Source organism: Sander lucioperca, chromosome 2, assembly GCF_008315115.2.
Source record: "Sander lucioperca isolate FBNREF2018 chromosome 2, SLUC_FBN_1.2, whole genome shotgun sequence".
Lineage (NCBI taxonomy): Eukaryota > Metazoa > Chordata > Actinopteri > Perciformes > Percidae > Sander > Sander lucioperca.
In genome coordinates, this window is record NC_050174.1 from 33,207,652 (window position 1) to 33,341,311 (window position 133,660).

Here is a 133,660-nt window from a genome sequence, read left to right on the forward strand (position 1 = left end):
CGATCAAGATGCCACTAGTGCATACAAGAAAGCAATGGTTGATTGGAAATCTTTCATTGCGAAGTAGCTGAATGTCAAGGAGTATTTTGTCATGTCAGTTTTTCTTGTTATTGTTAGTTGTGCCTACAATAGTTTTGTGTATTCCGCAAGCTTATTACAGTGTCCCTTAGTTATTTGCTTAAATCACTCACAGGGGTTCCAGTAGTAGGGCTGCTCCCTCTTAGTCGATTAGTCAATCTTAGTTAATCGGTCGTTTTGGTCTTAGTCAGCTTAGATTTCTTTAGTCGATTAGTCATGTTTTATGCTTTTTTCATGCTGAATGACTTATTTCCAAGAAACGTACGAGCACATCTCTGGTAAACACAAGAGTTAAGGGTTGACATTTTACCTAATAGATATCACCGTGAAACGTACTTTGATTACTTTCATTAAGGCAGTTATTTGTTGTATTACACGTTTTCTGAAATGTTGTGTTTAAATATGCAAAGGAGGCATTATCTTATTCAATATATGCATCCTTTTGCATGACTCTTTGTGGAGAAACTCAGATTTACAGATCTGTTGATTAAATCAACTAATTGACTAGTCGATACAATTGAATGAGTGTTAGTCGACTAAGAATTTCTTCAATCGAACACAGCCCTATCCAGTAGTAAGTTGTACCTCATCGAGGCCTGTATTTCAAAGGATGCGTTCATTAAAAAATGCTGATGCATAACTGAGAGGGCTGAGAATTGTTTTTTGCTCTTTTGTGGATTGAAGATATTCAAATGTCTTTATTGTAAAGATTGATTGATTGTAAAAATGCATAGCAACCCTGACTCACTGCTGATGATGTTAAGTGTTAAATAAATGTTGACAGCGCTTATAAGCCATTCTGGTTGTGATTTCTGTACCATTAAGATGTATATTCTAAAAATAAGGACAGGCTTTAGGTTTTAAGGTTTAGTTTTAAGATGAAGTAAGCCTTGTTTCAAGATAAACCAGCCTGCATTAAGACAGCTTAGTCATTCTTCACTAATACTGAGTTTTCTTTTTCTAAATTAAATGTTTTAATTTTTTTTTACAAATTTTCAGCTTAAATTGTTAAAAGTAAGAAAACTAAATATGTAATTGCTTATATTTAGTATATTTCACTTATTTTGAGGCTGTATAAAGTTACAATTTAAGTAATCTCATCTTAAAACCAGAATTTTAGGGTTATATTTAGTGTATTTTACTTATTTTGGGGCTGTAAAAAGTACAATTTTAAGTAATCTGATCTTACAACCAGCATTTTAGGCTTATTTTAAGCCTTCCAAATACCTCTGTAGACATGCTTATTTCTAGATTTAACAATCTTAATTCAAGAAATCTTGTCAAGTGAAATTATCTTGCTGCATGGACAGATAATTTCACTTGTTTTGAGTACCTTTTCCCTCAGATTTAGTGTTTTTATCTTGTTTTTAGACTCCCCTTTTTTGCAGTGTTCGTTCAATAAACTGTCTGTACACTTCCAGAGTTCTCAATGCTTCGGTTAACATGTTGGGACCCTCATTATGCTACCGTTGAAGTTTGGTGATATTTTGAGCCTTTTTAGTGGTATAAATAGCGATTTGTTTTTACGTTCCCTGTGCCCCGAATAGTAGCGTTGTAAGCTAATCAGCGGTCCGGGCTAGCGTCTTTCAAGCTCCAAACTCATTCAATTAGCATGAAAACATGTCCCAGAGAGCGACAGAGTGGGTACACATCTGTTAATAACCCCTAGGTTCATTTTGCGCCGGAATTATCCTTTAAGTAAAGGATTTCAATACTTCTGCCACCGCTGCCAGAACCAGAGCGGTTCAAAAAGTGGGCGGTCACTGTTGAGCTCTATTGCATTTTTAAAATCTGATCTGTTACAAAAGAATACTAAATGCTTATGGAAGTTCATCATATTTTATCCCTACATTATTTTACCTTCAAAGATCATTATATAAAAACTCTCAATAAAGCAAGAGACAACGAAACAAAAGTTTTTTCTGACGCCTTTATATGAGATGCAACAGCTGTGCTCGAACAAACACAAAGTGATGATCCATCAGATGGTTGGGTTGATAGTCTTGCCCATAAAGAGGATTTTCTCCATGTTACGTTCAGTGATGATGACCGTGAATGGACTATTAAACAATGCCTTAAACAATGATATGCTGTTTTTATCACTGACAGACTCAGATTATTATTCTAAGTGCCTGACACCATTATGGAAAGGATTCCTAAAGAGATAGACCTTTTTGTTAAAGAGTAAGATCTGTTTAGTGTAACGTGAAATAGCCCCGAAATCACCATCACTAAACTACACCAGACTCCATGTCAATAATCAGTACTTTTAGCGTGTATAGAGCCACCATATTTCCACATGTAAATGGGTGAATTAAGGGTTTATTTCAAAAGAATGAAATGTGTTTAACAATGATAAAAGTACTGATTATTTACATGGAGTCTGGTGGGTTTGGTGATGTTCCGTGATGGGGATTTCAGGGCTGTTTCATGTTAAACTTTAATGGCACTATCTCTGTGCACAAAAGTGTCCAAACAAAGTTAATAAGAAAACGGTATATCACTGACAACACCAGTGAAACATTCATTCAGCTTTTCTCGTCCACACCCACCCTCTCAGGGGTCTCAGTCACTGAGCTTGTAGACAATTTCAATTGTAAAATTACAAATGTTATTGATGCCATTGCTCCCATTAAGGTAAAAACTGTCTCTGATAAGAAAAGATGTCCATGGAGAAATGCCATACTGGTAAGAACAGAAAAAAAAGAGTGTCGAAAAGCAGAACGCAGGTGGCGAAAAACTAATGTCCAGGTCCACTACAACACCTATAAAGAGAGACATCGCACTTATAATTTCGAACTGAGGAATGCAAGGCGGTCCTTTTTCTCGGACATTACTGCCAAAAACAATAATAATTCACGTGCTTTGCTACTGTCGATAGGTTAACAAACCCTCCAGTACCAGTAGCATCTGAATGTTTATCTACCAAGGCCTGCAATGATTTTGCCACTTTCTTCAATGACAAAATTCAGAAAATTAGACAGTCAGTGCTTCCATATCGAGTACAGGGTATGTGTTGTCACAGTGTCCAGGCAAAACAGATTCCAATATGACCCAACACATTATACAACATCTTAAAACCTCCTCCTGCTGCCTAGATATTCTACCAACGGGCCTTTTCAAAAATGTTGCAAATTGTTTGGCTACAGATCTTCTACAGATTGTAAACATGTCTCTTCTCTCAGGTATCTTCCCACAGGCCCTGAAAACTGCAGTCATTAAGCCACTCTTAAAAAAGAACAATCTAGACACGTCACTAATGAGCAACTATAGGCCGATATCAAACCTTCCATTTTTAAGTAAAATCATTGAAAAAATGGTTTCTCAACAACTCAACCTTTTCTTGTCACTAAACAACAGTTTTGATGCCTTCCAGTCGGGTTTTCGACCACACCACAGCACTGAGACAGCTCTTGTTAAAGTCTAATGACATCCATTTAAACACAGATAGTGGCAAAATTTCAGTCTTAGTATTACTTGATCTCAGTGCTGCATTTGATACGGTCGACCATGACATATTACTAGACCGATTGGAAAACTGGCTTGGCATTTCTGGCTCAGTACTAAAGTGGTTTGAGTCTTATTTAAAGAATAGGGACTACTTTGTGTCTATAGGGAATTATACATCTGAGCATACAAATATGACATGCGGTGTTCCCCAAGGCTCCGTTCTGGGGCCTCTCCTGTTTAACATCTACATGCTTCCACTGGCTCAAATTATGGAAAACAATAAAATAAGTTACCAAAGTTATGCGGATGACACACAAATTTATATAACCTTATCGCCAGGGGACTATAGTCCAATACAACAACTGAGTATGTGCATTGAACAAATTAACGACTGGATATGCCAGAACTTTCTTAAATTAAATGAAGAAAAAACTGAGGTGGTTGTTTTTGGAGCAAAAGAGGAACGATTAAAAGTCAGCACTCAGCTTCAAACGACAATGTTAAAAACAACAGACAAAGCCAGAAATCTTAGCGTAGTCATGGACTCAGACCTGAATTTTAACAGCCACATTAAGACAATTACAAAGTCAGCCTATTACCACCTTAAAAATATAGCAAGGGTTAAAGGACTTATGTCTCAGCAGGACTTGGAAAAACTTGTCCATGCTTTTATCTTCAATAGACTTGACTACTGTAACGGTGTCTTTACAGGTCTCCCTAAAAAATCAATCAGACAGCTGCAGCTGATTCAGAACGCTGCTGCTCGAGTCCTCACTAAGACCAAGAAAGTGGATCACATCACTCCAGTACTGAAGTCTCTACACTGGCTTCCAGTGCCTCAAAGAATTGATTTCAAAATACTTTTGCTGGTTTATAAATCACTAAATAGTTTAGGGCCAAAATACATTTCTGATCTGCTACTACAGTATGACTTGATTTGTGTCTAAGTGACTGATGTGAACAAAAATCTTTGAAACTTGTCCAGTATTGGCCCACTAAAAGTTCTGTTTTTGCCGCTGTCAGACTCAGATTATTATTCTTAGTGTCGGACATTATGAAAGGATCCCTACAGATAGACCTTTTAGTTAAAGAATAAGATCATTTTAGTTTAACATGAAACACTAAATGTGTTTTCCTGAATGGTAAACCATCTCTAAAGAGAAGTAGCAATGTCTTTAACCTATATTTTTTCCAGGGAAATACTCAGAAACAGCATCTGAGCTGTGTGTGATGTCATGGCCCCCTCTGGTGGACATCAGCAGGAACCACAATCAGAGCACCATAACATTTTAAATAAAATTTTATGTTTGTACTACTATATTTCTTTATTCTAATAATTTGAATTTTATGCAAATATATTTAATATATCAAGGTAGACTGACCCCAAGCTGTGAAACAGTTTCTGCTCCTGTAGAAGACAAGTCCGTATTATATGAAATCAGTTGCCAAAATGTGAGATTTTCCTGCTTTTCGTACTTTGACTTTTATATTTTAACCTCATTTTCCTGATGATACTTGACTTTCACTGAAGTAACATTTTGAATGCAGGACTTGTACTTTTACAGTGTGGAAGTAGTACTTTTACTTAAGGATTAATATTTCTGCCACCGCTGACAGAACCAGAGCAGTTCAAAAAGTGGGCGATCACTGTTGAGCGCTATTGTATTTTTAAAATCTGATCCGTTTTAAATGAATACCAAATGCTTATGAAGTTGGTTACATTTTATCATTATGTAAAAAACGGTTTACACTCAAAGCAAGAGACAAAACAAATGTTTTTCTGACTCCTTTATGAGATGCAACAGCTGTGCTTGAGCAAACAAAGTGATGATCAGAGGGTTGGGTTAATAATCTTGCCCAAGAAGAGGATTTCCTCCGTATTGCGTTCAGTGATGATGACCACGAATGGACGATTGAACTTCAACACAGGGACAGGGGCCGGGAGGGCAGTCAGTTCGATGCCGATGCCTGTGGCAGCTGCAGCTGTGGCTCCGGCCTCATCCACGTCCAGCGTAGCTTGGTGAACAACCTGCAGTGCAACGTAGAGTAAGTGAGACGACGACCTATGGAATGTGTGTGAAACAACAAATCATATGCGCCGTTTACTTACACTTGAGACTGCCAGTCCTTGCTTCTCTGAAATGCCTTTCAAATTTGCACGACCACCAAACATGTCCTTCATTCCCATTTCTGACAGCACATTGTTGAGGTTGTAGGAAGTCTTGATGGAGAACTTTGGAATATATACATTATATCTCCTAAAACATTGGGGGGGGGGGAAGAGACAAAGATTCAGTGATTCTGACAATGGTAGGAATTTAATTTGGCTACGAGGGCCTTAAACAATGATATGCCGTTTTTAAATCACTGACACTCAGATTATTCCAAGTGTCGGACAACATTATGGAAAGGGTCCCTACAGAGACAGACCTCCAGGTTAAAGAGTAAAGATCCTTTTAGTTTAACATGAAACAGCCGCAAAATCCCCATCACCAAACTACATGTAAATAATCAGTACTTTAAACGTTTACGGAGCCAGTCTCAGACAGGACAAAGCTGGGTACCTTTTTCAGTGTCAAACCTTGCACATTAGAACCATAAATTAAGATTCTCCCAACCTGGGGCTCATAGCCTTCAACCATTTGGCGACGAGGTTCGAGCCAATGGCGTTCTCCAGTGTTGCCATGACGTCAGGCAACATCAGCAGCATGGAGTAGGAGCTGTTGAAGGGGAGCTGAAGGACTGTCGTCTTCAGCACGTGGTCGCGGTAGGTGTTGAAACTATCCTTCAGATTCATCAAGTCAACTGTAACCTGGACAATGACATTTTAAACATGAAGACGCAGAATGGATGATGCTTAAGACTGGGACTCAAATCCATTCATCCCTTTTTCTTTAAAGTGTGTCTAGTATAAACTGTGTACAGTGTGTAGTACAATGCAAAACAGTTGGAAAAAGCAGAACAAATTAGGGTGTTACAACTTATGGTTTTACAACTATCAAGTTTTCCCAAATTGTGTTAACGGCATGAAAAACACTTTCTAGATCTTTGGTAAATGAAGAATTCCCAACGGACCCCCGCTCTAGGTTTGGGCTGAACCCTGAATGTTCACGATGTCTTGCTCCACCCCTGTTAATTACTGGGCCTGATATTTTTTTTTCTGACTTAAGAAACTCTGAACCTTGGTGTTCCCGTCCACATTGAAGTCATCCTTCTTGGTGAGCCTAGGGTCAAACGGAGTCGCCCACTTTCCTGTTAAACAATGACCAGAAATCAAACACTTGTTTGATACATACAATCAAACCTCTATATGTAACATATTACATTACAGACTGACTAGATTTCATCCCACAGGACCTTCTTACCTTTGAAGTAAATGTAGCTGATTAGATACATGACTGTGCTTGGATCCAGGTCTTTCACCAGCTTGTCAATCTTCCCGTTGGTCTTCTCCGCCACGTACTTATTGATGGCATCAGCACTTTCTGTGGCTTTGGTGAAGTCCACATTGAACCCATCTGCGAAGTACGACTGCTTCAGGGTCTGCAGGAACTCTGGCTTGGGCTTGAAGTCATCGTCCACGAACACAGCGGTCCCTTTGCTGGCGTCCTCCTGAGATGGGTTGTTGGCGCTCTGGAGGAACATCTGGAAGGCCTGGTCCACATCAGTCTGCGTCAGAAGGATGCTGTTGAAACCCAGACCACTGAAAAGCTGGCGGTGCGTCTGCCCCTGCGCTCCCACGGACAACGCAGCCAAGGCGGCCGACACACTAGCCGGGGAGAAGAAGATATTCTTTCCCTGTGAGTCAGCATGAGCTGCTAACTTCCTGTAGAGTCGGAAGGAAAACCCTTTGTTTGCTTCGTTCACCAGGGAGACGCTGATGTCCACTTCAGTGTCTGGGACGGCCTTGAGGTTTTCACGACCCGAATTGCCCACGCAGATCACCGCTGATAGGACCCAGAGACCCACGGCTGCACGCATCATCATGGTGAACTAATACAAAAAGTTCAAAAGTTCAGCTGAAATCGTTTGTTTAAATGAGGAAACTGATTGTACTGGGAGGTATTTTCTGAAGTGTAGTATGTGAATCTGATGATTATGTGGGCTGTTTAGTTACTCTCAAAGAACTGATTAAAGGGTGGTATGTTTCAAGCTGGACCATATTTCCCTATTCATTTATGTCTAAGTGACTGATGTGAACAAAAACCTTTGAAACTGGTCCAGTATTGAGCAACAACGCTGTAACCAGCAGCAGTTAACAAGGCTGCAATGTAAACCTACAGGATTGGTTGTCCACTGTTCCAACAATCACCACTCTGGTTTGGTTGAAATAAAAACTTAATACACCCATTTACATGAGGAAATACACTGGCTCTATACACACTAAAAAGTACTGAAGTGTGAATCTCCCAAGCAATTACACCAGTCACAATTCAGAAACACAGCCTGGCTTCTTACCTCTACGACCAGAGAAACAACTCATACAATACCAATTACACTTAAAGTAACAAAAGTCTAACTCAAACACTAAATATTAAGAGAACTTTGTCATGAACCAGCTCAAATTCAAGCAAACCAAAACAAACCTTTTCTGGATGTGAGGATTGAGAGAGAGATCACCAGAGCTGAATCTCCGGCCCTCTTTAAAGGACAAAGAGTCAATCAAGCTAATGTGAACCAGGTGTAGACTACCACACCTCTGCCTGCCTCCTACCCAGCTCACATGAGAGGGAGGGGTAATCACAATTGTGTGAATTGTGTGTGTGTGTGTGTGTGTGTGTGTGTGTGTGTGTGTGTGTGTGTGTGTGTGTGTGTGTGTGTGTGTGTGTGTGTGTGTGTGTGTGTGAGAGTCTCCCTGTAACTTGCGGCTGTAACAGTCATTTCCAAATTTGGGATTAATAAAGTCTATTTTTACTTGAATAATAAAGTCTTTTTAAAAGAAAAATCAACTCCACTGGAAGCGAAATAAAAGCACACAGCCAGTATAGTTTTCCGACAGCGCCCCCTGGTGTTTCATAGACAGAAACACAAGCTGACGGATGCAAGTGACTGTTTTTTTTGTGTGCAGACTTTATTACAGTTTTCTCCAACTGCTTGCACACAAAATATTTTCATGTCACACAATTTTTGAAACCTCTTACTCAAAGTGCAAAACTACACACCAAATCTTCAAAACCATAAGCTATTTCTCAGCCTTTCACTCAGATTTCAATTGCATAAAACACTTTATTCAAAATACTACACACAATTCTCTACCTAAGAGACAAAAATCTACCAGGAAGTGACTTGCTTTACTTTTCCAAACACAATCAATCAAAATGCTACACTTATTTTTTCGTGTGCAGACTTTATGGAAGGCATGCTTTCTACGGAAGAAAAACTAAATACAAATTTATGACATGGAAATGATGCAAAATTATTTAACTGCACTGCTGAATGGGGACAATGATGAGACCTGATAAGGATTATTCCTTTCCATTTAACATGGAAGGTGACAGAGAAAACAAAAATGGAGGTGGTGTTGCATTATTTGTGAACAACAAATTTAAGTGTAAAAAAGTAAGGGAAATGTCAACAAAAATGAAAAATATCATGGAATATGCACGTTAGAAATAGAGTTGGAGAAAACTAAGAATATATTAATAAACTGCATCTATAGAACACTTGGATCTTGTCTTGTTACATTTAATGAAAAGATGGTTGACATGTATGATAACAGACTTTAATGTAATTTGTTAAAGTTAAAGGAACACAATCCCAGCAGAGATTTTATCAACACAATGTATAATATAGGTCTAGTACCTTCAATCTTAAAGCCAACTAGAATAACAACTGATTATACAACTTAATTGATAACATCTTTACCAATGAAATTGGAAATAGAGTACTAAGTGGATTGCTTATCAATGATATAAGTGACCATATTCCCGTGTTTGCAACCCTGCAACATTTCTCAAAGGAAAATACACAGAGAAACTCAAAAACTGCTAAGTTGACTTGGAAAAAACACCTGACGCCATAGAGAACCTTAAGGAGGGGTTAAGGCAGCAAAGCTGGACAGAGGTCTATTTAAATCATGACCCAAATAAAGCCTAAGATGAATTCTTGTCTACATTTACAACTCTGTATGACAAAAATTGCACTTTCAATTCAATTCAATTCAATTCAATTTTATTTATAGTATCAAATCATAACAAGAGTTATCTCGAGACACTTTACAGATAGAGTAGGTCTAGACCACACTCTATAATTTACAAAGCCCCAACAATTCCAATAGTTCCCCCAAGAGCAAGCATTAGCAGTGGCTATTGCGACAGTGGCGAGGAAAAACTCCCTTTTAGGAAGAAACCTCGGCAGACCCAGACTCTTGGTGGGCGGTGTCTGACGGTTGGGGTTATGACGGTACGGGATGTAGCGTGGCACAGCAGAGCATGGGTGGACGCGGTGGATGCAGCAGGACGTAGCCGGACATTGCAGGGAATCGCAGAGCATAGCAGGGTGTAGCAGGTCCATAGCCACAGCTGCACCCAAGACCCAGGTCTTGGTGTCACCCTAATCTGAGGCGATGTTCTGGGTGAAGAAGAAACATAAGGACTCCGGGGAGTAAACTCCCCAGAGCTAGGTTAGTAACAAGCACTTCTGGGACAGGATATGCATGAAAGCTATCAAGCCATCACCTGCTGTAGCATCCCATTGACTGCCATTTCTGTCGACGAGCTGCTGCACGTCATCCACAAGCGAACGTCATCCACAAGCGACAGCAGTCGGCGGGGACGAGGCAGCCGGCAGCTGCCTTCAACCTCCTACCTAACAGTCGGCTCTATCGCCTAGTTTTTATTATACTAATAAAGTGTTTTTAAAACCAAAGACACATTTTTACGTGTAAGTAAGTATTAGCCTCACGCTAATTTATCAAGACTAGGCCTACCGGCTAAACTAACGCTAGCTTCATGGCTACCTCTACACCTGGCGAGTCCCCACTCCCCCTCAGGATTTCCTCGTTGTTCAATAATACAAACAAAGAAATTGCTGACCTCAGGGAAGATGTTCGTCGGCTTTCCGAGGACTTAAAAACCAAAGATGCTTTGTTAACCGCCTGCTTGGACGTGGCTCATAATCAGTCGCTCCGGATCTCATCTCTCTCGGCGGCCTTCCAGGATACCGCGCCATGGGACCCAGCTGCCTGCCCACGCCCATCGTCCTGCTCGACACCGGTTATCAAGCCACCCTGGACTGAGGTGGTTTGCGGCCGAAAGAGAGCCTCGGGTAGGGCTCCATCGCCTCCTGCCCTCAGCCTCTCCAACCGCTTCAATGCTTTGTCGGAGTCGGAGCCGGTGGTGGCCAGTGCGGCTCACCGGGCTCGCCCCGCTTCAAAGCAGACTGACCAGCCGTCGTCACGGAAGACGATTGCTACCGCGCGGCGAAAGCTTCTGAGGGATGCGGTAGTCAGACGGTCCGGTGGCCTACACTGCCTGGATCAGCCAAATGACAACGTTCCTCAAAAACAATCTCCACAACCGAACGGTAAGCATTCTTCCTCTTCTTTTCCCTGCCCATCTGAAACCGACACTGACTGTTTTGCTCCCGTCACCGGCTACCCACACCCCCCCCACTCCTCGTCCGCTCTTCCCCCTAACCACAGTAATTATTGGGGACTCCATCACTAGAGACCTACGGTTTCATAATGCTGTCACACACTGTTTTCCCGGAGCCAAAGTTGCAGACATCCTGGCTAAAGTTATGGACCTGATACCCTCATTTCCGACCTCTATCAAACGCATCGTGGTCCATTGTGGACATAACGACATGTCCACTCGGATTCAGGAGTGTGAGCGCACAAGGCGAGACTTTACCACTCTCATTGAGGCTTTAAAAAGCACTGGGAAGTCGGTTTTTATTTCGGGCCCACTTCCATCTCTAGGTCGCGGATCAGGCCTCTTTAGCAGACTACTCTCCCTTAACACCTGGCTCCAGCTCACATGCAGCATTCACAGGATAGGTTTTATTGACAACTTCAATCTGTTTTGGGAACGTGGCTCCCTGTTCAGCAGGGATGGGATTCATCCCAATACACGCGGAAGCCAGATGCTACGTGGAAATTTGCACCACGCCCTGCATACCCAGACCTCTGATTGACTGTTTACATCCCGTAAACACTCCCACAAGCACACTGACCAGACACACTCTCCCAAAGTCAATAATCAGAGATACAGCGCTATACGCCCCTCTGTGCTCCCTTCAGAGCAATCACCCATTCATAATCCCATAACCACCGTGTCTGTCCCCCGACTGAGACCGTTTAAACCAAACACTAATAAAAGAGGTGCTATACTAAACAACCTAATTGGAATTAAAACAACCACTGCAACGACAGAACAGAATAGGAAAATCAAATGTGGGCTATTAAATATTAGATCTCTGTCATCGAAAGCATTATTGGTAAACGAATTGATATCAGATAACCACATTGATTTATTCTGCCTCACCGAAACCTGGCTGGGCCATGACGAATATGTTAGTTTAAACGAAGCCACTCCTCCCAGTCATAATAATACCCAAATTCCACGAGGCTCAGGCCGAGGAGGGGGAGTTGCAGCCATATTTGACTCGAGCCTGTTAATTAATCCTAAACCTAAACTAAATTATAACTCGTTTGAAAGCCTTGTTCTTAATCTTCAACACCCAACATGGAAAACAGTACAGCCAATTATATTCGTTGTTGTTTACCGAGCACCAGGTCCATATTCTGAGTTTTTATCTGAATTCTCAGAGTTTTTATCATGCGTAGTCCTTCAATCAGACAAAGTACTTATTGTAGGTGATTTTAATATCCATGTGGACATTGAGAGCAATAGCCTTAGTACTGCTTTCAATTCACTGCTAGATTCTATTGGTTTCAGTCAGAGGGTGCATAAGGCCACGCACTGTTTTAACCACACCCTCGACCTTGTGCTAGAATATGGCATCAAAATTGACGATTTAATAGTATTTCCGCAGAATCCTTTATTATCAGACCATTTTTTAATAACTTTCGAATTCCTACTACCAGACTATACGAAATTAAATAAAAGTTTCTACACTAGATGCTTATCTGACAGTGCTATAGCTAAATTTAAGGAAGCTATTCCAACAGCACTTAACTCAATGTCATGCCTTAATATAACAGAGGACTGTTACGTTAACTCTAGTCCCTCCCAACTTGATAACTTTGTAGACGCTGCTACGGCCTGCCTACGGACTACTTTAGACTCGGTTGCTCCTCTCAAAAAGAAGATGATGAAGGAAAGGAAACTAGCACCTTGGTATAACTCCCAAACTCGCAAATTAAAACAAATCTCACGAAAACTTGAAAGTAAATGGCGTTCCACCAAACTGGAAGAATCTCGTGTGGATTGGCAAGATAGTCTAAAAAATTATAGGAGGGCCCTCAGAAATGCCAGATCAGACTATTACTCAACACTAATAGAAGAAAATAAGAACAACCCAAGGTTTCTTTTCAGCACTGTAGCCAGGCTGACAGATAGTCACAGCTCTATTGAGCCATCTATTCCTATAGCTCTGAGCAGTGATGACTTCATGACCTTTTTTAATGATAAAATTATAACAATTAGAGAAAAAATTCATCACCTTCTGCCCACAGCTTCCAACGACTCACCATTGGGCGCAGGAGGGCTAGAGAGAACGATAAGACCTGATACTTATTTAGACGGCTTTTATCCTTTAGACCTCCAACAATTAATGTTAAGGGTCTCTTCAGCTAAGCCAACTACCTGTCTCTTAGACCCCATTCCAACGAAGCTACTTAAAGAAGCACTACCTGTGGTCAACACCACATTACTAGATACGATCAATATGTCCTTATTAACGGGTCACGTACCGCAGTCTTTTAAAGTAGCTGTGATAAAACCTATTCTGAAAAAACCCACCCTCGACCCTGAGGTCTTAGCCAACTATAGACCTATATCTAACCTCCCGTTTCTCTCCAAAATCCTTGAGAAGGTAGTCGCTAATCAATTGTGTGACTTTCTGCATAGAAATAGTCTATTTGAAGACTTTCAGTCAGGATTTAGAATGCATCATAGCACAGAGACGGCACTGGTGAAAATCACTAACGACCTTCTAACTGCTGCTGACAAAGGACTTGTCTCCGTACTTGTCTTATTAGATCTTAGTGCTGCATTCGACACTATTGACCATACCATCCTCTTACAGAGACTGGAACATTTAGTTGGCATTAAAGGAATCGCACTAAGCTGGTTTAAGTCCTATTTTTCTGAGCGATCCCAATTTGTTAATATTAACGATAAACCATCCAAATACGCTAAAGTTAGCCATGGCGTTCCTCAAGGCTCAGTGCTTGGACCAATTCTATTCTCTTTATATATGCTTCCTCTAGGCAATATTATTAGGAAACACTCAATTAACTTTCACTGTTACGCAGACGACACCCAATTATATCTGTCAATCAAGCCAGACGAAAGCGGTCAGTTAGCTAAACTTCAAGCGTGCATTAAAGATATAAAATCCTGGATGACCCACAATTTTCTGATGTTGAACTCAAACAAAACGGAAGTTATTGTGCTGGGACCCAAGCACCACCGAACTTCATTATCTAAATATATAGCTACCCTAGATGGTATTGCCCTGGCCTCCAGCACTACTGTCAGAAATCTAGGAGTCATTTTTGACCAGGATCTATCCTTTAACGCCCACTTAAAACAAACCTCAAGAACAGCCTTTTTCCATCTTCGTAACATTGCCAAAATCAGGAACATCCTGTCTCAAAACGATGCTGAAAAACTAGTCCATGCATTCGTAACTTCCCGGCTGGACTACTGTAATTCTTTACTATCAGGCTGCTCAAATAAGTCCCTCAAGACCCTCCAGCTGATCCAGAATGCTGCAGCACGTGTTCTGACAAGAACTAACAAAAGAGATCACATTTCTCCTGTATTAGCTTCTCTGCATTGGCTTCCTGTAAAATCCAGGATTGAATTTAAAATCCTTCTCCTGACCTACAAAGCACTAAATGGTCAAGCACCATCATACATAGAAGAGCTTTTAGTACCTTATTGTCCCACTAGAGCACTACGCTCCCAGAACTCAGAGCTACTTGTGGTTCCTAGAGTCTCTAAAAGTAGAATGGGAGCCAGAGCCTTCAGCTACCAGGCTCCTCTCCTGTGGAACCAGCTCCCAACTTGGGTTCGGGGGGCTGACACCGTCGCCACATTTAAGAATAAACTGAAAACCATCATCTTTGATAAAGCTTATAGTTAGGGAGTGAGGAGTTGCAGCATAGTAGAGTAGAGTAGAGGGAGGCAGGAAGTACAAGCCCGTTCCGGCAGGGGAGAGTACGAGCCCGGTCCAGGGCCCCTCTCTTTAGCCTGCCTCTCTTAGTTATACTATTATAACTCTAGACTGCTGTGGGAAGCTCCTTCCAAGGACACAATGAGCCGCTCCCTCTTCTCTCTTTTCACTTGTCTCCTTTTGTGTGCATCTTAGTCCCAGAAATGCCTGTTACTAACCTATCTCTGGGGAGTTTTCTCCCCGGAGTCCCTTTGCTTCTTCTTCACCCAGAACATCGCCTTGGAATTGGGTGGCACCTACACCGGGGTCCTGGGTGCAGCTGACGCTATGGACTTACTACACCCTGCTACGCTCTGCGTTTCCCCGCAGTGTCCGACTGCGTCCTGCCGCGTCCAACCGCGTCCACCCAGGCTGCTGTGCCACACTACACCCCGTAACGCCCTGCTGTGCCCTACTATGACATGAACTACTATGACTACCATTGTGATCACTGCTTCACTATCTTTATTATGACTATTATTGCCACCATTCACCACTCCCCCAACTGGTGCCGTCAGACACCGCCTACCAAGAGTCTGGGTCTGTCCGAGGTTTCTTCCTAACAAAAAAAAAAGGGAGTTTTTCCTTGCCACTGTCGCAATAGCTACTGCTAATGCTTGCTCTTGAGGCAACCACTGTAATAGTTGGGGCTTCGTAAAGTACAGAGTTTGGTCTAGACCTACTCTATCTGTAAAGTGTCTCGAGATAACTCTTGTTATGATTTGATACTATAAATAAAATTGAATTGAATTGAATTGAAAGGAAACAAAAGAAAAGAGCGTGTCATAAGAAGGAAGGAACTTCCTCGGCAGTCTAGAATTATAGTAGCATAACTAGGAGAGGCACTGTATTATTGATTATACGATAGGTAAATCTGATGACTGTAAAGAGAAGCAGAGAAAAGCAGGGGTGCTGTGTCTGCAGCAATACACCCTGCCCCGCCGGTCTAGGTGTTCACTGCAACTCCTCACTCCCTAACTATAAGCTTTATCAAAGAGGAGAGTTTTCAGTTTAGTCTTAAATGTAGCGACGGTGTCTGCCCCCCGAACCCAGATTGGGAGCTGGTTCCACAGGAGAGGAGCCTGATAGCTGAAGGCTCTGCCTCCCATTCTACTTTTAGAGACTCTAGGAACCACAAGTAACTCTGCATTCTGGGAGCGTAGTGCTCTAGTGGGACAATAAGGAACTAAGTGGTCCTCAAGATATGAAGGAGCTTGACCATTTAGAGCTTTATAGGTCAGAAGAAGGGTTTTAAATTCAATCCTGGATTTTACAGGAAGCCAATGGAGAGAAGCTAATACAGGAGAAATATGATCTCTTTTCTTAGTTCTTGTCAGAACACGTGCTGCAGCATTCTGGATCAGCTGGAGAGTCCTAAGGGACTTATTTGAGCATCCTGATAATAAGGAATTACAGTAGTCCAGCCTGGAAGTAACGAATGCACGGACTAGTTTTTCAGCATCGTTTTGAGACAGGATGTTCCTAATTTTAGCAATGTTACGAAGGTGAAAAAAGGCTGTTCAAGAGGTTTGTTTTAGATGGGCATTGAAGGATAAATCCTGATCAAAAATAACTCCTAGATTTCTGACAGTAGTACTGGAGGCCGGGGCAATGCCATCCAGAGTAATTATGTTTTCGGATAATGAAGTTCGGAGGTGTTTCGGGCCCAGCACAATAACTTCGGTTTTGTTTGAGTTTAACATCAGGAAATTGTAGGCCATCCATGATTTTATATCTTTAATGCATGCTTGAAGTTTAGCTAACTGGCTGGTTTCGTCTGGCTTGATTGACAGATATAATTGGGTGTCATCCGCATAACAGTGAAAGTTAATTGAGTGTTTCCTAATAATATTGCCTAGAGGAAGCATATATAAGGAGAATAGAATTGGTCCAAGCACTGAGCCTTGAGGAACGCCATGGTTAATTTTAGCGTAATTGGAGGGTTTATTGTTAACATTAACAAATTGCGATCGATCAGAGAAGTAGGACTTAAACGAGCTTAGTGCGATTCCTTTAATGCCAACTAAATGTTCCAATCTCTGTAACAGGATGGTATGGTCAATAGTATCGAATGCAGCACTAAGATCTAATAAGACAAGTACGGAGACAAGTCCTTTGTCTGAAGCACTTAGAAGGTCGTTAGTAATTTTCACCAGTGCCGCCTCTGTGCTATGATGCTTTCTAAATCCTGACTGAAAGTCCTCAAATAAGCTATTGCTATGTAGAAAATCACATAACTGATTAGCGACTACTTTCTCAAGGATCTTGGAGAGAAAGGGAAGGTTAGATATAGGTCTATAGTTGGCTAAGACCTCAGGATCGAGGGTGGGTTTTTTCAATAGAGGTTTTATCACAGCTACTTTAAATGACTGCGGTACATAACCTGTCAATAAAGACATATTTATCATATCTAGCAATGAAGTGTTAACCACGGGTAACACTTCTTTAAGTAGCCTCGTTGGGATGGGGTCCAAGAGACAGGTAGATGGCTTTGCTGAAGACACCTTTAGCATTAATTGTTAAGGGTTTATAGGATAAAAGCAATCTAAGTATATGTCAGGTCTAGTCGTTCTTTCTAGCAGTCTGTCAGTTAAAGGTGACCCATTAGAGGTTGAGGGCAAGAGGTGATGAATAGTATCTCTAATTGTTATAATTTTATCGTTAAAGAAACTCATGAAGTCATCACTACTCAGAGCTATAGGTATAGATGGCTCAATAGAGCTGTGGCTATCTGTCAGCCTGGCTACAGTGCTGAAAAGAAACCTTGGGTTGTTCTTATTTTCTTCTATTAGTGATGAATAATAGTCTGATCTGGCCTTTCTTAGGGTCTTCCTATAGGTTTTCAGACTGTCTTGCCAGTCTAAACGAGATTCTTCCAGTTTGGTGGAACGCCATTTACTTTCAAGTTTGCACGAGATTTGCTTTAATTTACGAGTTTGGGAGTTATACCAAGGTGCTAGTTTCCTTTGCTTCATCGTCTTCTTTTTAAGGGAAGCCACAGAGTCTAAAGTAGTCCGTAGGCAGGCCGTAGCACCGTCTACGAAATTATCAATTTGAGAGGGACTAAAGTTTACATAAAGATCCTCTGTTATATTACGGCACGGTAATGAGTTTAGTGCTGTTGGAATAACTTCCTTAAATTTAGCTATAGCACTGTCAGATAGGCTTCTAGCGTAGAAGCTTTTATCTAATTTCGTATAATCGGGTAGTAAGAATTCGAAAGTTATTAAGAAGTGGTCTGATAATAAAGGATTTTGCGGGAATACTATTACGTCTTCAATTTTGATGCCATATGCCAGCACAAGGTCAAGGGTGTGGTTAAAACAGTGCGTGGCCTCATGCACACTCTGACTGAAACCAATTGAATCTAGCAGTGAATTGAAAGCAGTACTAAGGCTATTGCTGTCAACGTCCACATGGATATTAAAATCACCTACAATAAGTACTTTGTCTGATTTTAGGACTACACATGATAAAAACTCTGAGAATTCCGATAAAAATTCAGAATATGTACCTGGTGCTCGGTAGACAACAACAAATATAATAGGCTGTACTGTTTTCCATGTTGGATGCTGAAGATTAAGAACAAGATTTTCAAAAGAGTTATAATTTAGTTTAGGTTTAGGATTAATTAACAGGTTTGAGTCAAATATGGCTGCAACTCCCCCTCCTCGGCCTGAGCCTCTAGGAATTTGAGTATTAATATGAGTGGGAGGAGTGGCTTACAATCACTAAGGACAAAAAAATATGAAGACAAACCCTGGATTACTAGGGGACTAGAAAATTCTTGTAATTTGTTTTTATTATACAAGCAGTTTCTACAATTTAGAACAAAGGAAGCAGAAAATAAATATAAGAAATATACAAATAAATTGACTAGCATATTGAGAATAAATAAAAAGGATTATTTCAATAAACAATTAGTACAGTACAGAAACGACAAGCAGGGCACATAGAAGGTTGCTAAACAACAAAATCAAAAAAGGTAATCAGATTACCCAGACCACTTTAATAAAAACAACCAATCACTAATAACAGACACAAAGGAGACTGCTAATGAATTCAATGACCATTTTGTGAATGTTGGCTAAAATTTAGCAAAAGAAATTGTTGATCCAGTAATAACAGAGGATATAAATAAAAATATTATTAAAATAAATTATTGAGGAGAATTGAGGAAATAGATAATTGATGTGGTAAATAAGTCCAAGAATAAGAAATCTGCACTGATAGTAATTGTATTGACATGGCTTTAGTTAAAAACATTTTACATAGAATAGAGAAACCCCTGACTTATATCTTTAATCAATCGTTACAAACGTAACGTAAATCGTTTTCCAAATCAAATGAAAATTGCCAAGGTCATTCCCATCTACAAAAATGGAGATAAGCACTCTTTCTCAAACTGCAGACCAATTTCTCTCCTTCCACAATTCTCAAAAATATTAGAAAAGCTTTTTATCCATAGATTCGATCATTTCATAGAAAAACACAGTCTACTGAGTGAACATCAATATGGCTTCAGATCAAACCGGTCCATTACAATGGCAGTGATGGAGCTAATAGAACAAATATATCTACAGCTATGGATAATAAGGAATTCACTGTAGGTGTTTTCGTGGATCTAAAAAGAAAATTTGTTCTGGCAAAAATCTTTTGGATAAAGTGAAAACTGAACTAGACTCTTTAAAATGATGGTTTAATCTTAACAGGCTGTCACTGAATATAAATAAAATAATACATAATATTTGGACATCGGAATTTCAAGAATTTTAGACATATTATGTTAGATAATATTGAAATAGAAAGAGTATATGAAAACAGATTTCTGGGAGTTGTCATAGATCACAAAATATGCTGAAAACACATCATGTTAATCATATTAAAACTAAAATATCAAGGTCCATAGCAATGGACCAAAGATATTCTTAATAGAAATTCATTACATTTATTATATCAATCTCTCAAATGTAATTTATGGTGTGGAAGTTTGTCGGAAAACATATAAGACAAACACAAATCCAATTTTTTTACTTCAAAAGAGAGCAATCAGAATCATAAATGGGGCAAATTATCATGAACCAACAAATCAGTTATTTATAAACTTACAGATACTTAAATTTAGTGAACTTGTCTACCTTACAATAGCATCACTAATGTACAAAGTACATAATAACATATTGCCAGACTGTATCCAGAGGCTGTGTCAAATGAGAGAATGTCAATATAAACTGAGGGGAAGCTGTATTTTCACAAAATTATATAGCAGAACAAATGTAAAACAAAGATGTGTTTCAGTGTATGGAGTTAAATTGTGGAATGAATTAGAAATTGACATGAAAATGTCTAACACAATCGACCGATTAAAAAAAGTATTTAAACATAAGGTGATTAACAAATATAAAACAGAAGTGTGAATATCAGAAGGTACACAAAATGTATTGGAATGTTTGTGTTGTACTGGGTTATATAGTGTATACTTAGTTTCTGTAACTTTCATGTTCGTATGAAAGAATATAATTCATGTAAAAAGGGTAGGAGTAATAAGATCAGGCTCCAGGCTTCTAGTAGTGAGTTGAAAGCAGTACTAAGGCTATTGCTGTCAACGTCCACATGGATATTAAAATCACCTACAATAAGTACTTTGTCTGATTTTAGGACTACACATGATAAAAACTCTGAGAATTCCGATAAAAATTCAGAATATGGACCTTTAGGCTTGATTGTTGTGGGTTACAGATAAACAAAATAAACAATCAAACAATCAATTATTGTGGAAGCCCATTTCCACCAAAATGGTGAACAAAAGAACATGTAAGTCCAGAGGTGGAAAGTAAAGAATTACATTTACTCACATTACTGTAATGGAGTAGATTTTTTGTGTACTTTTACTTTTTAAGGTAGTTTTTAAAATGTGTACTTTAACTTTTCCTCAAGTATGTTTTGTTTGCAGTATTGTACGTTGCTACATTTTAAATCACATCCGTTACTGAGTAAATAAAAAAAGATCTCTAATGTTTTGTATCCGTCAACAAACTAACATTGAAAGCGTCTTTGTTTACTTGTCAAAGCACAGAAGACTGAGATTTAATTACATAAGCATAATAAGTTTAAATAAGACGAAAGAAGATAAAAAAAGTATATTTCCCCACCGCTGTTAAAACGTAATTGAGTAACTTTTTACAGTACATTTTTAAGGAGCTACCTTTTATTTTTTTTTTATTTTATTTTTTTCCTTGAGTAGATTTTATTACCAGTAATTTTACTTTATTTGACTATATGTAACTTTTAAATGTTTCTGAAACTGTATACTTTTTCATCTGATGATCATAACATCCTGTTCTCATGAACCACAAAAAGTTAAGCACTGTAATTCTTAAGCATTCCACGTTTTTTTTTTGCTGCATTCATTTTGACAGCTGCTGTATAAGAATGCTGCTGGTGTATAAACCAGAGTAGTGATTGTTGGAACAGGAAAAACCAGCATTTAGCTTTTTTTTTTCTTTTTACCTGTTATTCTATATCTTTATTATTCTTCTGTATCCTTTTTTCAACACACAAACCCGCTTGCATACAATTTGTTTTATAACTTTCTGATTTATCCACATTCCACTATAACACAAGTTGCATACTGTGTACAAAATGCAGCTTTCACTTACAGACTTGTCACTTGTTGCTATACAAGACATCTTGATGACAGCCATGCTCCCCCTCAACCTTTAGCCAACTTGCCGTTAAGAGCCAAGCTGCCTTGTTTACTCAGTGAGTACACTACCCTGTATTAACTGGTTCCAGAAATACCTGGAGAATAACAGAAACAGGCCTTCTTCTGCCTACTACTGTCCTGACATTTTTACAGTACACACACCATTGTTGCACAGGATGTTCAGCAGGGTCCTATCTCTCAGGGTATTAAACATTAAGCGATAGGAGTAACGGGTTTTGAGCTAGAAGCAGGAGTTTTAAAGGTGCTCCCTGGCCTCATCTCTCTGAAAATAACTGAGACGGGAGAAGTCATGTCAACCTTTAACTAAAGTTGGTAACACAGAGCTAATGAATAATTGTTACTACTTTACCTACTTCTTACACATTTAAGCAATTTCCAGTTTAGAGTCAGCTTTTTCTAAAAACATATTGCCCATCTTTCAAACATTTGTATTATTTAACTTGTACTTCAACTACTTCTTACACATTCAAGAGAGCAATCCAGTGTACCATCAGCCTTTGAACATACAGCATTCACCCTCACTTTTGTTTCACCTCAACTTTAAAAATCCAATTCATTTTCTCTATAAGGATTTTGAGTAACCACAATGTCTAAACCATCCAAGGTAGACTGACCCCGAGCTGTGAGGTTTTCAAACAAAGTTTCTGATCGTGTAGAAGACAAGCCTGTACGAAATCAACAGTTTCCTGTTTCCAAAATGTGAGGATTTTTCTGCATTAAGTATTTCTAACTTTTACACTTTAAGTACATTTTCCTGATACAGACTTTTACATAACATTTTCAATGCAGGACTTTTACTGTTACAGTGTGGAAGTAGTACTTTTACTCAAGTAAAAGGATTTTAATACTTCTGCCACTGCTCCCAGAACGGTTCAAAAAGTGGGTTAGATACAATAGAGCTGAAAAGTGATTGCCCACTGTTCAGCTCTATTGTATTTTCAAAATCTGATCGTTATAAATGAAAACCAAATGCTTATGGAAGTTGATCATATTTTATCCCTACATTATTTTACCTTCAAAAGATTATATAAAAACTGTTCACACTCAAAGCAAGAGACGACAAGTTTTTCTGACTCCTTTATATGAGATGCAACAGCTGTGCTCGAGCAAACACAAAGTGATGATCCATCAGATGGTTGGGTTGATAATTTTCCCCAAGAAGAGGATTTTCTCAGTGTTGCTTTCAGTGATGAGGACCATGAATGGACTATTGAACTTCAACAAAGGCACAGGGGCCGGGAGGGCAGTCAGTTCGATCCCGATGACTGTGGCAGCTGCAGTGGTGGCTCCGGCCTCGTCCACGTCCAGTGTAGCTTTGTGCACAACCTGCGGTGCAACGCAGAGAAAGTGAGATGAATGGAATATGTGTGAAATAAAACATATGCTCCGTTCACTTACTTCTGAGACTGCCAGTCCTTGCTCCTCTGAAATGCCTCTCAAATTTGCACGATTACCAAACAGGTCTGTCATTCCCATTTCTGACAGCACATCGTTCAGGTTGTAGGAAGTCTTGATGGAGAACTACATCATATCTCCTAAAACATTGGGGGGGGGGGGGGGACATTCAGTGGTTCCAGAAATACCTTGAGAATAACAAACAGGCCTTCTTCTGCCAGCTACTGTCCTGACAATTTTTACACACACATTGTTGCACAGGATGTCCTATCTCTCACGGTATTAACGGAAGGAATCACTTCACATGGGTAGGCACTTGTAATGACATCTCGAACATGTTAAGAGGCTAAAAGCATATTTGAAACTTGCCCCGTTTCAGCCTTCTGGCTGAAGAAGGTAGCAGGAGGATAACACAGTGTAGGCAACACTGATAGTTTCTCGCTACTGACAGCACTCCGAATATACAAACAGAACTACGTTTTGAAATCGACCGGAATTCTCCTTTAAGTACTTTCACTTTTATACTTTAAGTACATTTTCCTGATGATACATAGACTTTTACTGAAGTAACATTTCAATGCAGGACTTGTACTTTCAGTGTCAAAGTAGTACTTGTACTTAAGTACAAGATTTTAGTACTTCTGCCACCGCTGCCAGAACCAGAGTGTTTCAAAAAGTGAGTGTTCACGGTTGAGCTCTGTTGTATTTTTAAAATCTGATCTGTTATAAATGAAAACCAAATGCTTATGGAAGTTCATATATTTTATCCCTACATTATTTTACCCTCAAAGATAATTATATAAAAACAGCTTACACTCTCAATAAAGCAAGAGACAAAACAAGTTTTTCTGAATCCTTTATATGAAGATGCAACAGCTGTGCTCGAGCAAACAAAGTCATGATCCATCAGATGGTTGGCTTGATAATCTTTCCCAAGAAGAGGATTTTCTCCGTGTTGCGTTCAGCGATGATGACCATAAATGGACGATTGAACTTCAATATAGGGACAGGGGCCAGGAGGGCAGTCAGTCCGATGCCGATGCCTGTGGCAGCTGCAGCGGTGGCTCCGGCTTCATCCACATCAAGCGTAGCTTGGTGCACAACCTGCGGTGCAACGCAGAGTAAGTGAGACGACAGACAAATGGAATGTGTGAAATAACATATGCTCCGTTTACTTACTTGTGAGACTACCAGTCCTTGAACCTCTGAAATGCCTCTCAAATTTGCACGATCACCAAACATGTCTGTCATTCCCATTTCTGACAGCACATCGTTCAGGTTGTAGGAAGTCTTGATGGAGAACTTTGGAATATATACATCATATCTCCTAAAACATTGGAGGGGGAAGGCAAACAGGCTCAGATTATTCTTCTAAGTGTCTGACAACATTATGGAAAGGATCCCTACAGAGAGACCTTTTTTTAAAGAGTAAGATCCTTTCTGCTTACAAGGCAATGAACAACTACAGACAAATACTATCAAATTAAACGGTTTCCTTTTCTTTCCAAACGGGACATGAACCCCGGTCTCCTGAGTGAAAGTCCTATTGTTTGACCCACCCCCTACCTCCTTACCAGGAGGGTTGGAGCTCTTAAACTTCCTCACCTTACTTCCTGCTTTGCTCCCGTCAGAACTACGACCACTAGAGGGCACCACCACTAGAAAACTAAATCTATGTCCGAATGATGCTGGAACACACCACTTAAGGGGTCTTTCTTGGGGAAGACCGGACAAAGCTGTGTACCTTATTCAGTGTCAGACCTTCCACATATAAGAAGCATAAATTAAGATTTTCCCAACCTGGGTGTCACCATAGCCTTCAGCCATTTGGTGACGTGGTTCGGGGAGATGGCGTTCTCAAGCGTTGTCATGACTTCAGGCAACATAAGCAGCATGGAGTAGGAGCTTTTGAAGGGGAGCTGAAGGACCGTTGTCTTCAGCTCACGGTCGCGATAGATGTGGAAATCATCCTCCCGATTCATCATGATGGCTGGAACCTGGACAATGACAATTTAAACATGAAGACGATGGTCAAAAACACGGCAAAAAAAAAGGTTGAAAAAAAGCAGCAAGATGTCAAAAACAAAATTAGGGTGTTACAACCATCAGATTTTTCCAAATTGTGTTAACGGCATGAAAAATGCTTTATACATCTTTGGTAAATGAATTCCCAACAGATCCCCGCTCTAGGTTTGGGCTGAACCCCGAAAGTTTACGTTGTCTAGCTCTGCCCCTGTTAATTACTGGGACTCAAATAATTTTTTCTGAATTAAGAGAGAAACTCTGAACCTTGGTTCTCTTGTCCACATTGAAGTCGTCCTGCTTGGTGAGCTCAGGGTCAAATGGAGTCACCCACTTTCCTGTTAGACAATGAGCAGAAATAAAACAAAAACTTGTGACTTCATACATTTAATTTACCCTTAAAATATGTCAACAGATCTTACATTACTACATGAGATTACAGACTGACTGGATCTCATCCCACAGGACCTTCTTACCTTTGTAGTAGATGTAGCTGATGAGATACATGACTGTTTGGATCCAGGTTTTCCACCAGCTTGTCAATCTTCCCGTTGGTCTTCTTCTTTACATACTTATTGATGGTATCAGCACTTTCTGTAGCTTTGCTGAAGTCCACATTGAACCCATCTGCAAAGTACGACTGCTTCAGGGTTTGCAGGAACTTTGGCTTCGGCTTGAAGTCGTTGTCCACGAACACGGCGGTCCCTTCGCTGGCGTCCTGAGATGGGTTGTTGGCGCTCTGGAGGAACGTCTGGAAGGCCTGGTCCACATCTGTCTGCGTCAGGAGGGAGCGGCTGAAACCCAGACCACTGAAAAGCTGACGGTGCGTCTCCCCCTGCGCTCCCACGGACAATGCAGCCAAGGCGACCGACACGCTAGCCGGGGAGAAGAAGATATTCTTTCCCTGTGAGTCAGCATCAGCTGCTAACTTCCTGTAGAGTCGGAAGGAAAACTCTTTGTTTGCGTTGTTCACCAGGGAGACGCTGTCGGCGCTGCTGACGCCAATCACCGCTGCTAGGACCCAGAGACCCACGGCTGCACGCATCATCATGGTGAACTAAGACAGAAGTTCAAAAGTTCAGCTTCATTGTTTGTTTTAATTACACTGATTTTGTACTGATGCATTTTCTGAAGGCTTAGTATAATGTGAATCTCATGAGTATGTTGGCGGTTTAGTTACTCAAAGAAATCTGAATAAAGGGTGGTCTTTTTTGAGCTAAGTGACTGATGGGAATAAAGTCATTAACGGAGAACGCTGCACCATGAAGCTGTGAACCAGGCTGTAATGTAACCCTACAGGACAAATGTTCAGCATCAGTTAGCGTCCACTAAAAGTTCTGTTGTTGCCGTTGACAGAATCAGATTATTTTTGTGTCTGACTACATCATGGAAAGGATCCTTACAGAGAGACTTTTGTTAAAGAGTAAGATCCTTTTAGTTAAACATGAAACACTCCCGAGATCACCATCACCAAACTCCACCAGACTCCATGTAAATCATCAGGACTTTTATCATCGTAAAACACTTCATTCAAAGTGGACAGAAACTAAATAAAACTACCAAAAGCCGTCTTGGTTCATCTTTCACTGTTCTAAGAATCACCACTCTGGTTTGGTTGAAATAAACCCTTAATTCACCCATTTACACATGGAAATATGCTGGCTCTATACACACTAAAAGTACTGATGTGTGAACCTCCCAAACAATTATACCAGTCACAATTCAGGCTTCTTACCTCTCCGACCAGAGAAACAACTCAATGCAAATCAGCAATACCAAACTGGTGCAATACCAATTAGTATCATCAGTGGTGTAGGGAGTGCATGAGTGTAAGTGAATAATAAAGTAACCAAAACTCAAAAACTAACCTTTTCTGGATGTGACGATTGCGAGAGAGATCACCAGAACTGCATCTCCAGCCCTCTTTAAAGGACAAAGAGTCAATCAAGCTAATGTGAACCAGGTGTAGACTACCACGCCTCTGCCTGCCTCCTCCTTCTTCTTTTTCTTCTTCTTCTTCTTCTTCTTCTTCTTTGTATGGCGGTTGGGAACCAGCTTTTTGGAGCATTACCGCCACCATCTGGACTGGAGTGTGGATCATGAGGCCAACCTACACTTTCTTAAATTCTTTTTACTAACCCAGTTATCTTCAAAAAAGAAAACAAAAAACGAAAAAACTAATTTCACCAGATCCTGTTTGCGTCAGCATTTGGATGAATGATGAATGCTGACGCATTCATCCAAATGCTATATATGTCAGAGGTCTCATGCCTCTGGAGCAACTGTATGTTGTGTATGCATTGCAGTGGGAATCAAACCCAGGTCTCCCAGACCAAAGGCATACATCATATCCACTGCACCATCACCGCCCAGATTGTTAAGTATCCCAAAAAAACTGCCATTTCCCATTTATTTTAGCTTTAATTATACTTTTGACTTCAGCTTTACTGTATTTAATATCCACCTCTATATCAGGCTTCTCTGCTGCTTTCTTCGCACATTTATCTGCCAATTCATTACCTCCTACACCTATATGAGCTGGTACCCATATAAATGTGGTACTATTACCAGACTTAAGCAGATTGTTAGCTAGTTGCATTATTTCATACACTATGTCCTGTCTAGCGGCCGAAGATGGATGGATAACCCCTTGAGATGAATCATCTCATTTTCGAGGGGGTCTTTTAAAACAACAGTAAATACAAAACACAAAATACATTCACACATACACACAGCACTCCCAAGCCTGACTGCTCCAACACCAACTGACCACCTCCCCATATATTCACAAGTAAAAACAGTACGTTTTCATACATTCCAAATGTGCTGTTATTTATAGTAGATGCACAAACAGTAGCAACTCACAGTTTAGTAACGTAACATTTATTATTAATATCACAATACAATAAACAATGTCTGTGCCCCTAATAGTCCATACTTTACTGACCTTCCACAAAAGTGCTGCTGCATGACTACAAGATCGTCCTGGCCCTGCAATACATGAGCAACCTGCTGTCTGTACTTCACCTGTCACTGATGCTAGCACCCAAGCCTTATGATGTGCTACGTGTAGGCTCTGGCTCGGTTCAATGTCCGCTTTTAGATAAACCAGGTCGTTTCATGGGACGTTGGAAACTTGTGGATAAGAAACACACTGGCGTCTATTGTGAAGGTATGAGTTAAACCATAGTAAAGAATATGTAGAGAAGCCAATAGCAAAAAGTTTGTCAAAGAGGAGATAATGATCAACCATGTCAAAAGCCTTTGTCAGATCAATGAAAATTGCACCAATGGGCATGTTATTATCTAAAGAAGAGAATATATCATTGGTGAGATTCGTACGAGCAGTGGTTGTAGAGTTGTTTGGTCTGAATCCAGATTGGTGTGGAGATATGATATGAAAGTCATTGACATATTGGGATATTTGATTAAAAATTAGCTTTTCAAACACCTTTGCTATGCTGTTGATGATGGAAATGGGTCTATAATTATTGAGGTCAGAGGGGTTGCCACCTTTATGCAAAGGGGTAACTTTGGCACATTTCCAAATTGATGGAATTGTGCATGTGGATAAGGAGAGGTTAAACAAGTCAGATATAGGATAAGCAAGAACATGAGAGGCAATTTTAATAAACTTAATCTCCAAACCATCTGGGCCTCAATCCACAAATGACCTGCTCGACATCAGCTGGGTGAATTCTGCTAAAGGAGAAGGAACTATGACATATAGGGTTATGAGGTTAGATTTCAGGATAGGGAAAAAGAGGACTTTGAGCTGCTGATAGAAGAAAAGTACTGACTAAAAGCATTGGCAATTGTAGAAGGATCAGTGAGATTTTCATTATTGAGTGTAATATGAGAAAATTAGTTTTTAGTGGGTTTATTAGTTAAACTGTTAATTTTATTCCAAAACTGTTTGGGGTTATTAAAATCATTATTTAAACAGTCTTTATAGTACTTAGATTTAACATTTCTGGTTTTGGTTGTACATGTATTCCGTTAGAGTTTATATGAAATCAAGTCATCAGAGTCCTTTGATAAGCGATATATTTCCCAGGCCTTGTCTCTCTGTCTAAAAAGACTGATAAGATCACCATTAATCCATGGTAAGTGTGTACCCTTTACCTTAATGGTTTTCCAAGGAGCATGTCTATTAATTACATCAGTTAACTCAGTATAAAAAAAGTTCCATGCATCTTCAACAAAGGGTTTTAACTGAAACCTGTCCCAGTTTATGGAAATTAAATCTTGAATAAAACGCTCACTATTCAAATTTCTACATTGTCTTACCGTAATGAATCTTGGTGTTTCTGAAACTTTATGTTTCATCTGATGATCATAACAGGCTGTTCTCATGAACCATTTGTTCAAAAAGCTACGAAAAGATGAACACTGTATAAGTGTGTTTCTGTGTGTGTGTGTGTGTGTGTGTGTGTGTGTGTGTGTGTGTGTGTGTGTGGGGGGGGGAGGGGGGGGGGGTGGGCATTAACAGAGTTCACTTCTCGGGGTAAACTAAAACTAAAGACTTTCACCAAGGAAATGTGTGTTCCTTGGGAGTGTTTTAATCCAAACCACGATATTTTTCCTAATTAGGGGCCCGAGTCTGCAAGAACAGGCAATAGCAAAGCTATGCCGTTTGCACAGCAGGGCTGTAGAACCATATTGTTTTTCTACTGATTAATCATCATCATAGTCATTATTCTTCTCTGCCTAAAACTCCGACTACAGCCTAAACCGTACATGGTGGGGGGGTTGCCATTTTCAGGACTGGTCTGAAATCCAACTGAATCATGTGATATAGGCCACGCCCATTTCCACCTAAACTTTTAAAAATCGCGATTTATCAAAAACCTACTTTTTCAAACTCCTCCTAGACCTTGCAACCAATCGGCACGTAATTTGGCAGGTAGCATCTCCAGATGGGCCTGACAAAAAGTTAATAGAAATTATTTTAAGAGGATAAAAATTGCGCATATTACGCACGAACAAAGTTGTGTAGCTAACTACGAAAACACCAACTTTGCCATATCTCGGCCAAAATAAATGCCATCAACGGCAAACTTTAGATTCTTGTTAATCATGACCCTCTGAAGGTCACCCACCCGTTTCACAAAAAATGGCCACTAGGGTACAAGTACAACAAGTTTTTTCGAACTTGTCCTAGGCCGTGCGACGGATCAGCACGAAACCTGGTAGGTAGCATCTCCAGATCGACCTGAACAAAAGTTACTCAAGGAATTTTGCTACGTTACAGTATGCACATTTGATGACCAAACAAATGTTCCTAGCTAGCTTCCACACACATATCATATCATATCTCGACCAAATTAAATGTTATCAGCAGATAACTTGAGATCATTGTTCAACATCCAACTGCAATGCTCCGTACCAAATTTGGCAAAGGTCGGCCTTAAGGGGCCGCTATAAGCAGCATTTATTTGTTTTGGCCAATAAAAAAAACTTGTGATGCTAGTTCGGCATGCCGCTTGGAGTCTCTCTACCAAATTGGGCAAAGATCAGCAATTAGGGGGCGCTATAATCGACATAGACAAGTTTTGGCCCTTTTACTCAATTTTAATGACATATTTGCAATGGGAATGTACCACAGACCTTGCAGCTCACACTTCTCAATATTTCAGAAAGATATTGAAACACTGATGTTTCCCACCTACCGTTAGGTTTTGGTTTTTGCTTTTGTGTGCTCCCCTGGTTTTTTTACAATAAACAAAGTTCCTAACCCACTTGAAAAAGTTTCTACAACCTTCAGTGGACAAATGCAACTCTTTTCTCTCACTTTTTTCAATCCAAAATCAACACCATTCATAGGCGCCGACGAAAATACTGAGCACCCACGTGTGTAAGACTGCCAGTAGGCTACATTCATTTACAATTAAACGTTGCAGTTGGTGCTAAGTGGAGAGTCTGTCATAGTGTGATTGGTTATGTCAGTGGCATTGATTCTTAATTTCCCACGAAACTGATCGCGGTAACGTGTCAGTTGAACTTTTCATCTCCAATCCTATCCGTATATCACTGTTAAAGGCAGTCTGTATATGCGTGGAGCTGAACTGTTGACCGCTACGTTTGCAACGGCAACGTACCACAGACGTCGCGGCTCACGCCTCTCGATATTTACCGATGTTTGCCTCCCTGCCGCCCGGTTTCGGGTTCTGCTTTTGTGCGCTCCCTGGGGCGTCAGGAGCGACTGGCGTGGGTGGCTTGGGCCCCGTCATAACTGCTTGCAGTTCTAGTTTTATATAGTTTTTATTTATGCCTCTGCCCGGGTCAGATTTTTCCCGCCAAGTCACAGAATGATTTTCGGCAGGTAGACGGTGCAATATGACCTCCCCGTAACGCTAACTCTTAAACCTTTAAGACAGCAAGTGTGGTAAAAACACTACTGCTTTTGTCCAGATCGTTGAAATCAACACAAACTAAAAGTTACATATAGCCACTTTAACCATAGTCCTCATAAATGTATTTAGTAGGGCTGTCAAAACAATGCGTTCATTTCGATTAATTAATCTGAGAAAAAATAACGTGTTAAAAACAATAACGCAGATTAATCAATTCCATATTGACGTTTGACCCGGAGCTGTTCTAGCCACCGTAAAATGAAGGAGGGAGACGAGAATGTGCTGCCTGGAAAAATCTTCTTCCTGCCAACTCTGGCTACCGAAATCTGATGCCACTGATATGTCTGCACTTCTCTCTGATGCTCTGAAAACAGACCATACAGGCAACACAAACACCGCTGCACGCAGCTAACGTTAGCCTACCGCTAGCTAGAAGCTGGATTAAACACTGTTAAAATGCTGACAGCTAACGCTACATTGTACGGTGTAAAGTTTGACTGTAGACTCTTGAATGTGTACATGATTCAACAGCGGGATGTAACAATCTGCAGCTGCTGCACGCAGCTAACGTTAGCCTACCGCTAGCTAGTTAACACTAGCTATACTCGACAGCAGCTAACGTTAGCCTACCGCTAGCTAGTAGCTGGATTAAACACTGTTAAAATGCTGACAGCTAACGCTACATTGTACGGTGTAAAGTTTGACTGTGTTTTACTGTAGACTCTTGAATGTGTACAGGATTCAACAGCGGGATGTAACAATCTGCATCTGCTGTCGGAAAAACAACACAGACGGTGCGTTCAATGAAACTGGTAAACTACAGCCTCGTGGTGCATTTGTAGTTATTGTAAATGTCCTTTTCCCATCTGGTGGTTGTTTTTGTCGTTCAACAGCAATTTACTAGTGAAGTAAGTTGTTATACATTAACTCATTTCATTTTTACCATATGGCCTTAGCAATAAACAAGCCGGTCTTTAATGTCACCATCTGTTGTTTAGTACTGTTTACTATCTGTTCAGGCACCGTTAATTAATCAGAGTATGTAATTAGATTAAAATTTTTAATCGATTGACAGCCCTAGTATTTAGTTTAGAACACCAAGACAAAGGAAGAGGAAAGTTACGTACATCCAGTTTAAAAGGAGTGACATCCGGCCGAATTTCAGAATCAGAATCAGAATCAGAAAGGGCTTTATTGCCAAGTACGTTGCACATACGAGGAATTTGTCATGGTGTTGTTGGAGCATGTCACACATACAAATATAAGAAGGATAAAAAGATATAAACAATATAAGTATAAACATATACACACAGTACGTATTAATGATAAAATAAATTTAAATAAATAGTAAAATAAGTTAAACAGTAGTGAAAAGGGACGCTACAGCAGAGTAGGTACAGTGGCATGAGGAGCCAGAGGTGGGGTGTGGAGAGAGTCAGGATGGATTCCGAGCCTTGTTCAGAAGGCTAGTGGCGGAGGGGAAAAAACTGTTTATGTGGCGTGAGGTTTTGGTCCTAATGGACCTCATCCTCCTGCCAGAGGGGAGTGGCTCAAAGAGCTTGTGTCCGGGGTGGGAGGGGTCAGCCACAATCTTACCAGCACGCTTCAGAGTCCTGGTGGCGTATAGGTCCTGGAGCGGCGGCAGATTGCAGCCAATCACCTTCTCAGCTGACCGAATGACACGCTGCAGCCTGCCCTTGTCCTTGGCAGTGGCAGCAGCGTACCAGATGGTGATGGAGGATGTGAGGATGGACTCAATGATGGCTGTGTAGAAGTGCACCATCATTGTCTTTGGCAGGTTGAATTTCTTCAGCTGCCGCAGGAAGTACATCCTCTGTTGTGCTTTCTTGACGAGGGAGCTGATGTTCAGCTCCCACTTGAGGTCCTGGGAGATGGTAGTTCCCAGGAAGCGGAAAGACTCCACAGTGTCAATTGTGGAGCCACAGAGGGTGATGGGGGCAGGTGAGGCTGGGTTCTTTCTGAAGTCCACAACCATCTCCACTGTCTTTAGACATTTCCGGCAGCACCTGAACAATCCCGGAAATTAAACATCGTGGATAAAAAGAGAAGATAAATACAAAGAGCAGTCTAATCTAAGTTGGTGTTACGCCCCGTAGCTAGGGGTATCAGGACATAACATAAAACCAGATGGAATTGGTATTAGAAAGGAAATTTATTCCAGAATCAAGCAAATGACAACAAACAGTGCTCAAACAAAAGGACAAATGGGCCGATGGGTGCTGCGGAAAACAAAAACAGAATATAACAAAAGGAGATCTTCAAAAGGAAGACTATTTCTAAATCTAAATGAAAACAAAAGATTAAACAAAACACCTCCCTAACTTAAATACTTGGTTAAACACAATACTCACAGCACCGCTGAACCTAGTGACTAATACAACAAAAATTGACTAAATGCAGGAAGGATATCAGTTTTTAGAGCTTACTCCTAGGCCCACGTCCTCACACTCAAACAATTTATCCACAAAGTCTGGTCTGGCAGCTGCCCTCAGCTGCAAACAATTAGGCTCTTTAAGCTGGAGGCAGAGTTGATTGACTCCTCTTGATTCGCCAGTCAGGCCTGCCACACCAATCAGCAGCTCCCTTCTCCAGGCACAGCTTTCCTGGTCCAGCCAATCAGCAGCACGGGATGGCACAGCCTACTTTGCATCTCATACCACACACACGAGGGTGTTGCTGGCAGCCATAATAGTTGGTTACTACTACTACAATCTCTTAATGCTTTGGCTCGTGACAGTGACACACGGTTTAGGTCATGATCCAACCAAAGTAGGCCAAGTTACCTTGGGCAGCAAAAATAAAACATTTATAATTTTCTGATTTAGCCACATTCCACTATAACACAAGTTGCACACTGTGTACAAAATGCAGCTTTAACTTAAAGCCTTGTCACTTGTTTGCTATACAAGACATCTTGATGACAGCCATGCTCCCCCCCACCCTCAACCAGGCAGCCTTTTTGACTCCGTGAGTACACTATCCTGTATTAAGTGGTACTGCCAGAACCAGAGTGGTTCAAAAAGCGGGTGTTCACGGTTGAGCTGTTTTTTAAAAAAAATCTGAGCCACTATATATGAATATCAAATGCTTATGGAAGTTGATCATATTTTATCCCTAAATTATTTTACCTTCAAAGATTATATAAAAAACAGCTTACACTCTCAATAAAGCAAGAGACAAAAAAGTTTTTCTGAATTCTTTATATGGAGATGCAACAGCTGTGCTCGAGCAAACAAAGTCATGATCCATCAGATGGTTGGCTTGATAATCTTTCCCAAGAAGAGGATTTTCTCAGCGTTACGTTCAGCGATGATGACCATGAATGGACGATTGAACTTCAACACAGGGACTGGGGCCAGGTGGGCAGATTCGCGTATGATGCCTATGCCTGTGGCAGCTGCAGCGGTGGCTCCGGCTTCATCCACGACCAGCGTAGCTTGGTGCACAACCTGCGGTGCAACGCAGAGTAAGTGAGACGACAGACAAATGGAATGTGTGAAATAACATATGCTCCGTTTACTTACTTGTGAGACTACCAGTCCTTGCACCTCTGAAATGCGTCTGAAATTTGCACGATCACCAAACATGTCTGTCATTCCCATTTCTGACAGCACATCGTTTAGGTTGTAGGAAGTCTTGATTGAGAACTTTGGAATGTATACATCATATCTCCTAAAACATTGGAGGGGGAAGGCAAACAGGCTCAGATTCTTATTCTAAGTGTCTGACAAGATTATGGAAAGGATCCCTACAGAGATAGACCTGTTAAAGAGTAAGAACCTTTTTGCTTACAAGGCAATGAACAACTACAGACAAATACTATCAAATTAAACGGTTTCCTTTTCTTTCCAAACGGGACATGAACCGCGGTCTCCTGGGGCCCACCCCTACCTCCTTAACAGGACATTTGGCGGTCTTAAACTTCCTCACCTTACTTCCTGCTTTGCTCCCATTGGAACTACGACCACTAAAAACTAAATCTAGGTCCGAATGATGCTGGAACACACCACTTATGGGGTCTTTCTTGGGGGAGGACAGGACAAAGCTGTGTACCTTATTCAGTGTCAGACCTTCCACATATAAGCATAAATTAAGATTTTCCCAACCTGGGTGTCACCATAGCCTTCAGCCATTTGGTGATGTGGTTCGGGGAGATGGCGTTCTCCAGTGTTGCCATGACGTCAGGCAACATAAGCAGCATGGAGTAGGAGCTTTTGAAGGGGAGCTGGAGGACCGTTGTCTTCAGCTCACGGTCGCGATAGATGTGGAAATTATCCTCCCGATTCATCATGACGGCTGGAACCTGGACAATGACAATTTAAACATGAAGATGATGGTCAAAAACACGGGAAAAAAAAAGCAATGTCAAAAACAAAATTAGGGTGTTACAACTATCAGATTTTCCCAAATTGTGTTAACGGCATGAAAAATGCTTTATACATCTTTGGTTAATTAATTCAACAGATCCCTGCTCTAGATTTGGGCTGAACCCCGAAAGTTTACGTTGTCTAGCTCTGCCCTTGTTAATTACTGGGACTCAAATCTTTTTCTGAATTAAGAGAGAAACTCTGAACCTTGGTGTTCTTGTCCACGTTGAAGTCGTCCTGCTTGGTGAGCTCAGGGTCAAACCGAGTCGCCCACTTTCCTGTTAGACAATGAGCAGAAATAAAACAAAAACTTGTGGCTTCATACATTCAACTTACCCTTAAAATATGTAAACAGATCTTACATTACTACGAGATTACAGACTGACTAGATCTCATCCCACAGGACCTTCTTACCTTTGTAGTAGATGTAGCTGATGAGATACATGACTGTGTTTGGATCCAGGTCTTCCACCAGCTTGTCAATCTTCCTGTTGGTCTTCTTCTTCACATATTTATTGATGTAATCAGCACTTTCTGTAGCTTTGCTGAAGTCCACATTGAACCCATCTGCGAAGTACGACAGCTTCAGGGTCTGCAGGAACTTTGGCTTCGGCTTGAAGTACTTGTCCACAAACACAGCGGTCCCGTCGCTGGCGTCCTCCTGAGATGGGTTGGTGGCGCTATGGAGGAACGTCTGAAAGGCCTGGTCCACATCTGTCTGCGTCAGGAGGGAGCTGCTGAAACCCAGACCACTGAAAAGCTGACGGTGAGTCTCCCCCTGCGCTCCCACGGACAATGCAGCCAAGGCGACCGACACACTAAATGGGGAGAAGAAGATATTCTTTCCCTGCGAGTCAGCATCAGCTGCTAACTTCCTGTAGAGTCGGAAGGAAAACTTTTTGTTTGCGTCGTTCACCAGGGAGACGCTGTCGCCGCTGCCGACGCAGATGACCGCTGCTAGGACCCAGAGACCCATGGCTGCACGCATCATCATTGTGAACTAAGACAAAAGTTCAAAAGTTCAGCTTCATTGTTTGTTTTAATGACAACACTGATTTTGTACTGGATGCATTTTCTGAAGGTTTAGTATAATGTGAATCTGATGAGTATGTTGGCCTTTTAGTTACTCTCAAAGAAATCTGATTAAACGGTGGTATTTTTTGAGCTAAGTGACTGATGGGAACAAAGTCATTATTAACGGAGAACGCTGCACCATGAAGCTGTGAACCAGGCTGTAATGTAACCCTATAGGACAAATGTTCAGCATCAGTTATCATCCACTAAAAGTTCTGTTGTTGCCGCTGACAGAATCATATTATTATTCTAAGTGTCTGACTACATCATGGAAAGGATCCTTACAGAGAGACTTTTGTTAAAGAGTAAGACCCTTTTAGTTCAACATGAAACACTCCCGAGATCACCATCACCAAACTCCATGTAAATAATGAGGACTTTTATCATCGTGAAACACACTTCATTCAAAAGTTGACAGAAACTAAATAAAACTACCAAAAGCCATCTTGGTTCATCTTTCCACTGTTCCAACAATCACCACTCTGCTTTGGTTGAAATAAACCCTTAACTCACCCATTTACATGTAGAAATTTGCTGGCTCTATACACACTAAAAGTACTGATGTGTGAACCTCCCAAACAATTATACCAGTCACAATTCAGGCTTCTTACCTCTCCAACCAGAGAAACAACTCAATGCAAATCAGCAATACCAAACTGGTGCAATACCAATTAGTATCATCAGTGGTGTAGGGAGTGCATGAGTGTAAGTGAATAATAAAGTAACCAAAACTCAAAAACTAACCTTTTCTGGATGTGACGATTGAGAGAGATATCACCAGACCTGAATCTCCGGCCCTCTTTAAAGGACAAAGAGTCAATCAAGCTAATGTGAACCAGGTGTAGACTACCACGCCTCTGCCTGCCTGCCTCCTCCTCCTCCTCCTCCTCCTCCTTCTTCTTCTTCTTCTTCTTCTTCTTCTTCTTCTTCTTCTTCTTCTTCTTCTTCTTTTATGTATGGCGGTTGGGAACCAGCTTTTTGGAGCATTACCGCCACCATCTGGACTGGAGTGTGGATCATGAGGCCAACCTACACTTTCTTAAATGTAATGTCTTCTGATTTTTACCAAGTTGAGAAATCAATCTTTGTCTGCCTTGATGGTATTTAGGACAACACATATTCTATGGTCTCTTGACATTACATGTCATCTAGCTGACGCTTTCATCCAAATGCTATATATGTCAGACACACCTCTAGAGCAACTGCATGTTGTGTATGTATTCCATCAACATGCTTTTTCATTATAAATAATATTTCATTTAATCCTGTATGTCCTAGTCTCATTGTGGACACCACATCTTGTTCTTGTTTACTTCTGTATGTATTCCTGTTCTTCCCCACTTTTCCTTGAATACTATACAGGTGTTTCCCAGATTGTTCAGTATCCCAAAAAAACTGCCATTTTCCATTTATTTTAGCTTTAATTATACTTTTGACTTCAACTTTACTGTATTTAATATCAGGCTTCTCTGCTGCTTTCTTCACACATGTATCTGCCAATTCATTACCTTCTACACCTATATGAGCTGGTACCCACATAAATGTGGTACTAATACCAGACTTAAGCAGATTGTTAGCTAGTTGCATTATTTCATACACTATGTCCTGTCTAGCGGACGAAGATGGATGGATAACCCCTTGAGATGAATCATCTCATTTTCGAGGGGGTCTTTTAAAACATCAGTAAATACAAAACACAAAATACATTCTCACATACACACAGCACTCCCAAGCTTGACTGCTCCAACACCAACTGACCCCCCCCCACCTCCCCATATATACACAAGTAAAAACAGTACGTTTTCATACATTCCAAATGTGCTGTTATTTATAGTAGATGCACAAACAGTAGCCAACCCACAAAAAATAAAAAAAATTAAAATAAATGAAATAAGATGATAAGATAATAAATTGTGTTATGTCAACTTAGAAACAAGCTAGAAACAATAGCACGCTAATTGTAGATAATTAAAGACAGATGCCTTAAAAAAACAAATGAAGTAATCGATCTAAGTGAGTTGGGCAAGGTAGTCCAATCAGATGGTGCTTTAAATTTAAAGGCACGTCGTCCAATTTCTTTGGAGATTCTGGGAACAAGCTCACCAAGTAAGAGCGTTCGCCCCATGTTGGCTGAGTCCTGCAGCGGCCCGGTTTCGAATCCGACCTACGGCCCTTTGCTGCGTGTCATCCCCCATCTCTCTCCCCCTTTCACATCTATCCACTGTCACTAAATAAAGGGAAAAGCCCCAAAAAATAATCTTTAAAAAATAACATCTGCATAATCTAATATTGGTAGTAGAAGCTGCGAAATGTGGGTGAAACTTCCGGTGAGACAGCGGAAGTAGCATTCCAACGGTTGTGAGTCAGCTAATTAGCAAAGAGGCCAAGTATATTTTAGGTGTTTTCGGATCATTTTCTATTATTGTAAAGTGGTTGAGATGTCGTTAAGGAGCTCAGGGACAACATGTGCTTTTCGGGGTTGTACAAATAACCGCACAAAATGAAGTCAGTGGCTTAAACGTGAGTGTTATGAACACAAGCCAAAAACTAAAGCCGAGTGTCCATGCCAACGGTGGTACAGTTTTCATCGCCTCCCACAAGAAGATGAACCAAAACAAAGATGGCTTAAGAACTTAAACCTAAAAGAGCCCCCCAAACATCTGTTTGTGTGCTCGTTTCACTTCGTTGACAAGAAGCCAACACAGGATAACCCGTACCCAACGCTTGTTCTCGGTTACGAGAAGCCACCGGAGAAGAGACGCCGACCCAGGACTCCACATGTCACAGGTAGGTCCACTAACGTTAGCTTGTTAGTTTTCCGTATACAGTTTTTTTTAAATACCTTAACTGTTGAAATGCTTAAAATTAATATAAGAAAAACTGTCTGCCATGGTGGTAGACAGATGGCCTGATATTTTAAACTAGCACAAAGTTTTATCCTGCACTTGGCACACTGTGTCAGGTGTTAATTTCGTTCCCTCTTTTAGTTAACATTTACAGAATATCTGTTTTGAGATTATTAAACACACTCTGTGTCTAGATGTCACTAAGCCAGAGTGCTTATTTTGCAGTGGAAAAAAGTCTGAGAACAACAACAAATAAGGCACAGACACGTTCATGTTTTTAAAAGTAGTAACGTTTGTAGTTCTTGTTATGCTTTTCTGTGTACTTCACAAAGAATATCACAATCTAAACATGAATATCAATTTATTTAAATACTGTGGTTCAAATTTGTATATTTAATTTAAGTCAATCCTTGCACTAAAATGTTCTTTCCATATACCTGAACTGATACTACTACAGTTATAAATCTCATGTTGTAACATAAATATGTAATTAATGTATTCCCTGCAGATGAGCCTGATGTGATGGAGGTTTCTGGGGAGCCAGGCCCTACTTCACAGACCTTCCATGATGCCCAAACACAGTGGTCAGACCCAGCAATGGAGGACCACATCTACTCCAAAGGACCTACTATCACATGTGGTGTGACAACTGCCTCATCTTCTGATTCGCTGCCTGTTGCAGAGTTAACATTGAAAGATGATGCAGACTGTTTGCTGTACACAGGGATTCCGCTACTTGAATTTAAAACACTTGTGTCTTGCTTGCAACATTTTGCCCCCAAATCATCAACACGGCCAGCAGAGGACCAAATCCTGTTGACATTGATGAAGCTTAGACAGAACTTTGTTATTGCGGATTTAGCAAAACGCTTCAAAATGTCAAGATCCTCTCACAAACTGTGCCTATTCATTTTGTCACTAAAATTGACAAAATGCTAAAGATCTGTGCAGCACTTGTAAATCTGCGAGGGGAGCTTATTTCAAGCAAATAGACACAATAACAATAATTTTGCGGAGCATACTGAATGTTCATATTATTTTTGAATGCAGGAATTTTTATGGGTGGCATGTTTGAGCCACCCGTAAAAATTGGTTTTATGAATTCAGGAGATCCCTATATAATATTGCCCAAGGCACTTTATCAATTGAATGGAAAACATGTTTTTACTCATGACGACCCACCGGTAATCCATGCCTTGTTTTAATTATTTATTTATTTTTTTTCTATTGCATTTTTAAGCTATGAATTATAATCGGTGAATCTAGCTGCTACTATGAGATATGAGTGTTTTATGGTTTATTTGTTGGAAAAACACTTTTCGTCAGTACACTGCTAATGTGTAATAACCACTTACTGAAAACGGTCTTGTATTTTACGAAGATAGTTCACCAAAACATGTTTCTGAAAACATTTTAAGAGAGAAATAGGCCATGCAGTTGCTGAATCTGTCTGTTTTTTGATCGACAAAGGTCAGTTTAAAAGATTTTGAGAGCTGCCGAGCCGACTGCTCCTCAAGTGGAGTGCATGGCTGTATTAAGAGAACGGTGGAGTGTGGAGTGCTTAATATTATGGGAGTGCTGCAGGTCACGTCATGTGTAGAAACGCTAAGTGGAAGAGAAAAATTCAAATGACACATTAATGTATTCTTATAATTAACTAACATGTACAAGTTATTTCATATAATTGAGTTAATTTACAAAAATGTATTTACAATGTTTATACAGGTAACTATTTGTTTCAAACAACTGGCTTTCACCTTAAAACTTTCAATAAAAGTGGAACTGTCAATGAACTGAAAAATTCTTTTGTTTTCTATTTAAACTAGTGAAACAGCATTACACTGTTTTTGTGTAGGTATATTTCTTCAGAATTTCCAACCAATAAAACTGATTATACAGTGTAAACCCTGCCTCAACTACTCATTAAAGATCTGCAGGTATGTTGGACAGAGATTTATCTTCTTGTCAGCAAAATCATCAGCCAATCTAGGTAGCATGTGTGAAAAGTAGAAATTCTGCAGTTGTTGAACTTGTGCATCTGTGTAGTTTTTGTCAAATGGAATGTCCATTTCAATGTCCTCACTTGGTGTCCAGATGACCAGCTTGCAGCTCTGTAGGCCCAGACACATCATGGTCAATTGTGTCTGAAATAAGGATTGTTAGTGCATGTTGGTGAAAAAAACAAACATTGAAATAGATATAAAAAACATTGTTTGGCTAATAATAGAGCTAATCTACTTGAAAACATTTTATTTTCCTGCAGGTAGTATCCATCCTTTCCTTTGGGAAGGATCAGGTACTGTTCATCACCTAATCTTTTAATGTCACCATTTGGCCGTCCCAGAAATTCTGTCAGTGACATGCAACTCTTGAAGGGGCACTTGATCTCAAGGAGCTGTGTTGAATCAAGGATCCCATCTGGACTGGCTCCCAACCAAGCATAGTCAGGGTGCACAACCAGGCCTCTCTTCTCCACAGTATGCCCTCTGCTCTCCATGAGTGTGATGACCTTGATCTCATTTTCTTTGCCATGCTGTGTTGCTGTATTGCCAGTGAAAGTTGGGTACAGATGCTCATTTTTGGGACTTTTTTTGCTGTGCTGGCTGTTATACGCAGCTTTCTAGCATCATGCCATAACTGTGAAGAACTTTGCATCCTGGCTTCTTCCATCAGTGTATCAGGCGCTATAATCGACAGACGAGTTTTGGCCCTTTTACTCAATGTTAATGACATATTTGCAATGGGAATGTACCACAGACCTTGCAGCTCACACTTCTCAATATTTCAGAAAGATATTGAAACACTGATGTTTCCCACCTACCGTTAGGTTTTGGTTTTTGCTTTTGTGTGCTCCCCTGGTTTTTTACAATAAACAAACTTCCTAACCCACTTGAAAAAGTTTCTACAACCTTCAGTGGACAAATGCAACTCTTTTCTCTCACTTTTTCAATCCAAAATCAACACCATTCATAGGCGCCGACGAAAATACTGAGCACCCACACTGTAAGCCCGAACAGTACTACTAGCTTCAGCATTTGTGAGTGAACACCGCTGGTTCACTCACTATTTTTAAGGGTACTGTCTATCACGTGATATGACGTCATGACGTGCGGCCCTAACTGACGTTACCTGAAAAATCTATCCAAGATGGCTGCCCTCGCGAGCGACGCGGTGTTGAGCATGAAATAACTTGTAAGTAAACCAAAACACTTCAAAAGTACTTTGCTTGTTGTAACATTGTAAGAATATCATATTACACGTGATATTTCACTGTTAGACGAGGCTATTTTTAATATATAAGTTGCAAGCGCGCAGCTTCATGGCGCCGAGCGCAATTTTTACGCGCCAAAAGCACGATTACCATCAGTCCGCCTGCTAGTGACAGATAATATCCTGTGTACTGTTAATGTCGTGGCAAGGCAATAATGTTAACGTTAGTCAATAACTCTTTTTAGCAAGCGATAGTCCTTCTGTTTTTGAGTGTGTTGCTGCTGTTTGTGTTAAGCGCCCTGCTCTGGTAAGTTCAATGTGATGCTAGTCCTACATGCAACCAAATGAGCTAGTGGCTAACGTTAGCTGTAACTTTTACTCACACAAAGTTAAGGTTATGGGCATAATAGTTACCGAATGAACTCTGCAAGTTGTCATTAAGCCTTTACAAACTTCTTTCATTATAGGTTGAAGTGGAAGAAGTGCAGTGAGCATCCCCCAAAAGGTGACTCAAATGTTAATTTATACTGTAACCTATTTTGCACCATTTCTTTTATTTGGAGCCTAATTCATTAGCATATAAAGCTGGCCTTACACTATATCTTGAGCTAATATTTGTGAATAACCAGTTAGCCACCCTCTGAAGTCGAACAACATGGCTTCTGTTTTGTCAGACAATTAATTTAAAAGTGTAGGAAGAGCGGAAGCAGACACACACTGTGTGATTTCATAATATCAAAGCATAAAGCAGATAAGACCCCACCTGTATTTTGAAATCTGATAACATTGTTATTTGCACTCTTGGTCATAAAGTGCTTCACTGGTTGGTGGGTCAGCCCTGGTCTAGATCAGTTATTTTAGGCAGTCAGCAGTGAATGCATGGACACTGAAGATTTTGATAGTTTTTTGCGAAGTGAGTTGTAATAGTATCTATAAAACCCAGTCTTTGCCAATTATTTTTGCTTTTTCTGTCCTTAAGTTAATCAATCAAAAGTCTCTTAAAAATTAAATATCTTGCTGTCTGTTTTTGTGTGCATGTGTAGTCCTACATTGTCACCAGACTCACCAGAGAACAACTTTATTGGTAAGTTACATTAACACTTGAAATTTTGTATCATTAATTTGTAAAGAGGTTGATTGCATAATTTGACTGGTTTCATATTGATTGTTTTATCTGTGCCCACAGGACCAACTTACTCCAAATATTGAACAAGTCTGACCTTTCTGTGGTAATCACACATTTCACATGCAGGAACATTAACTATGTTAAGTTTATAAGTAGTGAGTCTGAAGCATAAGGAATTTTAGTGGTCAAATGATTCAATGGAGTGGAAGTGCAAGTTGTGTGCTGTCACCTCAGACACCCGGGCCCATTTATTTAGGCACTACCGTTTACAGCATAGTCATTATTCAAGAGTTAGCCCTTTGCCATGTCTCCACAACTCTTGTATTTGTACATTTCCATCATTTAATGCATTGAAAATTCATTTATCACGTGTCCACAAAGACACATGCAAAACTGGTGCAGGTGAAAGAGCAAGTAAGACATACACTTTTTAACTGTCCATTGTGTGACTTCAAACAGCCTTTCTCAGAGGTGACACTGTTCAGTCATTTAAGATGACATTTAAAAAACCATGAGAATGTACCATGCCCATTTAAGGACTGCAACTACCGCACAAATGTCTATTCATCATTTAATGCACACAAAAGTAGGACACATGAAGGCAGTTTAAACTTTTGTGATGACATTGTATCAACAGAGAATGATAGTGCACCAGTCATAAACACTGAGGACGAGGATCCTGCTCACGAGTGTCACCATGCAGGCACATCTGCTTTTCCTGAGTCTGACAGTTGGTGTGACACCAGCCAGTTAAAGGCCCAGTTACAACGTAATTTGTCCTCCTTGTTCTTGAAGATGCAAACTGTTCTTCATGTTTATGACATGGCATCTCAGGAAATAGTTGATCACCTGACTCAGATATTTTCCCTGTCTCAACCTCTTGTCAAAGATACTATACATGAGATACTACAGAGGCATCATGTCTCTCCTACTGAAGCAATCGTGAATGATTTGGTGAATGCTGTTATGGACACAAATATTTTTTTCAGTGCCACAGCTAAAGGTGAGGAGTTGTCCTCAACTAAACGAAGAAAAACATTTATTGAGAAAAACTACCCTGTGGTAATGCCAGTGCAGTATGTTTTAGAGCCTGGATGCACAGTGGTTTATGTCCCTATGCTCCAGATGATCCAGAAAATGTTCAAACATACTGACATCCTTGACAGAATCAAGGAAACCAAGAGCTCAGAAAAAGGTCATTACATGAGCCATCAAGATGGCTCATATTTCCAAGAGAATAATTTGTTGTCTTCTTCAGAGCTGTCACTGCCACTGATTTTGTACATTGATAACCTTGAAATTGCAAATCCACTAGGCACTTCAAGGAAAATCCATAAACTCTGTTCAGTGTACTGGGTGGTTGCTGATTTGCCAGTTAAATACCGATCAGCACTGCATGTGATTCAGCTAGCAGCACTATGCAGGGTACCTGATCTTAAGAGGTGTGGCTATCAAGTAGTACTTGGTCCTATGCTACGAGACCTTCGCATTCTTGAAGAAGATGGAGTATTCATTGATTGCCTTGGTCAGTCAGTCCGTGGCACAGTTTTATGTGTTGTGATAATCTGGCAGCCCACTCATTGGCAGGCTTTATGCAGTCCTTTAGAGCAGGATATATTTGTAGATTCTGCAAGGCTAAACGAGACCAAATTCAGTCTCTCGAAGTCAGAGATGGTGAATTTAGTCTAAGGACTAAAGCCACTCATGACTGTGATGTGCAGGATGTTACACAAGAGGGTGGTCAAAGCCAGTGTGGTGTCAAAGGGGACTGCATCTTGAGAGAGAAGTTGCAGTATTTTCATACCATCACTGGTTTCCCACCTGATGTCCTGCATGATCTTTTTGAGGGTATTGTACCTGATGAGTTGGCCCTATGTATTAAGGAGCTGATTCGGCTCAAATATTTTACTCTTGAGTATTTGAACTGGAAAATTGTGTCATTCCCGTACCAACACACAGACAAGATTGATAAACCACGACCTATTTCAACGAACTTTGCTGCAAAGAGGACCATTGGTGGCAATGGCCACGAAAATAGCACATTGTTGAGATTACTCCCATTGATGATTGGTAATATAGTCCCTGAGGGAGATGGTGCTTGGACTGTATTGATGGATTTGAAAGATATTGTGGAGCTTGTGCTGTCCCCAACATTTGATGACGCATCTATCCAGTATTTGCAGACAAAGATACAGGATCACAGACACATGCTTTAGGAGGTTTTCCCAGAGTTCACACTGCTCCCTAAACATCATTATGTTGAACACTACCCAGATCTCATACAGTGTTTTGGGCCTCTTGTCCATTTGTGGACTATGGGGTTTGAGGGCAAACACCGCTTTTTCAAGCGTGTAGTACATGACACACTAAACTTTAAGAATGTTTTAAAAACACTAGCGACTAGGCATCAGCACATGATGGCCTACTACCTCAGTGCACCATCATTCTTTAAACCACATCAGCAGACATCAAATGTCTCCTCTGTCTTGGTTTCAGAGCTTCCTGAGGTTGCAAAAGAACACATTAGGCAAAAAACAGACAGCAACCCGATTTACAGCACACACTGTTAAAAGGGATTTGGGCTTTTAGTCAGAGGGACTATTGTTGTCAAGCTGAGAGAACTCATTGCCCATTACAACAAAGTAAGTAGAGTTACAACAACTTCAACTTGAAAAAAGCGCGGAAACTCATTAAAAACTCATAATAATCCATTCAGTTCACTTCAGAAAATAGGTCAAGGTGGGCATTTCAACCAACACGCAGGCGCACGCACTGACGTCACGCGCAGTGTTGAACTGTTGAAATCCAAGCCGACCGCCATCTTTTTTTCCTCGGAGCCGAGCCGTCCAAGTAAGTACATTTAAAACTGTTTTAGCTTAGTTAGTTCATCTGTTGGTAATGTGCATTGGCCGTCTAATGTATCTCCGTCTCAAATTATCCTAACCTGTGATGAATATTTCATGTTCGTTTGTTTTTCGGAAATACGTTAGCATGTAGCGCTAGCTAGCTGGCTAGCGCCACCGGAGTATCACAGCAAGTATTTAATGTAGCTAGGGTTGAGCTTCATATTCGACTGTAACAAGTATTCGGCACCGATAACGAGTGAAACGGTGCGAGACCTGTCCTCATTATTATGGGAAAATGTGTGAACAGTGGGAACATTATACCCGGTGAACCTGCCAATTTACGTGACGTCGCGACTCGTACAAGAAGCTTTGCACGCACTCAATCAACCTGGCACAGCATTGACAAGACAGCGAGATAACGGCGCAACTCATGGTCCGTGGGGAAGAGGAGTGGAAAGAACACTGACCTCCGCCGTAGTGTATGGACTATTTTGTATGTAGCGTTAGATGCGGTATAAACACGTAGTGATAGGTGATTGTTTTCATGTGCGTAGTGATATGTGTGCTGTTACATTCTGTATCAATGGCAGTGCGCAGTAGTGGGGGTGAACGGTCACGCAGACCGCCAGCTGGAGATCAGATGTGGGTTTTTTGGCCAGTGGGAAAGGAGCCCTATGCCGTTTGAAATCGGGTCGACCCACGTTTAAAAAATAAAGTATTTGATACTACATGAAAAATACTTATACAATCAACCCAATTTTGCTGATAACGGTTGTATATGTTTTTTTTTTTTCTGTCTTTGTTTTTTCTGTACAGGGTTAGCTACTTCACTTCAGTGTAGGCTGTGCTGTTTGGGGCAACTGCCCCTCAATGAGGTGGTCCTGCAAGTGTTGCAATTTCTCCTCGCCGAACCAGCGCACACTAATTGTCCATTATAAGCTGAAGCACTGTCATCAGGCAAGGAACTGTCCTCTCCCCTGTGTCTATGCAGACTGTGTTTGCTCCTTCAGGACAGAATCATCTCTGAAAAAACATTTAACTAGAGACCATAGTCAAGCCCGTTCAAAGCAGGTGACTGCAAGGTTAAATTGTGAACTGTGCAACTTTTCAGATATTTGTAGTGATACAAAGTATTTTGCACATTTGAAAATACACATTCACAATAAGGAAGCTGTTAAATGTCCCTTTAAAGACTGTAGTTTTCAGTCGAGTGTGTACAGTACTTTTCGTGCACATAAGAGTAAGAAACATCACCTCTGTACTGTTGATAATTTTCGAGAAAACCTGTATCAAACTTTTATTCAAGGCACTTTAAACTCTGAAAGTACAGACTTTGAGACACATTCAGACGATCTAGACTTATCAGATGATTTCATAGAGAATCAAGACCTGCATGATTCACTTCAACACAAAGTTGCATCTCTCTTACTGCGTATGCAAACAAATTTGCATGTGTCTAAAACAACAACTCAGGAAATAATAAATGAGCTTTGTAGTGTTAGCTCAGTTGTAGAAGAGTGCACACCAAAAATAATTGAAAGTGTACTGATCAAGCATAATTGTGCAGTAAACAGTGCAGTCACTGCTGCTATAACAGAGATAGTTAAAAAGGTAAACCCCCTAAGTTTCTTGTCGAAAGACGGGCCTTTTGGCTCTGAATACAAAAGAGAAACTTTTTACAAGAAACATTTTAAAGTGATTGAGCCGATTGAATATGTTTTAGATGCATCTTCAAGGCGGAAATTTGTTTATATTCCGGTTTTGAAAGTCTTGACAGAGCTGTTAAATTGTAATGATGTGTTAGATAAAGTCTTGGAGACAGGACATATTGAAACAGTTGAACGCTTGTCTCAGTACAAAACATACAGAGACGGTCTATATTACAAAGACAATATTTTGCTTTCGTCAGAAGATCTTAGCATTGCCCTAGGACTCTATATAGACGACTTCGAGGTTTGCAACCCACTAGGAACGTCAAAAAAAAAGCACAAGGTCTGTGCAGTCTATTGGGTGATTTCACTCATTTTCGCATTTATAATTTGGAACTGAGGAATGCAAGGCGGTCCTTCTTCTCGGACATTATTGCCAAAAACAATAATAATTCACGTGCTTTGTTTGCTACTGTCGATAGGTTAACAAACCCTCCAGTACCAGTAGCATCTGAACTTTTATCCACAAAGGCCTGCAATGATTTTGCCACCTTCTTCAATGACAAAATTCAGAAAATTAGACAAACAGTCAGTGCTTCCATATCGAGTACAGGGTATGTGTTGTCACAGTGTCCAAGCAAAACAGATTCCAACATGACCCAATTTCGTATGATTAACTATAAAAACCTGGAGGACATTATACAACATCTGAAAACCTCCTCATGTTGCCTTGATATTCTACCAACGGGCCTTTTCAAAAATGTTGCAAATTGTTTGGCTACAGATCTTCTACAGATTGTAAACATGTCTCTTCTCTCAGGTATCTTCCCACAGGCCCTGAAAACTGCAGTCATTAAGCCACTCTTAAAGAAGAACAATCTAGACACGTCACTAATGACCAACTATAGGCCGATATCAAACCTTCCATTTTTAAGTAAAATCATTGAAAAAACGGTTTCTCAACAATTGACCCTTTTCTTGTCACTAAACAACAGTTTTGATGCCTTCCAGTCGGGTTTTCGACCACACCACAGCACTGAGACAGCTCTTGTTAAAGTCTTTAATGACATCCACTTAAACACAGATAGTGGCAAAATTTCAGTCTTGGTACTACTTGATCTCAGTGCTGCATTTGATACGGTCGACCATGACATATTACTAGACCGATTGGAAAACTGGGTTGGCATTTCGGGCTCAGTACTAAAGTGGTTTGAGTCTTATTTAAAGAATAGGGACTACTTTGTGTCGATAGGGAATTATACATCTGAGCATACAAATATGACGTGCGGAGTTCCCCAAGGCTCCGTTCTGGGGCCTCTCCTGTTTAACATCTACATGCTTCCACTGGCTCAAATTATGGAAAACAACAAAATAAGCTACCACAGTTATGCGAATGACACACAACTGTATATAACCTTATCGCCAGGGGACTATAGTCCAATACAACAACTGACTAAGTGCCTTGAGAAAATTAACGACTGGATGTGCCAGAACTTTCTTAAATTAAATGAAGAAAAAACTGAGGTGGTTGTTTTTGGAGCAAAAGAGGAACGATTGAAAGTCAGCACTCAGCTTCAAACGATAATGTTAAAAACAACAGACAAAGCCAGAAATCTTGGTGTAGTCATGGACTCAGACCTGAATTTTAACAGCCACATTAAGACAATTACAAAGTCAGCCTATTACCACCTTAAAAATATATCAAGGGTTAAAGGACTTATGTCTCAGCAGGACTTGGAAAAACTTATCCATGCTTTTATCTTCAGTAGACTAGACTACTGTAACGGAGTCTTTACAGGTCTCCCTAAAAAATCAATCAGACAGCTGCAGCTGATTCAGAACGCTGCTGCTCGAGTCCTCACTAAGACCAAGAAAGTGGATCACATCACTCCAGTACTGAAGTCTCTACACTGGCTTCCAGTGCCTCAAAGAATTGATTTCAAAATACTTTTGTTGGTTTATAAATCACTAAACGGTTTAGGGCCTAAATACATTTCTGATCTGCTAGTACACCATGACCCACCCAGACCCATCAGGTCGTCTGGGACAGGTCTGCTTGTTGTCCCTAGAGTCAGAACTAAACAGGGGGAAGCAGCGTTTAGTTTCTATGCTCCACATATCTGGAACAAACTCCCAGAAAACTGCAGGTCTGCCGCAACTCTCAGTTCTTTTAAATCAAGGCTGAAGACTTATCTATTTGATGTTGCCTTTCTTTCTATATAAGCTTATAAAGAGAAATTCCTATTTTATCTGCTTTTATATATTTAACTGTTTTAATTGCTCTTTAATGTTTCATTTCTTATACTGCACTGTAACTTTTATTCTTGTATTTTAACTGTTTTAAATTTTTTATTCTGTTTTCATGTAAAGCACTTTGAATTGCCCTGTTGCTGAAATGTGCTATACAAATAAAGCTGCCTTGCCTTGCCTTCAAATTTACCTATACGATATAGATCATCTGTACAGTCAATCTACCTCGCATGTCTGTGTCATAGCAATGATGTGAAGAAATATGGGTACGGAGTCATTCTTGAACCACTGATAAAAGACCTTGAACTACTTGAGCAGCAAGGATTGTATGTTCAGAAATTGGGAACAACTGTTAGAGGTACTGTGCTGTATTTGTCTGCAGACAACTTGGGGGCCCATTCACTTGCTGGGTTTCATGAGAGTTTTAATGTCGACAAATTTTGCCGGTTTTGTTTAGCTAGTCGGCAAGATATTGACCTTCACAAGGTAAAGGAGAGAGTATTTCCACTCCGGACAGTTGAAGCTCACAAACAGGACCTTCTGGAATTAAACAGACATCAGTTAGTTTCCGTGAATGGAGTAAAGAGTGACTGTGTTCTCAAAAGACTTTCTCATTTCCACGCAATCCAGGGCTTCCCCCCAGATTTTATGCACGACCTTTTTGAAGGAATAGTCCCACGGGAATTAAGTCTATGCATAAAGTCTCTGATATCCAAACAGTACTTTACAATAGATGAGCTGAATCCCATCATTGAATCCTTCCCTTTCAAGTTTACAGATAAAACCAACAGACCTCATCCAATTTCAAAGTCTTTTGCATCGAATAAATCTATTGGTGGGAATTGCCACGAAAACTGGACACTATTGAGACTTCTGCCTCTGATGATCGGTCACATTATACTAGAAGATGACAAAACTTGGGGGATTCTATTAGATTTGAAAGAAATAGTAGAGCTTCTAGCTAGTGTACATTTTTCAGAAGAGACATTGGCATACTTGGAGTGTAAAATCTCCGATCACAGCTGCTTATTAAAAGAGGTGTTTCCTGATTTCCACCTCCTGCCCAAGCACCACTTCTTGGAACATTATCCCGAACTGATTCGGAGATTTGGTCCCCTGGTTGATTTCTGGACCATTAGATTTGAAGCTAAGCACAGCTTTTTTAAAAGGGTGGTGCATGATTCTCACAATTTCAGAAACATCTTGCTCACTCTATCAACAAAACACCAGCTTACTTTAGCTTACCATCTAGACTTGCCAAGTCTTTTCAGACCTGATCTGGAAGTTGGACACACTGCATTTGTTTCACCTGATGCACTCGAGCACTCCATGAGGCGGGCTGTAGAGCTGAAATATGGAAACATAAGTCTTGTGTCTCTTGCAACCCATGCCTGCCTTTATGGCACAAAGTATTCAGAGGGTATGTTTCTGTCCATGGGGCACACCAGTGGCCTGCCTGACTTTGGGAAGCTGGTTAAAATTGTAGTTGTGTCCAGCAAAGTGTCTTTCTTCATAGAACCATATCATGCATGGTACATGGAGCACCTGCGGAGTTATGAGTTGATGAAAAAACAGTCTTCTGAACTGGTGATTGTGGAATTACACGAACTAAATGGATATCAACCCCTGTATCCATACACAAAAGCAGGCAAACTGATGGTGACATCAAAACTTTTTTTTGCTTCATTAAGGTATAGTTGAGCTGTTATTTTACTTTAAATGGCGTGTTCCTCTCCTTCCTCTGAAAAACATATGCAGTATGTCTATAAACGTAAAAACAGATTTTAAACAGAATAAAATGTGTATGAATGTTCATGTTTATTAATGTTTCTTTATTGTTCATTTTGTCTTTTCTTACATTCATTTTTTTCTTCATCACCAGAGAAGTCCTGAGAGTTTGCAATCGCAAGAAGATGCTGTTGCGTGTGATCATTTCAGCACAGTACATTAGAAAGCTCCGCTTGGACTCTGTTCCAGATTCGGTTGACGGCCTGAAACTGGTGTTGAAAAACAAACTGCAGTTACGCTCTTCATTTGACCTTCAATATGAAGATGAGGATTTCAAAGACTTCTGTAACCTCACGTGTGTTCACGATCTACGAAAGGACAAGGTGACATTGCAAGTCGTTTTCTGCCCTGTCTCTTCAGACTCAAGTTTGGACACTTTTAGCTCTGCTGTACCATCATCTCCGGCAGCATCCTCTTCAGCTCATTCATCATCTCCGACGACATCCTCTTCATTGAGCAGCCAAACAGATTGCTTTGCAGGTCGGCGTTCACAGCAATGGCCAGCTCATTTTCCCATTCCCACCTTCTCATATAATGTTGAGCTGAGGCTCAGGCAGGGCAATGGTGCTTTTAGAGAAAGTGGAGCACTTCTATCCATTTCAAGGGACATGAAGTCTGAGATTCTGCTCAAACTTGCTGAAACAATATATTCATTCATGACCTACCCTACACTTGAACATTTTGGATGTGTAGCCAAGGCACTTGTTGAAAAACACCCTTGCCTTACAGAACCTGGCTCTGCATCTGGATGGTATGGATGGAAACACAGTATAAAGTTCAAGATGGGCAATTACAGACAGAAATTGAAAGGTGTCGGCTGCCGAGAACTGGAGGTTAATTCTGAGAAAAGGGGTGATGGGGACACGCGAGGGAAGAGAAACAAAGTGAAGAAACCTAGAAGGTCTGAAACAAATTTTCTTCCAGATCTCCCCCAGGGAAGAGACAGCAGAAGTCTTGAAGAAGATAGAGAAAAGATGGTCCAGGAGATGAGAAAAACAACCCCAAACCTGGCCTACATCGATGATGCAATGAATGCCACATACGCACTGAGAAGACAGGAGATTTCAAATTTCAAAGTCTTTTGCATCGAATAAATCTATTGGTGGGAATTGCCACGAAAACTGGACACTATTGAGACTTCTGCCTCTGATGATCGGTCACATTATACTAGAAGATGACAAAACTTGGGGGATTCTATTAGATTTGAAAGAAATAGTAGAGCTTCTAGCTAGTGTACATTTTTCAGAAGAGACATTGGCATACTTGGAGTGTAAAATCTCCGATCACAGCTGCTTATTAAAAGAGGTGTTTCCTGATTTCCACCTCCTGCCCAAGCACCACTTCTTGGAACATTATCCCGAACTGATTCGGAGATTTGGTCCCCTGGTTGATTTCTGGACCATTAGATTTGAAGCTAAGCACAGCTTTTTTAAAAGGGTGGTGCATGATTCTCACAATTTCAGAAACATCTTGCTCACTCTATCAACAAAACACCAGCTTACTTTAGCTTACCATCTAGACTTGCCAAGTCTTTTCAGACCTGATCTGGAAGTTGGACACACTGCATTTGTTTCACCTGATGCACTCGAGCACTCCATGAGGCGGGCTGTAGAGCTGAAATATGGAAACATAAGTCTTGTGTCTCTTGCAACCCATGCCTGCCTTTATGGCACAAAGTATTCAGAGGGTATGTTTCTGTCCATGGGGCACACCAGTGGCCTGCCTGACTTTGGGAAGCTGGTTAAAATTGTAGTTGTGTCCAGCAAAGTGTCTTTCTTCATAGAACCATATCATGCATGGTACATGGAGCACCTGCGGAGTTATGAGTTGATGAAAAAACAGTCTTCTGAACTGGTGATTGTGGAATTACACGAACTAAATGGATATCAACCCCTGTATCCATACACAAAAGCAGGCAAACTGATGGTGACATCAAAACTTTTTTTTGCTTCATTAAGGTATAGTTGAGCTGTTATTTTACTTTAAATGGCGTGTTCCTCTCCTTCCTCTGAAAAACATATGCAGTATGTCTATAAACGTAAAAACAGATTTTAAACAGAATAAAATGTGTATGAATGTTCATGTTTATTAATGTTTCTTTATTGTTCATTTTGTCTTTTCTTACATTCATTTTTTTCTTCATCACCAGAGAAGTCCTGAGAGTTTGCAATCGCAAGAAGATGCTGTTGCGTGTGATCATTTCAGCACAGTACATTAGAAAGCTCCGCTTGGACTCTGTTCCAGATTCGGTTGACGGCCTGAAACTGGTGTTGAAAAACAAACTGCAGTTACGCTCTTCATTTGACCTTCAATATGAAGATGAGGATTTCAAAGACTTCTGTAACCTCACGTGTGTTCACGATCTACGAAAGGACAAGGTGACATTGCAAGTCGTTTTCTGCCCTGTCTCTTCAGACTCAAGTTTGGACACTTTTAGCTCTGCTGTACCATCATCTCCGGCAGCATCCTCTTCAGCTCATTCATCATCTCCGACGACATCCTCTTCATTGAGCAGCCAAACAGATTGCTTTGCAGGTCGGCGTTCACAGCAATGGCCAGCTCATTTTCCCATTCCCACCTTCTCATATAATGTTGAGCTGAGGCTCAGGCAGGGCAATGGTGCTTTTAGAGAAAGTGGAGCACTTCTATCCATTTCAAGGGACATGAAGTCTGAGATTCTGCTCAAACTTGCTGAAACAATATATTCATTCATGACCTACCCTACACTTGAACATTTTGGATGTGTAGCCAAGGCACTTGTTGAAAAACACCCTTGCCTTACAGAACCTGGCTCTGCATCTGGATGGTATGGATGGAAACACAGTATAAAGTTCAAGATGGGCAATTACAGACAGAAATTGAAAGGTGTCGGCTGCCGAGAACTGGAGGTTAATTCTGAGAAAAGGGGTGATGGGGACACGCGAGGGAAGAGAAACAAAGTGAAGAAACCTAGAAGGTCTGAAACAAATTTTCTTCCAGATCTCCCCCAGGGAAGAGACAGCAGAAGTCTTGAAGAAGATAGAGAAAAGATGGTCCAGGAGATGAGAAAAACAACCCCAAACCTGGCCTACATCGATGATGCAATGAATGCCACATACGCACTGAGAAGACAGGAGATCGTTGGCCGAAATGAGAGTCAGATGGCCTGCCCTTTTTACTGAAAGACAGGTAAAATGTGTACAGTTTTTCTTAGCCATAGCAAAGTAGTAATGTTATATTGTGTATATTGCAGGGCTCTATGCTAATATTCCTCCCATTGAGCACATGTGCTCCTAAAGTGAAATATTTGGGAGTAAAATTAAAAATTGTTTAAGTAACACATTTATATAACGCTTTGATAACAGTAAAAACACCCCAGAGTATACAAACATGGAAATATTTCATCTTTTTTAATCAACAGATGCAAGCAATAACTTGCTCTGTTATGACTAACACAATATTTGACACATTAAACATACATTTATCTTTCCTGTAGGCCACTCCTATATATTATGATATTAAATAATGCTTGAACTGATATGAATTACATATTTTTATTTAACTACTTTAATCATAGTAGTACATACTGATTTGTTAAACTTACAGTCTTGTTAATTAGCATGTATGAATTATCATGACAACATAAAGCACTGACATATCAGTCTGATGTAAACATTAATACAACTCAATAACCTGTCACACAAGCCAATCTGCCAGTCTGAGGACACAGATCGTTGAGGTTGAAGTTAATATTAATGAAATATGCACCTTGAGACAGGTCTCCGCTGTACGTCACATGTCTGACAACATGTCAGTTGTAGTGCTGAAATGTGAAAATTTAGGTGACTTTTAACTTGAACTAAAACTGTAATGTTACTTCTCCACATAGATCGTCAAGGAATTCACCAGGCTCATGTCAATGGACATCAATAAGTTCTATGAGGGTCTGGACAGCCATCTGCATAAACTTCTGCAGTTATTTCGGTTGAAGCGCTTCGAGGAAGTTCAAGAAATGACATCCTTAATGGAGAGTCTCGACAAGGATGTAAGTGCATCTTTGTTGTAGTTGTGGTCCACATTAATTGTGCAACCCCACTGAGGAGAGGGACCAGGATGTAGATTATGACAGTAAACCTCCTCTAATTAATGTGCTTGGCTAGGCACTTTGATACAGACTGAATGAATAAGAAAATGGCTCAGTAAGATGGAGGAGATGGAGAGAAATCTGGGTTTGTTGAAAAAAACCTGCCTGTGAGAAGGTCAGAGGTTAAGTTACCTCTTTGAACTGAAAGCTCAGTTTCCGTCATTTGAGGGTTGACAAAAATCAGAGTTCTGATATCAACTGAATTCACATATTATGTTTTTGCAGGCATCAAACCAAAGGAAGAGAGCAGCAGCTTTGCAGGGACTGCCATGGTACATGAAGGAAAATCCTTCTACATTGATGAAGAGATGTGAGGTAAGCAGCAAAATGTTGTTCAATGATACAAAAACTAGTTCACAATGGGCATGGTTACACATATCATTTCAGGCATCCTCTGTGTGGATACACTACATAGCAAAACATGTCTAAAGCACAGGCACCTTTTTGTTTTTTGTTTGTTTTTGCATGAAGCCAACAGATCCTGGGGACGACGTCATCAAGGGAATGGTGATTGGAATCCTTTTGGTCGTTGAAGACGTGAAGGAGCCCCTTCCAGTTTCCTACAACAATGTTGCCATCGTCATCGAGGAAAAGATTGTCATGCGTCATCTCGGTGATGTACCCAACACTTTTGTGAACCTGATGGGCCTGCTGTACATGCTGAACCTTGACTATCCAAAAGACATGAAATATACTTTTGAGGTGATTCAGCGCCTGTTCATGGGAATCGGGTCTGAGATGTGCACGCCCAGGGTCCACTCTCTAAAGAATAAGCTGCTCAGTTAGAGGGATGGCTCAGGAGGATGTTTCTGCATTTGGCCCTGAGGAAGTGTTCTAATTTTTTTGCCATTTGTCCACTGTGTAGTAAGAGGAAAATAAATGTAAAGCCCTTCTGTGGGTCACAACAGTTTTTTTTTTTGTTTTCATGTTCTAACAGATCTCTATTGCTCTCTGTGGAGGAAATGTCTCTTGCAGACACTCATTTGTATTTTATGTTGTAGAGCAAACATGAACAGAGTGGAGATTTCGGTAATGTTTGAACGTGTTAATTTTCAGGCTGACATTTGAGCAAGTTTCTCAGAGAGAGATACAATTTTGTATGTATATCTTGCTGCATTTAACTGCAACAATGCTGAACATTCATTAGAATGGATCAAGATGTAGATGTTGATCAAGGCATTTAGAGTTGTTTTTTTTCCCCCTCAAAAGGAAGAATGCTTTTTTTTTTTTTTCTTTCTTTCTTTCTTACAAGCGGGACACATTGTAATTTCAGTTTTTGACCAGCGCTGAAAGAGTTGGAAGAGCATGGATGTTTAAGAGGGTGTGAAAGCTTTTTTTGTCTGCATGTCCCAGAGGAAGAATTCTCATTTTTACACTATTTAGTAAGAGGGGATGAAATGTATTGCCCTTCTGTGGGTCACCCCACCTTGTTTTCATGTTCTGACTTATTTCAAAGGTATTAACATTAATCCATGTGATGTTACAGATAAATTGTGGAGAAGAGTGGACATTTCAGTAAAGTTAGAATGTTTTCATTTTCAACATTTTGAGCAAGTTTCTCAAAGATACATTTTTTGTTTTGTTTTTACGAATCTTTCTGCAATTTACTGCAGCAACTCTGAACATTAACTCAGAATGGACTCAGTTGAACTCAGAGAGTTATTGTTTTTCCCCAAAGGAAGGGTGCTCTTATTTTTATGTATTATTATTATTTATGTGTGGGACAGTGTAATTTCAGTTTGTGAGCAGCCAGAAGCAAAAGTGTATTTGAGGGTGTAAAGGCTAATTTTTTAACATGTCCCAAGGAAGGTCTTTTTTTGACGTCTCGACATCCATTGACACTTATTTTGAAGCAAGGCTAGTTGAAGTTGGACTTGTTGGGATTTTAATAAAGGTCCTTATTGAATTGTCTTTTCAGCGATTTTTTCATGTGTTAATATTTAAGTTTGACTGGCCAATTCTCATGTAGATTCTTTGTAGATATTAGTTTGCTTACATTTTTTAAATCTAGCAATTTCTGTAAACTTAAGTAACTTGGCAATAGAGCACGAGAAAACAATAATAATGTTGCCCTCACTTGATAAAATAAGTTAAACCAACATATTTTTTAGTTCTCTTAAGTCATGTTTTCCAGTCCACATTACTTGATACAGAAAGTTGAGTCAACAAATTGCGAGTTGTATCAATTATGTATTCCATGTTGAGCCTGCTTGATTCACAGTTGTAGGAACTTGATAAAATAAATGTAACCAACATCTCTTAAAGTTATCTCAAATAATATTTTCAAGTCCAACTTACTTGATACAGGAAGTTGAGTCAACAGACTGCATTTTGCATCAACTCAAGTTTTGAAGTGTAATAAACTTGACACTATAAGTTGACTCAAATTAACTCAGTCAAAGCAACAAGATGACTTGACTTAGTGAAGTTGAGTCAACTAATCTTTTTTTACAGTGCATCAAAAATCATTATTGATGGTACTGATTATGATGTTGGGATGTTTGTGTCTGTGGGGCAGGAGGGTGGACTGCCTCAGTTTAGCAAAATTCAGCAGATCCTCCTTGTTTACAATGATGTCACTTTTCTTTGCCAAGGACACAAATCACACTACGTTGAACACCTGAGATCATATGAACTTTACCCAGGCAATGTAACTGTCCACAGTGTATCAGAGCTCAATGACAACTCACCCCTCTCTGCATACAGTGTAGAAGGAAAATTGCTGTTGACGCCCAAACGATTCATACTGCACTGAAAGTACATTTACATCTTGTGATTTAAAAAAATGCTAAGTAGTAGATCTTGAATCATATTTTAACACAAGGGTAAACTTCCAGTATGTAAAGGGTGATAATTAACTGTTACATTTTTGTATGCACTACTAAATCTGCTTATTTTTCCATGTCAATTTTCATACATAGATTTGTCCCTCAGAAGATGGCAGCAACCCCAAAATTTCTGCTGTGTGTTTATGTTGCCACAGATGTTGCTATAAAGGTAACTTTGACTGAGCGACCAGAGTCGGTGAAAGAGCTAATCAACATACTGCAAGAAAAAGCCAAGCCAAGACTGGACTTTGAGTTTACCTTGTATTATGAGGATCCTGACTTTGGTGGACAACTCAGCTGTCTAGTTGATATTCAAGAGTTACCAGAGAAGGCAACATTGAAAATTATCAGATCAGAAAGTGATACCAGCTCATGTGCATCTTCTGATACAGACATCCTTCCTCTTGTGCCTATAAGCCAGCGTCAGAAGTCCTGGCCTGACATCTTCCCTGTGCCAACTTTTTCTTATGAAGTGGAGCATGTGCTTGAAGAGGGAAACAGTGCATTTGCAACTTCTGGAAAGACACTGAAATTAACCAGATCCCAAAAGCACAACATCTTGGAGAACATGGCTGCAGTGATGTACAACTTCAAACCTTACCCAAGTGACAATGATGATCTTGTTACAGCTCATCCTTGTCTTAAAGAGCCTGGAAGTGTGAGTGGATGGTATGGATGGAAAATGAGCCTGAAATTTAAGATGGGGGATTATCGTGGCAAGCTGTCAAGATCTGGATGTTTGGAGGTGTCTGTCAACGCAGGTAAAAGGAGCAAAAATAACCCTGACAAAGAGCACCCGCACTCCAACATAAAAAGAGCCAGACGAGCTGAAGTGAACTTCCTTCCAAACTTTCCCAAGGGAGAAAGTCAGGCCAGTTTGGAAGAAATGAGACTGCAGATTATGGACGAAGTTCAGAAGAGTCAGCAAAACCTACGCTTGATAGAAATGCTAATGCAGAAGACCTTTGCCCTTCGTCGCCAGGAGATAATTCAGGAAAACCCACAGGTGAAGGACTTCTTGGGGAAATGGCCGGCTCTTCGGATTGAATCACAGGTAAAACACAGACTTTTTCTCTTTTCTGCCACTCTTCACACATTTCTATGCCAAATTTTGAATATGGATCACATTCAAATGGAACAGCAAATGCCACTATTCACTGTGGGTAAGAACTATCACTTTGCATGTGACCACGTTGCTCAACAATGTATTTTAACGGAACATGTTGCATCACAAATGTGTTTTCTGTTGCAAATCAAGTATTAGTCTTTTTATATAATTATTTTTTTGTTTTTTTGTTTTTGTAGCTTTGTGCTGAGTTCCAACGCATCACAAACGTCAACCTACGGAACCAGTTCTATGCTGTGCTTGACCAACATACACCTGGACTGGTGGCCTTGTATAGGCAGAAGGCGGCACGAACCGGAAAGATATCAGAGGCGCTGCGTGACATCTTAAAGATTTATGATCTCCAGGTGAGTTAAAGATGAACTTTGAGCTTCAGGTCCCACTGGACAGCAGGGCCTCAGGGTGTCATTGTCTGTCTAACACTGCCAAATGCCATGAAATTTGGTCAGCACATCCATACTGAAAGAAGAATGAAATCTGTTATATTCATTTTTGCTTGTTCTTCCAGGAAGTGCGCGATGTCAATATGAAGCGTACTGTAGCCCTTCGTGCCCTCCTGGTATACCTGCGTGAGGAGGACCCACAGTTCTTCAAGACTTGGAATGTAAGTATTCAGTATATTCACAGAACTATTAGTATCTCTAGCAGCCACTTAGCTATATCTAGTTACCCTTTAGTAAACCTTGTGTGTAGGTGTCATTGTAATGGTAAATGGACTGTACTTATGCACATGGATATACAGTATGTGCATATAAGCATACACACATATATGTAAAAGCCTCACAAAGCCCTGGCCTTACTTTACCCAGACCTGGAGAAGGCTAATCACTTGATTGACCTTTTGGCTTAACCTCTCATAAAATAACACACACACTCACTCTCTCTCTGTAAAAATTACTTAAAAATACCTTTTATGAGATGCTGTACATTACATATCACAATACAGCACCCACTATCTAATACCTACCTGCATATTAATAGCCTGTTGAATACTCAGCTGTAAAATACCTACCTCGGTACACTTACCTATTAAATAACAACCTGTATGATATTAAAATGTAAAATACTGCTACACTTACTTCTTTTATGATGGGCTGTAGAATAGACAGCTGTAAAATGCTTACCTGTATTCCTACCTGTGGGTTGTTGGCCTGTAGAATAGTTACTTGAGATATACCTACTATATACTGTACTTACCTGTTGAGTAATCACCTGTAATATACACTCAATGGCCTTTTCATTAGGTACACCTGTGCAATATAATTCAATCCATTACAACTCTGATATAAATTCTACATCTATAAAGTTTATATATTTTCAGTTTTTGTTGACATTGTCGGAAAGCTGAAAATTCTACTATGTTTATTATTGAGGTCATAGTGGGTGACGATGTATTATTGAATGGGTTTGCTAATATTTTGTCCACTGCATTAACATACAAGAAAGGGGCAAAATATTATGAACACCATTCAATATAATTCACCCCACTATGCCACCACCACATATTACAACCTCAGTAATAAATATAAAGAAGAATTATCACCTTTCTGACAATGTCAACAAAAACTGAAAATGTATAAAATTCATAAATGTAGAATTTTAAGGAGAGCTGTTGTATTGGATTGAATTGGGTTACACACATGCACCTGATGAAGTGGCCAGTGAGTGTAGATGCAGTTGTTGTGTTTCTTCAAGTTAACCTAACCGTTGCACCCTCTCTGTGTCTTTCAGGTGGAGGAGTCAGATGAGACAGGCATCATTGACACTCCTGTTGCTCTTGTCACAGCAGTCACAGAGGACACTGCAGATCCAGTTCATTTCAGTCCTGCAAGCATTTCTATTGTTGTCGAAGATGATGTTGTGATAAGTGATATCCCTAACTTGGCTGATGCATTTGCATTGTTGTTTGTGTTGATGTACGCATTGCATTTGGACTATCCCAAGAAACTCATTCACACTTTTACATTCATCCAGAAAATCCTAATGGGTCTTGATGATGGTAAACCACTTAAACCCTGCCTACTGAGTCTCAAAACTGACCTGTTAATGAAAGAGTAGGCTAACTTAAGAGTTGTTTACATGTTGATGTGTTTTTGGGGTTCCCAGTATGGTAACTTTATAGTATGTTGTTGAACATGGTGTTCAACGCATTTGAAACTGTTTACATTTGGCAAATTATGTCTTTCCCACCAAATCTAACGTAGTTGCTGTTGTTTATACTTATCGGTTGTACACCAACTTGGTGCTCTGAATCCTAAAATGATGTGAGATGTGCCTTTTTTATATTTTGTTTTTATAGGTTTTTACAAACAGGATATATTTGATGTCTTGATTACGTGTGTTGGGACCGTCCAGGAGTGAGTTAAACATTATCTTGTCAAACAAAGGATTTCCAGCCAACATGTGCTCAGAGACAATGGGCCTGAGACAAAGAAGGCCTACTTGGAAAATTCCGATCCAGGTCTCCTCCGGAAAGATGGTTCATCACCCATTTTCTAACAACAGCCTGCATGCAGACCTTGCAGCCTAAAAGTCGCACCTAGGTGTTACTGCACAAAATGGCCGAAACACCAGGAGGTCCAGCATTCCCATTGGACCAGTGGACCCCAAACACAGCATGGGGCCTGAGACTATAAAACTGGCTTAGACACCAAAATCTTCATCTTTCATAGCAACCCCGTTGCTGCAGGAAGCACGCAAGCTTGTGCCAAAACTTCCACTTTCGCCAGAAAGTGGATTTATCTCTCGGTGTTCTGGAAGAACACCACTGGATCCTGTAACACACATCGTGTTTCAAAACTGCAGAGAGAACAACACGTTCTCTAGAAGGAAATCGGACACGTTTTTCTTCTCAAGTCGACTCTAGCTCTCTTCCTTCTGCTCTTTTTGGAAGGAGAGCTTCCTCTGAACTGCTGACGAGTAGACACGGACCCCCGTTTCTTTCGTGGAAACCTACGGACAAACGGACTGAACACACAGTAAGAAGGCTTACGTCTGGGCAGAGATAAATAGTGTGTTTTATTAATGAGTAATTTGCTATTGCTGCTACTTTGTGTTACCATTAATGTGATCTGATTAATACAGCGCTACTGCTGCGCGTGTAATGTATTAATCTAGGATTGTGACCGCTGAGTCAAATCTATTCTGTGAATGTACTCTGATCACGGTGCATTGTTGATATGTTGTGTTGAATATGTAGCTAGCTTGTTCAGGCTGTAAATGCTACTTTCTGCTTCTCCCACTGCTGAGGAGTTTTAGGTACTGTTAGATCCAAGTATATATATATATATATATATATATCTTTCTTTCCTACTTCTCTAACCTTTCCCTCACACACACATATATGAACACATAGCTAGTTACACACACGCGCTAAGGTGAACAGCTGGCCAACCAGCGAGTCACATAAACTGCAGACCGCTCCACAGTTCTGCGCTCCTGTGTGTCCCTCTTAACTTAAGCTTGCAAAATTTAACTATAAGGACAAAGTTGAGAACATGCTGAGCACAGGCAACTCACATCCTGCATGGGAAGGTGTGAAAGCCATGATGGGGATGCAGTCTAAGAAGTGTCCGATTTCCCTCAATGGCATGTCAGACCGTGCCCTCTCAAATGAACTGAACACTTTCTATAATCGTTTTAATACTTATTACTTTAGTGAGGAGTTGTCAGTCTTTAATAACATTGCCCCTGGGCAGAGCAATGTCCAGGTTAACAGACATAAGGTCCTGACACTCTTCAGAGGTGTTAAAGAAAGGAAAAGTCCTGGCCCGGACGGCATTGGAGGCCGTATATTAAAGAATTGCGCTGAACAGCTGGTAGACATTTTTTGTTTTATCTTCAAAATGTCCTTACACCTCCACACCGTTCCCAATCTTTGGAAAGACTCAATTATTGTTCCGGTACCTAAAAATAAGGCTCCAGAGTCTTTTAACGACTTCAGGCCTGTGGCACTCACGTCCCTTATTATGAAGACGTTAGAGAAGATCGTGAAAGACAAACTTTTGAACTCTGTACAAGATCTACTAGACCCGCTTCAATTCACTTACAGACCAAAACGGGGAGTGGAAGATGCAGCATGTACTCTTTTTAACTTGATCTATACCCATCTTGAGGGTGCAAAGAGCTTTGTGCGGCTGCTTTTCATTGATTTTTCTTCAGCCTTTAATTGCATTCAACCACATATTTTAGCAGGGATCTTAAAGAATACTTTTAATATCGATCCTAGTCTCATTTGTTGGCTGATGAACTTTTTAACTGACAGGTCTCAACGCGTGAGAGTGAATAGCACCTTATCCGATGTTCTCTTTTCCTCCACTGGTTCCCCCCGGGGCTGTGTCCTCTCCGCGATCTTATTTATTTTATATACAAATGAATGCAAAAGCCAACACACCAGGCGTCATATCATTAAGTTCGGTTCGGTAAGACTCGGTAATAGTGTCGCTGCTGACGCACAGCGACCCCGAGTATGGCGCTACCTTAAATGATTTTACAGAGTGGTGCAAATAGTCTTTTATGAACATTAACGCGGAAAAAACTAAAGAAATGCTGATTGACTTTAGGAAGAATCCCCCCACCCTCTCTCCCACCCTTATTAACGATCAGGCTATCGAAGTAGTGAAGCAATACAAATACCTTGGTATTATAATAGATGACAAACTCACCTTCGAGCCTCAAGTTGACGCTGTATGTAAAAAGTCACACCAGCGCATGTTTTTTTATCGTAAACTTCGCAATTTTAATGTTGATAAGACTTTTATGAGGATGTTTTATTGTTGTTTTATTGAAACTATTCTTTCTTTTGCCTTTGTGAGCTGGTTTGGGTCCCTCACTCTTAAAAACAAAAACAGGCTGCAATACATAACTAAAGTGTGTGGCAAAATTTCCGACAACACCCTGACTGACTTAAAATCGCTATATGAGTCAAAGACCTTGAAGAAGGCCCAGTCAGTCTTGTCTGATATAAGCCCCCCCCTGAACAGCTACTTCATGTTGTTGCCGTCTGGCCGCAGATTCTGTCTGCCTAAATGCAGGACAAACAGACACAAAAACTCCTTTGTCCCCGCTGCTATAGGCTTTGTTAATAATTCATTGTGAAATTAGGACTTCTGTGTAGTATGTATTTTTTGTGCCCTCTATTGATAGTGTCTGTTGTTTGTATGGCTTATGTGTTGTTTATGTTGCATTCTATTGCTGCACAACGAATTGCCCCTCGGGGATAATAAAGACTCCTTGACCTTGACCCTCTTGTCAACCACACGTGTGCAGACACGTTAGCTTAGCAGCTAGCCTATTGTTGGTAGCACATAGCTTAGCCTGAATGAGCTAACGGCTAATCTTAGGCCTAGCCTATCAATACCGCCCTCTTGGGGTGAAACAGTTTTGTGCAGCTCACAAGAGTAGCCATTTTTGTAGTCTTTGGCTAGACTACACCTCGTCACCCCCTACTCTTTCACACTCACTCTCTCACACACACACACACACACACACACAGACACGCACACACACACGCACACACACACACACACACACACACACACACACACACACACACACAGAGGGTCTCCCACATGCTGTTTTGTTTTTGCTTTGTTTTGTTGTACTTAAAAGAAACGTATATTGGTTTTAATTAATCAAAGGATTATTGATTGGCCATTGATAATTTTGAAGTTAATAAATTCTACTATACTTTAATTAGCAGTTGTTTGTGATTATTTGTGTATTATTGTATTAATTGCTGGTTAAACACAGGTCAGTGCTCGGATTTCACCCTTCCACTAACAAATGAGACTATTCCACAGTTCAATATTGGCCCCTGAAGTTTCAGGGTGGTGCCCCGTTTTGATTGTTTGTTGATTTGATAAAGTTATTAATAACCATATTCATAACTTTATTAATATTGATAAACATCTTTGATAATATGCCAATAATCTGATCTGTACCCCTACGTGTACCCAACACGTGTTTTGATACGTTTATTGTTTATTTATTTACTTTTTTTAAATATTTTTTTTATTTCATTTGCACTTTGATGGTCATGGCTGTTACTAATGCTGTTTTAAGAAATCAGGCCATACTTTTTATATTAAGCACTTTAAGATGCTCAGTTCCTGATTATCTTGTTCCTGTTTGATATGTAGAGATACATATGTTCACACACAATCACAGTCCCATACAGACACACACACACAGAAAAATGCACAACCAAACACTAAATGAGTTTAACAAGATGTTAGATGATATATTGTTAGATGTTATATTTGTAGCTAGAGCAGAGGTGTTTAATTGTGCTGTCTATGTATGTTTTCATTCCAACTAAATACTTCACCAGGTAATTTCACTGGTTAACACACTTACAGCTATTGGGTAGGTGGTGAAACTAGTATGTGACATGAGTCACTTAGCGCATCATGGTACATGGTTAGACACCTCTTTGCTAGAACAGAGTTTTAAAAAATGACTGCTGTTGATGGTCTGACATGTTTTGTATAAAACAATTTTAAAACTGAATAAAAGAAAAAAGAAAATGTACAGCTGAAGTTATTTTTTTTGTAGTTTTAACTTGTAAATTTCATTAGCTTGTGGGTTATACACAAGTATATTTTTTGAGTTAGTAGATTTCTATTTAATTAAGTATCATTGGATCAAAATAATTAAGTATGGAGATACTAAAATTGGGCATATGTTAAACAAAATTTTTAAGCACGGTGCACTTAAAAAAATAAAACATAAAATTTAAATGTTTAAGTTTGATTAGATTGTAACTTTAAAAAAAATCTTACTTAAAAAAATTAAGTTACTTACCTCAAAAGTTACTATGTAATCAGTTTCTGCAAAAGTTTTGAGTACTATGAACTTATTGGGGTTTACAGTGCACGTGTGTAAGACTGCCAGTAGGCTACATTCATTTACAATTAAACGTTGCAGTTGGTGCTAAGTGGAGAGTCTGTCATAGTGTGATTGGTTATGTCAGTGGCATTGATTCTTAATTTCCCACGAAACTGATCGCGGTAACGTGTCAGTTGAACTTTTCATCTCCAATCCTATCCGTATATCATTGTTAAAGGCAGTCTGTATATGCGTGGAGCTGAACTGTTGACCGCTACGTTTGCAACGGCAACGTACCACAGACGTCGCGGCTCACGCCTCTCGATATTTACCGATGTTTGCCTCCCTGCCGCCCGGTTTCGGGTTCCGCTTTTGTGCGCTCCCTGGGGCGTCAGGAGCGAATGGCGTGGGTGGCTTGGGCCCCGTCATAACTGCTTGCAGTTCTAGTTTTATATAGTTTTTATTAATGCCTCTGCCCGGGTCAGATTTTTCCCGCCAAGTCACAGAATGATTTTCGGCAGGTAGACGGTGCAATATGACCTCCCCGTAACGCTAACTCTTAAACCTTTAAGACAGCAAGTGTGGTAAAAACACTACTGCTTTTGTCCAGATCGTTGAAATCAACACAAACTAAAAGTTACATATAGCCACTTTAACCATAGTCCTCATAAATGTATTTAGTAGGGCTGTCAAAATAATGCATTACTTTCGATTAATTAATCTGAGAAAAAATAACGCAGATTAATCAATTCCATATTGACGTTTGACCCGGGGCCGTTCTAGCCACCGTAAAATGAAGGAGGGAGACGAGAATGTGCTGCCTGGATCATTAATTAGAACATTTACTTTATTAAAAAAATTAAAATCTTCTTCCTGCCAACTCTGGCTACCGAAATCTGATGCCACTGATATGTCTGCACTTCTCTCTGATGCTCTGAAAACAGACCATACAGGCAACACAAACACCGCTGCACGCAGCTAACGTTAGCCTACCGCTAGCTAGTAGCTGGATTAAACACTGTTAAAATGCTGACAGCTAACGCTACATTGTACGGTGTAAAGTTTGACTGTAGACTCTTGAATGTGTACATGATTCAACAGCGGGATGTAACAATCTGCAGCTGCTGTCGGAAAAACACAGACGGTGCGTTCAATTAAACTGGTAAACTACAGCCTCGTGGTGCGTTTGAAGTTATTGTAAATGTCCTTTTCCCATCTGGTGGTTGTTTTTGTCGTTCAACAGCAATTTACTAGTGAAATAAGTTGTTATACATTAACTCATTTCATTTTTACCATATGGCCTTAGCAATAAACAAGCCGGTCTTTAATGTCACCATCACCGTTTACTGTTCTGGCACCATTAATTAATCAGAGTATGTAATTAGATTAAAATTTTTTAATTGATTGACAGCCCTAGTATTTAGTTTAGAACACCAAGACAAAAGAGGAAAGTTACGTACATCCAGTTTAAAAGGAGTGACATCCGGCCGAATTTCCGGCAGCACCTGACCAATCCCGGAAATGAAACATCGTGGATAAAAAGATAAATACAAAGAGCAGTCTAATCTAAGTTGGTTACTACTACAATCTCTTAATGCTTTGGCTCGTGACAGTGACACACGGTTTAGGTCATGATCCAACCAAAGTAGGCTAAGTTACCTTGGGCAGCAGAAATAAAACATTTATAATTTTCTGATTTAGCCACATTCCACTATAACACAAGTTGCACACTGTACAAAATGCAGCTTTAACTTAAAGCCTTGTCACTTGTTTGCTATACAAGACAACTTGATGACAGCCATGCTCCCCCCCCCACCCTCAACCAGGCAGCCTTTTTGACTCCGTGAGTACACTATCCTGTATTAAGTGGTACTGCCAGAACCAGAGTGGTTCAAAAAGCGGGTGTTCACGGTTGAGCTGTTTTTTAAAAATCTGAGCCGCTATATATGAATATCAAATGCTTATGGAAGTTGATCATATTTTATCCCTAAATTATTTTACCTTCAAAGATTATATAAAAAACAGCTTACACTCTCAATAAAGCAAGAGACAAAACAAAAGTTTCTCTGAATTCTTTATATGAAGATGCAACAGCTGTGCTCGAGCAAACAAAGTCATGATCCATCAGATGGTTGGCTTGATAATCTTTCCCAAGAAGAGGATTTTCTCCGTGTTACGTTCAGCGATGATGACCATGAATGGACGATTGAACTTCAACACAGGGACAGGGGCCAGGTGGGCAGATTCGCGTATGATTGTGGCAGCTGCAGCGGTGGCTCCGGCTTCATCCACGACCAGCGTAGCTTGGTGCCCAACCTGCGGTGCAACGCAGAGTAAGTGAGACGACAGACAAATGGAATGTGTGAAATAACATATGCTCCGTTTACTTACTTGTGAGACTACCAGTCCTTGCACCTCTGAAATGCGTCTGAAATTTGCACGATCATCAAACATGTCTGTCATTCCCATTTCTGACAGCACATCGTTCAGGTTGTAGGAAGTCTTGATGGAGAACTTTGGAATATATACATCATATCTCCTAAAACATTGGAGGGGGAAGGCAAACAGGCTCAGATTATTATTATTATTATTATTATTATTATTATTATTATTATTATTATTATTATTATTATTATTATTATTATTATTATTATTATTATTATTATAAGTGTCTGACAAGATTATGGAAAGGATCCCTACAGAGATAGACCTGTTAAAGAGTAAGAACCTTTTTGCTTACAAGGCAATGAACAACTACAGACAAATACTATCAAATTAAATGGTTTCCTTTTCAAACGGGACATGAACCGCGGTCTCCTGGGGCCCACCCCTACCTCCTTAACAGGACATTTGGAGCTCTTAAACTTCCTCACCTTACTTCCTGCTTTGCTCCCATTAGAACTACGACCACTAGAAAACTAAATCTAGGTCCGAATGATGCTGGAACACACCACTTATGGGGTCTTTCTTGGGGGAGGACAGGACAAAGCTGTGTACCTTATTCAGTGTCAGACCTTCCACATATAAGCATAAATTAAGATTTTCCCAACCTGGGTGTCACCATAGCCTTCAGCCATTTGGTGACGTGGTTCGGGGAGATGGCGTTCTCCAGCGTTGCCATGACGTCAGGCAACATAAGCAGCATGGAGTAGGAGCTTTTGAAGGGGAGCTGAAGGACCGTTGTCTTCAGCTCACGGTCGCGATAGATGTGGAAATTATCCTCCCGATTCATCATGACGGCTGGAACCTGGACAATGACAATTTAAACATGAAGATGGTCAAAAAACACGGCAAAAAAAAAAGTTGGGGAAAAAAAAGCAGCAGATGTCAAAAACAAAATTAGGGTGTTACAACTATCAGATTTTCCCAAATTGTGTTAACGGCATGAAAAATGCTTTATACATCTTTGGTAAATTAATTCAACAGATCCCTGCTCTAGATTTGGGCTGAACCCCGAAAGTTTACGTTGTCTAGCTCTGCCCTTGTTAATTACTGGGACTCAAATCTTTTTCTGAATAAAGAGAGAAACTCTGAACCTTGGTGTTCTTGTCCACGTTGAAGTCGTCCTGCTTGGTGAGCTCAGGGTCAAACCGAGTCGCCCACTTTCCTGTTAGACAATGAGCAGAAATAAAACAAAAACTTGTGGCTTCATACATTCAACTTACCCTTAAAATATGTAAACAGATCTTACATTACTACGAGATTACAGACTGACTAGATCTTATCCCACAGGACCTTCTTACCTTTGTAGTAGATGTAGCTGATGAGATACATGACTGTGTTTGGATCCAGGTCTTCCACCAGCTTGTCAATCTTCCTGTTGGTCTTCTTCTTCACATATTTATTGATGTAATCAGCACTTTCTGTAGCTTTGCTGAAGTCCACATTGAACCCATCTGCGAAGTACGACAGCTTCAGGGTCTGCAGGAACTTTGGCTTCGGCTTGAAGTACTTGTCCACAAACACGGCGGTCCCGTCGCTGGCGTCCTCCTGAGATGGGTTGGTGGCGCTATGGAGGAACGTCTGAAAGGCCTGGTCCACATCTGTCTGCGTCAGGAGGGAGCTGCTGAAACCCAGACCACTGAAAAGCTGACGGTGCGTCGCACCCTGCGCTCCCACGGACAATGCAGCCAAGGCGACCGACACACTAAATGGGGAGAAGAAGATATTCTTTCCCTGCGAGTCAGCATCAGCTGCTAACTTCCTGTAGAGTCGGAAGGAAAACTTTTTGTTTGCGTCGTTGACCAGGGAGACACTGTCGCCGCTGCTGACGCAGATCACCGCTGCTAGGACCCAGAGACCCACGGCTGCACGCATCATCATCATTGTGAACTAAGACAAAAGTTCAAAAGTTCAGCTTCATTGTTTGTTTTAATGACACTGACTTTGTACTGGATGCATTTTCTGAAGGTTTAGTATAATGTGAATCTGATGAGTATGTTGGCTGTTTAGTTACTCTCAAAGAAATCTGATTAAAGGGTGATATTTTTTGAGCTAAGTGACTGATAGAAACAAAGTCTTTGAAACTGGTCCATTATTAACAGAGAACACTGCACCATGAAGCTGTGAACCTGGCTGTAATGTAACCCTACAGGAAAATCAGTTATCATCCACTAAAAGTTCTGTCGTTGCCGCTGACAGAATCAGATTATTATTCTAAGTGTCTGACTACATCATGGAAAGGATCCTTACAGAGAGACTTTTGTTAAAGAGTAAGACCCTTTTAGTTCAACATGAAACACTCCCGAAATCACCATCACCAAACTCCATGTAAATAATGAGGACTTTTATCATCGTAAAACACTTCATTCAAAGTGGACAGACACTAAATAAAACTACCAAAAGCCATCTTGGTTCATCTTTCACTGTTCTAAGAATCACCACTCTGGTTTGGTTGAAATAAACCCTTAACTCACCCATTTACACATGGAAATATGCTGGCTCTATACACACTAAAAGTACTGATGTGTGAACCTCCCAAACAATTATACCAGTCACAATTCAGGCTTCTTACCTCTCCGACCAGAGAAACAACTCAATGCAAATCAGCAATACCAAACTGGTGCAATACCAATTAGTATCATCAGTGGTGTAGGGAGTGCATGTGTGTAAGTGAATAATAAAGTAACCAAAACTCAAAAACTAACCTTTTCTGGATGTGAGGATTGAGAGAGAGATCACCAGAACTGAATCTCCAGCCCTCTTTAAAGGACAAAGAGTCAATCAAGCTAATGTGAACCAGGTGTAGACTACCACGCCTCTGCCTGCCTCCTCCTCCTCCTTCTTCTTTTTCTTCTTTTTCTTCTTCTTCTTCTTCTTCTTCTTCTTCTTCTTCTTCTTCTTCTTCTTTTATGTATGGCGGTTGGGAACCAGCTTTTTGGAGCATTACCGCCACCATCTGGACTGGAGTGTGGATCATGAGGCCAACCTACACTTTCTTAAATTCTTTTTACTAACCCAGTTATCTTCAAAAAAGAAAACAAAAAACGAAAAAACTAATTTCACCAGATCCCTTTTGTGTCAGCATTTGGATGAATGATGCTATCATATGATGCATCCAAATGCTATATATGTCAGAGGTCTCATGCCTCTGGAGCAACTGTATGTTGTGTATGCATTGCAGTGGGAATCAAACCCAGGTCTCCCAGACCAAAGGCATACATCATATCCACTGCACCATCACCGCCCAGATTGTTCAGTATCCCAAAAAAACTGCCATTTTCCATTTATTTTAGCTTTAATTATACTTTTGACTTCAGCTTTACTGTATTTAATATCCACCTCTATATCAGGCTTCTCTGCTGCTTTCTTCGCACATTTATCTGCCAATTCATTACCTCCTACACCTATATGAGCTGGTACCCATATAAATGTGGTACTAATACCAGACTTAAGCAGATTGTTAGCTAGTTGCATTATTTCATACACTATTAGTGTGTCTCAAATCTTCGTACACTATGTACTTACTTGCGTAGTGCGTAAAATTTGACAGGGGAGTGTTGTCTCAAATCCCGCACTGTCTTATGTACTTACCGGAAGTGACGATCAAAACATTTTAGTCCTCCTCGTTCTTCTTCTGTGAAAATGTGAATTGTACCCAGGGCAGAGCATTCCCGCCACCTATTGTCGCCCGCGAAAATTACATTTTTCTGCTTTGTTCTTCAAAATGAATGCTATTGTTGTTATTGTTGCTTGTATTTGCCCTCTGTTTTTCGCGAGAATGAGAGGATTGCGACGACGCCGTCGTGTCATCCAACTCCTTTTAGCGGAAAACATACCGGTATGTTGATATTCATACTTTGCTCTTAATTTATTTTTTTTTAAATACCCCAAAATGACCATTATGAGTTACTATAGCAAAAGTGGAGGAATAAAATTGTGTCCAACTGATATTAGCTAACGTTAATATAGATAGTCATATTATGTTTATATAAGAATGTTTAATTTTAATGATTCATCTATTAGCTAGCCAATTACAGTGACAATAAAGGCATAGGAAACCCAATAGACATTTAAATAGATTCTAGCTACAGTCATGCAAAGTACAACGCTAAAGATAACACACCACATGAAATACATTCAATACAATTTTATTTTAAAAGATGGTCCTGTGTTAATTGTTCTACAGGCTCCCAACCCCAGGCAGTACTGCCAGCTCAACAACACGGTGCCGTTGCTGGCCCTGTATTTTGATGGGGAAAGCGACATGAGGGTAGACTTCAGACTCTCCAGGCGATCCTTTAACGGTCTGATGGCCATCCTCGGCACGGCGTGTGACCATGGCTGGGGACCTGTCATCGAGGCCCTCGTCTTCCTCTTTTGGCTCGCCAGCGGTACCTCTTACCGTGTTGTAGCCAGAGCCTTTGCTATGCCCCGGGCCACTGTGCACCGTGCTGTCCACAAGACCAGCAGGAAAGTCCTCTCTCTCCTCCCCCAGGTCGTTCACCTTCCATCAGAGGAGGACTTGCCTCATGTTGGTGCAAGTTTTGCACGATTGGCCGGGTCAGCGGCCTTCAACAGGGTTGTCGGCAGCATTGATGGATGCCATGTCCGTGTGACGCACCCCATCGATGACGCAGCCTGTTACCTGAACAGGAAGATTTTTTATTCTGTTCAATTTCAGGCTGTGTGTGACCACACAGCGAAGTTCATCGACGTTTTCATTGGCTTCCCTGGGTCGGCTCATGATGCGAGGGTTTTAAAACACAGCCCCCTGTACTACCAGCAAAGGTACCCTCCACCTGGTTTCTGCATCATTGGGGATGGTGGCTACCGCTGCCTCAGGCAACCCATCGCCCTCATGACTCCCTACAGGCAGCCTCTACAAAACCAAATCCAGGTCCGCTTCAACGGTCACCTGTCTAGAGCGAGGTGTGTTGTGGAAAGAGCCTTTGGTATCCTGAAGACCAGATGGAGGTCCATATTTTTGAAGGCGCTGGAGGTGGATGTCCTCTATGTCCCGGAGGTCATTGCCTGCTGCACAGTGTTGCACAACATCTGCCTGAGCAATGGGGACCTGTTGGAGGCAGAAGATGATGTGGAGGGAGAAGCAGGGGACTGTCCACAACCAGCCCCTCAAGGTGCTATCTGTGGAGCAGAGGACAGGCACAGGATGGCAATGACGTGTGTTGTACCAGACCACGATTATGCAATTTAAATGTTTTTTTGTTTTGTTTTTGCTGTTCTTGTTCTTCTGCTGTTCTTGTTCTTTTGTGAAATCTTATGTTGTTCTTGTTAATCAGTTCACTAATCAGTTCACTAATCAGTTCAAAAAAATTTAAGCAATCCCAGAAATGGTTGTTACTAACTTAGCTCTGGGGAGTTTACTCCCCGGAGTCATTATGTTTGTTTTTTTTCAGCCCAGCATATTTTCTTGGATTAGGGTGGCACCTAAATCATGATTGCAGCTGATGCCGTGGTCCTGATGCATGCCCTGTTACACCCTGCAGTGCCCTCCAGTGTCCTGCTACATCCTGTATCGCCCTGCAGTGCCATGAACTACTACATCTATTTCTAGTCACTGTTCCATTATCTTTACTGTGATTATTATTGCCACTGTTCATCACACCCCCATATTTTATTTATATATATATATATATATATATATATATATATATATATATAGGAGGGTAACCATCACACTTTCAGAGTACAGTAATAACAGACAGATCATATAGTTATTAATTACATTTATTTATTTACAAGCTTCTCCAGCAAAGACAGGAAGCGCTCCTCCCTCATGGCTACCTCCCTGTCTCTCCTCTCCTCCCTCTCCCTCATCTCTTTGTCTCTTCTCTCATCCCTCTCCCTCATCTCTGCGAAACGCCGTTCCTCTCTCTCCACTGCCTCACGGTGCCACCTCTCCTCTCTTTCATCTTTTGCTTCCTCTCTCTCCCTTGCCTTCTCCTCCATCTTCTTCATCTCCTGCTCGTACATCTGCTCCCTCTCTTCTAATTCCTTCAGGGCCTCCACGACATCCACTCGCCTCCGTTTTGGAGTGGATGCCGTGGAAGCCCTGGCTGTGTCCCTTTCTGGGGTCACCACTGAGGGGGGTTCAACAACCGCCACGTCCTGGGATGATGAGGCAATGAGGACAGGCGGCGTTACAGACGGCCTGCCCCCAATTGCCTCATCCATCAAAGCATACCACTTCCAGGACGCAGCGGTTGCCTCACCCCCCTCAGTGCTGACCCCAGTTCTGGGGCATTTCAGATCCTACGGACAAAACAGAAAACACTTCAATTTAAGATCAAAACAAACTAAAATTAAATGCTTACATCCTTAGGGCTGATTAACTCACAATTATTCTGACAGTTAACCAACCTTGTATTTTTGTTTCAGGTTCTCCCATTTTTTTTTTAAAAAAAGGGGGGTAACCCTGTCCTGCAGCCCTCGACTTTCAATGTACGCCCTAATGAAAATACAATTTGTATGAGGCCAGCAATGTAAAGTATAGGTCCACAGTACAATATATAACGATAGGAAGATATTAAACACATTTACTTACTCATATCCATTCAGGGCAGCATTCCGCTTGCCTGTAAAGCTGGAGGCATTCACCCTCCTCCACTGAATGAGGGACCTTTTGTCCTCGTCTGTCCCTAACGATTATATAAGTCAGATCAGGACAGAAACAGCACTGGTAATACGTTACAACATTACATGCATTAACGTACTGTAACATTACTGCTAATATGTAATTTATATTTACAAGATCACACATCTAACGCTAAATCTTCTACAGTGAGGACGATAGTGTGGCTAGATAGCCTCATTTTCGGCGTAATTAGAGTATTTACAATTTGAATTTCGTCACGCCACTTATGTAACATCTACCCCAAGGTCTAATAAAGCTAACAATTGTGTCGGATTTCAATTTAACACATTTTTTTGTGAACATCAGGGGTATAGAAGTAACTTCATACTCTTTGGTTTAACTGTGCCGCTGTAAGATAGCTAGCTAAGGTTAGCTAAAGCTAGCTTGATAGCACGTCAAATTACGGTACATATAAACGTTATAATTCGCGGTACAAAAATCATCACCGACTGCAAAATGACCTTAATATACATAACCAGGTGGCTTATATATACAAGTATAGCAAAATGATTTAAACTTACATTTGTAATGCTCGGTCGCTGTCGCGTCTTCGGCCGCCATTATCGAAAGTTTTTAAACTTTTGTTAGCTCCGCCCCTTCCGCTACGTAGCAAAGATGGCGACCGTTGAGTGTGGAAAGTGTCCATCGATCCACACTCAACTTTTTGAGCGTTATGAGTGCACCATCCGGGTACTTGTAGTGCACTGCATTGACCACACTTCGACGAGTGACATTTTGAGTGTACTCAAAAAGTTAGTATAAGTGCAGAAGTGCGCGATTTGAGACACACCATATGTCCTGTCTAGCGGCCGAAGATGGATGGATAACCCCTTGAGATGAATCATCTCATTTTCGAGGGGGTCTTTTAAAACAACAGTAAATACAAAACACAAAATACATTCACACATACACACAGCACTCCCAAGCCTGACTGCTCCAACACCAACTGACACCTCCCCATATATTCACAAGTAAAAACAGTGGGTTTTCATACATTCCAAATGTGCTGTTATTTATAGTAGATGCACAAACAGTAGCAACTCACAGTTTAGTAACGTAACATTTATTATTAATATCACAATACAATAAACAATGTCTGTGCCCCTAATAGTCCATACTTTACTGACCTTCCACAAAAGTGCTGCTGCATGACTACAAGATCGTCCTGGCCCTGCAATACATGAGCAACCTGCTGTCTGTACTTCACCTGTCACTGATGCTAGCACCCAAGCCTTATGATGTGCTACGTGTAGGCTCTGGCTCGGTTCAATGTCCGCTTTTAGATAAACCAGGTCGTTTCATGGGACGTTGGAAACTTGTGGATAAGAAACACACTGGCGTCTATTGTGAAGGTATGAGTTAAACCATAGTAAAGAATATCTAGAGAAGCCAATAGCAAAAAGTTTGTCAAAGAGGAGATAATGATCAACCATGTCAAAAGCCTTTGTCAGATCAATGAAAATTGCACCAATGGGCATGTTATTATCTAAAGAAGAGAATATATCATTGGTGAGATTCGTACGAGCAGTGGTTGTAGAGTTGTTTGGTCTGAATCCAGATTGGTGTGGAGATATGATATGAAAGTCATTGACATATTGGGATATTTGATTAAAAATTAGCTTTTCAAACACCTTTGCTATGCTGTTGATGATGGAAATGGGTCTATAATTATTGAGGTCAGAGGGGTTGCCACCTTTATGCAAAGGGGTAACTTTGGCACATTTCCAAATTGATGGAATTGTGCATGTGGATAAGGAGAGGTTAAACAAGTCAGATATAGGATAAGCAAGAACATGAGAGGCAATTTTAATAAACTTAATCTCCAAACCATCTGGGCCTCAATCCACAAATGACCTGCTCGACATCAGCTGGGTGAATTCTGCTAAAGGAGAAGGAACTATGACATATAGGGTTATGAGGTTAGATTTCAGGATAGGGAAAAAGAGGACTTTGAGCTGCTGATAGAAGAAAAGTACTGACTAAAAGCATTGGCAATTGTAGAAGGATCAGTGAGATTTTCATTATTGAGTGTAATATGAGAAAATTAGTTTTTAGTGGGTTTATTAGTTAAACTGTTAATTTTATTCCAAAACTGTTTGGGGTTATTAAAATCATTATTTAAACAGTCTTTATAGTACTTAGATTTAACATTTCTGGTTTTGGTTGTACATGTATTCCGTTAGAGTTTATATGAAATCAAGTCATCAGAGTCCTTTGATAAGCGATATATTTCCCAGGCCTTGTCTCTGTCTAAAAAGACTGATAAGATCACCATTAATCCATGGTAAGTGTGTACCCTTTACCTTAATGGTTTTCCAAGGAGCATGTCTATTAATTACATCAGTTAACTCAGTATAAAAAAGTTCCATGCATCTTCAACAAAGGGTTTTAACTGAAGCCTGTCCCAGTTTATGGAAATTAAATCTTGAATAAAACGCTCACTATTCAAATTTCTACATTGTCTTACCGTAATGAATCTTGGTGGGAGGCAAGGTACCTTGATTTTCCAAACACAGAAAATAATGGAGTGGTCACTGAGACAATCTGAAACAACCATGATTTTATTCTGTCAGGATGGGTGACTTGGACTTGTGATCAACTCTAGTGGGCTCATTTATAAGTTGAGTCAAGTTAATACTACAAAATAGGTTCCGGTCATTAAGGGAAGAACGATCTAGCCAATTACTATTAAAGTTGCCCAGTATTAAAAGCTCATTCTGGTGACCTAAAGAGTTAACGGTAGACAGAATACATTTTGTAGATTCTGAAGAAACATTTGGAGGTCTATAAATATTGCCTATAGTCAATTGCTTGTTTTCATGAAAAATTATTTTAATAAAGAGACATTCATATATTCAAATATTTGGGGTTTCCATTAGGGATAACAAGCTCAGAGGTCAAATTTAAAAAAACATATGCAGCCACTCCTCCTCCTCTAGAGCCTCTATCAGCTCTATACAAGACATAATTATCAAGTTTCACTTCATTATCCGAAATATTACTATTAAACCATGTATCTGAAATTGTAATCACACTAGGTTTATTATAAGCAAGCCAAGCTCTTGAAAGATCAATCTTAGATGGAAGACTCCTGATGTTCAAGTGGATAACATATAAACCTTTAACGGTACTCATTGTGCAGAAATGGCAATAAAACAGTAGAATGCATTGTTAGGACGTGTCACAGGTATATAATAGAGAGAGGGGCAGGGGTCAGTGTACAGTTTGCAAGGGAGCCATACAAACACTTACACACGCAGACACACATGCACTCATACACAAAAAACAAACCAAAAAACATTATACAAGCTGGCTAAAACAAAACGCTCAGTCTGCATGTTGTAGAAGGGGTAATGTGAATGCAGTATCATACTGAAAGTACCCTAAATAGGTGTAAACGATTTACTATAATTGTACATATATCAGTTGTAGAACAATTAAAATACTGTGACCACAAGCGGGAGAGAAAAAATGAATATGTCATTCCCTTCTCATTAAATTAGGCCTAAATTCTTAAGGCTTATCAAAGCTGAGCTGGAGTCTGAAGCAATCACAGCTTGCTTAGGTCTATTGCTCTCTACCCACATCAAGGCCATCAATATTGCTATCAGTTCTGTTGTGTATACAGCTAAATCATCGTTAATTATTTTAGCAGATTCAATGTTTAATTGAAGGATAACATAAGCAATTCCCATTTTCGTATCTGTCTTCTTAGATGCATCAGTGTATATAACGACTCCTTCTTTATATTTTCTTGAAATGTAACTTTGAACCCTGTAATGATCCACTTCATTAACCTCCTTTTCTTCCAATAAGCCTAAGTCAACTGGACCCTCTGACAATAGCCAAGGAGGAACAACTAGATATACCACTGTAGGGCTTATTTTCAGTGCACTGATTCCCATCATTATTACCTTCTGTCTTATTGTCCAACCAAAACTTTTAATTAGGTCATTCTCTCTCTCTTGACATTGCCATAGAACTGACTGACTCATATGTTTTTCACTATGACCCCTCAAATTTGGCCAGTACACAAGAGACAGCTGGTCTCTTCTAAGATGGAGAGGCATCTCCCCCATCTCTACCTGAACTGCTGCCACTGGAGTGGTCTTAATTGCCCCACATCATAGTCTCAAACCTTGGTGTTGAATTACATCTAACTTATTAAATGATGTTTTAGCAGCTGACCCATACACCATACACCCATACTCAAATACTGATCTCATCAGGCCTGTATAAATGGATTTCAAAGGAGGTCTACTTGCTCCCCATTCTTCTCCACGCAAACATCTCATCACATTCAACGCCTTCTTGCATTTATCTATAATCTTTTGGACATGCATTGTCCAAGTACATTTTTTATCAAACCAAATACCCAAATATTTGAAGAATTCCACTCATTCTAACTCTGTCCCAGATAATTAGATTTTTACATTCATACCATTATTGAAATAGTGGACTGATAATGACACCATTTTCCACACTGTAGCTCTTACTTAATTCCCCATTTATTTTAACTTGAATTGTTCTGTCAGATAAAAACCCTTTTATCCACTGGCAGATCCTTCCCTTTATTCCCAATATTTTAACTTAATCAGCATCTTTCCACAACATATTATATGCTTTTTCAATATCAAAAAATACTGCCACTACAGATTTTTTCACCTGAGCCTTCCTTATTGTATCTTCTAGGTTTACAATGGGATCCATGGTACCTCTACCTTTCCTGAATCCACTTTGATAATTTTGCATTCATTCTTTATTTTCCATCCAATATATAAGCCTGTCATTTTTCATCCTCGCAAGCAATCAGCCTATAGTTATTCGCTATTTGAGGATCTTTCCCAGGATTCCTAAGAGGAATAATTATAGATTTCTTCCATGTTCTAGGAATGCAACTGTTTATCCATATTTTATTATATAGACTTAATAACACATCCTTCCCCTTATAACTTAAGTTCTCCAACATGGAATAACAGATTTTATCTTTCCCTGGAGATGACTTACCTAATTTCCTCAATGCCTTATAGAGTTCAGACTTAGTAAATAATACATCCAATACACCTCCACTATCCTCATTGTCAAACACATACTGATATTTTTCAACTGTTTCTTCTCTACCTCTCTTTTCTTCATGATTTAAATCCCTGTGCTGTGCACTTTGGCTAATGTTTTAGCCATAACCTCTGCTTTTTTCTGATTACTAGTGATAGTTCTTTGCCCCTCAATCAGCATAGGGTATCCATATTCCCTTTCATTTTTTTTTAATCATGTTCCAAATTCTCTCCACTGGAGTAGTTTGACCAATAGAATCACAGAACTGTTTCCAGTGATTTTTTTTTAGCTTGCCTAACTGTTTTCCTGACTACTGCCTGAGATCTTTTATATCAAACTAAATTCTGAAAATGATGTGTTCTCTTTAACTCTTTAAATGCTCTATTTCTATCTTTTATTACTTCCTTACAGTCTTTCGACCACCATGGTACTATTTTATTTAATGTCTTAGGCTTAGTTTTTGGAATAGAAACTCCTGCTGCAACAATTATACCACTGCTAATTTCACAACATAATTTCTCGATATCATGATTTTTATCAATAGTATTAATTCATCACTTACTTCTCTATACATATCCAAATCTGCTTTTTCTAAAATCCATAATTTTTCCCTTACTTCATGTTCCTTTCTTAATTCCACTCCTATCTGAATTCTAATAGGATAGTGATCACTCCCTACTGTATTTTCCCCCAATACCTCCCAAGTACATTTAACTGCAACTGTCTTTGTGACAATAGTAAGATCTATTGCTGTCGCTGTACCCCTTGCCACGTCTATTCTGGTACCAGAACCATCATTCAGACATACCAACTCTTTCTCTTCCATAAATTCTTCAATTACATTTCCATTAGCATCATCCCTCTCTCCCCATAATGTACTATGTGCATTAAAATCCCCACACCAAATAATTCTCCCTGTCAAATCCTTCCAAATGTCCTCCAGATGTTTCATCTCCATTTTCCTGCATGGATTATAAAAGTTTATAATTGTCACCTTATCCTCGCTCAACCTTAGTTCTGTAACTATGTATTCCAAGTCATTCCCTGTCTTTATCTCCCTATATTGAAGTCCTCTTTGTATAAACATTACAACTCCTCCTCCTTTACCTATTTCTCTATCCCTTCTTATAGAATTATACCCCTTTATTACAAAATCCAACCTAGGCACTAACCATGTTTCCTGTACACAAATTATATTAGGTTTGTCTTTAAAACTGTCAACATATGTCTTGAATTCTTGACCGTTTGCAATTAAACTCTTACTCTTTCCCAAGGCATTCCCTTTGCATCCAAGTATTTTTCGGCAGACTTAACAATTATTTTAATTCTTTCAGTTCTACTACTGGTCTGTGCCGAACAATTGATTATCTCAGCCATGAAGAGCACAAAATGGACCTTTACTCACAATCAATGTCTCTTCTTTCAATTTATCACACTTTGCACATTCCCCTACAACTTCAGTCCTAGTCTTTATTGCCTCTACCGGCACACCTTTTGGGACTTTCTTAGTTGCCTCCGCAAAGGAAACACCTTGGACTACTTTAACTCGCTGAACCTCCTGCATTCTTTTATTAGTCTCACATCCACTATATGCTACTATATGATACATATACTATGTTCTGCTCCACAATTACAACATTTTGGTTTTGCCCCCTCTTCACATTTTCCGTATTCATGTTCACCACTGCATTTGCTACATCTTTGTTTTCCCTTGCATATCGCAGCTACATGCCCATATCTATGGCATTTAAAACACCGCAGTGGTGCAGGGATGTAAACCCTGACATCATAACTCATGTAGCCAATTAAGACTTTTTCTGGGAGTTTCTCTTCCTCAAAAGTTAACAAGACTGAAAGACTGTCAAATATGTGTGTGTGTGTGTGTGTCTCCCTGTAACTTGCTGCTGTAACAGTCATTGTCTATCTATCTATGTATCTATCTAAATTTAGCACAAAAAGTAAAGAAATTTGTGTTTGGTAGATTATTTCTCTGTGGTAAGAATGGTTTTTGGCAATAAATCTTATACCGTTGGAAAGCCTATTTATTTCCCTTTCAAATGGGGCACCATTTGAAAGGGAACTAAATAGGCTTTTATTGAACATGCATGTGTGGGATGAGCGGCAGCGCTGAGTATGTGGGTTGCGCCCATGAAAAATTTGCCAAATCTTCTCTGCCAATGCCAAACAGCTTATTCTGCCATTGACTCGTTTGGTGTTTGGTGGATTGGATGATTGAAGTTTGAAGAAACAAGACATATTAGCAATTTATTCATTTCACAAACAGGACCTCAGTAGCAGCCTGGCTCCTCCTCCTCACGCTGGTCACCAGCCTGGTCACACACTGCTGTGGGATGGCATCCCATTCTTCAACCAGCATTTGTCACAAGTCAGCCAACGTGGTTGTGTTGGTCACTCTGGCATAAACAGCATTTTGTGTGTGAAGTTTTGGGAATTGGGTGTAGAGTTTTGAAAAAAGGAGAAAAACGTGTGTAAGCAGTTGGAAAAAACTGTATTGTGGAAGCCCATTTCCGCCAATGTGATGAACAAAAGATCATGCAAGTCTAGAGGTGGAAAGTAATGAATTACATTTACTCACGTTACTGTAATGGAGTATTTTTTTGTGTACTTTTGTGTTTCCGAAACTTGTTTATGTTTAAATAAACTTGAACTATGTTTCGTCTGATATTTTTCCTAATCTTAACTAGTCGTTTCAATGCCTAACTGAACCACCAACTACCGCTGAATTAACAGAGGACATATAGCCAGCGGTAGGATGCTCTGTAGCGGCTTAAACAACTAGGACCATGCCGCTTGGTGCACTGGAGCTCGTAGGCTGCAGGCGTCACATGACCAGCCACGTCACAGAATAATTTTCGGCAGGTAGACGGGGCTATATGACCTCCCCGTAACGCTAACTCTTAAACCTTTATGACAGCAAGCGTGGTAAAAACACTGCTTTTGTCCAAAGGGACTGATGAAATCAACACAAACTAAAAGTTACATACAGCCACTTTAACCATAGTCCTCATAAATGTATTTACTTTAGAATGCCAAGACAAAGAGGAAAGTTACGTACATCCAGTTTAAAAGGAGTGACATCCGGCCGAATTTCCGGCAGCACCTGAACAATCCCGGAAATTAAACATCATGGATAAGAGAAGATAAATACAAAGAGTAGTCTAATCTAAGTTGGTTACTACTACAATCTCTTAATGCTTTGGCTCGTGACAGTGACACACGGTTTAGGTCATGATCCAACCAAAGTAGGCTAAGTTACCTTGGGCAGCAGAAATAAAACTGCCAGAACCAGAGTGGTTCAAAAAGTGGGTGTTCACGGTTGAGCTGTTGCATTTTTTTTTTTTATAAATCTGAGCCGCTATATGAATACCAAATGCTTATGGAAGTTGATCATATTTTATCCCTAAATTATTTTACCTTCAAAGATTGTATATAAACAGCTTACACTCTCAATAAAGCAAGAGACAAAACAAGTTTCTCTGAATCCTTTATATGAAGAAGCAACAGCTGTGCTCGAGCAAACCGTCATGATCCATCAGATGGTTGGCTTGATAATCTTTCCCAAGAAGAGGATTTTCTCAGTGTTACGTTCAGCGATGATGACCATGAATGGACGATTGAACTTCAACACAGGGACAGGGGCCAGGGGGGCAGATTCGGCTATGATGCCTATGCCTGTGGCAGCTGTAGCGGTGGCTCCGGCTTCATCCACGACCAGCGTAGCTTGGTGCCCAACCTGCGGTGCAACGCAGAGTAAGTGAGACGACAAATGGAATGTGTGAAATAACATATGCTCCGTTTACTTACTTGTGAGACTACCAGTCCTTGCACCTCTGAAATGCGTCTGAAATTTGCACGATCATCAAACATGTCTGTCATTCCCATTTCTGACAGCACATCGTTCAGGTTGTAGGAAGTCTTGATGGAGAACTTTGGAATGTATACATCATATCTCCTAAAACATTGGAGGGGGAAGGCAAACAGGCTCAGATTATTATTATTATTCTAAGTGTCTGACAAGATTATGGAAAGGATCCCTACAGAGATAGACCTGTTAAAGAGTAAGAACCTTTTTGCTTACAAGGCAATGAACAACTACAGACAAATACTATCAAATTAAATGGTTTCCTTTTCAAACGGGACATGAACCGCGGTCTCCTGGGGCCCACCCCTACCTCCTTAACAGGACATTTGGCGCTCTTAAACTTCCTCACCTTACTTCCTGCTTTGCTCCCGTTAGAACTACGACCACTAGAAAACTAAATCTAGGTCCGAATGATGCTGGAACACACCACTTATGGGGTCTTTCTTGGGGGAGGACAGGACAAAGCTGTGTACCTTATTCAGTGTCAGACCTGCCACATACAAGAAGCATAAATTAAGATTTTCCCCAACCTGGGTGTCACCATAGCCTTCAGCCATTTGGTGACGTGGTTCGGGGAGATGGCGTTCTCCAGCGTTGCCATGACGTCAGGCAACATAAGCAGCATGGAGTAGGAGCTTTTGAAGGGGAGCTGAAGGACCGTTGTCTTCAGCTCACGGTCGCGATAGATGTGGAAATTATCCTCCCGATTCATCATGACGGCTGGAACCTGGACAATGACAATTTAAACATGAAGATGATGGTCAAAAACACGGGAAAAAAAAAGCAATGTCAAAAACAAAATTAGGGTGTTACAACTATCAGATTTTCCCAAATTGTGTTAACGGCATGAAAAATGCTTTATACATCTTTGGTTAATTAATTCAACAGATCCCTGCTCTAGATTTGGGCTGAACCCCGAAAGTTTACGTTGTCTAGCTCTGCCCTTGTTAATTACTGGGACTCAAATCTTTTTCTGAATTAAGAGAGAAACTCTGAACCTTGGTGTTCTTGTCCACGTTGAAGTCGTCCTGCTTGGTGAGCTCAGGGTCAAACCGAGTCGCCCACTTTCCTGTTAGACAATGAGCAGAAATAAAACAAAAACTTGTGGCTTCATACATTCAACTTACCCTTAAAATATGTAAACAGATCTTACATTACTACGAGATTACAGACTGACTAGATCTCATCCCACAGGACCCTCTTACCTTTGTAGTAGATGTAGCTGATGAGATACATGACTGTGTTTGGATCCAGGTCTTCCACCAGCTTGTCAATCTTCCTGTTGGTCTTCTTCTTCACATATTTATTGATGTAATCAGCACTTTCTGTAGCTTTGCTGAAGTCCACATTGAACCCATCTGCGAAGTACAACAGCTTCAGGGTCTGCAGGAACTTTGGCTTCGGCTTGAAGTACTTGTCCACAAACACGGCGGTCCCGTCGCTGGCGTCCTCCTGAGATGGGTTGGTGGCGCTATGGAGGAACGTCTGAAAGGCCTGGTCCACATCTGTCTGCGTCAGGAGGGAGCTGCTGAAACCCAGACCACTGAAAAGCTGACGGTGCGTCGCACCCTGCGCTCCCACGGACAACGCAGCCAAGGCGACCGACACACTAAATGGGGAGAAGAAGATATTCTTTCCCTGTGAGTCAGCATCAGCTGCTAACTTCCTGTAGAGTCGGAAGGAAAACTTTTTGTTTGCGTCGTTCACCAGGGAGACGCTGTCGCCGCTGCCGACGCAGATCACCGCTGCTAGGACCCAGAGACCCACGGCTGCACGCATCATCATTGTGAACTAAGACAAAAGTTCAAAAGTTCAGCTTCATTGTTTGTTTTAATGACACTGACTTTGTACTGGATGCATTTTCTGAAGGTTTAGTATAATGTGAATCTGATGAGTATGTTGGCTGTTTAGTTACTCTCAAAGAAATCTGATTAAAGGGTGATATTTTTTGAGCTAAGTGACTGATAGAAACAAAGTCTTTGAAACTGGTCCATTATTAACAGAGAACACTGCACCATGAAGCTGTGAACCTGGCTGTAATGTAACCCTACAGGAAAATCAGTTATCATCCACTAAAAGTTCTGTTGTTGCCGCTGACAGAATCAGATTATTTTTCTAAGTGTCTGACTACATCATGGAAAGGATCCTTACAGAGAGACTTTTGTTAAAGAGTAAGACCCTTTTAGTTCAACATGAAACACTCCCGAAATCACCATCACCAAACTCCATGTAAATAATGAGGACTTTTATCATCGTAAAACACTTCATTCAAAGTGGACAGACACTAAATAAAACTACCAAAAGCCATCTTGGTTCATCTTTCACTGTTCTAAGAATCACCACTCTGGTTTGGTTGAAATAAACCCTTAAGTCACCCATTTACACATGGAAATATGCTGGCTCTATACACGCTAAAAGTACTGATGTGTGAACCTCCCAAACAATTATACCAGTCACAATTCAGGCTTCTTACCTCTCCGACCAGAGAAACAACTCAATGCAAATCAGCAATACCAAACTGGTGCAATACCAATTAGTATCATCAGTGGTGTAGGGAGTGCATGTGTGTAAGTGAATAATAAAGTAACCAAAACTCAAAAACTAACCTTTTCTGGATGTGACGATTGAGAGAGAGATCACCAGAACTGCATCTCCAGCCCTCTTTAAAGGACAAAGAGTCAATCAAGCTAATGTGAACCAGGTGTAGACTACCACGCCTCTGCCTGCCTCCTCCTCCTCCTTCTTCTTTTTCTTCTTTTTCTTCTTCTTCTTCTTCTTCTTCTTCTTCTTCTTCTTCTTCTTTTATGTATGGCGGTTGGGAACCAGCTTTTTGGAGCATTACCGCCACCATCTGGACTGGAGTGTGGATCATGAGGCCAACCTACACTTTCTTAAATTCTTTTTACTAACCCAGTTATCTTCAAAAAAGAAAACAAAAAACGAAAAAACTAATTTCACCAGATCCCTTTTGCGTCAGCATTTGGATGAATGATGCTATCATATGATGCATCCAAATGCTATATATGTCAGAGGTCTCATGCCTCTGGAGCAACTGTATGTTGTGTATGCATTGCAGTGGGAATCAAACCCAGGTCTCCCAGACCAAAGGCATACATCATATCCACTGCGCCATCACCGCCCAGATTGTTCAGTATCCCAAAAAAACTGCCATTTTCCATTTATTTTAGCTTTAATTATACTTTTGACTTCAGCTTTACTGTATTTAATATCCACCTCTATATCAGGCTTCTCTGCTGCTTTCTTCACACATTTATCTTCCAATTCATTACCTCCTACACCTATATGAGCTGGTACCCATATAAATGTGGTACTAATACCAGACTTAAGCAGATTGTTAGCTAGTTGCATTATTTCATACACTATTAGTGTGTCTCAAATCTTCGTACACTATGTACTTACTTGCGTAGTGCGTAAAATTTGACAGGGGAGTGTTGTCTCAAATCGCGCACTGTCTTATGTACTTACCGGAAGTGACGATCAAAACATTTTAGTCCTCCTCGTTCTTCTTCTGTGAAAATGTGAATTGTACCCAGGGCAGAGCATTCCCGCCACCTATTGTCGCCCGCGAAAATTACATTTTTCTGCTTTGTTCTTCAAAATGAATGCTATTGTTGTTATTGTTGCTTGTATTTGCCCTCTGTTTTTCGCGAGAATGAGAGGATTGCGACGACGCCGTCGTGTCATCCAACTCCTTTTAGCGGAAAACATACCGGTATGTTGATATTCATACTTTGCTCTTAATTTATTTTTTTTTAAATACCCCAAAATGACCATTATGAGTTACTATAGCAAAAGTGGAGGAATAAAATTGTGTCCAACTGATATTAGCTAACGTTAATATAGATAGTCATATTATGTTTATATAAGAATGTTTAATTTTAATGATTCATCTATTAGCTAGCCAATTACAGTGACAATAAAGGCATAGGAAACCCAATAGACATTTAAATAGATTCTAGCTACAGTCATGCAAAGTACAATGCTAAAGATAACACACCACATGAAATACATTCAATACAATTTTATTTTAAAAGATGGTCCTGTGTTAATTGTTCTACAGGCTCCCAACCCCAGGCAGTACTGCCAGGTGAACAATACGGTGCCGTTGCTGGCACGGTACTTTGATGGGGAAAGCGACATGAGGGTAGACTTCAGACTCTCCAGGGGATCCTTCAACGGTCTGATGGCCATCCTCGGCACGGCGTGTGACCATGGCTGGGGACCTGTCATCGAGGCCCTCGTCTTCCTCTTTTGGCTCGCCAGCGGTACCTCTTACCGTGTTGTAGCCAGAGCCTTTGCTATGCCCCGGGCCACTGTGCACCGTGCTGTCCACAAGACCAGCAGGAAAGTCCTCTCTCTCCTCCCCCAGGTCGTTCACCTTCCATCAGAGGAGGACTTGCCTCATGTTGGTGCAAGTTTTGCACGATTGGCCGGGTCAGCGGCCTTCAACAGGGTTGTCGGCAGCATTGATGGATGCCATGTCCGTGTGACGCACCCCATCGATGACGCAGCCTGTTACCTGAACAGGAAGATTTTTTATTCTGTTCAATTTCAGGCTGTGTGTGACCACACAGCGAAGTTCATCGACGTTTTCATTGGCTTCCCCGGGTCGGCTCATGATGCGAGGGTTTTAAAACACAGCCCCCTGTACTACCAGCAAAGGTACCCTCCACCTGGTTTCTGCATCATTGGGGATGGTGGCTACCGCTGCCTCAGGCAACCCATCGCCCTCATGACTCCCTACAGGCAGCCTCTACAAAACCAACTCCAGGTCCGCTTCAACGGTCACCTGTCTAGAGCGAGGTGTGTTGTGGAGAGGGCCTTTGGTATCCTGAAGACCAGATGGAGGTCCATATTTTTGAAGGCGCTGGAGGTGGATGTCCTCTATGTCCCGGAGGTCATTGCCTGCTGCACAGTGTTGCACAACATCTGCCTGAGCAATGGGGACCTGTTGGAGGCAGAAGATGATGTGGAGGGAGAAGCAGGGGACTATCCACAACCAGCCCCTCAAGGTGCTATCTGTGGAGCAGAGGACAGGCACAGGATGGCAATGACGTGTGTTGTACCAGACCACGATTATGCAATTTAAATGTTTTTTTGTTTTGTTTTTGCTGTTCTTGTTCTTCTGCTGTTCTTGTTCTTTTGTGAAATCTTATGTTGTTCTTGTTAATCAGTTCACTAATCAGTTCACTAATCAGTTCAAAAAAATTTAAGCAATCCCAGAAATGCTTGTTACTAACTTAGCTCTGGGCGGTTTACTCCCCGGAGTCATTATGTTTGTTTTTTTTCAGCCCAGCATATTTCCTTGGATTAGGGTGGCACCTAAATCATGATTGCAGCTGATGCCGTGGTCCTGATGCATGCCCTGTTACACCCTGCAGTGCCCTCCAGTGTCCTGCTACATCCTGTATCTCCCTGCAGTGCCATGAACTACTACATCTATTTCTAGTCACTGTTTACACCATTATCTTTACTGTGATTATTATTGCCACTGTTCATCACACCCCCATATTTTTATATATATATATATATATATATATATATATATATATATATATATATATATATAGGAGGGTAACCATCACACTTTCAGAGTACAGTAATAACAGACAGATCATATAGTTATTAATTACATTTATTTATTTACAAGCTTCTCCAGCAAAGACAGGAAGCGCTCCTCCCTCATGGCTACCTCCCTGTCTCTCCTCTCCTCCCTCTCCCTCATCTCTTTGTCTCTTCTCTCATCCCTCTCCCTCATCTCTGCGAAACGCCGTTCCTCTCTCTCCACTGCCTCACGGTGCCACCTCTCCTCTCTTTCATCTCTTGCTTCCTCTCTCTCCCTTGCCTTCTCCTCCATCTTCTTCATCTCCTGCTCGTACATCTGCTCCCTCTCTTCTAATTCCTTCAGGGCCTCCACGACATCCACTCGCCTCCGTTTTGGAGTGGATGCCGTGGAAGCCCTGGCTGTGTCCCTTTCTGGGGTCACCACTGAGGGGGGTTCAACAACCGCCACGTCCTGGGATGATGAGGCAATGAGGACAGGCGGCGTTACAGACGGCCTGCCCCCAATTGCCTCATCCATCAAAGCATACCACTTCCAGGACGCAGCGGTTGCCTCACCCCCCTCAGTGCTGACCCCAGTTCTGGGGCATTTCAGATCCTACGGACAAAACAGAAAACACTTCAATTTAAGATCAAAACAAACTAAAATTAAATGCTTACATCCTTAGGGCTGATTAACTCACAATTATTCTGACAGTTAACCAACCTTGTATTTTTGTTTCAGGTTCTCCCATTTTTTTTTTAAAAAAAGGGGGGTAACCCTGTCCTGCAGCCCTCGACTTTCAATGTACGCCCTAATGAAAATACAATTTGTATGAGGCCAGCAATGTAAAGTATAGGTCCACAGTACAATATATAACGATAGGAAGATATTAAACACATTTACTTACTCATATCCATTCAGGGCAGCATTCCGCTTGCCTGTAAAGCTGGAGGCATTCACCCTCCTCCACTGGATGAGGGACCTTGTGTCCTCGTCTGTCCTTAATGATTATATAAGTCAGATCAGGACAGAAACAGCACTGGTAATACGTTACAACATTACATGCATTAACGTACTGTAACATTACTGCTAATATGTAATTTATATTTACAAGATCACACATCTAACGCTAAATCTTCTACAGTGAGGACGATAGTGTGGCTAGGTAGCCTCATTTTCGGCGTAATTAGAGTATTTACAATTTGAATTTCGTCACGCCACTTATGTAACATCTACCCCAAGGTCTAATAAAGCTAACAATTGTGTCGGATTTCAATTTAACACATTTTTTTGTGAACATCAGGGGTATAGAAGTAACTTCATACTCTTTGGTTTAACTGTGCCGCTGTAAGATAGCTAGCTAAGGTTAGCTAAAGCTAGCTTGATAGCACGTCAAATTACGGTACATATAAACGTTATAATTCGCGGTACAAAAATCATCACCGACTGCAAAATGACCTTAATATACATAACCAGGTGGCTTATATGTTATACAAGTATAGCAAAATGATTTAAACTTACATTTGTAATGCTCGGTCGCTGTCGCGTCTTCGGCCGCCATTATCGAAAGTTTTTAAACTTTTGTTAGCTCCGCCCCTTCCGCTACGTAGCAAAGATGGCGACCGTTGAGTGTGGAAAGTGTCCATCGATCCACACTCAACTTTTTGAGCGTTATGAGTGCACCATCCGGGTACTTGTAGTGCACTGCATTGACCACACTTCGACGAGTGACATTTTGAGTGTACTCAAAAAGTTAGTATAAGTGCAGAAGTGCGCGATTTGAGACACACCATATGTCCTGTCTAGCGGCCGAAGATGGATGGATAACCCCTTGAGATGAATCATCTCATTTTCGAGGGGGTCTTTTAAAACAACAGTAAATACAAAACACAAAATACATTCACACATACACACAGCACTCCCAAGCCTGACTGCTCCAACACCAACTGACACCTCCCCATATATTCACAAGTAAAAACAGTGGGTTTTCATACATTCCAAATGTGCTGTTATTTATAGTAGATGCACAAACAGTAGCAACTCACAGTTTAGTAACGTAACATTTATTATTAATATCACAATACAATAAACAATGTTTGTGCCCCTAATAGTCCATACTTTACTGACCTTCCACAAAAGTGCTGCTGCATGACTACAAGATCGTCCTGGCCCTGCAATACATGAGCAACCTGCTGTCTGTACTTCACCTGTCACTGATGCTAGCACCCAAGCCTTATGATGTGCTACGTGTAGGCTCTGGCTCGGTTCAATGTCCGCTTTTAGATAAACCAGGTCGTTTCATGGGACGTTGGAAACTTGTGGATAAGAAACACACTGGCGTCTATTGTGAAGGTATGAGTTAAACCATAGTAAAGAATATCTAGAGAAGCCAATAGCAAAAAGTTTGTCAAAGAGGAGATAATGATCAACCATGTCAAAAGCCTTTGTCAGATCAATGAAAATTGCACCAATGGGCATGTTATTATCTAAAGAAGAGAATATATCATTGGTGAGATTCGTACGAGCAGTGGTTGTAGAGTTGTTTGGTCTGAATCCAGATTGGTGTGGAGATATGATATGAAAGTCATTGACATATTGGGATATTTGATTAAAAATTAGCTTTTCAAACACCTTTGCTATGCTGTTGATGATGGAAATGGGTCTATAATTATTGAGGTCAGAGGGGTTGCCACCTTTATGCAAAGGGGTAACTTTGGCACATTTCCAAATTGATGGAATTGTGCATGTGGATAAGGAGAGGTTAAACAAGTCAGATATAGGATAAGCAAGAACATGAGAGGCAATTTTAATAAACTTAATCTCCAAACCATCTGGGCCTCAATCCACAAATGACCTGCTCGACATCAGCTGGGTGAATTCTGCTAAAGGAGAAGGAACTATGACATATAGGGTTATGAGGTTAGATTTCAGGATAGGGAAAAAGAGGACTTTGAGCTGCTGATAGAAGAAAAGTACTGACTAAAAGCATTGGCAATTGTAGAAGGATCAGTGAGATTTTCATTATTGAGTGTAATATGAGAAAATTAGTTTTTAGTGGGTTTATTAGTTAAACTGTTAATTTTATTCCAAAACTGTTTGGGGTTATTAAAATCATTATTTAAACAGTCTTTATAGCAGAGGTGGGACAAAGTCATTGTTATGCAAGTCACAAGTAAGTCTCAAGTCTTTGCCCTCGAGTCCCGAGTCAAGTCGAGTCAAAGATGAGGCAAGTCCCGAGTCGAGTCACAAGTAAAAGCCAACAAGTCTCAAGTCGAGTCCAAAGTCCTACCATTTTCGTTTCGAGTCATTTCAAGTCATTTCAGTTTCAGTGTATGCAATATTAAGAATATTTTCACTGCTTCAAAAGTCATAAGAAAGCCCTTTCTCTCAAGAAACTGAAGTCATATGCTTTATAGCAGTGGTTTTCAAAGTGGGGACGGGGACCCCTGGGTGCCGTGAGGGGGTGCTAGGGGGGCCATGGCAAGTTGGCATGAAAAGTATAGCAAAACAAAATAACTGAATAAATTAAATAACTAAAGTAAACCAAATTAAACCAAAAATAAGCTAAACAATATTCCCATTAGTTAAGAACTGCACTATAATAATCTATTGCATCTCTGAACATTACTACTGTAATCGTTATTATTTTATTTTATTACATGGCTTGGTTGAATTCCAATGTAGAATGCGGTCTGTTATTTCTTGATAACAGACCATTGCCATGAAAAACAGAGCGTTGCTATGGACGCAGTTCGGTTTAGCGGAAGCAATACAATCGTTTTTAAATCAATAAACTCCTTTTTAAATCAATATTTTGTGTCAAAGTATTTATTTGGTAGGTAGCCATGTAATAAGCGGGATAATGTATAGCGAGGCGGTAGTTATAGCGAATACAACCTGATATGAAAAGGGAAGGCCAGGGCTTAATTTGAGCCGGAACACGCCGGAACATGTTCCGGCACCTCTGACGTTGGATCCGGAACCTTTTTTATTGGATCCGGCACCTCCTGTGTCACTATGAAAAATTAGTCGCCTAAATGAAAAAAATAAATTACTGTTTGTGTAGTGTTCAATGTTGTTATCTGTCTTGTTAGTCTTGATTCCCCATTGAAGTTCCACAAAAATCTTGTGTTTGCATTTTCAATGCGTTTTGAGGTGAATTTTCAGGGTAAGACAGAGGGAGGAGAGGGACGGAGGGAGGGGAGACAGAGGGGGGAGAGGGACGGAGGGAGGGGATCGGCACTTCAACAGCTCGGCGCTGCACTTGAAGTGACACAAGCGCTTGTGCTGGTTGAGTATAAAAATGTCAAAAAGACAACAAAGTTTGCTTAACTTTTTCAAATACGCTGGCCAGTCGGATCCCAAACAAGCAAAAATCGTTTTTGCCGATCAAGAATGTGGAGACCACGGTGGGTTTTATGTTTTAATTGTCCGATGGATAGTTGCTGCTTTTGAAAACGATCGTTCCAGTGTATCTACATTTCGCACCGATACAGTGCACGTTCTGAAATAAAAATAAGCATTGCCCTGATGTAGCTACACACAGCGTTGTTTAGGCTTTTTTAGTCAGAGTCAGAGAAGCATACGTAGGCAGGTGTAATTTTTGTTTTGGTTCCGTTACCTCCAACCCCCGTTTTGAGTCGCCGGATCCACCCCCCCTCTGCGCTCCGGGACCTCCCACTTTACAAATTAAGCACTGGGGAAGGCTAATGGTGGATCTACTGTGACTGTGTGTTATGGTAACGTTACTTTAAAACGGACGTTGACATGATGTTGGCGAGGTTTTCCATCTGAGTGTGCTACACTCATGTACCTCATATAATCAGGGTTCAAAAATCCCTATTTTTGTAAGCATGAACCAGCAAGGGAGACGTGTGTTTACGGTCTCGTTGATACAGTAAATATGCAGCAGCTAGTAAGTTACGGTACATACATCCGATAAGGTGCTTAGCATTCGTTCAAAACTTACCTTTCTTTGTGCAACTTCAGGTGTCGAACAAAGTTGGACGTTGTGGCAGCTCCGTCTGTAATCTTGTAACCCGCATGTTTTGCAAATTGCAACTCTTTTTTTGTCGACTACCTCGTAATTTTTATAGCCAAACGAAACTATCTTCGGTATCATTTTGCCAACTGGCGCGTTGTTGCTTGTGCTTCATTGGTTGTCTTGCAGTGTGCCTGCTTAGATGCTGTCGAATCAAAACAACGTGGGACTACAGTGATTGGATGTCGTGCAGGCAGCGTGCGTGCTCTCTGCATGCATACAGGTGGTGCACATTTTTTTTCACAGATGCAGATAAACTGAGAGCGGCGCGGCCGTGTGAACATTTTCTTCCCCAGTTTTCATGGGAAGTAGCAAGTCTTCTCGAGTCAAAAGGTGCAAGTCCAAGTGAAGTCACGAGTCATTGATGTTAAAGTCCAAGTCGAGTTGCAAATCTTTGTACATTTTGTCGAGTCGAGTCTGAAGTCATCAAATTCATGACTCGAGTCTGACTCGAGTCCAAGTCACATGACTCGAGTCCACACCTCTGCTTTATAGTACTTAGATTTAACATTTCTGGTTTTGGTTGTACATGTATTCCGTTAGAGTTTATATGAAATCAAGTCATCAGAGTCCTTTGATAAGCGATATATTTCCCAGGCCTTGTCTCTGTCTAAAAAGACTGATAAGATCACCATTAATCCATGGTAAGTGTGTACCCTTTACCTTAATGGTTTTCCAAGGAGCATGTCTATTAATTACATCAGTTAACTCAGTATAAAAAAAGTTCCATGCATCTTCAACAAAGGGTTTTAACTGAAACCTGTCCCAGTTTATGGAAATTAAATCTTGAATAAAACGCTCACTATTCAAATTTCTACATTGTCTTACCGTAATGAATCTTGGTGTTTCTGAAACTTTATGTTTCATCTGATGATCATAACAGGCTGTTCTCATGAACCATTTGTTCAAAAAGCTACGAAAAGATGAACACTGTATAAGTGTGTGTGTGTGTGTGTGTGTGTGGGTTGGGCATTAACAGAGTTCACTTCCCGGGGAAAACTAAAACTAAAGACTTTCACCAAGGAAATGTGTGTTCCTTGGGAGTGTTTTAATCCAAACCACGATATTTTTCCTAATTAGGGGCCCGAGTCTGCAAGAACAGGCAATAGCAAAGCTATGCCGTTTGCACAGCAGGGCTGTAGAACCATATTGTTTTTCTACTGATTAATCATCATCATAGTCATTATTCTTCTCTGCCTAAAACTCCGACTACAGCCTAAACCGTACATGGTGGGGGGGTTGCCATTTTCAGGATTGGTCTGAAATCCAACTGAATCATGTGATATAGGCCACGCCCATTTCCACCTAAACTTTTATGCGTGAAAAATCGCGATTTATCAAAAACCTACTTTTTCAAACTCCTCCTAGACCTTGCAACCAATCGGCACGTAATTTGGCAGGTAGCATCTCCAGTTGGGCCTGACAAAAAGTTAATAGAAATTATTTTAAGAGGATAAAAACTGCGCATATTACGCACGAACAAAGTTGTGTAGCTAACTACGAAAACACCAACTTTGCCATATCTCGGCCAAAATAAATGCCATCAACGGCAAACTTTAGATTCTTGTTAATCATGACCCTCTGAAGGTCACCCACCCGTTTCACAAAAAATGGCCACTAGGGTACAAGTACAACAAGTTTTTTCGAACTTGTCCTAGGCCGTGCGACGGATCAGCACGAAACCTGGTAGGTAGCATCTCCACATCGACCTGAACAAAAGTTACTCAAGGAATTTTGCTACGTTACAGTATGCACATTTGATGACCAAACAAATGTTCCTAGCTAGCTACCACACACATATCATATCATATCTCGACCAAATTAAATGTTATCAGCAAATAACTTGAGATCATTGTTCAACATCCCACTGCAATGCTCCATACCAAATTTGGCGAAGGTCGGCCTTAAGGGGGCGCTATAAGCAACATTTATTTGTTTTGGCCAATAAAAAAAACTTGTGATGCTAGTTCGGCATGCCGCTTGGAGTCTCTCTACCAAATTGGGCGAAGATCAGCAATTAGGGGGCGCTATAATCGACATAGACGAGTTTTGGCCCTTTTACTCAATGTTAATGACATATTTGCAATGGGAATGTACCACAGACCTTGCAGCTCACACTTCTCAATATTTCAGAAAGATATTGAAACACTGATGTTTCCCACCTACCGTTAGGTTTTGGTTTTTGCTTTTGTGTGCTCCCCTGGTTTTTTACAATAAACAAACTTCCTAACCCACTTGAAAAAGTTTCTACAACCTTCAGTGGACAAATGCAACTCTTTTCTCTCACTTTTTTCAATCCAAAATCAACACCATTCATAGGCTCCGACGAAAATACTGAGCACCCACGTGGGTAAGACTGCCAGTAGGCTACATTCATTTACAATTAAACATTGCAGTTGGTGCTAAGTGGAGAGTCTGTCATAGTGTGATTGGTTGTCAGTGGCATTGATTCTTAATTTCCCACGAAACTGATCGCGGTAACGTGTCAGTTGAACTTTTCATCTCCAATCCTATCCGTATATCATTGTTAAAGGCAGTCTGTATATGCGTGGAGCTTAACTGTTGACCGCTACGTTTGCAACGGCAACGTACCACAGACGTCGCGGCTCACGCCTCTCGATATTTACCGATGTTTGCCTCCCTGCCGCCCGGTTTCGGGTTCCGCCTTTGTGCGCTCCCTGGGGCGTCAGGAGCGAATGGCGTGGGTGGCTTGGGCCCCGTCATAACTGCTTGCAGTTCTAGTTTTATATAGTTTTTATTAATGCCTCTGCCTGGGTCAGATTTTTCCCGCCAAGTCACAGAATGATTTTCGGCAGGTAGACGGTGCAATATGACCTCCCCGTAACGCTAACTCTTAAACCTTTAAGACAGCAAGTGTGGTAAAAACACTACTGCTTTTGTCCAGATCGTTGAAATCAACACAAACTAAAAGTTACATATAGCCACTTTAACCATAGTCCTCATAAATGTATTTAGTAGGGCTGTCAAAATAATGCGTTAATTTCGATTAATTAATCTGAGAAAAAATAACGCAGATTAATCAATTCCATATTGACGTTTGACCCGGAGCCGTTCTAGCCACCGTAAAATGAAGGAGGGAGACGAGAATGTGCTGCCTGGATCATTAATTAGAACATTTACTTTATTAAAAAAAATTAAAATCTTCTTCCTGCCAACTCTGGCTACCGAAATCTGATGCCACTGATATGTCTGCACTTCTCTCTGATGCTCTGAAAACAGACCATAGAGGCAACACAAACACAGCTGCACGCAGCTAACGTTAGCCTACCGCTAGCTAGTTAACACTAGCTATACTCGACAGCAGCTAACGCTAGCTAGGCGCTGGATTAAACACTGTTAAAATGCTGACAGCTAACGCTACATTGTATGGTGTAAAGTTTGACTGTAGACTCTTGAATGTGTACATGATTCAACAGCGGGATGTAACAATCTGCATCTGCTGTCGGAAAAACAACACAGACGGTGCGTTCAATGAAACTGGTAAACTACAGCCTCGTGGTGCATTTGAAGTTATTGTAAATGTCCTTTTCCCATCTGGTGGTTGTTTTTGTCGTTCAACAGCAATTTACTAGTGAAATAAGTTGTTATACATTAACTCATTTCATTTTTACCATATGGCCTTAGCAATAAACAAGCCGGTCTTTAATGTCACCTACTGTTTAGTACCGTTTACTATCTGTTCAGGCACCGTTAATTAATCAGAGTATGTAATTAGATTAAAATTTTTAATCGATTGACAGCCCTAGTATTTAGTTTAGAACACCAAGACAAAGGAAGAGGAAAGTTACGTACATCCAGTTTAAAAGGAGTGACATCCGGCCGAATTTCCGGCAGCACCTGAACAATCCCGGAAATGAAACATCGTGGATAAAAAGAGAAGATAAATACAAAGAGCAGTCTAATCTAAGTTGGTGTTACGCCCCGTAGCTAGGGGTATCAGGACATAACATAAAACCAGATGGAATTGGTATTAGAAAGGAAATTTATTCCAGAATCAAGCAAATGACAAACGGTGCTCAAACAAAAGGACAAATGGGCCGATGGGTGCTGCGGAAAACAAAAACAGAATATAACAAAAGGAGATCTTCAAAAGGAAGACTATTTCTAAATCTAAATGAAAACAAGATTAAACAAAACACCTCCCTAACTTAAATACTTGGTTAAACACAATACTCACAGCACCCCTGAACCTAGTGACTAATACAACAAAAATTGACTAAATGAAGGAAGGATATCAGTTTTTAGAGCTTACTCCTAGGCCCACGTCCTCACACTCAAACAATTTATCCACAAAGTCTGGTCTGGCAGCTGCCCTCAGCTGCAAACAATTAGGCTCTTTAAGCTGGAGGCAGAGTTGAAAAACTCCTCTCGATTCGCCAGTCAGGTGGTGGCCTGCCACACCAATCAGCAGCTCCCTTCTCCAGGCACAGCTTTCCTGGTCCATCCAATCAGCAGCACGGGATGGCACAGCCTACTTTGCATCTCATACCACACACACACACACGAGGGTGTTGCTGGCAGCCATAATAGTTGGTTACGTTGGTTGCTACTACAATCTCTTAATGCTTTGGCTCGTGACAGTGACACACGGTTTAGGTCATGATCCAACCAAAGTAGGCTAAGTTACCTTGGGCAGCAAAAATAAAACATTTATAATTTTCTGATTTAGCCACATTCCACTATAACACAAGTTGCACACTGTGTACAAAATGCAGCTTTAACTTAAAGCCTTGTCACTTGTTTGCTATACAAGACATCTTGATGACAGCCATGCTCCCCCCCACCCTCAACCAGGCAGCCTTTTTGACTCCGTGAGTACACTATCCTGTATTAAGTGGTACTGCCAGAACCAGAGTGGTTCAAAAAGCGGGTGTTCACAGTTGAGCTGTTTTTTTTTTAAAAATCTGAGCCGCTATATATGAATATCAAATGCTTATGGAAGTTGATCATATTTTATCCCTAAATTATTTTACCTTCAAAGATTATATAAAAAACAGCTTACACTCACAAAGCAAGAGACAAAACAAAAGTTTTTCTGAATTCTTTATATGAAGATGCAACAGCTGTGCTCGAGCAAACAAAGTCATGATCCATCAGATGGTTGGCTTGATAATCTTTCCCAAGAAGAGTATTTTCTCAGTGTTACGTTCAGCGATGATGACCATGAATGGACGATTGAACTTCAACACAGGGACTGGGGCCAGGTGGGCAGATTCGCGTATGATTGTGGCCGCTGCAGCGGTGGCTCCGGCTTCATCCACGACCAGCGTAGCTTGGTGCCCAACCTGCGGTGCAACGCAGGTTAAGTGAGACGACAAATGGAATGTGTGAAATAACATATGCTCCGTTTACTTACTTGTGAGACTACCAGTCCTTGCACCTCTGAAATGCGTCTGAAATTTGCACGATCATCAAACATGTTTGTCATTCCCATTTCTGACAGCACATCGTTCAGGTTGTAGGAAGTCTTGATGGAGAACTTTGGAATGTATACATCATATCTCCTAAAACATTGGAGGGGGAAGGCAAACAGGCTCAGATTATTATTCTAAGTGTCTGACAAGATTATGGAAAGGATCCCTACAGAGATAGACCTGTTAAAGAGTAAGAACCTTTTTGCTTACAAGGCAATGAACAACTACAGACAAATACTATCAAATTAAATAGTTTCCTTTTCTTTTCTTTCCAAACGGGACATGAACCGCGGTCTCCTGGGGCCCACCCCTACCTCCTTAACAGGACATTTGGCGCTCTTAAACTTCCGCACCTTACTTCCTGCTTTGCTCCCGTTAGAACTACGACCACTAAAAACTAAATCTAGGTCCGAATGATGCTGGAACACACCACTTATGGGGTCTTTCTTGGGGGAGGACAGGACAAAGCTGTGTACCTTATTCAGTGTCAGACCTTCCACATATAAGCATAAATTAAGATTTTCCCAACCTGGGTGTCACCATAGCCTTCAGCCATTTGGTGATGTGGTTCGGGGAGATGGCGTTCTCCAGTGTTGCCATGATGTCAGGCAACATAAGCAGCATGGAGTAGGAGCTTTTGAAGGGGAGCTGGAGGACCGTTGTCTTCAGCTCACGGTCGCGATAGATGTGGAAATTATCCTCCCGATTCATCATGACGGCTGGAACCTGGACAATGACAATTTAAACATGAAGATGGTCAAAAACATGGGAAAAAAAAAGCAATGTCAAAAACAAAATTAGGGTGTTACAACTATCAGATTTTCCCAAATTGTGTTAACGGCATGAAAAATGCTTTATATATCTTTGGTTAATTAATTCAACAGATCCCTGCTCTAGATTTGGGCTGAACCCCGAAAGTTTACGTTGTCTAGCTCTGCCCTTGTTAATTACTGGGACTCAAATCTTTTTCTGAATTAAGAGAGAAACTCTGAACCTTGGTGTTCTCGTCCACGTTGAAGTCGTCCTGCTTGGTGAACTCAGGGTCAAACCGAGTCGCCCACTTTCCTGTTAGACAATGAGCAGAAATAAAACAAAAACTTGTGGCTTCATACATTCAACTTACCCTTAAAATATGTAAACAGATCTTACATTACTACGAGATTACAGACTGACTAGATCTCATCCCACAGGACCTTCTTACCTTTGTAGTAGATGTAGCTGATGAGATACATGACTGTGTTTGGATCCAGGTCTTCCACCAGCTTGTCAATCTTCCTGTTGGTCTTCTTCTTCACATATTTATTGATGTAATCAGCACTTTCTGTAGCTTTGCTGAAGTCCACATTGAACCCATCTGCGAAGTACGACAGCTTCAGGGTCTGCAGGAACTTTGGCTTCGGCTTGAAGTACTTGTCCACAAACACGGCGGTCCCGTCGCTGGCGTCCTCCTGAGATGGGTTGGTGGCGCTATGGAGGAACGTCTGGAAGGCCTGGTCCACATCTGTCTGCGTCAGGAGGGAGCTGCTGAAACCCAGACCACTGAAAAGCTGACGGTGCGTCGCACCCTGCGCTCCCACGGACAATGCAGCCAAGGCGACCGACACACTAAATGGGGAGAAGAAGATATTCTTTCCCTGTGAGTCAGCATCAGCTGCTAACTTCCTGTAGAGTCGGAAGGAAAACTTTTTGTTTGCGTCGTTCACCAGGGAGACACTGTCGCCGCTGCCGACGCAGATCACCGCTGCTAGGACCCAGAGACCCACGGCTGCACGCATCATCATTGTGAACTAAGACAAAAGTTCAAAAGTTCAGCTTCATTGTTTGTTTTAATGACACTGATTTTGTACTGGATGCATTTTCTGAAGGTTTAGTATAATGTGAATCTGATGAGTATGTTGGCCGTTTAGTTACTCTCAAAGAAATCTGATTAAACGGTGGTATTTTTTGAGCTAAGTGACTGATGGGAACAAAGTCATTATTAACGGAGAACGCTGCACCATGAAGCTGTGAACCAGGCTGTAATGTAACCCTACAGGAAAATCAGTTATCATCCACTAAAAGTTCTGTTATTGCCGCTGACAGAATCAGATTATTATTCTAAGTGTCTGACTACATCATGGAAAGGATCCTTACAGAGAGACTTTTGTTAAAGAGTAAGACCCTTTTAGTTCAACATGAAACACTCCCAAAATCACCGTCACCAAACTCCATGTAAATAATGAGGACTTTTATCATCGTGAAACACACTTCATTCAAAAGTTGACAGAAACTAAATAAAACTATCAAAAGCCGTCTTGGTTCATCTTTCCACTGTTCCAACAATCACCACTCTGCTTTGGTTGAAATAAACCCTTAACTCACCCATTTACATGTAGAAATTTGCTGGCTCTATACATGCTAAAAGTACTGATGTGTGAATCTCCCAAACAATTATACCAGTCACAATTCAGGCTTCTTAACTCTCTGACCAGAGAAACAACTCAATGCAAATCAGCAATACCAAACTGGTGCAATACCAATTAGTATCATCAGTGGTGTAGGGAGTGCATGTGAATAATAAAGTAACCAAAACTCAAAAACTAACCTTTTCTGGATGTGAGGATTGAGAGAGAGATCACCAGAACTGAATCTCCGGCCCTCTTTAAAGGACAAAGAGTCAATCAAGCTAATGTGAACCAGGTGTAGACTACCACACCTCTGCCTGCCTCCTTCTTCTTCTTCTTCTTTGTATGGCGGTTGGGAACCAGCTTTTTGGAGCATTACCGCCACCATCTGGACTGGAGTGTGGATCATGAGGCCAACCTACACTTTCTTAAATTCTTTTTACTAACCCAGTTATCTTCAAAAAAGAAAACAAAAAACAAAAACAAATTCCACCAGATCCTCTTTGCAGTATATCCTATAAATGTAATGTCTTCTGGTTTTTACCAAGTTGAGAAATCAATCTTTTCTGCCTTGATGGTATTTAGGACAACACATATTCTATGGACTCTTGACATTACATGTCATCTAGCTGACGCTTTCATCCAAATGCTATATATGTCAGACACACCTCTAGAGCAACTGTATGTTGTGTATGTATTCCATCAACATGCTTTTTCATTATAAATAATATTTCATTTAATCCTGTATGTCCTAGTGTCATTGTGGACACCACATCTTGTTCTTGTTTACTTCTGTATGTATTCCTGTTCTTCCCCACTTTTCCTTGAATACTATACAGGTGTTTCCTAGATTGTTCAGTATCCCAAAAAAACTGCCATTTTCCATTTATTTTAGGTTTAATATAGACTTCAGCTTTACTGTATTTAATATCCACCTCTATATCAGGATTCTCTGCTGCTTTCTTCGCACATTTATCTACCAATTCATTACCTCCTACACCTATATGAGCTGGTACCCATATAAATGTGGTACTAATACCAGACTTAAGCAGATTGTTAGCTAGTTGCATTATTTCATACACTATGTCCTGTCTAGCAGCCGAAGATGGATGGATAACCCCTTGAGATGAATCATCTCATTTTCGAGGGGGTCTTTTAAAACAACAGTAAATACAAACCACAAAATACATTCACACATACACACAGCACTCCCAAGCCTGACTGCTCCAACACCAACTGACCCCCCCCCCCCACCTCACCATATACACACAAGTAAAAACAGTACGTTTTCATACGTTCCAAATGTGCTGTTATTTATAGTAGATGCACAAACAGTAGCCAACCCACAAAAACTAAAAAAATGAAAATAAATAAAATAAGATAATAAATTGTGTTATGTCAAGTTAGAAACAAGCTAGAAACAAGAGCAGGTTAATTGTAGATAATTAAAGACAGATGCTTTAAAAAAAACAAATGAAGTAATCGATCTAAGTGAGTTGGGCAAGGTATTCCACTCAGATGGCGCTTTAAATTTAAAGGCACGTCGTCCAATTTCTTTGGAGATTCTGGGAACAAAGAAAAAGGGGTACCCAGTATGTCTCAGACTGTATGTTGAGCTATATGGGATTGGATGTTGTTTTAAATAAGGATGATAGTTAAAGAAAATTGATTTAAAAATAAACTGCAGCCAGTGAGAATGCCTTCTAGATTTAGGTGTTAACCAATGAAGCGACTCATACATCAGGCAATGATGGGTTCTATAAGGACACCTCAGAACCAATCGACAGAGACTATTATAGGCTACATTGAGAGGGATAAGATTTGTTTCAGAGGTATTCTGATAAATAACATCTGCATAATCTAATATTGGTAGTAGAAGCTGCGAAATAATCCTTTTCCTGACCTGTAGTGTAAAACAGTTGATAGAACGATATAGTATTCTCAGGCTACAGTTTATTTTCTTATCAACTGAATCAATATGAGGTTTAAAAGAAAGCTGAGAGTCAAGCAAGAGACCAAGATATTTCAATTCCTCCACTTTCTCAAGTGTTGTCCCATACAAGAACCAAATTGAACAGTCATTAACTGGGTAAAGAGAATTAAATTTAGTGCCAAACAACATGGTATATGACTTCTTCTTATTTAAGTAAGTAAGTAAATAAGTAAGTAAAAGTTTGTTATGTGAAAACCATTTTGAGCAGCATCAAAGTCAGCCTGTAGAGAATACTCAATATGTAAGATGTCTGGAAGAGTAGATCACTGTATCATCTGCATATAAATGAATATGACAAGTAGAGCAGGATTGCAGAAGATCATTAATAAAAATAGAGAATAACAAAGGCCCCAGAGATGAGCCTTGATGTACACCTTTTTCCATCCATCTTCGTCCGCTTATCTGGTCTTGGGTCGCGGGGGTAGCAGCTCCAGCATGGGACCCGAAACTTCCCTTTCCCAAGCCACATTAACCAGCTCCGACTGGGGGATCCCGAGGCGTTCCCAGGCCAGGTTGGAGATATAATCCCTCCACCTAGTCCTGGGTCTTCCCCGAGGCCTCCTCCCAGCTGGACGTGCCTGGTACACCTCCCTAGGGAGGCGCCCATGGGCATCCTTACCAGGTGCCCGAACCACCTCAACTGGCTCCTTTTGACGCGAAGGAGCAGCGGCTCTACTCCGAGCTCCTCACGGATGACTGAGCTTCTCACCATATCTCTAAGGGAGACACCAGCCACCCTCCTGAGGAAACCCATTTCGGCCGCTTGTACCCTGGATCTCGTTCTTTCGGTCATGACCCAACCTTCATGACCATAGGTGAGGGTAGGAACGAAAACTGACCGGTAGATCGAGAGCTTTGCCTTCTGGCTCAGCTCTCTTTTCGTCACAACGGTGCGATAAATTGAATGTAATACCGCACCCGCTGCGCCGATTCTCCGACCAATCTCCCGCTCCATCGTTCCCTCACTCGCGAACAAGACTCCAAGGTACTTGAACTCCTTCACTTGGGGTAAGGACTCATTCCCTACATGGAGAAGGCACTCCATCGGTTTCCTGCTGAGAACCATGGCCTCCGATTTAGAGGTGCTGATCCTCATCCCAGCCGCTTCACACTCGGCTGCGAACCGATCCAGTGAGTGCTGAAGGTCACAGGCCGATGATGCCATCAGGACCACATCATCTGCAAAAAGCAGCGATGAGATCCCGAGCCCACCGAACTGCAACCCCTCTCCACCCCGACTACACCTCGATATCCTGTCCATAAATACTACAAACAGGATTGGTGACAAAGCGCAGTCCTGGCGGAGGCCAACTCTCACCTGAAACGAGTCCGACTTACTGCCGAGAACCCGGACACAGCTCTCGTTTTGGTTGTACAGAGATTGGATGGCCCTGAGAAGGGACCCCCTCACCCCATACTCCCGCAGCACCTCCCACAGTATCTCCCGGGGGACCCGGTCATAGGCCTTCTCCAGATCCACAAAGCACATGTAGACCGGTTGAGCATACTCCCAGGCTCCCTCCAGGATTCATTGTTCCTCTTCAACCTGAGGTTCGACTATCGACCGAACCCTCCTTTCCAGCACCTTGGAGAAGACTTTACCAGGGAGTCTGAGAAGTGTGATACCCCTATAATTGGCACACACCCTCTGGTCCCCCTTTTTGAAAAGGGGAACCACCACCCCGGTCTGTCACTCCTTAGGCACCGTCCCAGACTTCCACTCAATGTTGAAGAGGCGGGTCAACCAAGACAACCCCTCCACACCCAGAGCTTTAAGCATTTCTGGACGGATCTCATCAATCCCTGGGGCTTTGCCACTGTGGAGTTGTTTAACTACCTCAGCAACTTCCACCAGGGAAATTGACGACAATCCCCCATCATCCTCCAGCTCTGCCTCTAACATAGAGGGCGTATTAGTCGGATTTAGGAGTTCCTCAAAGTGCTCCTTCCACCGCCCTATTACCTCCTCAGTTGAGGTCAACAGCGTCCCATCCTTACTGTACACAGCTTGGATGGTTCCCCGCTTCCCCCTCCTGAGGTGGCGAACTGTTTTCCAGAAGCACCTTGGTGCCGATCGAAAGTCCTTCTCCATGTCTTCTCCGAACTTCTCCCACACCCGCTGCTTTGCCTCTTTCACGGCAGAGGCTGCAGCCCTTCGGTACCTTGCCACTGCCTCCAGAGTCCTCTGGGATAACATATCCCGGAAAGACTCCTTCTTCAGTCAGACGGCTTCCCTGACCACCGCCCCTTGAGGCACCTAAGACCCTAAGACCACAGCTCCTCGCCGCAGCTTCAGCAATGGAAACTTTGAACATTGTCCACTCGGGTTCAATGCCCCCAGCCTCCACAGGGATGCACGAAAATCTCCGCCGGAGGTGTGAGTTGAAAGTCTGTCGGACAGGGGCCTCCTCCAGACGTTCCCAATTTACCTGCACTACCCGTTTGGGCTTACCAGGTCTGTCCAGAGTCTTCCCCCACCCCCTGACCCAACTCACCACCAGATGGTGATCGGTTGACAGCTCTGCCCCTCTCTTCACCCGAGTGTCCAAAACATACGGCCTCAGATCAGATGAAACGATTATAAAATCGATCATTGACCTTTGGCCTAGGGTGCACTTATGAGCATCCCTATGTTCGAACATGGTGTTCATTATAGACAATCCATGACTAGCACAGAAGTCCAACAACAAACAACCACTCTGGTTTAGATCAGGGAGGCCGTTCCTTTTTCAGTAGTTATTATATTAGAAATTATAACTTTGTCACATTTCCAAATTGATGGAATTGTGCATGTGGATAAGGAGAGGTTAAACAAGTCAGATATAGGATAAGCAAGAACATGAGAGGCAATTTTTATAAACTTAATCTCCAAACCATCTGGGCCTCAATCCACAAATGACCTGCTCGACATCAGCTGGGTGAATTCCGCTAAAGGAGAAGGAACTATGACATATAGGGTTATGAGGCAAGATTTCAGGATATGGAAAATCAGAGGACTTTGAGCAGCTGATAGAAGAAAAGTGCTGACTAAAAGCATTGGCAATTGTAGAAGGATCAGTGAGATTTTCATTATTGAGTCTAATATGAGAAAATTAGTTTTTAGTGGGTTGATTAGTTAAACTGTTAATTTTATTCCAAAACTGTTTGGGGTTATTAAAATCATTATTTAAACAGTCTTTATAGTACTTAGATTTAACATTTCTGGTTTTGGTTGTACATGTATTCCGTTAGAGTTTATATGAAATCAAGTCATCAGAGTCCTTTGATAAGCGATATATTTCCCAGGCCTTGTCTCTGTCTAAAAAGACTGATAAGATCACCATTAATCCATGGTAAGTGTGTACCCTTTACCTTAATGGTTTTCCAAGGAGCATGTCTATTAATTACATCAGTTAACTCAGTATAAAAAAAGTTCCATGCATCTTCAACAAAGGGTTTTAACTGAAACCTGTCCCAGTTTATGGAAATTAAATCTTGAATAAAACGCTCACTATTCAAATTTCTACATTGTCTTACCGTAATGAATCTTGGTGTTTCTGAAACTTTATGTTTCATCTGATGATCATAACAGGCTGTTCTCATGAACCATTTGTTCAAAAAGCTACGAAAAGATGAACACTGTATAAGTGTGTGTGTGTGTGTGTGTGGGTTGGGCATTAACAGAGTTCACTTCCCGGGGAAAACTAAAACTAAAGACTTTCACCAAGGAAATGTGTGTTCCTTGGGAGTGTTTTAATCCAAACCACGATATTTTTCCTAATTAGGGGCCCGAGTCTGCAAGAACGGGCAATAGCAAAGCTATGCCGTTTGCACAGCAGGGCTGTAGAACCATATTGTTTTTCTACTGATTAATCATCATCATAGTCATTATTCTTCTCTGCCTAAAACTCCGACTACAGCCTAAACCGTACATGGTGGGGGGGTTGCCATTTTCAGGATTGGTCTGAAATCCAACTGAATCATGTGATATAGGCCACGCCCATTTCCACCTAAACTTTTATGCGTGAAAAATCGCGATTTATCAAAAACCTACTTTTTCAAACTCCTCCTAGACCTTGCAACCAATCGGCACGTAATTTGGCAGGTAGCATCTCCAGTTGGGCCTGACAAAAAGTTAATAGAAATTATTTTAAGAGGATAAAAACTGCGCATATTACGCACGAACAAAGTTGTGTAGCTAACTACGAAAACACCAACTTTGCCATATCTCGGCCAAAATAAATGCCATCAACGGCAAACTTTAGATTCTTGTTAATCATGACCCTCTGAAGGTCACCCACCCGTTTCACAAAAAATGGCCACTAGGGTACAAGTACAACAAGTTTTTTCGAACTTGTCCTAGGCCGTGCGACGGATCAGCACGAAACCTGGTAGGTAGCATCTCCACATCGACCTGAACAAAAGTTACTCAAGGAATTTTGCTACGTTACAGTATGCACATTTGATGACCAAACAAATGTTCCTAGCTAGCTACCACACACATATCATATCATATCTCGACCAAATTAAATGTTATCAGCAAATAACTTGAGATCATTGTTCAACATCCCACTGCAATGCTCCATACCAAATTTGGCGAAGGTCGGCCTTAAGGGGGCGCTATAAGCAACATTTATTTGTTTTGGCCAATAAAAAAAACTTGTGATGCTAGTTCGGCATGCCGCTTGGAGTCTCTCTACCAAATTGGGCGAAGATCAGCAATTAGGGGGCGCTATAATCGACATAGACGAGTTTTGGCCCTTTTACTCAATGTTAATGACATATTTGCAATGGGAATGTACCACAGACCTTGCAGCTCACACTTCTCAATATTTCAGAAAGATATTGAAACACTGATGTTTCCCACCTACCGTTAGGTTTTGGTTTTTGCTTTTGTGTGCTCCCCTGGTTTTTTACAATAAACAAACTTCCTAACCCACTTGAAAAAGTTTCTACAACCTTCAGTGGACAAATGCAACTCTTTTCTCTCACTTTTTTCAATCCAAAATCAACACCATTCATAGGCTCCGACGAAAATACTGAGCACCCACGTGGGTAAGACTGCCAGTAGGCTACATTCATTTACAATTAAACATTGCAGTTGGTGCTAAGTGGAGAGTCTGTCATAGTGTGATTGGTTGTCAGTGGCATTGATTCTTAATTTCCCACGAAACTGATCGCGGTAACGTGTCAGTTGAACTTTTCATCTCCAATCCTATCCGTATATCATTGTTAAAGGCAGTCTGTATATGCGTGGAGCTGAACTGTTGACCGCTACGTTTGCAACGGCAACGTACCACAGACGTCGCGGCTCACGCCTCTCGATATTTACCGATGTTTGCCTCCCTGCCGCCCGGTTTCGGGTTCTGCCTTTGTGCGCTCCCTGGGGCGTCAGGAGCGAATGGCGTGGGTGGCTTGGGCCCCGTCATAACTGCTTGCAGTTCTAGTTTTATATAGTTTTTATTAATGCCTCTGCCCGGGTCAGATTTTTCCCGCCAAGTCACAGAATGATTTTCGGCAGGTAGACGGTGCAATATGACCTCCCCGTAACGCTAACTCTTAAACCTTTAAGACAGCAAGTGTGGTAAAAACACTACTGCTTTTGTCCAGATCGTTGAAATCAACACAAACTAAAAGTTACATATAGCCACTTTAACCATAGTCCTCATAAATGTATTTAGTAGGGCTGTCAAAATAATGCGTTAATTTCGATTAATTAATCTGAGAAAAAATAACGTGTTAAAAAAAATAACGCAGATTAATCAATTCCATATTGACGTTTGACCCGGAGCCGTTCTAGCCACCGTAAAATGAAGGAGGGAGACGAGAATGTGCTGCCTGGATCATTAATTAGAACATTTACTTTATTAAAAAAAAATGTAAATCTTCTTCCTGCCAACTCTGGCTACCGAAATCTGATGCCACTGATATGTCTGCACTTCTCTCTGATGCTCTGAAAACAGACCATACAGGCAACACAAACACCGCTGCACGCAGCTAACGTTAGCCTACCGCTAGCTAGTTAACACTAGCTATACTCGACAGCAGCTAACGCTAGCTAGGCGCTGGATTAAACACTGTTAAAATGCTGACAGCTAACGCTACATTGTACGGTGTAAAGTTTGACTGTGTTTTACTGTAGACTCTTGAATGTGTACATGATTCAACAGCGGGATGTAACAATCTGCAGCTGCTGTCGGAAAAACAACACAGACGGTGCGTTCAATGAAACCGGTAAACTACAGCCTCGTGGTGCATTTCAAGTTATTGTAAATGTCCTTTTCCAATCTGGTGGTTGTTTTTGTCGTTCAACAGCAATTTACTAGTGAAATAAGTTGTTATACATTAACTCATTTCATTTTTACCATATGGCCTTAGCAATAAACAAGCCGGTCTTTAATGTCACCATCTGTTTAGTACCGTTTACTATCTGTTCAGGCACCGTTAATTAATCAGAGTATGTAATTAGATTAAAATTTTTAATCGATTGACAGCCCTAGTGTTTAGTTTTGAACACCAAGACAAAGGAAGAGGAAAGTTACGTACATCCAGTTGAAAAGGAGTGACATCCGGCCGAATTTCCGGCAGCACCTGAACAATCCCGGAAATGAAACATCGTGGATAAAAAGAGAAGATAAATACAAAGAGCAGTCTAATCTAAGTTGGTTACTACTACAATCTCTTAATGCTTTGGCTTGTGACAGTGACACACGGTTTAGGTCATGATCCAACCAAAGTAGGCTAAGTTACCTTGGGCAGCAGAAATAAAACATTTATAATTTTCTGATTTAGCCACATTCCACTATAACACAAGTTGCACACTGTACAAAATGCAGCTTTAACTTAAAGCCTTGTCACTTGTTTGCTATACAAGACAACTTGATGACAGCCATGCTCCCCCCCCACCCTCAACCAGGCAGCCTTTTTGACTCCGTGAGTACACTATCCTGTATTAAGTGGTACTGCCAGAACCAGAGTGGTTCAAAAAGTGGGTGTTCACGGTTGAGCTGTTTTTTTTTTAAAATCTGAGCTGCTATATATGAATATCAAATGCTTATGGAAGTTGATCATATTTTATCCCTAAATTATTTTACCTTCAAAGATTATATAAAAAACAGCTTACACTCTCAATAAAGCAAGAGACAAAACAAAAGTTTTTCTGAATTCTTTATATGAAGATGCAACAGCTGTGCTCGAGCAAACAAAGTCATGATCCATCAGATGGTTGGCTTGATAATCTTTCCCAAGAAGAGGATTTTCTCAGTGTTACGTTCAGCGATGATGACCATGAATGGACGATTGAACTTCAACACAGGGACGGGGGCCAGGTGGGCAGATTCGCGTATGATGCCTATGCCTGTGGCAGCTGCAGCGGTGGCTCCGGCTTCATCCACGACCAGCGTAGCTTGGTGCCCAACCTGCGGTGCAACGCAGAGTAAGTGAGACGACAGACAAATGGAATGTGTGAAATAACATATGCTCCGTTTACTTACTTGTGAGACTACCAGTCCTTGCACCTCTGAAATGCGTCTGAAATTTGCACGATCACCAAACATGTCTGTCATTCCCATTTCTGACAGCACATCGTTTAGGTTGTAGGAAGTCTTGATTGAGAACTTTGGAATGTATACATCATATCTCCTAAAACATTGGAGGGGGAAGGCAAACAGGCTCAGATTCTTATTCTAAGTGTCTGACAAGATTATGGAAAGGATCCCTACAGAGATAGACCTGTTAAAGAGTAAGAACCTTTTTGCTTACAAGGCAATGAACAACTACAGACAAATACTATCAAATTAAATGGTTTCCTTTTCTTTCCAAACGGGACATGAACCGCGGTCTCCTGGGGCCCACCCCTACCTCCTTAACAGGACATTTGGCGGTCTTAAACTTCCTCACCTTACTTCCTGCTTTGCTCCCGTTAGAACTACGACCACTAAAAACTAAATCTAGGTCCGAATGATGCTGGAACACACCACTTATGGGGTCTTTCTTGGGGGAGGACAGGACAAAGCTGTGTACCTTATTCAGTGTCAGACCTTCCACATATAAGCATAAATTAAGATTTTCCCAACCTGGGTGTCACCATAGCCTTCAGCCATTTGGTGACGTGGTTCGGGGAGATGGCGTTCTCCAGTGTTGCCATGACGTCAGGCAACATAAGCAGCATGGAGTAGGAGCTTTTGAAGGGGAGCTGGAGGACCGTTGTCTTCAGCTCACGGTCGCGATAGATGTGGAAATTATCCTCCCGATTCATCATGACGGCTGGAACCTGGACAATGACAATTTAAACATGAAGATGATGGTCAAAAACACGGGAAAAAAAAAAGCAATGTCAAAAACAAAATTAGGGTGTTACAACTATCAGATTTTCCCAAATTGTGTTAACGGCATGAAAAATGCTTTATACATCTTTGGTTAATTAATTCAACAGATCCCTGCTCTAGATTTGGGCTGAACCCCGAAAGTTTACGTTGTCTAGCTCTGCCCTTGTTAATGACTGGGACTCAAATCTTTTTCTGAATTAAGAGAGAAACTCTGAACCTTGGTGTTCTTGTCCACGTTGAAGTCGTCCTGCTTGGTGAACTCAGGGTCAAACCGAGTCGCCCACTTTCCTGTTAGACAATGAGCAGAAATAAAACAAAAACTTGTGGCTTCATACATTCAGCTTACCCTTAAAATATGTAAACAGATCTTACATTACTACGAGATTACAGACTGACTAGATCTCATCCCACAGGACCTTCTTACCTTTGTAGTAGATGTAGCTGATGAGATACATGACTGTGTTTGGATCCAGGTCTTCCACCAGCTTGTCAATCTTCCTGTTGGTCTTCTTCTTCACATATTTATTGATGTAATCAGCACTTTCTGTAGCTTTGCTGAAGTCCACATTGAACCCATCTGCGAAGTACGACAGCTTCAGGGTCTGCAGGAACTTTGGCTTCGGCTTGAAGTACTTGTCCACAAACACGGCGGTCCCGTCGCTGGCGTCCTCCTGAGATGGGTTGGTGGCGCTATGGAGCAACGTCTGAAAGGCCTGGTCCACATCTGTCTGCGTCAGGAGGGAGCTGCTGAAACCCAGACCACTGAAAAGCTGACGGTGAGTCTCCCCCTGCGCTCCCACGGACAATGCAGCCAAGGCGACCGACACACTAAATGGGGAGAAGAAGATATTCTTTCCCTGCGAGTCAGCATCAGCTGCTAACTTCCTGTAGAGTCGGAAGGAAAACTTTTTGTTTGCGTCGTTCACCAGGGAGACGCTGTCGCCGCTGCCGACGCAGATGACCGCTGCTAGGACCCAGAGACCCATGGCTGCACGCATCATCATTGTGAACTAAGACAAAAGTTCAAAAGTTCAGCTTCATTGTTTGTTTTAATGACGACACTGATTTTGTACTGGATGCATTTTCTGAAGGTTTAGTATAATGTGAATCTGATGAGTATGTTGGCCTTTTAGTTACTCTCAAAGAAATCTGATTAAACGGTGGTATTTTTTGAGCTAAGTGACTGATGGGAACAAAGTCATTATTAACGGAGAACGCTGCACCATGAAGCTGTGAACCAGGCTGTAATGTAACCCTACAGGAAAATCAGTTATCATCCACTAAAAGTTCTGTTGTTGCCGCTGACAGAATCAGATTATTATTCTAAGTGTCTGACTACATCATGGAAAGGATCCTTACAGAGAGACTTTTGTTAAAGAGTAAGACCCTTTTAGTTCAACATGAAACACTCCCGAGATCACCATCACCAAACTCCATGTAAATAATGAGGACTTTTATCATCGTGAAACACTTCATTCAAAAGTTGACAGAAACTAAATAAAACTACCAAAAGCCATCTTGGTTCATCTTTCCACTGTTCCAACAATCACCACTCTGCTTTGGTTGAAATAAACCCTTAACTCACCCATTTACATGTAGAAATTTGCTGGCTCTATACATGCTAAAAGTACTGATGTGTGAATCTCCCAAACAATTATACCAGTCACAATTCAGGCTTCTTAACTCTCTGACCAGAGAAACAACTCAATGCAAATCAGCAATACCAAACTGGTGCAATACCAATTAGTATCATCAGTGGTGTAGGGAGTGCATGTGAATAATAAAGTAACCAAAACTCAAAAACTAACCTTTTCTGGATGTGAGGATTGAGAGAGAGATCACCAGAACTGAATCTCCAGCCCTCTTTAAAGGACAAAGAGTCAATCAAGCTAATGTGAACCAGGTGTAGACTACCACACCTCTGCCTGCCTCCTTCTTCTTCTTCTTCTTTGTATGGCGGTTGGGAACCAGCTTTTTGGAGCATTACCGCCACCATCTGGACTGGAGTGTGGATCATGAGGCCAACCTACACTTTCTTAAATTCTTTTTACTAACCCAGTTATCTTCAAAAAAGAAAACAAAAAACAAAAACAAATTCCACCAGATCCTCTTTGCAGTATATCCTATAAATGTAATGTCTTCTGGTTTTTACCAAGTTGAGAAATCAATCTTTTCTGCCTTGATGGTATTTAGGACAACACATATTCTATGGACTCTTGACATTACATGTCATCTAGCTGACGCTTTCATCCAAATGCTATATATGTCAGACACACCTCTAGAGCAACTGCATGTTGTGTATGTATTCCATCAACATGCTTTTTCATTATAAATAATATTTCATTTAATCCTGTATGTCCTAGTGTCATTGTGGACACCACATCTTGTTCTTGTTTACTTCTGTATGTATTCCTGTTCTTCCCCACTTTTCCTTGAATACTATACAGGTGTTTCCTAGATTGTTCAGTATCCCAAAAAAACTGCCATTTTCCATTTATTTTAGGTTTAATATAGACTTCAGCTTTACTGTATTTAATATCCACCTCTATATCAGGATTCTCTGCTGCTTTCTTCGCACATTTATCTACCAATTCATTACCTCCTACACCTATATGAGCTGGTACCCATATAAATGTGGTACTAATACCAGACTTAAGCAGATTGTTAGCTAGTTGCATTATTTCATACACTATGTCCTGTCTAGCAGCCGAAGATGGATGGATAACCCCTTGAGATGAATCATCTCATTTTCGAGGGGGTCTTTTAAAACAACAGTAAATACAAACCACAAAATACATTCACACATACACACAGCACTCCCAAGCCTGACTGCTCCAACACCAACTGCCACCTCACCATATACACACAAGTAAAAACAGTACGTTATCATACGTTCCAAATGTGCTGTTATTTATAGTAGATGCACAAACAGTAGCCAACCCACAAAAACTAAAAAAATGAAAATAAATAAAATAAGATAATAAATTGTGTTATGTCAAGTTAGAAACAAGCTAGAAACAAGAGCAGGTTAATTGTAGATAATTAAAGACAGATGCTTTAAAAAAAACAAATGAAGTAATCGATCTAAGTGAGTTGGGCAAGGTATTCCACTCAGATGGCGCTTTAAATTTAAAGGCACGTCGTCCAATTTCTTTGGAGATTCTGGGAACAAAGAAAAAGGGGTACCCAGTATGTCTCAGACTGTATGTTGAGCTATATGGGATTGGATGTTGTTTTAAATAAGGATGATAGTTAAAGAAAATTGATTTAAAAATAAACTGCAGCCAGTGAGAATGCCTTCTAGATTTAGGTGTTAACCAATGAAGCGACTCATACATCAGGCAATGATGGGTTCTATAAGGACACCTCAGAACAAATCGACAGAGACTATTATAGGCTACATTGAGAGGGATAAGATTTGTTTCAGAGGTATTCTGATAAATAACATCTGCATAATCTAATATTGGTAGTAGAAGCTGCGAAATAATCCTTTTCCTGACCTGTAGTGTAAAACAGTTGATAGAACAATATAGTATTCTCAGGCTACAGTTTATTTTCTTATCAACTGAATCAATATGAGGTTTAAAAGAAAGCTGAGAGTCAAGCAAGAGACCAAGATATTTCAATTCCTCCACTTTCTCAAGTGTTGTCCCATACAAGAACCAAATTGAACAGTCATTAACTGGGTAAAGAGAATTAAATTTAGTGCCAAACAACATGGTATATGACTTCTTCTTATTTAAGTAAGTAAGTAAATAAGTAAGTAAAAGTTTGTTATGTGAAAACCATTTTGAGCAGCATCAAAGTCAGCCTGTAGAGAATACTCAATATGTAAGATGTCTGGAAGAGTAGATCACTGTATCATCTGCATATAAATGAATATGACAAGTAGAGCAGGATTGCAGAAGATCAGAGAATAACAAAGGCCCCAGAGATGAGCCTTGATGTACACCTTTTTCCATCCATCTTCGTCCGCTTATCTGGTCTTGGGTCGCGGGGGTAGCAGCTCCAGCATGGGACCCGAAACTTCCCTTTCCCAAGCCACATTAACCAGCTCCGACTGGGGGATCCCGAGGCGTTCCCAGGCCAGGTTGGAGATATAATCCCTCCACCTAGTCCTGGGTCTTCCCTGAGGCCTCCTCCCAGCTGGACGTGCCTGGTACACCTCCCTAGGGAGGCGCCCATGGGCATCCTTACCAGGTGCCCGAACCACCTCAACTGGCTCCTTTTGACGCGAAGGAGCAGCGGCTCTACTCCGAGCTCCTCACGGATGACTGAGCTTCTCACCATATCTCTAAGGGAGACACCAGCCACCCTCCTGAGGAAACCCATTTCGGCCGCTTGTACCCTGGATCTCGTTCTTTCGGTCATGACCCAACCTTCATGACCATAGGTGAGGATAGGAACGAAAACTGACCGGTAGATCGAGAGCTTTGCCTTCTGGCTCAGCTCTCTTTTCGTCACAACGGTGCGATAAATTGAATGTAATACCGCACCCGCTGCGCCGATTCTCCGACCAATCTCCCGCTCCATCGTTCCCTCACTCGCGAACAAGACTCCAAGGTACTTGAACTCCTTCACTTGGGGTAAGGACTCATTCCCTACATGGAGAAGGCACTCCATCGGTTTCCTGCTGAGAACCATGGCCTCCGATTTAGAGGTGCTGATCCTCATCCCAGCCGCTTCACACTCGGCTGCGAACCAATCCAGTGAGTGCTGAAGGTCACAGGCCGATGATGCCATCAGGACCACATCATCTGCAAAAAGCAGCGATGAGATCCCGAGCCCACCGAACTGCAACCCCTCTCCACCCCGACTACACCTCGATATCCTGTCCATAAATACTACAAACAGGATTGGTGACAAAGCGCAGTCCTGGCGGAGGCCAACTCTCACCTGAAACGAGTCCGACTTACTGCCGAGAACCCGGACACAGCTCTCGTTTTGGTTGTACAGAGATTGGATGGCCCTGAGAAGGGACCCCCTCACCCCATACTCCCGCAGCACCTCCCACAGTATCTCCCGGGGGACCCGGTCATAGGCCTTCTCCAGATCCACAAAGCACATGTAGACCGGTTGAGCATACTCCCAGGCTCCCTCCAGGATTCATTGTTCCTCTTCAACCTGAGGTTCGACTATCGACCGAACCCTCCTTTCCAGCACCTTGGAGAAGACTTTACCAGGGAGTCTGAGAAGTGTGATACCCCTATAATTGGCACACACCCTCTGGTCCCCCTTTTTGAAAAGGGGAACCACCACCCCGGTCTGTCACTCCTTAGGCACCGTCCCAGACTTCCACTCAATGTTGAAGAGGCGGGTCAACCAAGACAACCCCTCCACACCCAGAGCTTTAAGCATTTCTGGACGGATCTCATCAATCCCTGGGGCTTTGCCACTGTGGAGTTGTTTAACTACCTCAGTCAACTCTGGGGCCAAAGCCGTTCAAAAAGTGGGCAGTCACTGTTGAAAAATGATATAAAAATAAATAAATTAAAAAAGTAAAAATATAAAATAAATAAATAAATAAAAATTATATGTATATATATATATATATATATATATATATATATATATATATATATATATATATAAAATGAGAATAGAAATAGAATTGAGACATGGCGGCTAAAAAAAAAACAGTAATAACAAAAAGAGAAAAAGAAAGACCGATAAGGGACATGAGGAACAGTTAATATAGACCTATTGATTGATTCAAAATGCCAAGAGAAGTAGATCAGGTACACAACGGACCACAAGGATCAGAGTGAGCTCTTCAATGCTTCAGCAGTAGTGAGCCACATATTCACATTGGCCTCTTTGGCCCCATTTATATGGGCTGTCGACAGCTCCATATACGTGACATCAAGAAAAGTTAAAACCCATTGTCTGATGGTAAAAGTGTGAGGGGGCTTCCAGCGTACTGCAATCAGCTTCTTAGCAGCTTTTAAACCTGCCAACATTACACGTTTCTGACATTCAGGGACTCGAAGTGCCGAAAAATCATTTAATAATAACACTGGTATGGTCACAGGCACTTTCTCCGAAATGAGTGCCGTCAGCTCAGCGGCCACACCCTGCCAAAAACGAACAATGGGAGGGCACTCCCACACCATGTGGAGGAAAGTGCCAGTGGTTTTTAATGTATACAGGGTGCATGAAGGGTCATAGATAACTTTCATAAAATGTAGCTTACGAGGGGTCAGGTAGGTCCTCTGTATGAAATGATGATGAATCTGCTGGTGGTCAAGATTTCGAGAGGCGAGTTTGATATTGACCCACACCTTGTCCCAATCAAAATCCTGATCCAGTCCGGGGACATCTCCCCTCCATAATCTGTCTACTGGGAGCGTTTTGTAGGTGGCCTCAAGCAAGTATAAGTATAGAGTGGATACCATTCCTCTCGCAGCCCTTTTAGTAACAATCAACTCATGAAGTGGATGTATAGGCAGCGGATGCTGCCAAGGTACACCGTGTGCTTTAAGAGCTGCTCTTAGCTGTAAATAAAAAAAAAGGAAGTGCCTGGCAGATTGAAGCTATTCTTAATATCTTGAAAGGAGCGTAAACCATCTAAGCCGAAAATGTCACCCAAAAACTGTATCCCTCCCTTTTCCCACTGAGAGTAGGTGATAGGTCTCCCCCCAATCAGTAAACATTTATTGTTAAAAATTGGAGACTGATATATCACAAATCCTTTCCACTGAGCGCCAAACCTGGATCATATGGGTCACAATGGAGCCGAAACGTAATTGACTCTGCCTTACAAAGACCACGGGTGCACCATTCTTTCTTTAACTGTACGCCAAGAAACTGCCACCTGGAAGTCAAACCATGTGACAAGGGGTCTAAGAGTGAAGGACCAGTGGTAGAATTTGAAGTTGGGCACCGCTAATCCCCCATCTAATCTCCTGCGCTGGACAGTGGCAAATCTAAGACGGGGTCTCTTCCCATTTCATATAAATTTTGAAATGGCTGCATGAAGCTTACCCCAGTATCCAGTAGGGGGAGAGAGGGGGACCAGGGAGCTGACAAAATTTATTCTGTGTACTACATTCATTTTGACTATAGAGATACGTGCCTGTAGTGAGTTGGGCAGGCTGGCCCATCTTTCTAAATCACCCAATACTTTGTTTAGTGTCTCAGTATAAGTGTGCTTCACAATAAGATGTAGAGAGGAAAATATTTCAATGCCCAGGTTTTTAAAATGTGTAACTGAAGGAATATTGGAAGGCAAAGCAGAGGTCTTGGCCGCTTCATTCAATGGCAGCAAAGCTGACTTTGACCAATTGATTTTGAATCCTGATAGCGCACCAAACTCATCCATCATTGATAGAAGGTGGGGGACAGACCGCAACGGGTCTCCGAGAAAGACTAAAATGTCGTCATCGTAAAGTGCCAGGTGGTGGTGTGTGTTATGAACAGTTATGGGTTTAATAACCGATGATATCCGGATCATCTGTGCCAAGGGTTCAAGCGACAGAGCAAACAGCGACGGGCTCAAGGGGCAGCCTTGGCGTGATGATCTAGATACTGGGAACAGAGTGGAACAAATGTTACCTGTAAGAACCATTGCAGAGGGGTTCGAATATAGCAACTGTATCATTTTTATCAAGCCTTCTCCAAAACCCATCGCCCCCAAAACCGATCACAAAAAAGACCACTCAAGGCGGCCGAACACATCCAGGGATAAAACAGCAGCCGGGGTTTTGATGTCTGTTGTTGCATCAATTACATGCAGCAGTCGGTGGATATTGTCAGAGGCCAGGCGCGATTTCATAAAGCTGGTCTGGTCACAATTAACTAGTGATGATATATGAGGTTGCAGGCGGCGGGAGATTGCCTTGGCATATATTTTAACATCGGCGTTCAACAGACTAAGGGGCCTATAATTACCACATTCTGTTGGGCTTTTATCTTTCTTCAGCAGTAAGGTTATTACTGCTATATTGACATCCCTAGAGAAAGCACCTTTCTCTATTGAAAAGTGGATCATACTGAGAAGCAACGGGCCAAGGAGGTCCCAAAAGGCTGCGTAAAGTTCTGGTGGTATACCGTCGAGCCCAGGTGATTTGCCCCTTTGCATACTGAGTACAGTTTTTTTAAGTTCTTCAAGAAAAATGGTTTAAAATCATCATCATCAGTCTAAATCATTCGCCTCCTCCACTGTCAGACGAGGTAACTTCAATCGAGCCAAAAAGCTGTCACATTTGTCTTTGTCGAGAGATATGTTAGATTTGTATAGGTCAGAGTACAAACTATGAAAAGTATTGTTGATCTGCGTCGGGTCAGTGGTGACAGCTCCTGACTCTAATTTGACTGAAGAAATATCTGAGAACTGCTCATTTGACCTGATCTTCATCGCCAACAGGTGGCTAGGCCTTGACCCATGAAAATAATACCGTTGCCTGGTCCTGTGGATTAAGAACTCTGACTGGCATCTAAGGATGATGTTAATATCTTTTTTGACCACCTCACATTGTGAGACTATCTGTTCCGAGAAATTGGCAGACAACGCAGACTCTAGTTTTGCTAGTTTGCATTCCAAATCCTGTAACTTAGAAGTCTGGGCCTTGCGCTGGTTAGAGGCAAAAAGTATGGCATTACACCTGATGAAACCTTTAATGGAGTCCCAGAGTATTCTAGGATCCTTGACCTAGTCAACGAATAATCACTCAGCTCCAGCATACTATTTGTTAAAATGTCGTAAAAAACTCTATCAAAACAGTTTGGTGCATACACCGATACGAAGGCTATTTTCCTATTACTAACTTCTGTCTTAACAATTGTTATCCTGCCCTCTGTATCAGACTACGTACCTTGAATTGTAATTTTAAAGCTGCGTCTGGCTACGATAGCCACACCCTTGGTCTTCGTGCCAGATGTGGAGAAAGCTATCACATGATAATATTTATCCACAAGGCGTCTAATATCAGCAGCCAAGAGATGCATCTCCTGTACTAATGCAACGTCAATTCTCCTCCTACGTAATAAACCAAGAGCGCTAACCCTTTTGTGAGGGCTATTCAAACCGCCTGCGTTCCAGCTCAAAATATTAAGTTCAGGCATAATTTAGGGTGTTGGCCTCTATAGTTGCTGACAGAGACATGAAGACAGCACCTGTGACCATCTGAAAAAATGAACCAGATAGACACGTATACAACTTAATCAAGTCAAGCCCCTCTCTCTCCACATTAAGACAGATAGAAAGAGAAAAAAACCCACAAAAAAACACAAATGATTTTTATAAATACCCCCTTCCCAGCCCAGCTCCCAAGAGAGCAAGAACATGCCCTAACCATTAACCCTCCCCTATTACTTGGCTCCGTGACCATAGTCGGAAAACGGGCGGCAATAGGACAGTAGACGCTGGCTTCCCCCCTCCCCAGATTAGTTTCAAAGCAAAACATTCAAAAGAATTCATCCCTTCAATACTTGAAACCAGATGCATAAACCATGCAGTAAGGGACTGCGTATAAGAATGTACTGAACTATTTAAAATATCTGAGATATACAACACACGGTATGGCTTAACTGTGATTTCAAGTTTATGACTAAGGTGGCTGCCTTACCATTATATGTGTTGGCTGCACCAGAAGTATAACTGAAACCTGTAAAACTGAATACTACCCCATAGTGTGAGGAAAGCTCTTAACGTGTAAAAACAGAAATGCTCCTCAGCTAATCCTGTGTGATAACATAAAACTGTTGATAAATCAAGCCTACCAGGAAATTATTGCGGTGAAATGGTACTGCACTCAACTGAATCAATGCAGATAAACATTGCAGACTTTTTCGTGACAGAAGACACCACCTTATGACAAAAACAGCAACTCGTAGTGACTTTCTTTCATTATCTAGAATTGTGATGAGCAAAACAAAATAGAGCAACTCAGGTTGTCAATGAAAACACAAAATCCCCAGGTGCGGTTGTATCATAACAGCAGTGTTGAGCAAGTTACTTTAAAAAAGTAATTAGTTACAGTTACTAGTTACTTCTTCCAAAAAGTAACTAAATTAGTTATTCCGTTACAAATTATGAAAGAAACTAGTTACTTCAGAAAGTAACTATTGCGTTACTTTCAAGTACATTTTTAAATGCTCAAATGTGACCCCACCTCCACCCCTCTTTAACGGAACTTAAAATACATGTGCATGTTCAATTATTTATGATAAATCTGAATATTATAATGAAATGGACACTTAATACAATACATTATTAACAGAAACAATGTACACATATCTAAACTATATTAATGTTGCTGTGGGACAAAGTGAGACCAATCAAATGCCATGTATGTAGATATTCTGTTTATATAGTGGATCCATACAAATAACACAACACCTCAACAGGCCACAACTGGGCAAAATTAAATTATGCTTCTTAAGCACTATACCAAAAATAAATAACAAATGTATACACTCTTTCTAGTGCAAATAACGTAAGTGGCCTGATGTTTATACTTGTGCGCTGGTGTGTGCGTCGAGCCGGCACGTGTGTGTGTGTGTGTGTGGGGAGTAGGTGATAGAGCTAGGGAGAAGTGAAAGAGTGACGGTGATTAGCTTTGGAGCGAGTAGCAACCCTAGAGTCATAGTGAGAGAAACAAAGTGTCTCCTCTGTTCTTTCTGACCACGGTGGAAAATCTGTAGCAGGAGAAGTTAACTCTCTCCTTGATTTCATAACGCCATACCTGTCTCTCTCTCTCTCGTTGACTGACTCGCTTGTGTTGTTCTTGTGTGTCTGACTATGCGTGCTTCCGAACACCCGCCCAACTCTACTTCTGATTGGCTAACCATGACATTTTACTCAACCTCGGCCAATCATCAGCATGTATGCGCACTTTCAGGGTCACCGGGTAAAGGAGAAAATATTTGACTCCTCTTTCTCGCGCGGTGTCCATCACCTGGGTGAAAGCTTGTCGGCGCTTGACTGTGTGGTTACTGTAATCAGCGGCAAATCTCACTCTCTTGCCTTCTACGGTGACCGGGTCGTTCTTCGCCGCTCGGAGAATAGCCTGCCGCGCCGTGTAGCAGAGGACGTTGAAGATGAGAGTGTGGGGCCTGTCTCGAGCAGGGCGTCCATTGTAGATCCGGTGGGCCCGCATTATCTCTGGCTGCCCAGTCTGGAGAGACGGGAGCCACTCTGGCAGTGCCCGGTTCAGATATTGCACATTGTTCGACCCCTCAACTCCCTTTTTCAAGCCGATGATACGAACGTTGCAGCGTCTGTTCCTGTCCGCCATTTTGAGCTCCAATGTATGCAGCACCGTTTCGTGGTTAGCAACTGCCAATGAGTTTTCTTTGACAGTGCTCTTCAGAGCCGCAATATCTGCTTTAACCACACCAATATTCGCCGAGAGAGAGGCCAAATCAGACTGAATCGCGTTCAATTTATCCTCTGTGCCTCTACCCATTTCGTGAAGTTGAGCAAACCAAGGCTCCAGATATTCACATTGTCTCTCCATTTGCATGTCTGCAATAGCATCCAGTTCAATAGCACAAGTTCCTTTGTGCGACTTCGTGGAGGCTCCACCTGCACTGTTCATTTTTGTCCCAAGTAATTAAAAGCGCTACTGCATAAGAATAGACTTGAAGGGATAAACTACTTAAAAGCAAGGAGATTAGGGGAAGCGCGAAAAGCCTAAGCCACCATCTTGTCCAGCCGGTCACGTGACTCTCTACTGTATTTTTTAAAAGCTAATGTTTGGTATAAATGAATACCAAATGCTTATGGCTGTTTATAATATTTTATCCCTTCATTATTTTGACTTCAGCGACTAGTAGCCTAGTTTGCTACACACTCAATCAATAAAGCAAGAGACAACAAAACAAAGGTTTTTCTGACTCCTTTATATGAGATGCAACAGCTGTGCTCGAGCAAACACAAAGTGATGATCATCAGATGGTTGGGTTGATAATCTTTCCCAAGAAGAGGATTTTCTCCGTGTTGCGTTCAGTGATGATCACCATGAATGGACGATTGAACTTCAACACAGGGGCCGAGTAGAGACCTCCAGACCTTGTACTAATTTCGATGCCTGTGGCGGCGGCAGCGGTGGCTCCGGCCTCGTCCACGTCCAGCGTAGCTTGGTGCACAACCTGCGGTGCAACACAAAGTAAGTGAGACAACAGACGAATGCAACATATGTGAAATAACATAAAACATATGCTCTGTTTACTTACTTTTGAGACTACCAGTCCTTGCTCCTCTGAAATGCCTCTCAAATCTGCACGAACAAACATGTCTGTCATTCCTATTTCTGACAGCACATCGTTCAGCTTGTAGGAAGTCTTGATGGAGAACTTTGGGATATATACATCAAGTCTCCTAAAACATTGGGGGGGGGGGGGGAAAGACAAACATTCAGTGAATCTGACTAGGGCAGGAGTTTAATTTGGCTGTGAGGGCCTTAAACAACGATATGCTGTTTTTATCACTGACAGACTCAGATTAGTCTGTTAGTGTTTTCAAAGAGTTGTTGACAGGGAGACCAAAGTTATAAATCTGACTTGATTATCATTGACCCAAAATCTATCACAAAGATGTGAGGGATTTCGGGCCAATGATAATCAAGTCAGATTTATTGTAGTTGAGTTGGAGGAAATTGGTTTGCATCCAGGTTTGAATATCAGTGAGGCAGTTGAGGATGAGGGTGGAGGATGTAGCTGTGGTGATGGCAGCAGAGGAAGCGGAGACCAAGTTTACGTATGACATTTCGAGGGGCAGGATGGAGAGGATGAAAAGGAGGGGACCAAGCACCGAACCTTGGGGGACGCCTTGTGACAGAGGAGCAGCGGAGAAGGGGAGACTGATTTACTGCAGCTTTTTAAAAGGCTGAAAAGTTGATTAAGAGGGAGGATGAGAAGGCTCGCTGCTGGGGGGGCATGGATGGCATTGCGTGCGGGTGGACGTGTTGAGTCAGTGGCATTGGAGCTGGGCAAGGTTGCTGCCGGGACCGGTTGAGGGAGTCCACCAGAGCATCGGAGCACAGCCCTTTAGAATTATGCGGCTGATGGAGGAGATCAAGGTTTCCTCAGCTGCCGGCTGTGGGGGGGCAAATGCTGTGGATGGGTCCTGAGGGTGGCGCCACTACAAACCTAAATATAGGTCAGAATGATGCCGGAACAAATGACTTATGGGGGCACTTTTTGGGGGAGGACAGTCTCTCTCGGACAGAACAAAGTTGGGTACCTAACTCAGTGTCAAACCTTCCACATATTAGAAGCATATCTTAAGATTCTTCCAACCTGCGTTTTACCATAGCCTTCAACCATTTGGTGACGTGGTCCGGGGAGATGGCGTTCTCCAGTGTTGCCATGACGTCAGGCAACATCAGCAGCATGGAGTAGGAGCTGTTGAAGGGGAGCTGAAGGACTATTGTCTTTAGTTCCTGTTCGTGATAGATGTGGAAACTATCCTCCAGATTCATCATGACAGCCTGAACCTGGACGATGACAATTTAAACATGAAGACACACAGAATGAACGATGATGCTTAATTGGACTGGGACTCAAATAATTTTCTGAATTAAGAGAAAAAATCTGAACCGTGGTGTTCTCGTCCACGTTGAAGTCGTCCTGTTTGGTGAGTTCAGGGTCAAACAGAGTCGCCCACTTTCCTGTTAGACAATGAGCAGGAATAAAACAAAACTTGTGGTTTAATACATTCAATTTAACCTCAAAATGTAAACATATTACATTACATTATTACAGACTGACTAGATCTCATCCCACAGGACCTTCTTACCTTTGTAGTAGATATAGCTGATGAGATACATGACTGTGCTTTGATCCAGGTCTTCCACCAGCTTGTCAATCTTCCCGTTGGTCTTCTCCTTCACGTACTTATTGATGGTATCAGCACTTTCTGTGGTTTGGCTGAAGTCCACATTGAACCCATCTGCGAAGTACGACTGCTTCAGGGTCTGCAGGAACTCCGGCAAAGGCTTGAAATCATCGTCCACGAACACGGCGGTCCCTTCGCTGGTGTCCTGAGATGTGTTGTTGGCCCTCTGGAGCAACGTCTGGAAAGCCTGGTCCACATCTGTCTGTGTCAGAAGGGAGCTGTTGAAACCCAGACCACTGAAAAGCTGACGGTGCGTCTCCCCCTGCGCTCCCACGGACAACGCAGCCAAGGCGGCCGACACACTAGCCGGGGAGAAGAAGATATTCTTTCCCTGTGGGTCAGCATGAGCTGCTAACTGCCTGTAGAGTCGGAAGGAGAACTCTTTGTTTGCTTCGTTCACCAGGGAGATGCTGTTGGCACTGCTGTCCACTACAGTGTCTTGGACGGTCTTGTTGTCGTCGTTACCCAAATGGTGATGGCCTCTGCCCACGCAGATCACCGCTGATAGGACCCAGAGACCCACGGCTGCACGCATCATCATTGTGAACTAAGACAAAAGTTCAAAAGTTCAGCTTCATTGTTTTTAATGGGGGAACTGATTTACTGGAGGTATTTTCTGAAGGTTTAGCATAATGTGAATCTGATGATTATGTGGGCTGTTAAGTTACTCTCAAAAAAATCTGATTAAAAGGTGGCTAAGTGATTGATTGAACAAAAATCTTTGAAACTGGTCCATATTGAATGAGAACACTGTAACCAGCAGCCATGAACCAGGCTGCAATGTAAACAAAACTCAAAAACAAACATTTTCTGGATGTGAGGATCGAGAGAGTTCGCCAGATCTGAATTTCCAGCCCTCTTTAAAGGACAAAGAGTCAATCAAGGAAATATGAATCTGGTGTAGAATACCACAACTCTGCCTTCCTTCTACCTAGCTCACAGGAGCCACCCACAAAGTGGGAGGGGTCATCACAATTATTAAACTAATGAATATCTATCTATAAATTACAAGAATGCCTGTCTGTCTGCATGTCTGTGTGTCTTTCATTCGCATATCTCTCGAACCGTTATTCTGATGGATTTCAAACTTGACAGGTGTCTTGCTACGGGCACGAGTAAGTCCAGTGCCAAGTTTGACATTGTTTGGATTAGAAATGCAAAAGACATCATTAAATATATATCGGTAAAAGAAGCAGACATTGGCTTTTGCCGCTGTAGCTTCTGGCCCCTCCCCCTCTCACACAGCACACTGACTGAGGACCAAAAACAGAGAGGGTCGAAGAAAGCAGCGGAGCTTTGGCAGCTAAAATATGAAATACACCTCAGACCCACAAACATGTGCAAAGTAGTACTACTTTGGACTGTCTTTGACTTTGAATAAACAAATGACAATTCCCAAATTTAACGACGTTTCAGAATCCCACACGTGCAAAGCACAATCAGATACAGACAACAAGTGGCAGACAGAGCGTGATGCCACTTATAGGCAGGCTACCAGAAACGTTTTTGAGTCACATCGTTGCAAATATCACATGATGATGCATCATTCCACAAAATGCTTTGTCTTCTGTATCATCAAGTTATTCAATAGGCTATCTATTAGGCTACAGGAACGTCTATACATGGATTTCTCTGCAACGTCATCACTGCTTGCGCACGCAACCGGGGAGCAGAAAGAAGTGTTTCGTGTAGCTAGTAGTAGTAGCAGCATAGCGTAAGTCAAAATGCCAAGGAGTTGTTGCGTGGTTAATTGTACAACCCTAAATCAGAAAAAGTTGGGACAGTATGGAAAACACAAATAAAAAAAGAAAGTAGTGATTTCTAAATGTACTTTGACTTGTATTTCATTGCAGACAATGTGAACACAAAATATTTCATGTTTTGTCTGGTCAACTTAATTTCTTTTGTAAATATACATCCTTTCCTGTCATTCAGACCTGCAACACATTCCAAAAAAGGTTGGGACAGGAGCAATTTAGGGCTAGTAATCAGGGAAATTGGTTAAATAATGATGTGATTTGAAAGAGGTGATGTTAACAGGTGATTGTAATTATGATTTGGTACAAAAGCAGCATCCAAGAAAGGTCTAGTCCTTTAGGAGCAAAGATGGGCCGAGGATCGGCAGTTTGCCAACAAATACGTGAGAAAATTATTGAAATGTTTAAAAACAATGTTCCTCAAAGAAAGATAGAAAGACATTTGCTTATATCACCTTCAACAGTGCATAAAATAATTAAAAGATTCAAGGAATGTGGAGGAATTTCAGTGCGTAAAGGACAAGGGCACAAGCCTAAGTTGAACAACCGTGATCTCCGATCCCTCAGGCGGCACTGCATCAAGAATCGTCATTCATCTATAAGCGATATCACCACATGGGCTCAGGACTACTTTGGCAAACCTTTGTCAAGTACCACAATACGTAGTTACATCCACAAATGGCAGTTAAAACTGTACTGTGCCAAAAGGAAGCCCTATGTTAACAGTGTCCAGAAGCGCCATCGACTTCTCTGGGCTCGGAGGCATCTGGGATGGACCATCACACAGTGGAAACGTGTACTGTGGTCAGATGAATCAGTATTTCAGGTAGTTTTTGGGAGAAATGGACGCCGTGTGCCCCGGACCAAAGAAGAAAAGGATCATCCAGACTGTTACCAGCAACAAGTCCAAAAGCCAGGGTCTGTCATGGTATGGGGTTGTGTCAGTGCCCTTGGCAAAGGTAACTTGCACTTCTGTGATGGCACCATTAATGCTGAAAAGTACATAGAGATTTTGGAGCACAATATGCTGCCTTCAAGAAGACATCTTTTCCTGGGACGTCCATGCATATTTCAACAAGATAATGCAAAACCACATTCTGCACACATTACAAAGTCCTGGCTGCGGAGGAAGAGGATACGGGTACTTGACTGGCCTGCCTGCAGTCCCGACCTGTCTCCAATAGAGAATGTGTGGCGCATTTTGAAGCACAAAATGCGACAACGAAGACCCCGTACTGTTGCCCACCTTAAGACTTGTTTGCAGCAAGAATGGGACAAAATCACACCTGAAACACTTCATCACTTGGTGTCTTCAGTCCCTAAACGTCTTTTAAGTGTTGTGAAAAGGAATGGCAACATTACAAAGTGGTAAATGCTTTACTGTTCCAACTTTTTTTGAAATGTGTTGCAAGAACCAAAATAGGAATTATTATTGTTTTTTTTTAAAACAATAACAATCATGAGGAACACATTAAATTATGTTCTGTTGTATTGCCTGCAATGAAATACAAGTCAAAGTACATTTAGAAATCACTACTTTCTTTTTTTATTTGTGTTTTCCATACTGTCCCAACTTTTTCTGATTTGGGGTTGTACAAACAGAGCCAGTGATGGGTGCCTGATGTTTAACATACCTAAGGGGAAGCATGCTGTTGGCAAAAACCGGCGGAGGTTATGGCTTCAAGCCATAAGAAGGGCAGATTGGGGTCATATGTAAGAGTCAGGCTCCCATTGGATCAGTCAGAAAAGTTGCAGCTTGTTCAGTTGTTCAGCTAAGTGATATCTACCTGTCAGGGCTGTAGAACTCGAGTCCGGACCGTAGATAGTTAAAGGTCCGGACTCAAGACAAGTTTAGACTGCTTGCTAAAGCTACGCCGATGTTTTGCTAACGTTAGCGCAACAGCGTTAGCCTAGCCTACTAGCTAGGTAAATACTGCCCCCTTAGTTTCTTATATCTGCGTCCACGCTGTCAACATAAGACCTGTGGCGTTAGTGCTCCTTTTGTACCATAATGTTATTAAATAAAATATTAAGCTTCGCTCCTACGAGATGGGTGGGTTTTTATTACGTTACACACAAAGCTAACTGGCTATAGTTAACCTATATGCTAGCGGACATTAGCTAACGTTGCCGAGACAGCAGCAGTAGTAACCACGACAGTGTTGTTGCCCTCTCGCCCACAATCAACCTCTGCTGCTAAAAACAGTTAACCTGTAGTGATGTTTGAAATGGAGACACACATATCGTACCTTTTCCCGGAAATCCTGGCCATTATTTTAAGGCATAAACCAACCATAGGGGTACACTCAGGGGTAACCCTGCTGCTAACATTGGCTATTACATTAGCCTAAAATGACAATTATAGCCATACATATATATCACAGTAACACTGCAAAATTAAAGACAGACAAACAGATCCAACTAAAATCATGTTTTATTGAGTCAGCAGTTAGCTATATACAAATAATAAGGAAAGCTTAAGGTTGTTGCAGTAGTGGACCAGCTCACCAAGCTGGCTTTCTGCCCCTGGTATGCGCACGTACCCTGTAATGTTTGTAAACAGGAAACCCGTCTATATGTCAGTGTGTTTGTTATTCACATATTTCTCGAACCATTCAAACTTGACAGGTTTCTAGGGGCACGAGTGTGTGCAGTGCCAAGTTTGACATTGTTTGGATAAGATATGAGAAATCTATGATTGAAAGAACCATAAATAGCTTCTTGCCACTCTAATTTCCCTCCCCCCTCCTAAAGTAGTAGCTACCTGCTCCAGCCAACCGCCCCCTGAATCTTCGCCCATTAAGGCTCTGACTCACCAACCCGACGGCCGACCGTCATGATCAGTCTCTCCGAGTTGGTCAAAACCATGGATGTATTAAGAGAACTGGATACAGTGTTCGGCGGGAAGCCCCGTGTGATGAGAGTGCTCAAAAGCGCATAAAGCAAACATGGAGCTCGGCTCTTCCGCATTGTTGGCCCATAACGCTGGTTGGCTCACGATGGGCATGCGCACTAGCAACATGCGCGTTCATGAGCTTCTGTGTCGTGTCTCTTACAAGTGGCGAAGTCATGAACTCACCGTTTTCATTGTCTAAAATATTCACTAACGTTAAACACTGTTTTCGTTGTTCCCTATCGTTTACATGCTTAGCTAAATAAACGATAGATGTATTTAGCTAGACAACCAAGGAGATTTAATAATTATGTTGTGCTACTAGCTAGCTACCTACTAACTAGCGCTAGCTAGCTGTTAGCCTGCAGTTTCGTGAACAAAGCTCATCCATGGCTTCAGCTCTCATCCACGTTACAAGCTTTACAGCATACAGCCCTCGGATGTATCATAAGAGAGAACCAAGGCGATGTAATCACTATGTCTGTAGTAACGTTATGTAGGCATATAGCTAGCTATGTATAGATCTTAATACAGCCATGCTAGCTACCCCTGATGTTAGCAACTAGCTAGCTAGCCGATAGCCCGCCAGTTTGGGAAACGCTAATGACGTTACATCCACGTAGCTAACAGGCTTTACAGCAGCTACATACATCCCTGGGATGTATCATGACTTCATAAGATAATACCATGGATATATTAATAGAACACATGGTGAATTACAATCATTAGCTATATCCATTATTACAGCTAGCTACATGAGCTAGGGAGAACAGTCATGTGAGCGGGCGGGCACAGTCCCGCGGCTCTGCTCGCGTCCACTATGCGCGTTCATCATGCCAAATTTAATAATTCTGGATTCGCTTCTAGTGAATGTTAAAAATGTTAAAAACTTAACGTTTTAAACAAGGACCCTTTCAGTGTTCGGGCCGGTAAGTTGATATACCCAGAAACAAA

At 41.2% G+C, this 133,660-nt stretch overlaps 6 protein-coding genes and 1 long non-coding RNA gene across 11 annotated transcripts in view; 2 read left to right on the plus strand and 5 right to left on the minus strand.

Annotated features, from left to right (window-relative positions):
- Positions 1-5,331: 5,331 nt before the first annotated feature.
- On the minus strand, positions 5,332-8,173 carry LOC116057265 (serpin A3-6-like). The gene is made up of 6 exons (XM_031309656.2): positions 8,115-8,173; positions 6,894-7,521; positions 6,710-6,780; positions 6,147-6,340; positions 5,639-5,786; positions 5,332-5,557 (listed from the first exon to the last, which is right to left on the minus strand). The coding sequence occupies exons 2-6, from the start codon at positions 7,513-7,515 to the stop codon at positions 5,360-5,362; spliced, it is 1,233 nt and encodes a 410-aa protein (XP_031165516.1). The 5' UTR covers positions 7,516-7,521; positions 8,115-8,173; the 3' UTR covers positions 5,332-5,359.
- Positions 8,174-22,662: 14,489 nt separating this feature from the next.
- On the minus strand, positions 22,663-116,131 carry LOC116057263 (serpin A3-5-like). Of its 5 annotated transcripts, XM_035999008.1 has the most exons (9): positions 115,129-115,226; positions 103,232-103,252; positions 87,185-87,214; positions 71,200-71,717; positions 70,993-71,063; positions 70,507-70,703; positions 35,043-35,067; positions 23,000-23,122; positions 22,663-22,927 (listed from the first exon to the last, which is right to left on the minus strand). In XM_035999008.1, the coding sequence occupies exons 1-9, from the start codon at positions 115,218-115,220 to the stop codon at positions 22,730-22,732; spliced, it is 1,275 nt and encodes a 424-aa protein (XP_035854901.1). In that variant the 5' UTR covers positions 115,221-115,226; the 3' UTR covers positions 22,663-22,729. The 5 variants fall into 5 exon arrangements, with proteins under 5 accessions (XP_035854901.1, XP_031165518.1, XP_031165512.1 ...); XM_031309652.2 differs by lacking the exons at positions 22,663-22,927; positions 23,000-23,122; positions 35,043-35,067; ... (1 more) ...; positions 103,232-103,252; positions 115,129-115,226 and adding exons at positions 69,522-69,772; positions 69,848-69,995; positions 72,604-72,705 and having other exon boundaries at positions 71,200-71,788; XM_031309650.2 differs by lacking the exons at positions 22,663-22,927; positions 23,000-23,122; positions 35,043-35,067; ... (3 more) ...; positions 103,232-103,252; positions 115,129-115,226 and adding exons at positions 85,105-85,362; positions 85,434-85,581; positions 86,022-86,218; positions 86,490-86,560; positions 88,098-88,199 and having other exon boundaries at positions 86,697-87,282.
- On the minus strand, positions 23,837-26,950 carry LOC116057270 (serpin A3-5-like). Its single transcript, XM_031309661.2, is given in 7 exon segments — positions 23,837-24,100; positions 24,176-24,323; positions 24,797-24,993; positions 25,286-25,356; positions 25,495-25,532; positions 25,534-26,075; positions 26,887-26,950. Coding segments are annotated over 6 exon segments (1,188 nt in total). The 5' UTR covers positions 26,070-26,075; positions 26,887-26,950; the 3' UTR covers positions 23,837-23,902.
- LOC116057275 lies at positions 60,143-62,737 on the plus strand. Its single transcript, XM_031309667.2, has 4 exons — positions 60,143-60,556; positions 60,808-60,975; positions 61,137-61,232; positions 62,360-62,737. The coding sequence occupies exons 1-4, from the start codon at positions 60,185-60,187 to the stop codon at positions 62,684-62,686; spliced, it is 963 nt and encodes a 320-aa protein (XP_031165527.2). The 5' UTR covers positions 60,143-60,184; the 3' UTR covers positions 62,687-62,737.
- On the plus strand, positions 72,078-79,800 carry LOC116057282. The gene is made up of 3 exons (XR_004106782.2): positions 72,078-72,226; positions 73,352-73,357; positions 79,790-79,800. It is a non-coding gene; the product is annotated as an uncharacterized LOC116057282 (long non-coding RNA).
- On the minus strand, positions 101,147-104,233 carry LOC116057271 (serpin A3-6-like). Its single transcript, XM_031309662.2, has 6 exons — positions 104,118-104,233; positions 102,735-103,320; positions 102,528-102,598; positions 102,063-102,259; positions 101,476-101,623; positions 101,147-101,404 (listed from the first exon to the last, which is right to left on the minus strand). Exons 2-6 carry the CDS (start codon positions 103,312-103,314, stop codon positions 101,213-101,215), a joined length of 1,188 nt encoding a protein of 395 aa, XP_031165522.1. The 5' UTR covers positions 103,315-103,320; positions 104,118-104,233; the 3' UTR covers positions 101,147-101,212.
- Positions 116,132-125,905: 9,774 nt separating the features above from the next.
- Positions 125,906-133,660, minus strand: part of LOC116057261 (serpin A3-5-like) — a 9,962-nt gene continuing 2,207 nt past the window's right edge. The window contains exons 2-6 of the mRNA XM_031309647.2: positions 127,958-128,603; positions 127,759-127,829; positions 127,459-127,655; positions 126,394-126,538; positions 125,906-126,309 (exon numbers count right to left, since the gene is read on the minus strand). Of these exons, the coding sequence (XP_031165507.1) occupies positions 126,109-126,309; positions 126,394-126,538; positions 127,459-127,655; positions 127,759-127,829; positions 127,958-128,603 (1,260 nt within the window). The 3' untranslated portion in view covers positions 125,906-126,108. The remainder of the gene's footprint in view (positions 126,310-126,393; positions 126,539-127,458; positions 127,656-127,758; positions 127,830-127,957; positions 128,604-133,660) is intronic.

Excerpts from the sequence above, each read along its gene's own strand:
- LOC116057275 (XM_031309667.2), top strand. The coding sequence starts at position 60,185 with ATGAGCCTGAAATTTAAGATGGGGGATTATCGTGGCAAGCTGTCAAGA. Across the intron at positions 60,557-60,807 it reads CTCTTCGGATTGAATCACAG|CTTTGTGCTGAGTTCCAACG; the intron begins GTAAAACACAGA and ends TTGTTTTTGTAG. Across the intron at positions 61,233-62,359 it reads AGTTCTTCAAGACTTGGAAT|GTGGAGGAGTCAGATGAGAC; the intron begins GTAAGTATTCAG and ends TGTGTCTTTCAG.
- LOC116057263 (XM_035999008.1), bottom strand. The coding sequence starts at position 115,220 with ATGATGATGCGTGCAGCCATGGGTCTCTGGGTCCTAGCAGCGGTCATC. Across the intron at positions 87,215-103,231 it reads GACAGTGTCTCCCTGGTGAA|CGACAGCGTCTCCCTGGTGA; the intron begins CGACGCAAACAA and ends CGTCGGCAGCGG. Across the intron at positions 22,928-22,999 it reads AAGGACTGGCAGTCTCAGAA|GTTGTGCACAAAGCTACACT; the intron begins GTAAGTGAACGG and ends GTTGCACCGCAG.
- LOC116057265 (XM_031309656.2), bottom strand. The coding sequence starts at position 7,515 with ATGATGATGCGTGCAGCCGTGGGTCTCTGGGTCCTATCAGCGGTGATC. Across the intron at positions 6,341-6,709 it reads ATGTGGACGGGAACACCAAG|GTTACAGTTGACTTGATGAA; the intron begins GTTCAGAGTTTC and ends GTCATTGTCCAG. Across the intron at positions 5,558-5,638 it reads AAGGACTGGCAGTCTCAAGT|GTTGTTCACCAAGCTACGCT; the intron begins GTAAGTAAACGG and ends GTTGCACTGCAG.
- LOC116057271 (XM_031309662.2), bottom strand. The coding sequence starts at position 103,314 with ATGATGATGCGTGCAGCCGTGGGTCTCTGGGTCCTAGCAGCGGTGATC. Across the intron at positions 102,260-102,527 it reads ACGTGGACGAGAACACCAAG|GTTCCAGCCGTCATGATGAA; the intron begins GTTCAGAGTTTC and ends GTCATTGTCCAG. Across the intron at positions 101,624-102,062 it reads AAGGCTATGGTGACACCCAG|GAGATATGATGTATACATTC; the intron begins GTTGGGAAAATC and ends CCAATGTTTTAG.